The 118,014-nt window shown below is 55.1% G+C and overlaps 6 protein-coding genes and 1 long non-coding RNA gene across 25 annotated transcripts; 2 read left to right on the top strand and 5 right to left on the bottom strand.

The window, feature by feature from the left end:
- Positions 1 to 27,661: 27,661 nt before the first annotated feature.
- Positions 27,662 to 38,798, top strand: Tulp1 (TUB like protein 1). The gene is made up of 13 exons (XM_021259951.2): positions 27,662 to 28,948; positions 29,040 to 29,091; positions 29,314 to 29,446; positions 29,885 to 30,022; positions 30,921 to 31,016; positions 31,105 to 31,197; positions 31,615 to 31,733; positions 34,046 to 34,213; positions 34,293 to 34,405; positions 35,004 to 35,115; positions 35,196 to 35,294; positions 36,922 to 37,093; positions 38,349 to 38,798. Exons 1-13 carry the CDS (start codon positions 28,902 to 28,904, stop codon positions 38,480 to 38,482), a joined length of 1,476 nt encoding a protein of 491 aa, XP_021115610.2. The 5' UTR covers positions 27,662 to 28,901; the 3' UTR covers positions 38,483 to 38,798.
- Positions 38,799 to 39,677: 879 nt separating this feature from the next.
- Positions 39,678 to 54,267, top strand: Tead3 (TEA domain transcription factor 3). 13 transcript variants are annotated; one of them, XM_087184404.1, is made up of 14 exons: positions 44,037 to 45,003; positions 46,824 to 47,075; positions 48,354 to 48,418; positions 49,701 to 49,763; positions 49,949 to 50,011; positions 50,450 to 50,461; positions 51,741 to 51,878; positions 51,952 to 52,001; positions 52,110 to 52,171; positions 52,419 to 52,738; positions 52,820 to 52,993; positions 53,072 to 53,173; positions 53,279 to 53,431; positions 53,505 to 54,267. In XM_087184404.1, exons 1-14 carry the CDS (start codon positions 44,652 to 44,654, stop codon positions 53,616 to 53,618), a joined length of 1,920 nt encoding a protein of 639 aa, XP_087040530.1. In that variant the 5' UTR covers positions 44,037 to 44,651; the 3' UTR covers positions 53,619 to 54,267. The 13 variants fall into 13 exon arrangements, with proteins under 13 accessions (XP_087040535.1, XP_087040537.1, XP_087040538.1 ...); XM_087184403.1 differs by having other exon boundaries at positions 44,039 to 45,003; positions 53,072 to 53,212; XM_087184406.1 differs by having other exon boundaries at positions 44,041 to 45,003; positions 52,605 to 52,738; positions 53,072 to 53,212.
- Positions 54,268 to 55,781: 1,514 nt separating this feature from the next.
- Positions 55,782 to 58,980, bottom strand: Rpl10a (ribosomal protein L10a). The gene is made up of 6 exons (XM_004846711.3): positions 58,817 to 58,980; positions 58,517 to 58,591; positions 58,361 to 58,441; positions 57,930 to 58,078; positions 56,116 to 56,288; positions 55,782 to 55,992 (listed from the first exon to the last, which is right to left on the bottom strand). Exons 1-6 carry the CDS (start codon positions 58,819 to 58,821, stop codon positions 55,822 to 55,824), a joined length of 654 nt encoding a protein of 217 aa, XP_004846768.1. The 5' UTR covers positions 58,822 to 58,980; the 3' UTR covers positions 55,782 to 55,821.
- Positions 57,105 to 57,923, bottom strand: LOC147825511 (uncharacterized). Its single transcript, XR_015440228.1, has 2 exons — positions 57,672 to 57,923; positions 57,105 to 57,323 (listed from the first exon to the last, which is right to left on the bottom strand). It is a non-coding gene; the product is annotated as an uncharacterized LOC147825511 (long non-coding RNA).
- Positions 58,981 to 59,149: 169 nt separating the features above from the next.
- Positions 59,150 to 67,451, bottom strand: Fance (FA complementation group E). 6 transcript variants are annotated; one of them, XR_002395715.2, is made up of 11 exons: positions 67,126 to 67,449; positions 65,873 to 66,488; positions 65,411 to 65,455; positions 65,103 to 65,171; positions 64,667 to 64,810; positions 63,793 to 63,916; positions 63,598 to 63,676; positions 63,186 to 63,441; positions 61,910 to 62,035; positions 60,333 to 60,506; positions 59,150 to 59,491 (listed from the first exon to the last, which is right to left on the bottom strand). XR_002395715.2 is itself a non-coding variant. In XM_004846713.4 (10 exons), the coding sequence occupies exons 1-10, from the start codon at positions 67,371 to 67,373 to the stop codon at positions 60,405 to 60,407; spliced, it is 1,809 nt and encodes a 602-aa protein (XP_004846770.1). In that variant the 5' UTR covers positions 67,374 to 67,449; the 3' UTR covers positions 60,115 to 60,404. The 6 variants fall into 6 exon arrangements, 4 of the variants coding, with proteins under 4 accessions (XP_004846770.1, XP_004846772.1, XP_021115601.1 ...); XR_002395716.2 differs by lacking the exon at positions 59,150 to 59,491 and adding an exon at positions 60,610 to 60,866 and having other exon boundaries at positions 60,115 to 60,506; positions 67,126 to 67,451; XM_004846713.4 differs by lacking the exon at positions 59,150 to 59,491 and having other exon boundaries at positions 60,115 to 60,506.
- Positions 67,452 to 69,278: 1,827 nt separating this feature from the next.
- Positions 69,279 to 88,360, bottom strand: LOC101708182 (uncharacterized). Its single transcript, XM_087184398.1, has 8 exons — positions 83,804 to 88,360; positions 73,663 to 73,782; positions 73,348 to 73,577; positions 72,205 to 72,302; positions 71,955 to 72,124; positions 71,763 to 71,873; positions 69,824 to 69,968; positions 69,279 to 69,642 (listed from the first exon to the last, which is right to left on the bottom strand). The coding sequence occupies exons 1-8, from the start codon at positions 83,869 to 83,871 to the stop codon at positions 69,526 to 69,528; spliced, it is 1,059 nt and encodes a 352-aa protein (XP_087040524.1). The 5' UTR covers positions 83,872 to 88,360; the 3' UTR covers positions 69,279 to 69,525.
- Positions 88,361 to 88,562: 202 nt separating this feature from the next.
- Positions 88,563 to 103,402, bottom strand: Ppard (peroxisome proliferator activated receptor delta). Of its 2 annotated transcripts, XM_087184396.1 has the most exons (6): positions 102,224 to 103,209; positions 94,773 to 94,927; positions 93,373 to 93,511; positions 91,829 to 92,031; positions 91,264 to 91,714; positions 88,563 to 90,654 (listed from the first exon to the last, which is right to left on the bottom strand). In XM_087184396.1, the coding sequence occupies exons 1-6, from the start codon at positions 102,348 to 102,350 to the stop codon at positions 90,407 to 90,409; spliced, it is 1,323 nt and encodes a 440-aa protein (XP_087040522.1). In that variant the 5' UTR covers positions 102,351 to 103,209; the 3' UTR covers positions 88,563 to 90,406. The 2 variants fall into 2 exon arrangements, with proteins under 2 accessions (XP_087040522.1, XP_087040523.1); XM_087184397.1 differs by lacking the exon at positions 94,773 to 94,927 and having other exon boundaries at positions 102,224 to 103,402.
- Between the last annotated feature and the right edge of the window lie 14,612 nt (positions 103,403 to 118,014).

The raw sequence follows: 118,014 nt of genomic DNA, 5'->3' as shown, positions 1-118,014 counted from the left end.
CCCTCCTCCCTCTTTGGTGCTAAGGTATTTGTTAATGAAATAAGTTGCATTATTGGCATTTTTTCCCTAAGCAAGTAAGTCAGTTTTCTGGTTCATAGCATCAGCAGTAAATAAATAACCGTTTTGGTGGTGCTGGAGACTGAACCCAAGGCCTCACACAGGGGAGACAGCTGCTCTGCCATGGAGCTGCAGCCCAGGTGAAGAGCTCCAGCCGCATGGACTTGACCTTCTCCACAGAGCTGTGAACCCAGCCTTCATCATGCTAGAACTCTCTGTTCTCTGAGACCTTCGCCATCATTGGTGACAAAATTCATTGAATTTAGAACTTGTTAGTAAAAATCCTGGCACTCAGAATCCCCCAACCTAGCTTCTTATGCATCTGCACAGCAGTGACTGGCAGGAGTGTGCAGGAAGGGACGTTCTCTAGCGGCTGGAATCTGTTTGGGAGGCCCTTAGGGCTTGCCTTCAGGTTGGTCTGTCCTTCGTGTCTGAGTGTCTGACAGATTTCTGGAGGAGCTTGGGGAAGGATACAAAGAGAAGATGGGACAATCTGGACACAGCCACTTGCATTGTTTATCATCTATAATTGCCCATAATCTACATGTGTGACCTTAGTATGGTGCAGGAAGGACATCACTGAATGTAGCTAAGGAAACCTTTGACAGCATCCGAGGGCAAATAATCGCAGCCTGTAGAGGAAACGGTCTGAGCACTGCCCGTAGTACAGCAGTCCTTTGTCTCCTGGGGATGAAGAAACCCTGGAGGACAGAGATTGGGGAGGACCTGGCATGGTGACGGTGCCCACGCTGGTTAGGTCACCTGATGTCCTTGCACAGATCCAAAGTCGGATGTTTTCTGGTTTGAGGGTCACTCCACTGATACAGGGAATGAGGTCATGGTCTGCAGGCTCCCCAGGCACTGAGTGGACTTGGAACACAGCGCTGTACTTTGGAGTAAAGCTGGTGTGGGAACCTCGGCCCTGAGTGAAGGAGAGGATCTCTTGCTTCCAAGCAGGCCCTGGTTAAGGCAAGTCAGGGTGGGCACTTGTCTTTCCAGACCTCTCGCTGGGTCTCAGGTCCTCAGCACCTGCTACCTCGGAGCCTGATGGGGGCAGGCAGAGGCTGCTGCTGTACCACTCTGCTCACTTTGAGCATCCATTAAACACGTGTGACTAGAGGGATCCCAGTGTTTTCTTCACATAAGCTGGAGGGCAAGATCCTCCAGGCTGGTGCTGCGTACCCAGCGATGACAAGGGTAGGGTGGGAATCGGCTCTAAGAATGGTGCAGAGGAAAAGCCCTGTAGCCACAGGTGCAACTGGCCATCGCTGCCACCTGGGACTCCTCCTCCTGTGTGCCAGGCACATCATCTCTCCATGGGCCTTTCACAGGGACACAATGTGGCTGCTCTGTCATTACCACCTTCGGAATCACACTGGGGCCATGTCCTGGCTGAGCCAGAAGGTCGGAGGGGAGGAATTCTGATTGTGTCTTCCCTGCTTGGCTTAGTTGATGCCTTACCAGTACAAAAGTGTCTAAACCTTTCCTGGGGTGTTTAATATCCCTGGCTTGGCCGCTTTAGTATCATGTGTCCTCATAACCCCTTGCTGTGGTCATTGTGAGTTTGCTTGCAGTCACCCCCCTGAAGTTTCTGTCCAAGAAAACAAGCCCAGAAAAGCAGGTAACTAATGTTAGTATTTGGGTACATGACTAACCCACCAAACTGATTGGAGGTCTTTGTATTGTATCTGCTCACAATGATGTTTCCACACAGGACTCCTGATTTTTTTTTCCAGTCTAAAAATTTAAACCCACATGTGCACTGTCACCCTCTGTGTGTACCAAACTCTTCCTAAAAATGACACTAGCCTGTACATGTAGTTAGTAAAATGTGGCTCCCTACCCTTCAGAGACCAGGGACTCATCCATGGCGTCACCCCTCAGCATCCCTACACCTCGGGCACCATAGTAGATGCTGAGCTGGCTTCCTGACCTTATAAGGCAGCCTCTCCTCTCTCAGTGGCCCTTCAGTCCTATGACTTCTTGAGATGGGGAGGCCAGGATCACGCTGTATTCGAGCTAACTTTGCAGCTTGATTTTGCATCTTGAATTCTTCGCCAAGTGATGAACCCATGGCACCTTGACTTGGACAGTCATAACTGTAAAACGGGTCCATGGTCTTCAAGGTACATGGATCTTAACTCTATTCCCAGTCACAACTGCTAACAGCTCAGCAGTTGGAACAGATCAAATGGAAAGCAGAGGGCTTTGCCAGCCCCTAAGCCTACTGTGAACTTAGCACTGCAGCACTGAGGTGAAGGACCAAGCCCCCAAGGCTCAGCAAGTTCACAGAAAAGAGCAAAATCAGGCCTACAGGTAGGTGGCTGGCTGTACATTGCTGAATATCTGCCATCTACTGCTGATCCCTACAAAATCAGGCACCGGAATAGGAAACTCAGTCCTGCCTCTCCAGCTCTCCGGTCCGCGCAGCCTTGTGGAGGCCTGGCTGGGCCAGAGCCCACCCATACTGACTAAGATGACTCTTCTGCCCACACACCGGGCTGGCACCTGCGCTGCAGAAAGCACCCTGTGTGGAAGATTCCCAGCCCCACCTGAGAACGCTGGCCTCTGGCCTGGGCCCTGCTTGATGGTTTTCCCTGGTGGAAGAGTCTTAATCTCCTTGGAGAGGAGCCTCACTCTTCCAAGGTGACCCGGGCAGAAGTCGGCACAAGGAGCCATGTCTTGAGGCAGGACTGCTGCCTGAGTTTCCTTTATTTACAGGGTAGCTGCCAGATGCACTGTCCCTTACCGGTCCCTGGAAGTACTGAGTTTCAGGGAAATGTGCTTTCCATGTGCCTGAATTAGAAGTCCCCCTTAGAAAGGTGTCACTTCCTGACCATTCTGGGGAGCCCCACCCCTTTGCACCAACACACCTTTCTGCAATAGACAGCGGCTTTGAGTGGGCCAGTTGCTGTCACTCACACACACACACACACACACACACACACACACACTCACACACACACAAGTCACTCCAGTTTCTGTATGGGTAAGCTTCCTTTGAGCCCAGCGATGTCTTGCTGACATCTTGCTTAGTTGTAAGAAGACTACTGGGAGGGAGGTTTGCCCCCTTCAGATACCAAACATGATGAATCCATGCCACCTTCCAGCAGGGAGTCTGGGCCTCGGCACCAAGTCGCTGGGAAACACAGTTGGCCAAGTGAGACAGACTGCACCTCCCTGGTGTGGTTTTATGAGGCCAGCGTCACAGGAGGGCCCTCAGCAGGTCCCCATCAGGACAGTGTTCCTGAGAGGCGGGCCCCTGTGATCTTGCAGAGCTCTGTGCTGACAGGAATGTTTTAGGTCAAATCTCTTAGTTGCCCTTGGAATCTCAGTTTCCTTACCTGTAAAATAAAAATAGCTAGTATTTATTTAACTTAAAAAATTTTAATTGTAGTTTTAGAAAACATAAATTTTACCATTTTAGCTGTTTTCTTTTTTTATATAAGTTTTGTTTTAAAACAGGGCCTTGCCATGTTCCCCAGGCTGGCCTCAAACTTCTTGGGCGAAAGTGATCCTCCTGCCTCAGCTTCCTTGGTAGCTGGGACCCAGGTGTGCAGCACAACACCTAGTTTATCTTAACCATTTTAAAATGCAGCATTCTGTGTTGCGTATATTTACTGTGCAGCCAATCTCCAGAACATTTTTATCCTGCAAAACTGAAACTATACTCGTTAATAACAACTCCCGATTCCCCCTCCCATCCGCCCCAGTAACCACCATCCTAAGTCTATGAATTTAACTACTCTAGACACCTTTACACAAGTGTATCAAACAATATTTGTGTTCTTGCGACTGGATTGTTTTGATTGGCATCGGCCCTCAGAGTTCCCCGTGGTAGCATGAGTCAGAATTTCCTTTCTGAAGGCTGCATAATCCATTGTTTTTGTTTGTTTTTGGTTTTTTTTGGGGGGATGTTTGGTGCCGGGGACGGAACTCAGGACCTTGTGATTGAGAGGCAGGCAGCAGAACCACTGAGCTAAATCCCTGGCCCCTGTAATCCATTATTTACCAGTTCCATCTGTTGATGGACGCTTGGGTTGTTTCCCCCTTGGGGCTACTGTGAATAAAGTAGCTGTGAACATGAATGTACACTATCTCTTCAAGACCCTGTTTTCAGTTCTTCTGGACATACAAGTAGAATTGCTGGGTCACGGGCTAATTCCATGTGTATCTTTTTCAGGAACTGCTACACTCTTTCATAGCAGCTATACCACTCTACATCCATCAACAGTGCACTGAGTCTCCAGTTCCCCCATGTCCAACCCAGTGCTCATTAGTTTCTCTTTTTGTCTTGCTGATGGTGTGAGGTAGCATCTTATGGCTCTGATGTGCAGCTTCCCAGTGGAATAAATTCCCTGTCCCATTCTGCCCCTTCTAAGTATCATTCCAAAAGAGTTAAAGGCATCATACTATAGCGACCCATGCACACCCATGTTTATCGAAGGACAACTCATAATAGCTAAATATTGGAAGTGACCTTTGTGTCCATCAACAGATGAATAGATAAAGGAAATGTTCTTATACACAATGGAGTGCTACTCTGCTATAAAGAAGGAAAACTTGAATCATATTTAGGAAAATGGATGCACCTTGAGATTATATTAAGTGAAATAAATCAGATACACAAGCTTAAATATTGCATGGTTTCTCTTATATTGAAAAAAACCAATGTATGCATAATTTAAGAACAAAAATAAAAGCTAATAGGAAACAGAAAGATCTTTTGCAAATAGGAAGAGAGCCAAGAGATAAAGTGGGGAAAGGGGAAACAAAAAGAATTAAAATGTGTTAGGTACGTGTACCAACTCCCCACAATGAATGTAATCATTATGTACTGCAAACACATACTAATAAAAACCTTTTAAAAAAAATTTTAGGGCTGGGGATTTAGCCCAGTGGTTTTGCCACCTGCTGCGCAAGCGCAAGGACCCGAGTTCAATCCCCAGTACCAAAAAAAAAATTTATTCAGGGATTCTGCCATCTGCCTCGTAAGCGCAAGGTCCCAAGTTCAATCCTTGGTACAAAATAAATAAATAAAAATAAAAAATTTTAAAGTAATTTCCCTGTCTCTAGTAATGTTGACAAGTCCTTGTGGACAGTTTGTGTGTCAACTCTGGAGAAATGTAATAGACATTAGTAGCAAATTCTTTGCCCATTTTTTATTTAGGTTATTTGGTTTTCTGTCATTGAGTGATACTAACTAGTATTTATTAAGCTCACATTGTACTAGGAAAGTATGCTCTAGAACAAACAGACATGTGCTAACCCTGGCAGACTAATAATTTGGCAATCCTCCAAACCCATCATCTTTAAATAATGTGCTAAACATTTATGGGGGTGGGGTGGTCAGGAGGAAACTGATTTCCTGGGGGTTTTTTGTTTTTTGTTTTTTTGGTGCCAGAGATCGAACACAGGACTTTGCACTTGCAAGGCAGGCGCCGGAACCACTGAGCTAAATCCCTGGCCCCTGATTTCCTGTTTTTAAATGTTATGTATAGAAACAGACTTGCTAGTTCATTTCTACTGGTCACGGTGCCATCCATGTGTAGACAAAAGTTTCCTTTGACAGACTCTTCCCCACTTTGCTGAATTTCTTGTTCTCTCTTCAGTTTTTGTCTCTGATTTTCCTAAAGCAGATAAAATCTTGGGAGGCCTATTAAGGCTTAGAATTCCACTAATGAAGTGAGTCACCCCTTCCCAGGGACCAGCACCAGGCCAGCATGACATCGCAATTTCAGCCGAGTGTCCCTGGCGACTTTCAGTGATGGAGATGGAGACTGCACACGATTGCTGGAGAACACACACAGGTGGGCACTGCCAAGCAGAGCTTCCATGGCCCTCTGTGGGTCCAGGACTGACTCAGACTTCAGCACTTACAGGAGACACCTGCAGAGGCCTGAGTTGCCTGCCACATACTTTTGATTTATTGAAGTGATTTTGTTTTTTGCATTTGAAATCAGGAGTATTTCTAACATACAGATAGGTATAGTAAATAATGATACCCATATACCCCTGCCAAGCATAAACAAGTATTAACTTTTTTTTTCTCCAGTACTAGGGATGGATCCCAGGGCCTTGTGTATACTAGGCAAGCTCTTCCTAAATTGCCCAGATTGGTCTCAAGCTCGTGAGCCTCCTGCCTCAGTCTCCTGGATACCCAAGATTACACGCATGCACTGCCGTGCCCAGCTAGCTGTTAACATCTTTGCACTCTTTGTAACAGAGATTTCATTTCTAGGGAAATGTTACAGATTCAACTGAAGTCCCCATCTTCTCCTCTACCCTCCCTCCTCGAGGTACCTACCCCCTGCAGCATTATGCTCATGGATGCTCTTGTGTTTGCTACTTATGTGTGTAGCCACAACGGTCTGGCCTATTGCACTGGGACCTGTAAGTTGTATCTACATGATAGCTAGGCAGCCATTTTCACGCCTTGTCTGAGCCCCCTTTCCACCCACCAGGGACAGCATGTTAAGTCTGCTCTGCCAGCCACACCCCTAACTCCTCCTCACTTGGCCTTGCTGAGAAGCAGTGGTTGCCCGAGGCAGAAGACTTGTGACAGGGTTTCTGTGGTGTCTGGGGCAGCTTCCTCTGTTGCCAGCTGGAGCCCACTGGGGACAGCCACGGCAGCTGAAGGCTGGGGCTGACAGAGTCACACGGTTTCTCTTGGGTCTCAGTTCTTCAGCCCCCCAGTGATGCTGTGAATTATCCAATATCCTTCCAAGGAATCCTTTCTCTATTGATGCCAGAAGCATTCTCTGTTGTATACAGTTTCAAAGTGTGATATTCTTTTTTTTTTTTGGTACCGAGGATCGAACTCGGGTCCTTGCGCTTGCACAGCAGGCAGCGAATCCCTAAATCCCCAGCCCTCAAAATGTGATATTCTTATAACATTTTTTTTGTTTTTTTGTTTTTTGGTACCGCGGATCCAACGCAGGGCCTCACGCTTGCCAGGCAGGCACTGTATTGCTGAGCTAAATCCCTGGCCCATAACTTGCTTTTTTAACTCAACATTTTCTGGATTCAAATGGATATCTTACAGTAGTTCATTTATCTTAACTGCTCATACACTTCCATGGTGTGAATTACTATAGTCACTCCATTCTTGGGGGGACAGTTTCCGTGGATGAAATCCCCAATACCACCAGGAGGGGCAGAGTTGAGTCATACCCCACTGAGCCCTGCACAAAATACAGAATCTTCAGCAAATACGTGGTATTGCTGCTCTCTCAAGACACTAAGTTTGGGGGTGGCTGTCATGCAGCAATAGATAACCGAAGCCTTAGACCTGCAGAAATCAGACTGCATGATGGGAGAAGACGAGTTTGTGTTGTCAACTTTGTTGGTCTTTTCAAAACCTAAATTTTGACCTGGGCAAAAAGCCCCGTGGTACAGTGCTTGCCTAACAGGAGGCCCAGAGAACATCCCCAGAGCCACCCAAAAAAAGGTTTTATCGATTTCTTCATTGTTTTCTGTTCTCTATTTATGGATACTGTAACATTTATCATTTCATTTCTTTGCTTACTTTGGGTTTAGTTTGATCTTCTTTTCCTAGTTTCTTTAGATTGCATTTCTTGGGTGGGGGATTTAATGCAGTGGTTTCGGTGCCTGCCTCGTAAGCACAAGGTCCTGAGTTCGATCCTGGTACCAAAAAAAAAAAAAAAAAGATTGCATTTCTTCCAGTACTGGGGATCAAACTCAGGGCCTTGTGCTTGAGAGACAGGTATGGCACCACTGAGCCAAATCCCTGGCCTTAAGGTTGCATTTCTTGATTTAAGATCATTCTTCTTTGTTTTTTCTTTCTTGTTTTTCTTTTTTTCTTTTTGGTACCGGGGATGGGGATCGAACTCGGGTCCTTGCGCTTGTGCAGCAGGCGGCGAAATCACTGAGTTAAATCCCTGGCCCCTTCTTTCATTTTTTTTAAGACAGGGTCTCACTCTGTAGCCCAGGCTGGCCTTGAACTCAGGGATCCTCCTGCCTCAGCCTCCCAAGTGCTGGGATTACAGCCATGGGCCACCACGCTCAGCAAGATGTTTCTGCTTGAAATGCAGGTATTCCCAGCCCTTCTACATCACCACATCCCATCCACTCCAGGATGCTGCATTTTTGTTTTCATTCATTCCAAAGTATTTTCTAATTTCCTTTCTGATATCTTCTTTGACCCATAGTTTAGGACCCCACTGACCCCATTATTTAGGAATGTGTTGTTTAATTTCTACATATTTTAAATATTCCAAATTTCTTTCTTTCTGTTACTAATTTTTGATTTCATTCCATTGTGGTCAGAAGACATATTTTATATGATTCCTTGCATGATTTAAATCCTTTAAGTTTATTGAGACTTCTGTGGCCTAACATATGGTATATCCTGGAGAATGTTTCTTGTGCTCTTAAGAAAAATGCAGGCTGGGGATGGTGTCACACACCTCTAATCCCGAGGCTCTAGGAGGCTGAGGCAGGAGGATTGCAAGTTCAAACCCAACTTGAACTGGGGATGTAGCACAGTGAGGAAGCCCTGGGTTCAATCCCCAATAACACACACACACACACACACACACACACACACACACACACACGACACATGCTGTTTTTGGGTGGAGTGTTTGATAAACATCTGTGAGGTCTACTGGGTTGGTAGTATTGTTGAAGTCTTCTTTTTGTTGTTGTTGTTTATCTTCTAGTTCTATCCATTAATGAAATTTTGAAAATGTGACATCTCCAGCTATTATTATTGAATTGACTATTTCTACCTTAAATTTTGTCAGTTTTATTCATGTCTTTTGGAGCTCTGGTAGACATGTGTTTATAATTACTGTCTTCCTGATAGATTGACCCTTTTATCATTGTAAAATGTCCTTTTTTGTCTCAAGTAACATTTACCTTAAAATCCTCCTTTTAAATATTAACATAGCTACTCCAGCTCTTCTGGTTACTGTTTCTGTAGGCTTATTTTCTCCTTTTTATTTTCAACACATTTCTATCTTTAAATCTAAAATGTGTCTCTTATAAACAGCATATAATTGGAATTTTCTGTGGGGGGGTCAAACCTTGTGCATGCTAAGCATATACTCTACTGCTATGCTACAACCCTGCACCAACATTTTTAAAAAATTCATTCTTAGCTGGCACACACCTGTGATTCCAGCACTTGGGAGGCTGAGGCAGGAAGATCACTGTGAGTTCAAGGCCAGCCTGGGCTGCAAAGTGGGACCCTGTCTCAAAATAAATAAATAAAATAAAAATAAATAAAATATAAAAATCCATTCTGTTAATATTTTTTAATTAGAGTATTTAATTCATTCACATTTTATGTAATTATCAATAAGATAGAATTTAAATCTGCCATTTTGCAAATTTCATATGTCATTTTGTTTTGGTTTTTGAGACGGAGTCTTACTATGTTATCCACATTTGTCCTGAACTCAAGGGTTTAAGCACCCTCTTGCCTCAGCCTCCTGAGAAGCTAGGACTGTTACAGGGTAGTTGTTTAGGAATGGCTCGCCAATCAAAAGTATTCCAGGTTCTTCTTGCCTCGAACAAGGAATTGGATGAGACAAGTCAAAAACAGTGCCAAGGCCCAGGGATGTAGCTCAGTGGTTCCACTGCCTATCTCACATGCGCTAGGTCCCAAGTTCGATCCCCAGTACCAAAAAAAAAAAAGAAAAAGAAAAGAAAAGTGCACAGTCAACGGGTATGGGAGACTCCAGCTCTGCAGAGTGAATCTGGGCTGAACAAAGAGAAAAAGAGGGTAAAAGCAAAAATAAAAGTACACACTGCATTGAGATGCCATGTGAGCTACCATGCAAACTGGGCTTTCTGTGATGGCTGGTCCTTTTCACGCCTTGGACATCTCCGAGACAGGGCCTCATGTTGCCCTGAGACCCTGTGATCGACAGGTCCTGCGCATTTCCACACCCTACCTCCTATATCAGGCATACACTGCCACACTGGCATATTTTTTTCTCTTTTTTCCTTTTCTTTTTGGAATGGAGCATAGGGATTACTGAGCTACATCCTCAGCCTTTTTAATTGTTTTGAGACAGGATCTTGTCAAGTTGCCCTGGCTGGCCTTGTACTTGTGATCCTCCTGCCTCAGCCTCCTGAGTAGCTGGAATTATAAGTATGTACCATCATACCTGGCTTTCTCATTCATCTTTGAAGGATTTCTCTGCTAGGTATAAAATCATTGATTGACAGTTTTTTCCTTTTCTTTTTGTCCTTCCTGATATATATATATATATATATATATATATATATATATATATATTTAATTAATTAATTTTTTTTTTCTTTTGGTACCAGGGATCGAACTTGGGTCCTTGCGCTTGCGCAGCAGGCAGCAAAACCGCTGAGCTAAATCCCCGGCCCCTCTGATATATTTTTAATATATCATCCTTCACCTTCAGGGCTCCATAGTTCCTGATGAGAGATTGTCAATCTCATCAGCTTCCACATATATGAGTTGCTTCTGTTCATTCCTTCCATAGTTCCAGCTGCAGCAGGCCTGGTGGAGACAGACGGTGGCTGGCAAGAGTGGCACAGCCCAAGCCTGCAGCTCTGCCCCTCTGCACGGGCACCATGTGGCTAGGTCAGTAGCAGATTTGTGAATGGCGCCCTTCAGCACAGACTGGTTTCCATATCCTTTTTCTTTTGTTTTATTTTTAATTTTTATTTTTTTAGGTTAATGCAGTATTTTATTTATCCTGTCCATTAACTCACATTTGAAAACATTTTCAATATTGAATTGAACTTTAAGAGATCAACTTTCATATTTTTGCATCTTAATACTGGGTATTAATAAAAGCAATAGTCAATATAATTACGGTTAAAATTATTCTGTCAAAAACTTAGAAATAAATGCTTGGTGTTGGTATGTTTACACACAACTCAATTTTTGGTGCAAAGTTATTTGTTTGCAAGAAAAAACATTTGGTTTACTTCATTAATAGGAATATCTCTTAACGCTGGGATGGACCCTTCTTGGTATTTCTTCTGTTGTTGATTTGTAGCACAGTTACCTGTAACTGTATGGATGGAGTTGAGTGGAGAGGTGCTCATTATGTTAACTCCAAACAAGAGCACATAACCGATCAGTTAGTAATAAGGAGGCAGACGGGCAATGCAACGGCCCAGTATTTTTGAGGCCAGTGGGTTAAGCCTAAGGAGTGCAGCCAAGATTCAGGAATGAAAGCCCACACAGAATAAAGTAGGAAGCCAAACTGAGGGCTTAAGAAAGTACAAAGCCATAAATCGCTCTTTCCGGCCATGGCAACAGTGAATTTTCCACCGTCTTCCCATGCTTTGGTCAGCCTGGAGAAGGGACACAGCTGTCACAGTGACTGACTGCCCTTCACTGGGCGATCGTGACTTCCTGGCTTTCTTCGGGACTGGCCACTGCAGTGCAAAGCTGCGCCCTTTTGTTTTATTTTTGATTCCCCATTTGTAAAACTGTCCTCATCCTTCCTAGCTTTAACTATCAGAAATGCTTTAATAGCTTTCCTTTGAGTTTTCGATCTCTTCTCCCTGTAGCCCAAGGGTCACTGTAATCTGTGTGGATGTGTGACATGAGACAGTGAATTTAAGAGTCTTTTATAAATAGAATTTGCATTAATTAAAAAAAAATTCACTTTGGCTTTGATTTTCAGGAATTTGTTTCTTGGTTGAGTAACATTTTTGATGAAATAAGCAACAAAACGCAGGGCATCAGAATGACCGCTGCAGTAATGAAACAATTGAGATGCCCACCAAAGACAGCTGGAAATCGGACAACGAAGATGGAGAAGACTTAACAGTTTTAATAAACTGGAACCAAGTGACAACACGCGTAGTTCAGTTTTGCCGTGCTCTGGCCTGAGTTTGAAGCTGGAATACTTGTAGCAGTTTGAGTAAGGAGTGTCTAGGAGTGGCTCTCTGAGTTTTTCCTGCTTGAAGTAGAAGATTAGTATTGTTTACAATATTCCACAATTTGGGGCCGTTATTTCAAGAATTTTTCTGTGCCTGCTCTGCTCTCTGGATTCCCCTCTTGTACAGTGTGCTGCTGTCTGAGATCTTACCATTGGATTCTCTTCATTTTTCTGCATTCCTCAGACTTGGTAATCTCTTCAAATTCACCGATTCTTCTTCCTGCTTAAAGCTGTTGTTGCACTGCTCTAGTAAATTTCTCACTGCAATTACTAGAGGTAAGTTTTTGTTTTTTGGGGTTTTGGTTTTTGGTGGTTTGGGTGGCACTGGGGATTGAACCGGTGCTTGTTCATGATAGCCAGGCACTCTACCCTAAACTACATCCCAGTCCTTTCTTAGTTGATTTTTTTTTTTTTTTTCGGTACCAGGGGTGGAACTCTGGCCCTTGCACTTGCGAGGCAGGCGACAGAACCACTGAGCTAAATCCCCGGCCCTCTTAGTTTAAGACAGAGTCTCACAAAGTTGCCCAGGCTGTTCTCAAACTTCCGGTCTTTCCCAAGTATCTGGGATAACAGACATGAACCACCACTGGGCCTGGCTGAAGACAGTTTTTGAGATATTTCATTTCTCAATTTCTTTTTTAAAAATGAACATTTTTTGACAAATCTAGAAATAAGATTCTTCTCTCTCCCCCTAGGTTTGCTGTAATAGTCATTTACTTAGTGAGTTTTCTTCTTCTTCTTCCTCTCCCTCTTCTTCTTCTTCTTCTTCTTCTTCTTCTTCTTCTTCTTCTTCCTCTTCTTCTTCTTCTTCTTCTTCTTCTTCTTCTTCTTCTTCTTCTTCTTCTTCTTCTTCTTCTTCTTCTTCTTCTTCTTCTTCTTCTTCTTCTTCCTCTCCTTCTCCTTCTCCTTCTCCTTCTCCTTCTCCTTCTCCTTCTCCTTCTTCTTCTTCTTCTTCTTCTTCCTCTTCTTCCTCTTCTTCTTCTGCTTTTTGAGACAGGGTCTCGCTATGTAGTTCAGCCTGGCTTTGAACCCACTCTGTAGGCCTAGCTGGTTTTGAACTCTAGATGATCCTCCTGCCTCAGCCTTCTGAGTGCTGGAATTATATCCCTGTGCTACCATGCCCAGTTGTTTAGTGGCTTTTACAAACTAATTCCAAAAAGTCGGTACTCTGGTTGTGTATGGCCATGGAAGTCTCTTCTTGGTAGCTTAGCGGTCACCTATTATACCGAGATTTCCTGAACCTCCTGGAACCAGTGAGCCTCCCAGTCTTTGGCAAGAGGCTCTGTGAGCACTGGCGAGGGAGGGGGGGTTGCCCTCAACAGCCTGGCAGTGACGGCCCTGCCCTCCTTCCACCCTCCCTGGAGAGGGCCCTGGCCTTACTCCACCTGGAAAGCTCTTCTCAGTCAGCCCTGAATAATCAAAGAAGAATCTGGGGGGGCTCTGGGCAAAGATACCAGGAGAAAAAAGAAGAGACAAAATAAATCTTTTTTTTTCTGGTACTGGGGATCGAACTCAGGACCTTGCACTTGCGAGGCAGGCGCAGTGCCACTGTGTTAAATCCCCAGCCCAGAGACAAAATAAATCTATGAAAATTGAAGAAAATGGGCCGGGGATTTAGCTCAGTGGTTTCACCGCCTGCCTTGCAAGCTCAAGGACCCAAGTTCGATCCCTGGTACCAAAAAAAAAGAAAAAGAAAAAGAAAATTGAAGAAAAGTCCCAGAAAATTTCATGAAGCAGGTGAAATTTTGATCAAATATTTCATTTTTAAGTTAAAAAAACCCAAACTCTGCCATGAAACCAGAGCACAGGGCTGGGGACGTAGCTCAGTGGTAGAACCATGTGCTCAGCACACACAGCCCTGCGTTCAGTCCCCAGCAAAAAGAAACAAAACCAGAGCACAAAGAAGAAACTAGAAACCGCCAATGAGAGGGAGCTGGCAAAAGCCAGGCAGTCAGTGTAAGAAAAAAATTAAAGCAGAACAGAAGAGAAAATAAAAGTGAATGTGTTGGGGAAAGAGACACTGCTGAAAATGCAGAATGGGATTTGAAACACTGGAAAAAGAAGAGAGAGCAAAAGGAAAAGGAAACTGCTTCTTAAATAGTTAAAAGAGCTGGACATGGTGGCACAGGCCTGTAACCCTGCACTTTAGAAGGCTGAGGCAGGAAAATTGAAAGTTCCAGTGCTGACTAGACAACTTAGCAAGACCCTGTCTCAAAATAAAAAAAATAAAAGGGCTTCCAGAGGATGTAGTTCAGTGCCAAGGTCCTAGGTTCAGTCCTCAGCACAAAAGAAAAGAGCAGGCAAGAGAGTTAATGTATATGTGACTGAAACCCCAAGGAAACAAATCAAAAGAATGGGCTTGAAGACTGGCTCCGGCACTGAGAGAATTGCTCAGAACATGGGAGCAGCTGTAAAAAGACCCCCAGGAGGGAGGATGTCCAGAGCTGCTTCAGAGAGTGGCAGGGCTGATGGGACAAGTCCAAAGCAAAGGGGAGTCTTCTGAGGTAGACGCTTGACAGCAAGTCTTCTACTTATTAAACATTCACTGTAGAGTTGGACCACACCCGTATGAAGTGCAGCAGGGGCTGGTGACACACAGTGCACCTGCCGTGATCCGCTGTGTAAGGCTACAGTGTTGGGAGCTGGGGTCTCGCTGTTTTAGGGGTTCTCAGCATTAGCTTCCAGATAGGATGGAAAACATAAATAATGAAGATGGGCTGGTTTAAAGCGTAGAGAAGCTGAGTCCACTCCAGTCAGGAGCAGGGGAGGGAGGATGAGCCCGCATGACACCAAGCTGCTGTATCATCTTTTGTGGCCAGAACTGAATTCTCCAGCTGTCCCAGCTGCAAGGGAGACTGGAAAGGTAGTCTATGCCATATCCGTCCATGTGCCTTTTAAATGTCAGCTGTCTGTCACACACACGAAGAAGATCTATTAGAACTAGGCAGAGGTGGAGGCTGGGGCAGGAGGATCTCAAGGTCAAGCCCATCCTGGGCAACTTAGTGAGACCCTGTCTTAAAATGAAAATTAAAAAGTAGCTCAGTGGTTGAGTACCCTGTATTCAATCCCCAGTATCACACACAAAAAAAGTCAATATACAAAAATCAGTTGTATTTTTATACACTAGCAATCCACAATATAGGCTTATCGTCTTTTTTTTTTTTGCAGTACCGGGGATCAAACTCAGGACCTTGCACTTTTGAGGCAGGTGCAGTGCCATTGAGCTAAATCCCCAGCCCCAGCAATGGGCAATTTAAATGAAAAAAAAATTTTAATTCCATTCACAATAGCTTCAAAAAGGATAAAATAGATGTGTTTAATAAAAGAAGTAAGATATGTACATTGAAAGGTAAAACATAACTCACAGGAATTAAATAACACCTAAATGAAGCCAGCCATGGTAGTGCATGCCTATAATTCCAGCACTCTGGAGGCTGAAGCAGGAGGATCACCATGAGTTTGAGGCCAGCCTGGGCTACATAGTGAGTTCAAGGCCAACCTGGAGTACATAGTGAGACCTTGTCTGAAAAAAAAAAAAAGACCTAAATGGAAAGATACCTTGTACTTCTGAATTGGAAGACTTAATGATTTTATGATGTAAATACTCTTCAAATTAGCCTAAAATTCAATGCAATGGCTATCCAGAGTTTGACTGCTTTTTTGTAGAAATGGACAGCCTGATCCTAAAATTCACATGGAAACACAAGAGACCCAGAATAGCCAAAACACAATCCTGAAAATGAAGCACAAAGATGAAAGACTCACATTTCTGCTTTCCAAGCTAAGAAGCTACAGTATTCATGACTGGGTGGCACTAACATAAGAACAGACATAGAAGCTGGGTGTGGTGGCACGTGTCTGTGATCCCAGCAATCTGGGAAGCTGAGACAGGAGGATTGCAAATTTGTGCCCAGATTGGACAATTTAGCAACTTAGAGAGACCCTGTCTAAAAAAGACAAAAAGAAAAAATAGGCATAGATAAAATAGAACCGAGAGTCTATAAACAAACCAATATACTTATGGTCAACTGATCTTTAATAAAGTTGCCATGACAATTCAATGGAGAAAATAATAGTTTCAAAAAATAGTCCTGGGATAACTGGGTAGCCACATGCAAAAGAATGAAGTTGGAGGCAGGACATAGTGGTGCACTCCTGTGATCCCAGCACTTGAGAGGCTGAGGCAGGAGGATCACCACAGCTTTGAGGCCAGCCTGGGCTACATACTGAGTTCAAGGCCAGCCTGAACTGCATCGTGAGACCCTGTCTCAACAACAACAACAAAAGAATAAAGTTGGACCCCTACCTCACACCATATACAAAAATCAACTCAAAGCTGGACATGGGGGGGCCTGGGATTTAGCTCAGTGGTGCCGCCGCCTGCCTCGAAAGTGCAAGGTCCATAGTTAGTTTGATCCCCAATACCAAAAAAAAAAGCTGGACATGGTGGTAGAGGACTGTAATCCCAGTACTCAGTAGGCTGAGGAAGGAGAATCGCTGTGAGTTCAAAGCCAGCCTGGACCAACATAGTGAATTCAAGGCCAGCCTGAATTACATAGCAAGACCCTGTCTAAAAACAAAAACAACTCAAAATGAATCAAAGACCTACATGTGACTAAATGTGAGAACTAACACTATAAAACTACTAGAAGAAAATCACAGGGGTACATCTGCATGAGCTTGGGTTAGGCAAGAACACACATGGATAGTCTCAGCATCTGGGTAGGAAGCAAGTCTGTAAGAGTGGATGCATTGGAGGAGGGAGCCTGGATAACTGGAGGTTGTGAAGTGGGAGAGCTACTTTCTTTTTGTTGGTTTGTTTTGTTTTTTTGAGAGTCTCATAGTGTAGCCCAGACTGTCCTTGAACATGCAGCGATCCTTCTGCCTCAGCTTCCCAAGGACTAGGATCATAGGCGTGCACCACCATGATCAGTCTAGTGCTACTTCTGATTGTATATTCATTTTTACCTTTTTTTTTTCCGTGTGTGTGTGTGTGGTACTGGGGATCAAACTTGGGTCCTTGTGCTTGAGAGGCAGACGGCAGAACCTCTGAACTAAATCCTCAGCCCTCATTTTTACCTTTTTAAAAAACTTTCAATAAATAAAATGTAATTTAAAAGAATGAAAAAATAGATGGAGGGCCAGATTTGGCCCACGGGCAATGTAGTTAGGCCAGCCCTGGGCAAAGCCAAAATGGCCCCTTTGGCCACCACTGAAACCAGCTGAACATGCCACCCGGCAGCGAGGAACCCATTACTCTAGAATGCAGTTTCATCAGGGCAGGCCTGCATCTCCTGCCTCTGACTTGCTTGGGCCTCACTGAGGAATCTAAAGCCCTTGCTCCTATCAAATAATCTCTGAAAGATCTGAGAATGTTTCTTTCCTTAACATGCAACCTAGTAAATGGCTGTGGGCTCCTTTGAAGGAGCTTTGGAGATGTGTAGTTAGGAAGTTTTGCAAGATCCTGCCTCAAAGGGACCCTGGCCATGACTCCATCCAAGGGCGCTGACCTGTGAACAGTGACCATTCTTGGGAGAACTAAGTCAGGCTCCTGGCCACCAGACCCAGAATTCTTCTGTTCTGTAGGTCACATGATGTTTCAGTGGGCAGCTTATCTGTTTTACCTGTAGGGATGCCATCAAATATATGCAGATCAGAACATTTCAATTGGGATTCTCCGATGCCTGTTATGTCTCTTGCAGTAAATGTGGACACTTGGTCCTTTCAGCTGCAACATTCCATCTTTCCCAGGAAACATGGGAGCCCATCCCCATGACGAGCCTTCCTGTGATACTGGCCAGCACACAGCTCCATGGTGACACTGGTGGTCCCCTTGCAAATTTCTTGTTGTTGTTTTAATTTTTTATTTTATTTTATTTTAAGACAGAGTCCCGCTATGTAGTTCAGGCTGCCTAGGAGCTGCAGCAATCCTCCTGCCTCAGCCTCCTGAGTACTGGGATTACAGATATGCACCACCACACCTGGCTTGTCCCCTTGCGTGCTTCTTAAACTGGAGCGCTGGCTGCCTGCTAGGCCATTCCAGGGCATGGAATGGGGGGTGCGGTGATAAGCCCATCTCACTGTGTCCGTGTGCTCTTGGCTTCTGGCTTCTGCATTATGGCCGGAAGCGCTGCATCTCAGCTTTGCCACACCAGGGCGTGATTAGATCCCGGACACAGCCAGGCAGCCTGAAAACCACACGAGCTTCCACACTGCGGTTGGTTGCCAAGTAACATGGCCACAGTCCCCCTGCGTGCTGCACACGCTGTGCCATGGGACCAACTGACACCCCCGGAGGAGGTGAGGCTGCTCCTCCACCCCGCAGGCACCGGCTGCTGGGACAGGCGAGTCGTGACCTGCAGAGCCTGGCAGTGGTGACCTCAGCATCCTGAGCAGTCTCCACAGCGTGTGGCTTCCTCTTCCTCTCTCTCCACTCCCCTTGACTTTGGGCAAAGCGGGCACGTGGCCATGTCATTCACCCGCTCAAAGGTGACGCCACCACACCAGTGACAGCAGAAAGACCAGCAAAGCATCGCTGGACAGTCCAGCCCCATCACTGACCTGCAGGACAGTGGGCAGAAACAGCCTTGTGCAGGCCACCAAGCTGATAGGTAACTGAGGCACATGCCCACCGGAGCCCTGTTGAGAGACCCTGTGCCCAGCCAGGGTGGCACTCAGGACTCTGGGAGGCTGAGGCAGGAGGATGGCAAGTTCCAGCCCAGCCTGGACAACTTAGCGACTCAGCAAGACCCTGTCTCAAAATCAACAAGCAGGGTGAGGGCTAAAACAGGTGAAGCGGGGTGCAAAGCAGTGACGAGTAGAAATGGTGGGGGACACGCATGCAGCAGGGCAGCTGCACTCGGGGGTCCTTGGGAGGTGTCATCAGGGGGCCTGGGAGAGAGGAGGGAGGGAGGGCGGGCGGATGAGGATTATGTGGGGGGGGGGGCACCGGGAGGGAGATGACGTCAGGAGGTTAGTCCAGGCTAGGGGCTGCGGGATTTACCTCAGTGGCACCGCCCCTGCCTGGCAAGCTCAAGGTCCTGAGTTGGATCGCTGGTTCCCCAAAAACAAAACAAACAAACAAAAAAAGCAACCAATACATAGAATACATAAAGCATATACTTTGAAAGATATTTGTTTTTTTGGCACTGAGGACAAACCCAGGCCCTTGTGCATACCAGGCAAGTGCTCTACCACTGAGCTACACCCCCTTTATTTTTTATTTTGAAGCAAGTTCTCACTACATTGCCATGGCTAGAGGCAAACTTTCGATCCTCCTACCTGAGCCTCCAGAGTAGCTGAGATTACACACATGCACCCACCACGCCTGGCTCTGAAAGACCTTGTAAGCCAAGACCGGAAAACCAGAAGATAGAAGAAAAAGTCAACATACTTAGTTACTTAAGTTACGTACCTACAATCAAAAAGGAACAAATACAATGGGAAAACATCTGAAATCCAGCCCAGATGACAGGTTAATATCTATATTATACAAAGAACTCCTACAAATTGTCAAGAAAAAGGCAGAAGATCCCCTGGAAAAAAGGGCAAGAGATAGAAATAGTTCACAGAAGAGCAAAGGTCAGGGGCCTATGAAAGGGTGTTTAGTCTTATGAGCTGTTGGAAGTGTAAATTAATGGTGTGTGGTTATTAAATACCCATAGTCAACAAAAAATTAAAAGACAAATGATACTTAGAGCTTCCGAGGGTGCAGGAGAAATTTCACCATTCCCATTCACTGCTGTTGGATTGTAGGAAGACCCTTTCGGAAAGTAATCTGGAAATAGCTAGCGAAATTGAAATGTACATGCCTTTTAATCCAACAGCTCACAATTGCAAATCGACCTCTATAAAATAAAAGCAGGAGCACATGAGGATGGATTGCATCTGTCACAGTTGTGAAGACCAACCCAATAGAAAAACCAAGGAGGCCAGGGATCTAGCTCAGTGGTTTCACCACCTGCTGCGAAAACGCAAGGACCCGAGTTCGATCCCTGGTACCAAAAAAAAAAACCAAGGAAACAGGGCAACAGTGAGTAAGGAATGGCATGGTCATGTCATAGAATACTACACAGCCAATAAAAAGGATGGTGTGGAGCAACACTAAATGATGTGAAAGGCTGAGTTAAATAAAAAGAAAAGATGTGTGTATAACACAGTCACATTTTTATAGAAAAACAGAGACAAAAATCTCCTACATACATGCAAGTGTTTTTATGTGCAATTCCATCTATAAGTGAGAAGTGTGAAGGACCCACAGCAGTGTTGTCATTGATTTGCTGAAGAAAGAAAGTCAAAATGAGGCAACTGAGATAAACAGGTATGTCAGAGAAGAAGTAGCAAAAATGGTCAGTAAGTACATGAAAAATTGTCCACCACTGGCCATTATAGAAATGCAAATTTTTTTAAATTAAAAAAAAGAAATGCAAATTAAAATGACACTGAGGGCAGGGATTTAGCTCAGTGGTTTCCCCACCTGCTTTGCAAGTGCAAGGTCCTGAGTTCGATCCCCAGTACCATAAAAAAAACAAAAAACATGACAGTGAGATTCCATCTTATCCAGAAAAAATGGCCATCATCAAGAAATCAATAATAAATTCTGGTGAGGCTTCAGGGGAAAAGGAACCCTTCTACATTGCTGGTGGGAATGTAAACTAGTACAACCACTATGGAAGTCAGCATGGAGATTCCTCAAAAAACTTAAGCTAGAAATTCCATTCATCCCAGCTATTCCCCTTCTAGGTATCTTCCTGAAAGAGTCAAAGACATCATATTACAGGGATATGTGCACACCCGTGCCTACAGCAGCACAGCTCATAATAGCCAAATCTTGCAAGGGGCCGATATGACCATCCAGAGGAACGCATAAAGAAAATGTGGCATTTACACACAACAGAGTACTACTCTGCCAGAAAGAAGAGTGGGCGAGGGCCGGGGATTTAGCTCAGTGGTTTCGTCGCCTGCTGCGGAAGCGCAAGGACCTGAGCTCGATCCCCGGTACCAAAAAAAAGAAGGGTACGAGAGTCATTTGTAGGAAAATAGATGCACCTTGCGACCATAATGTTAAGTGAAATAAATCAGACACACAAGCTTAATATAAATAAATTAAAGAGCAAAATAGACGATAATAGGAAACAGGGAGATGGACTTTTTCAGAAGGGAAGGAGGGGGGAGGGGGAGGGGGAGGGGGAGGGGGAGGGGGAGGGGGAGGGGGAGGGGGAGGGGGAGGGGAGGGGGAGGGGGAGGGGGGAGGGGGGGGGGGAGGGGGAGGGGACAACAAGAATGAAGGCGTTTGCGACAGGGAAATCACCCCTGAGGAATGAGATCGCTACGGACGGCGAACGTGGACTGATAAAAATAAACTTTTAAAAATAAAAAGTTACTTTGTGTACAAAAAAGAAAGTCAAAATGAGTAAAGAAAGTAAATTTTTCTAAACGAAGAAGGGCGCCAGCTACAGTGAGCGCGCGGCTGTGACCCGTAAGGCAGCTTCTCCTTCCTGGCCTTTCCTTCCCAGCGCGGAGCTCAGTGACCACTCTCCGCCGCGAGGCTCTGCGCGGAGAGGAAGTGGCGCTGCCCCACGCACCAGCGACGCTGAGACCGGCGGGCCCAGGCCGGCGCCACCCAGCCCGGGGAGGGCGTGCGAACCTCAGCGCCAAACGCAGGCGCCAACGAGCCTGCAGCTTTACCCTGACCACTGGCGTGGCCAGCAGGGGGCTCCGGGAGGCCGGGGTGCGCGGGCCTGGCGGATAGGCCGCGGGCGCAGGAACAGCTACCCGGCTGCACACACCAGGGTTGTGATTGATCCCGCACTAAGGGCCCCAGGGAGAGCCGGGCGCCGTGCCACAAGCCTGTGAGGCCAGCACTAGGGAGGCTGAGGCAGGAGGATTGCTGTAGGTGCAAGGCCAGCCTGAACTATGCAGCGAGACCCTGTCTCCAAAAACAAGCAAGCAAAAAAAGCACAGGGAAAGCGTGGCCTTTTCCATGAACAGATTGAGTGTTCGGATGAGGGAAATGAAACCTGACCCTTGCACCATCAACAGGCTCAAAAACGGCTGCGGTCCTAAATATGAAAAGCGTGGGCCGGGGATTTAGCTCAGTGGTTTCGCCGCCTGCTGCGCAAGCGCAAGGACCCAAATTCGATCCCTGGTACCAAAAAAAACCCCACCAAAAACAAAACAAAACAAAAAATAAATATGAAGAGCTGAACAATAAAGCGTATTTTAAAATATATATGTATATATATCAAATGAAAGACAAAATTTAGAAGGACACCCTGGGGTGGTGGGAGGCTTTTTGCTACCCAAAAGCCTTAAATGAAAACTTGTCCAAGTTTGTCTCCGTGAAGATGAAGACGATTCTACTTCTGTCCCCTCCAACCAGAGGAAACCGAGAGAGGCACAGTGAGGCTGTCAGCGGGAAAGCCAGGACAGTGCCGGGTCCCTGTGAAGGGAGGGGCCACGTCACAAGGTGACAGTGTTCCCGGCGGTTAGGTGTGAGCTGGCTTTGTCACAGTGACTTAGGTTTGGTGTGCTTTTCTGTATCCGTGTTAAACTTCACAGTCTCACTATGTAGCCCAGGCTGGCCTCGAACTCACAGGGATCCTCCTGCCTCAGCCTCCTGAGTGCGGGGCTCACAGGACTGCACCACCATGCCCGGCCCATGTAAAGGCTGTGGGGGGCTGCCCACCCGATTCTGGTAAGCACTCACACTGAGGAGAGGAAGGCTGGTGAGAGCCAGGCCTGGTTCAAGGGGCAGAAGTCAACTCTGACTCAAGAACCTTGACATGTGAAAATTCCAGGGTGGCTTCCGGAATGGCTGCGTCTTCACTACTATAACAAATGGTTGGAAACTGGATAACCTTGTGGAGAAAGGAGGTCGGCCGAGCTGAGTTTTGGAGGCTCAAAGCCCAACATCAGGCAGTTGAATGGTTCAGCCTATGGGGAAGAACTAGTCGTGGTGGTTGTCTCGGAACGGAGAGCCCACGGCCCCACCTGTCCCCACCCGGGAAGCGGTGGAATCGTGTCCCACCGGAAGACCTCCCAGGCCCCGCCTCTTAAAGGCAGGAAGTCGCGGTGGCTCCCCGGGAGGGGCGGGGCGGGGTGGGCAGGTAGGGGGGAGGCCGCCATTTGTCATTTCGAAGGCGGGGCAGTTTCAGTGACCAGGGCCAGGGCGTGGCTGTGGCAGTGGGTGGCCGAACTGTCCTGGAGCCGGGACACCACGGTGCTGGAGGGCTGGTAGCCACGTGCCCGAGTCCTCATTATAAGGACGCGGGGGCACACACGGAACCCCGGCACTCTGGAAGGCTGAGGCGGGAGGATCACACGTTTGAGCCCAGCAGGGCAACTTGGTGACTTAGTGAGGCCCTCCCTTAAAATTAAAAATAAGAAGGGCCAATCCCCAGTACCACAAAAGAAATAAATATAAAAATTAAAAACGAAAGTGTAGCCCTTATGAGTCCAGTCCCCATGATTCAGATAGCATTTAATTCAAGAAACACAAATCAGGGGCCAGGGATTTAGCTCAGCGGTTCCACCACCTGCCTAGCTAAAGCAACAAAGGCCACTTTGCTTTTTAACCACATCTCTCAGAGGATTTTGAAGGAGTGGCACTCGGGTGGTCCCAGGTAAAAATGGGTCTCTGGGCTTTGATCTCTCCCGGAGAGGGACCCACGCCGCGGCTCCCAGTCCGCCCCGAGACGTGGGGTGATCGGCCGGCACGCGGCAGGGAGCTGGGTCGCTGAGCTGTGATGTCCGGTAGGTTCCTGCACTGACTGAATGCACTTTGGACTTACAACGATTTGTTTTGTTTTGTTTTGTTTTGTTTTGTTTTGTTTTGTTTTGCTTGAGACAAGGCCTCACTATGGAGGCCGGGCTTGTCTTGACTTTATGGTGATCCTCCTGCCTCAGCCTCCCGAGTGCTGGATTAGCGTTAGGTCGGACCCTCGCGCAGCATCACCACCCACCTGCTAAATTGGCCCTGGGAAGCTGGAAGCCGCGCCCGCGCGCGCCCCCTCTGCCTCTCCCACCGTCTTCCGAGCGCACTCTGGGGCTGGCGGGGGGGGGGGGGGGTCGCCCGTGCGCCCGAGTCGAATGCGCTGCGGACCGGGCGGCTCCAGTGCAGGCACCGAGTGCATCCGAGCTCCTCCTGCTCACCGAGACTAAGCCGCTAAGGACGCGGGAGGGGAGCTGCCCTTCGCATCCGCCTCAGTCCTGGGGCGGACGGAGGGCACTGGCCCCGGAGTCAACTGTGTGACCTCGGGCGGGCCACAACCCCTCTCTGGGAACGGACCCGCCTTCTAAGGCTCCGACTCCCCCCCCCCCCGCCCCTTTTGCAGTACTGGAGATTGAACCCAGCGACTTCCCCCTGTGATACAACTCCAGCCCTTTTTATTTTTAGTTTTGAGACAGGGTCTTGCTAAGTGTCCATTTTTCGCAGGCTGGGCTCCAACTCAGAACCCTCCTGCCTCAGCCTCCCAGGATGCTGGGATTACAGGTGTGCACACCACGCGCAGCTTCAGTATTACGAAGATGAGGTTGCCTTTGGGCCTTGTCCCCACCGCACGGGACGCCCACCCTCCCTCCCCTCGCGAGTCCCAGCGGGACCTGTACCCGCACTGCTCCCGGCCCCATTTTCCGGGGGCCCCTTCGGCGCCTGCCACAGCACCCAGAGGTTTGGATTTTTTTAGAAAGTCCCGATAGTGTCTCTCACCTGCCGGCTCCGGACCCTGAGGCCCTGACCCCCGTGACCTCCGTGGTGCCCCGAAGCCACCTCGGGGTCTCACCCCGCAGGCGGGGAAGGCGCCCACCCCGCCCGAGGCCCGGACGCCAGGGGCCGCGGACCCGCGTGGGCTCAGCCGCCACCTGGTGGGCAGGCTGGGTACTGCAGCGCGCCCGGGGGTCCCAGCAGCCCAGATGGTGTCGCTGGTGTCGCTGTGCCAGGCCGGTGCCAGGGGCCCCAGACACTGTCCCTGCGTAGGTTTCCGTGTACATCCCCGGCTCTGGTCAGAACCCTGCGGCGTCCCTCGTCTGAACCCCGTGCTCCCCTGCTCCCCTCACCCCCCTGTGCCTCTGTGGTCTGCTTCTGTCCCCTCGCGCTCACTCGCTCACTCATCCTCAGTTATGGCCTCGCCCCCTCCTGCCCCAGGGCCTTTTTGCTCACTGGTCCAGTGCCCGGCGTGTTCTTCCCCCAGAAACCGGCGCAGGTCACCCCGCCTCCCCAGATCAGCACCTGAAGGCCTCCCTTCTGCAAGCCCTGGCCCACTGCCCTGTTGTTACTCGAACCCTCCCCCTTCCGCACTTGACCCTGTTTCCTTCCCTGCTTTTCTTTCCTGTACAGATGTCCCCCCATCAATAAGCCCCGCGGTCGTTTAGAACAGCACTGGGGATGTAGCTCAGTGCCTAGCATGTGCCAGAACCAAGCGCGCCCGCGCACACACACGCATGCAAAGAAAAGTTCTAAGGTCCAGGCCTGCAGTCGCTCTGACCTTCGGTGTGCGCTGAGCGCCTACCCACAGCTGGCCCGGGGCTGGGTAAGTTCACCAGAGGAGTCTGGCCCTGGCTGTGGGTCCCTGTGCCCCCTGGCAGAAAGAATCTGGGCCCCACTCACCCCTCCCTGCCCCTGGGGCTGAGAGCCCAGACCGGAAGCTCTGCTGTTTGTAGCCCTGGATCCTTGGAACTGGGAGGCCTGAGACTGATTCTGTCCCGTCATGAAGTGGCCTCCTGTGCAGACTCCTGCCCAGGCAGCTACTCAGGAGGTTGAGGCAGGAGGACCTGCAGCCATCTGTGCAGCAAGGTGGTAAGCCGCCCATCCCCGGGGGTGTGTAAGCGGAGGGAAAGGGAGATTCCTGACTGCTGGAGGCCACCTCCTATCCACACAGATTCTGTGACAAGCTGCAGAGTCATCTAGAGGAACACAAGCGTCCGGTTTCCTTTTCTGTTGCCCACAACCAGCCTGACTGCTAGGGCTGTGAGCTCCGTGGGCCCGGGTCACGTTCTCAGCTCCCTGCAGCCACCCAGGGTTCTCAACAACAAGAGCTCTGGCCTGTGATCCCAGGACTTGGGAGGCTGAGGCAAGAGAATCACTGCAAACTTGAGGCCACCCTGGGCTACATAGTGAGTTCAAGGCCAGCCTGAACTATATAGCAAGACCCTGTCTCTAAATAAATAAATCCACCAACAATGAGAAGCCCTGTGGGCCACACTGCAGTCACACCCGGGTGTGGACACAGAGCCCCTGGCTCAGACCCTGTGCAGCCTGGCTCCGGACCCATGACTGGCTGCCTGGGAGGACAGTGGCCAGGCCGTGTGGGGCATCGACTGGAAGCCAGCAGAGACTAGGGACCTTGAGGCTTGCTCAGACATCCCGGCTGCCAGGGCCTGGCCACACCATGGGGCCGGGCCGGGTCGACCAGGGAGAGCTGAGCTGTAGCCTCCTGGCTGCAACAAACCTGCTCTCTGTTGCCTCTGCACCATGGAGGCTGAGTCGGCAGGGCCCAAGGTGAAGCCCTTCAAGGGAGTGGCCTCTGCATGCCCTGTCTGTGGGACGCAGGTTAGCATCGATTGCTATGTGGCAGGCACCAGGTGAAGGACTGTATGTGTGTCCGACTCAAAAAAATAGGTTGGCTGCATTGCACACCTGCTGTGGTACCCTGGGCAAGTTATTAACTGCTCTGAGCGTCAGGCACAGGCATTCTGCAAGGTCCCAGGAGAACACCTGCCTGGCCCATGATAGGGGCTGGTATTTATCAGCATCATCTTTGTTGACAGCAGCAGATCTTCTGCTCCTGAAAGTGAATTTATTTATTTTTTTTCCGAGACAGGGTCTCAGTATGTAGCCCAGGCTGGCTTCAGAGTTGTGCCAATCCTCCTGCCTCAGCCTCCTGAGTTCTGGGACCACAGGAGTGCACCACAATGCCCGACAGGAATTTAATTTTAGAAAGCAACAAAAATTCTGCATGGAGCTGATCCTGATGAGTAATGCTGGTGACATGGTTGAGAAATATCGTTTTGGGTCCAAAACAAGGTGTAATTACAGAGCCTGGAGCCTGTTTTTCTTGCATCGTGGATACCTCCAGAGTAGAAAGCAAGGGACCAGAGATTATCTGAGCTCCTGATGCGAAGCTGATCCCCAGTCAGACCTCTCCGCCCCTGCTCCATTCCTCACCCCCAGTCCCTGACCCCAGCCTGAACCTGTGCACAGCCACAGCCACCGCCTCTGCCCCTTGTCCCAGGCCCCCCTCCAATCCCTCTGTTCCTACCCTGAGCCAGGCTGCACTAATTCCCAGAGGATTAAAGCAAACAGTCGCCTTCCAACAAATCCAAGACGCAACTGTGCTGTCCTCAAGGTCACTAGTGGAGATCCTTAATGTCCCAAAACAAAATGGTTTTTCGTGTATTTTCAGAAGTGACATACTCAAAATTATGGGTTAAAATTAAAAGGTAAAATACTCAGACTGAATAAATGCCCAAAATTCAATCAAATGTAGGCTGAAGATGTAGCACTTGCTTAACATCTCAACATGGCAAAAAAAAAAAAATCTAATGTAAGTGCTTTTCTGAAATTCTAATTCTTGTTGTGAAGGGATTATGGACGTGCACCACCATGCCTGGCCCTGATTAAGATTTTTGGAAAAAACAGAAATGTTTGCAAAATAGCATTCAATGCCCTACTAGTTGCCAATATAAAGGATCATAAACTAGGCACCTATAGTCCCTTCCCATCTACTCAGGAGGCTGAGACAGGAGGATCTCTTGAGCCCAAGACCATTCTGGGCAATTTAGTGAGACCCTGTCTTAAAAATAATAACCAAAAAATTGCTACCTGGCTACCCATGTCCTGGGAGGACCTACATACTCGGAAATGTAATAGTCGCATGAGGTGTTTATACTGCCAAGAGCCGCTGGGCTGCTGTGTGAGCTGTTGAATGCCATGCCGTGTGAGAGCCGTCAGACAGCCGCCCCTCACCGAAGGCTGTGTGAGCCAGGACTCCCAACCCGCACCGCACCGCAGGTGTGAGTGCTACCCTGCTGGCCCGGGGAGTTCCCTACACACACCTGCGATCGCGCTCCATTTATACACTAGGCACAGGACGACATGAGCAGAAACTACAAATGAAACAATGGCCACAATACACTGGAGTAAGAGTTGTCTGAAGCCAGGCACCATGGCGCATGCCTGTAATCTCTGCATTCTAGGAGGCTGAGGCAGGAGGATCACCACTCACAGCCCAGCCTGGGCAACTTAATGACATAGCAGACCCTGTCTCAAAATGAAAAATAAAAAGGGCTGGGATGTAGCCCAGTGTGAAGGCCCTGGGTTCCATCCCAGTACCAAAATTCTTGTCTTGTTCTCAGAGAGGACACGGTGGGCATGAGAGGAGAGGAGACAGAAGCCGGGTGAGGGCATGGGCACTGACTCTGTGAGGTCCCCAGGCAGGGTCAGCTGTGTGCTCTCTCTCTCTGGCACCGGGGTTCAGCTCAGGGCCTTCACACTGAGCTACATCCCCAGCTTTTTTATACTTAGCCTCCTGCTAAGTTGCTAAATTGTCCAGATTGGGCTCAAACTTGCTACCCTCCTGCCTCAGCCTCCTGGAGTGCTGGGCTCACAGGCCTTCGTGCCACAACACCTGGCTCCAGTTATTTTTTTAATGAGAAATTAAGACAAACAGGACCCAGGCTGGTGTTTCCTCCACTGACCACAGCCAGGTTCCCAGGGGCCCCCAGACCCAAAGCTCCTCGGGCGGGGAGCCCTGGCACACCGCCCTGGGGCTGCTGGCGTCCTGACTCGGCCTCCCGTCCCCTGGGGAGGGGGGTCGCGGCGGGAGCCCCGCCCCCAGGGCCGCCACCCAGCCGTGCTGAGCTGAGCTGGGCGAGGCTGAGCCCCGATTAGCGGGTGGGGAGTGAGGCTCGGGTACTGCGGGGCAGGTCGGGCACTGCGCCATGCCGCTGCAGGACGAGACGCTTCGGGAGGTGTGGGCCTCGGACAGGTCGGGGGGCGCTCGGGCCGGTGGCGCGGGGTCGGGCCAGGGTTGGGGCGGGGCGGGCGGGGAGACAGCCTGATCCCCCTGCTCCCCGCAGCGGGCACGAGGACGGCGGCCCGAGCCCCGCGGCCCCGCGCCGCCCCAAGCAGGTAGGGCCCCGCCCAGGGGCGCGGAGAGGTCCCGGCTGGGTGGGAGGCTGAGGCGGGCAGGCCTCCGTCCGCGCCCCCGAGGAACCCAGTTCTTGCCTGGAGGTGTTTTGGGGGTGCGGGAGGGGCCTCGGCCCTCGGGATAATCCGAGGCTATTTCTGGCGGCTCGGGATTAGAGGGCCCCACGGCCCCGGGGCGTCCTCCCTCCCCCCTGTCCCCCACAGAAGCCGAGCAGGAGGAAGACGGAGACGCCCGGCCCCGCCGAGCCCCACGCCGTCTACACCAGGTTCCTCAGGGACCCCGCGGCCAAGAAGCGCGACCCCCGCGACACCTTCCTGGCGGCCCGGGCCGCGCACGGTGAGAGCGGGCGGGGACCCGAGAAGGAGCGCAGACGGCCCTGTGCTCCCGCAGTCCAGATGGGGGAGCTGAGGCCGGGGCTTCTGCCCTAAGCTACAGCTAGGAGTCCGAGGCAGCCCACGCGGTCCGCTCTGGCCGGGGACGGAGAGGGGGACGAGGACGGGGAGCAGAGGGGCGGGAAGGGGGGAAGGGGCCCGGGAGACTGCACCGGAGGGGCGGGGGCGGGGTCTGAAGATGGGCGGGGCCTGCAGGTGGGCGGGGCCTGCAGGCAGGTTGGTCTCCGGGACTGGATGCTGCCGGCCCCGCCCGCCTCCTGGCCTGCAGACCCCGAGGACTTTGAGGTCACCCACCTACCTTCCTGCCTTTTTCCCAGAGGGCGGGCTTCTGCCTCTGGTGCCTCTGGGTCGACCCCCCACTGAGAGGAGGTTCTATTTGCAGAGGAGGAGGAGGAGGAGGAAGACGAGGAAGCGGACGAGGAAAAGAAAGAGGAAAGCCCCGTGCCCGCCAGGAAGCCCCCGAAGGACAAGGCTTCCGGGGACAAGAGGGGCAGGAGGGCCAAGGCCCAGGCCCCCAGGGGTGGGTGCTGGGGCCGGAGGAGCTCAGCCCGCGGTGGGGTGCCCCAGGCCTGGGGTCTCAGCACCGGCCCTAGCACCTGGCCCCGACCGGACCCAGGCCTCTCCCTCCGGGCCCCCACCCCGTGGTCCGCCCTGCCCAGGGTGCTCTTGGAGCCAGGGAAGGCGGAGGACTTTTGTGATTTTTGGTTTCTTACCTCAATGTGAATTCGCGTTACAATTTTTATAAGATGTCAAAGTGATTCCGTGATTAACAGCTGTACTGGCTGCCAGCCAGTGTGGGGGTCTGTGTCCCCACACCTAGAACCTGGGGTCTCTGGGAAGGAGAGAGCAGGGGTGGTCAGGGGGGCTTGCAGGAGGAGAGGGTGGGCCGGCAAGATTCCTGGGCTCAGGCAGAAGCCCTGGTCATTCATTCATTCACTAGTTGCTTGGGCCGGGGATTTAGCTCAGTGGTTCCGCCGCCTGCCTCGCAAGGGGAAGGACCCGAGTTCAATCCCCGGTACCAAAATAAATAAATAAAAATAACTAGTTGCTTGTTAAGCTCCTAGCTTTTGTCTGGCACTTTTGGGGGGAGGGTACTGAGGATTGAGCCCAAGTCCTTTACACTGAGCTACATCGTCAGCCCTTTTTTTGTTTTTATTTTTTGAGGTAGAGTCTTGCTAAACTGCTAAATTGACCAGGCTGGGCTTGCAATCCTCCTGCCTCGGCCTCCTGGAGTGCTGGGATTATAGACATGTGCCAGGCTTGCCCAGCACTTTGGGGTTCACAGGGAAGAAACACAGACAAGCAGGAAGCAGGCTGGGGGCCCCAAAGGCCTCCCTGGGGACCGGAGGAAGGACAAGGGTTATAAAGTCCCATGCAGACCCAGGCAGCCCCTTCTTGTGCCCAACTCCCATTTCCAGGGAACCTGGGGAGCCCCAAGCCTCCTCAGAGGCCTCTTCGCATTAAGAAGAAGGAAGCTGGGGATGGGACTAAGATGAAAAAGACCGAGAAGAAAGGTAAGCCCACCCCAGGAGGAGGGGCACTCAGCTGTGCTGGGGGTCGTGACCCTTTTGTATCTGATCACTCGCTCGCTCGCTCCTGCAGGGGCTTCAGAGGCCGACAGGGAGCCCGCAGGGAGCCCGGCTGCCATGTTCCTGGTCAGGGAAGGGAGCCCTGCTCAGAAGGCTGCGAAGAAAGGTGGGCAATGGGGCCTTGGGCGTTGGGGTCTTTCGAGAGCCCAGGGGTGGGAGTTGGGAACCTTTGTAACAGGTGGCTCAGTGCAAGGTGAGAAGCAGGTTCAAGAGTCCGGAAATGTGGAGGGTGGGTCAGCCAGGCATGGCGGCACACGCCTGCAGTCCCAGCATTGGCAAGGCTGAGGCAGGAGGATCCCCATGAGTTGGAGGCCAGCCTGGGCTACATTGGTGAGACCCTGTCTTTAAAAAAGAAAGAAAATGTGGGGTCATCCTGACTCCTGTGTGGCCCCAGGCAGATGTCTCAGCCTTTCTGAGGCGGCTCTGAGCACATGGGCGTGCCCTCCTGTATTATGGGGGGTCCAAGTGGGTCTCAGGCAGGCTGCTAAGAAGAAGGAGCTGACAGCCTTTGTCCTCATGCCAGGCCCACCCAAAGCCCCAGAGGAGCAGCCCACGGAGGAGGAGGAGCAGGAGGAGGAGGGGTCAGCTGTGGTGACCAGGAACAGCAATCAGAAGGGTAGAGCGAAAGGAAAAGGCAAAAAGGTCGGCCAGGTCCCAGACTCGGGACTCAAATGTGGGGCCGCAAGGGTTGGGCACTGGGGTCACTTTGCCCAAATCTGTTACACGGGGACAGAGGGCGCCGGGTTTGTGAGAACAGAAGGGACAAGGGGTGACTGGTGAGGAGCGGCCTTTCCCGGTATCAGAGGCCACCATCCTGCGTACTGCCTGTCAGCCCTGCCCCTCCTAAGAGAGACCCATTTACGGGGCAGGGAGGTGGCCACACAGGCAGGGGTGCCTCTGTCCAGGTTTGAGGGGCCCCAAGTCACAGAATCAGGGGGCTGTATTGCCACCCAGCTGCTCTGAGCTCCCCGCCTAGGACCTCCTGGCCTCCCAGCATTAAACAGGGTTAACCTCTGGCTGCCACAGGCCTCCAGGGTCCCCTGCAAGCTGGTCCTTTGTGGGTGACCATTCTCCATGAGCAGAGGAAGTTGCTGAATATTTTGAATATCACCTTTGCCCAAAACAAGACTCAGGCACCAACACACACAAGCTGGTATAAGCAGGACAAGTGTCCACCAGTGGAGATTATCACAAGGGCAGGGCTCTGATCTTAGCTTTGCACGTTCATTAGTTTGTGCAGGAGTGATCAGGTCTTTGGGAACCGACTCCCATTAACCAAGCTCACTGGTTGCTCATGTATAAACTGAAAGGCCAGTTTGTTACTTCCCAGGGGGACTATAATTGCAGGCAAACCTTCATTACAGTGGGTCCTTGAGATTCACCTCTGTGGAAGTGTTTGAATAAGCTGTGGCTTGCTCTACATCACATTCCAAACATAGTCTTGTGTTTCCCAAGTTTCTTCTGGGGCAGGCTGGAGTGGAGGCTGGATGGTCACTTGCCTCTGGCGAAGGGCCTGCGGCCTACCTCACCACCCACGTGGTGCAGTCTGCCCTCAGCAAAGCACTGCACCCCAGGGCTCCTCAGTGCTCCCCAAGAACATTTAACCCTTCAGTGGCCACCCTTCCTTCTGCGAGGGACAGAACTGGAGGACAAAGTCAGGGCCTGTGAGAACAGGGGCATCCCTGTGGGGTCACCAGGCCATCCTAGGGCCTTGGAATTCACATGCATCGCTGCTACCACATCGCCCCAAGAGTCTGCAAAACACACATTTATTGACTCAGTTTCCCAGTCTGAACTGCAAGGTGACTTAGCAGGGTGGGCCAGGTAGAAATGGGAGCCTCTCCACCCCCCACTCCACTGCTGGGGGAGGACCCAGTGGAGAGGCCAGGCCAAGCCGCAGCTGCTTTTATGACCGGCCTGGGAAGCTAGAGACCAGCGCCATGCACTGGGGGGTGGGGGACCCTACGGGGCTAAATGCCTGGAGCCGGGTCCCTGGGGCCACCCAGGAGGCTGCTGTGATGGCCGCCAAGTCCTCCCCACGTGCTGTGCTGCTGTCACAGAGCAGCTGACACTGGGCACATTTACCCCGTGCAAAGAACACGGCAGCCCCTGGTCACCCCAGAACCCTGACCTTCCACGGGAGGGAAGGTTTCCTAAAGGCTCTGAGCAGAGCAGGGGACCGGCAGAACTCAAAGCCCCCCCCCCCCCGCCCCGGCTTTATGAGCCCTGCAAGTCACTGCACTTCTGCTAAGACTTTAATTCGTTATCTGTACAATGGGAACAGCTGTCCCTGCAGATTAATGTGGGAGTTGAAGGAGCTAATATTTAAAAAGCACTTAGAACACATTGGTGGAGTTTATGAGTTTTTTATTTATTTTTTTGAGATAGGGCCTTGTTATGTAGTTCAGGGTGGTCTTGAACTCACTATGGAGCCCAGGCTGACCTCGAACGCATGGGCATCCTCCTGGATCACAGGCATGTGCTACCACAGCCAGCATATGAGGATTTTTAAATGTGTAAATGAAGTCAGGCCTGTCCCGGAGATCCACCCACAAAGACCCACTTCTCATATGAACAGAGTTGGTGGTTAAAACTTCACAAAGACGCTTTTGAGGGCCCTAGGTGTGGTGACTGGGCACTCACGAGCCCCCCTCAACCTTGTCACGAGGCTGGCACGTTGACCTAGCTGGTGTGAGAAAAGAGAGACTAACGCATAGCAGACATGATGGACCAGCTGGGCGGGCACGGGATTTGAACCCAGAGCCTGAGCTCTTGGCCAGAAGGGGAGCAAACTGACAGTGAAACACCACGGGGCGGGCTGCTGGGGTGCGGGCCAAAGGTGTCCCAGCCGCTCCTCTTCCCTGCACAGAAAGTGGTGAGTGTCGGGCCCTCGCGCGACCCGGGGCCCGCCGAGGGGGGCAGCCGGCCTCTGACACCCCCTTGCCTCGCCGAAGGAGGAGAGGCCCGCGTCCCCGCCCGTGGAGGTGGACGATCTCCGCGAGTTCGTGCTGCGCCCCGCGCCCCAGGGCCGCACGGTGCGCTGCCGCCTGACTCGAGACAAGAAGGGCATGGACAGGGGCCTGTACCCCTCCTACTTCCTGCACCTGGACGCAGAGCGGAAGGTGGGCCCGCCCCGCCTCCGGTCACCCCGCCCACCCGAGGCCCCGCCCCGCGCACCCCCTGACGCCCCCTCCCCTCCAGCTCTTCCTCCTGGCGGGCCGGAAGCGCAAGCGCAGCAAGACTGCCAATTACCTGATCTCCAGCGACCCCACCAACCTGTCCCGCGGCGGGGACAACTTCATCGGGAAGCTGAGGTGGGGCGGGGTAGTCCCCCCTGTCCTCTGCGGGGTCAGCGCTTTCCTGATGGGTCCCACGCAAAATGCGGGTCCGGGGCGGGGGGGGGGCTCCTTTTATTTGCGATGCACCAGGCGTTGTTCTAAGCAATTTACAACTGTTAATCCACCCTGTCAATCCTTTTACCAATCAAATTTTGCAAAGGGAAAGTTGAAGTTCAGAGAGTTTAAGTAACTTCCCTAAGGTCACACAGGAAGAGATGGAACTGAGATTTGAATGCTACCCAATGTCCTTGTAGATTGAGCTTTTTTTCTTTTCTTTTTTGGTACCGGGGATCAAACTCGAGACCTTGCGCTTGCCAGGCAGGCGGTAGAACCACTGAGCTAAATCCCCGGCCCTGTAGATTGAGCTTTTAGAAAACACCTCCAAAAAGAAAAAAGAAAACACCTCCAATGCCAGGTGCAGTAGCGCACGCCTGTAATCCCAGCCCTCGGTAGGCTAAGCAGTGAAATAAAATCAAAAAGATCTTTCCGGAGGGGAAGCCAGGGCAGGGACAGGAACCACTTGGAGGCCCCTGCTCCCGCCCCGTGCCCGCGCCAGCCCTGCCCTGCTACCCAGGTCCAACCTCCTGGGGAACCGCTTCACCGTCTTCGACGCCGGGCAGAACCCGCAGCGCGGCTCGGGCGGCGACGTGGGCGACCTGCGGCAGGAGCTGGCGGCTGTGGTCTATGTGAGCCCCCCCCCCCGACCCCCGCCCTGGCCGCTCCCGCCCGGACGGCGGCCCGGCCGGCCTGACCCCATCTCCCGCAGGAAACCAACGTGCTGGGCTTCCGCGGGCCGCGGCGCATGACCGTCCTCATCCCGGGCATGAACTCTGAGCACCAGCGGGTCCCCATCCGGCCGCGGAACGTGAGCCCGCCCCCCCTCGGCTCCCCGTGACGATCCAGGGGCCCAGAGGGCGGGCACTCAGTTTACCCAGCGCCCTCCCTCAGCAGAGCCCGGACGGCGAGAAGGGCAAACTCGGGGAACCCTGTGACCCGCATTGCCCAGCCCCGGCACCAGGGCCCGAGGTCCCGGCTTCCAGTGGCAGGAGGGACGGACAGAAATCGGTGGGGGGCTGCACAGAGAAGGGCCCGGCGCTATGGGCAGGCGTCAGGCAGGAGAGGAGGACAATCGCGTTTGGGCGTTACAGGCCGCAGTGGAGAGGGCCTCGCGGACCAAGGGCTGGATGGAGCGCCCAGGTTCGGGCAGGCGCCTGCGGGGAGAGGGGGCCGTGCAAAGGCCCTGGGGCCCCCGAGCGCCTGCTGGGTGCAGAGCGGCAGGAAGAGGCAGCCTGCACCCTCCAGGGCCATGAGGTCAGAGGTGAAGGCGAGGGGCACCAGAAGCCGGTGGGACTGGTTTTTGCGGCAAAGAAATGGAAAGGCAAAGCAGGGTTCTGAGCCAGGAGACTTCTTTTTTAAAGCAAAGGTTGTTTTGCGGGTGTGTCGCAGAATCGTACCGGGCTCTGCTCCTCAGCCCAGCAGGCCACATGTGCTCAGGATGGTGACGGGCACATCCCGTTCACACAGGAGGCTGATGTCACCCGACTCATTTACCATGAAAAGTAACACTGCCGGCAGCTGACGCCACTGCGTCCCTGCTGGACAGTCACGTCCGCCACGCCGGCCTCGGGAGGCTCCGGAGGCACGCTCTGGGGTTTGCTCCACCTGCGGGTCCCACAGCTCCCCTCTCCCTGCCTGGAGGAAACACCATCCTCGTCTGTCTGGCCACAGCTCCACCACTGTGCGAGGCCCCACCCCTTTTTTTCTGCTTTGGAGACAGGGTCTTGCTACATAGCTGAGGCTGGCCTTGAACTTGCAATGATCCTCCTGCCTCAGCCTCCCAGGTGCTGGGATCACAGGCATGCGCCACCATGCCTGGCCTGGCGTGTACCATTACTTCCTAAACGTGCTCTGGGCCAGGTCCTGAGATCCAAACTCCACACAGCAGCTGTCATTTATTTACCCAGCACCTAGTCCAGACCAGGAATCACTCTCAGTACCATCCCCAGTGCTAGTAACCAAGTCCTCTCAATAGCTCCATAGCAGGGAAACTGAGACACTGTCTGCACACGGTGGGTGGCTGGGGGAACAGGCACCAGGCGAGTTTGGAGATGGGCTGTCTGCTTCAGATTCGGGGCTGGAAAGGCTTCCTGGAGGAAGAGGCCTTGAGTGACAGACTCCAAGCCATGGACACAAACACGAGACAAGGGAAAAGAAACACCTCTTAGCACTGTCTTGTCCTCACGGCACCCCCTCCGAGGGCACCCCAGCCTCGGTCACCTGTCTGTCCCCTGAGCTCAACTCTGGGCTCTGCTGGCTCCCGGACTGTGCTTAGTCCCTGCATTGGGGGTGGCAGGTGGCACAATGGCCTGAGGACCTACTGTGTGCCTGGGGCCCCCTCCCATTTCTGGTCGCCCTCTCACCTTGGGCGCTGCTGTCGGGGCTGCACAGGGCTCCTGTCCTGGCCACCCCAACCGCCCTCTCCCCCGGCCCAGGCCAGCGATGGGCTGCTGGTGCGGTGGCAGAACAAGACGCTGGAGAGCCTCATTGAGCTGCACAACAAGCCGCCTGTGTGGAACGAGGGCAGCGGCTCCTACACCCTCAACTTCCAGGGCCGCGTCACCCAGGCCTCGGTCAAGAACTTCCAGATCGTGCACGCTGATGACCGTGAGTCTGAGGACCTGGCACGGGACACACCACACGGGCGGGCGTCTCAGGCTCCTGGGGCCGCATCTGCCCGAGCCCAGGAGTACAGGGGGCATTCGGGGTGAAAGTGTGTCGGAGGGAGGGCTCTGCTGCCAGCAGCCCCCACTAAGCCCCTGCGTGGTCAGAGGGTGCTGAGCCCCAGAGAGGACGCCCTTTGTACGGCCCCCTGCTCCTCCAGGAAGTGACACTTCTCAAAACTTATTCCACAGGGCCGGGGATTTAGCTCAGTGGTTCCGCCACCTGCCTTGCAAGCGCAAGGACCCGAGTTCGATCCCTGGTACCAAAAAAAACCTTATTCCACAAAATGGACCCAGTGCTTTCTATGTGGCAGGCACCATTTGGGGGTTTTACAGATGACTCAGAAACCCTATGACCAAGGTACTGTCGTTATTTGGCAGATGAGGAAACAGGTGGCACAGGGAGGTTAAGTAACATGCCCAAGGTCACTCAGCTGCTAAGAGGTAGCTCCTGGATCAGACCCCCACCATCTGGCTCCACATTTCTAACCTCTTCAGAGCAGGGAATATTAACCAAGCATTTCTGAGTGCTTACCCTGGAACCTGGACCGCAATTAAGTGAAAACATCCCTGTTCCAAGCCCTGGGGACAGGCTCCTAGTAGGCTGAGGAAGTTTGGGGTAGAAAGGTATCTCCCAGAGGACTATGGCTCTGCGAGCAACCCCCCCCCCCCCGTGTTCCGGGGATGTTCCCCCATCACCTGTCCCCTGGCCTTGGGACTGCTCTTCGGATCACATTTCTGATGGAGCCGCCAGGCCGACTTGGGGAGTATTTTTAGCAACTTCCTGTCCCTATGGATGCTGGGGGAGGTGTTGGGATTGGGGCTGGGGATTGGGATCAGAATGGGAGAGGGCTCGGGGGCCACCAACTAAGGAAGGGGCTGCGTCTGGGGTCCGCCGTGGGTCCCGTCACTGGGGGAGGGCGAAGGAAGGGGCCAGAGGAGCCCCGAGCCGCTGGGCAGGAAGGGTTCGGCCTGGGGACGCTGACAGCGTCCTGCAGGAGAGAGTGAGTGCCTGCGGGAGCAGCTCCTGGCGGGGCCGATAAGACGGGCCCCTGCCCCGGGGGCTCACAGCGACAGGCCGGGAAGTGCGGGTGGGCCGGCCTGGCCGGTAGGAAGAGGGGCTTCCCCGGGGTGAGGGCAAGGCTGCCTGGACGGTGGTCGAAGGAGGTGGGGGGCCCCCGCTCCTCTTGTGTCCGCAGCCGACTACATCGTGCTGCAGTTCGGCCGCGTGGCGGAGGACGCCTTCACCCTCGACTACCGGTACCCGCTGTGCGCCCTGCAGGCCTTCGCCATCGCCCTCTCCAGTTTCGACGGGAAGCTGGCCTGCGAGTGACCCGCAGCGCCCGGCGGCCCGGGGTCGGCAGGAGGAGGCGGGGCCTCATAGCCGAGCGCCGGCAGCCTGGCACTGCCGAGGCGGGAGGAGCTCGCCGGGCGCGATGGAGACGGACAGCTTCTGGGGCTGGAGCCGCACATCTGGCCGCGGAGCCCGCGTGCCCGCCCCCTCCCCCGCGCGCCCCGGCCACTTCCTGTCCTCAGCGGAGTCAGGGTCGCTCCTACCCGCGTGGGGCCGCGCGGGGGCTCGCGGCAGGAGGGGTAGGTGGCGGGGACGCGCAGGTACCCATGGCCTCAATAAAGCCGCGTCCCAGGCAGCGCAGCGGTGGTTCCTCAGCGGGCGCGGAGCCGGGACCGCAGGGTCCCCCGAGATGGGGGTCCCCGGAGCGTGCTGCGCCGGCCGCGTCCCCTCACCCCCGTCGCGGGTGGGTCCTACCGAAACGGCGGCGCGGCGGCGCCACGCCCCCCGCTGGGCCCCGGGGAGCCAGCCGAGAGGGCGGGCCCGGAGTCCAGGAAGAGGGAGAAACCCGAGAAACAGCGCTCAGGAGAACCAGACTAACCGGGTTCGGGCAGGGCGCGCGCGCGGGCAGCCACCAGGGCGGGGCGGGCGCGGGGCGGGCGCGGCGCGGGGCTCCCTCGGGGGCTCGAGACCAGGCCGGGGTGGGGAGCCCCGAGGCCCGTGTGCCCGGGCTCTGCCGAGAGTGCCTTGTGACGCGGCACCCGAGGCCCCTAGCACGGACGAGAGCCCCGCCTCCCCGGGCGGGGACTCCGCCTTCGGCCCCACCCCCGGGCCGGAGCCCCAAATTCCAGCAGGGGACGGGCTAGGGGACGAGGCCAGTGCGCAGGAGGTCGTGAGCCCCGCGGAGAGAGGCCGGAGCGGCCCGGGTCCCCGGGTCTCGGGCGGCAGCGCGCGCGCCGGCGGGGGGCGGTCCCTCGAGGCCCCGCCTCGGACAGACCCCGCCCCCGACCCGGCCCCCGGCCCCCACCCCTCTCCCGGGCTCTCAACACAAACTTTCCGTCTCGCTCCCTCCTCCGCGCTCGGGCTCCCGCTCCGCCTGGCTCATTCCGCGCATTCCCGGCGGCCCCCTCCCCACGACCTCCCTTCCCGGCCCCTCCGGCTCCCTCCGGCCGCGCGGAGCAGCCGGGCCGGAGCGTCCCCCCGAGCTCGGACCAGGTAAGCCCGGCGGCCGCCAGGAGGAGGCCCCGCCGCGGGAGAGGCGGTGGTTGGTTGGCTCGGGATCGCGGGGACACTCGAGGGGGGCAGGGTCCCGAGCCATTGTCCAGCCCCGAACCGGAGCCCCAGATCTGGGTGCCGGGAAGTTCAGCGGAGGGGGAGAAACCTCTCCGGGAAGCCCCGCCCACCCCGGGCGCCGGGACGCGTCGGGCGGGCGGCGGGAGCCGCGGCCGCGTTCCCTGCGCGCCGCCAGCCGCTGCAGCCTGGGCCCCGCCGCGAGCCGGGACTCGCCTCTGGGTCGCCCGGTCCCCGGCCCCGCCGCCCTTTGGACTCCGGAGCCCGAAGGCCGGCTCCGCGCAGGCCTCGGCCCTGCCTCCCGCGCGCTGCGGCTCCGCCGGCCGCTTGTGGACGGCGTCGGGGCGCGGAGCTGCTCCCCACCGAGTGCCCGAGCCCCTCCAGCCCGGCACCTTGTCGGCGGGGTCCGAGAGGGCGCTGGACTGGGGTCCTTGGCCTCGCCTCGGGGGTCTGAGAGCGGCTGGGCACCACCCCTTCCCGCGCCGTCCCAGTCCTGTCTGTGTGCCCTTTACTCCTGCTTGCGGAGGGAGGGCCGGGCGCTGGCCTGGGTCTGTTTTCCAGCCCATCCTGGCCCTGAGGCGGTGTCATCGAGACCCCTCTCTGTCACCTTTCCTGGGAGGGCCCCTGTCCGGGCTCGAGACGCCTCAGGCGAGGGGGAATGAGGCCTTGGGGGAAACTTGCCTCCCTATCTTCCCTCTGGGTAGGGGCAGAACCAGGTCAGGCCTGGACTTGTAGCCCTCTGAGGATGCGGGTGAGGCTGGACACAGCTCAGAGGGGCCGGTGCCCGTGTGGCCCTGTGTATCAGGTCTCCCGGGGCCTGGTTCTGTGTGCATTTGTCCCACCCGGGTGCTGGGGGCTCGGACAGCCTGCGGCCAGAGGGAAACCAGAGCTCCCAGAAGGGTGGGCAGCGGAGGATTAGGCTCCCTCCGGAGCCCTTCCCACGGGGTCCCCCACAGAAGACCTCCGTAGTCTTAGGGCCCTGGGCGCGGGGTGGGGCTGTCCTCCAGGATGCGCTGTGGTGATGGGGACTGAGGAGCCCTGGGTGCCACTCCTCAGAGAGGACCGGGGAGCCAGAGGGAGTCAGCCTCTGGGTATCTCCCGCCCCCCACAGAGGGCGGGTAATTAACGCTCATTAGCACGCTGGGACCGGGAATGGCTAACAGGAGAGAGTCCTTGTCAAGTGAGGGGCCTCAGGGCTTCGCTTTCCTGCTCAGCATAAACGTTTCTCAGGTGCAGGTGCTTTTTCCCCACGCCTTCCCGGGGCCCGGGTCTGCCTTCTCCTGGTACAGAACCTGAACCCTGGCGGGGGGTGGGGTGGGGCTGGAAAGACGCAAGGCCAAAAGGGGTGTTGAGGAGTCGCCACACCAGGTGAGCACGAGGGACAAGGGGCAGGGGGACGTGCTCTTGGAAGGAGGTGGTGGTGGTGACCAAGGGCACGATGGGATGGGAGCCACTTGGTGGCCACCCATCTCCCCCCACGCCCAGAGCCCCTGGGCACCGGTAGAGCGCAGTGTGGAAGCGGGCGGTCCTGCCCACCTCCTTGCTCAGGTCTGTTGAGGTTCGGGGGAGAATGTCCAAGCGGCAGGGAGCTAGGAGCCACAGGGAGCCCTGGCCCTGGGAGGTCCCAGGCTCTGGTCCCCACACACCAGGTGGCCTTGAGGATCCCGGTCTCCACAGACCTCTGGGCAGCCCTGGGGCCCAGCAGCAGCCTCTCTGATTAGACCTGGAGGTCAGCAGGTCACATTTGGCCCTGTCCCCCCTGTGTGCCCGCAGAAGGCCCTGTGAAGGAGGGGAGAGGGAACCACCTGTCCCCTTGAAGGACCCGCGTAGTCCGAGAGAGCTCATTCCCTTGCCGGTCCCCAAAGCCTCACCCTCCGGGTTTCCTAGACTGCTGATTGTTTCCTGCACCCCATGCCAGGCCCAGAGGACAGGAAGTGATGGAGGGAATCAGCGTGCCACAGTGTGTGACCGTGGGTGATGAAACTGGATGTGTGTGAGAGGCTGGAGCGGGACCGTGTGGGTGGATGGCGTGGGAGAGGAGCCCTGGTGTGTGTGACCGCACGCGAGGCTGGACGTGGGCGTGAGAGAAGCTGTCTGTGACTGTGAGGTCCGGTGTGTGAGCCTGATAGGGTGAGTTCAGAAGAGGGCCGGCCATGTGTCTTCCGTGTGTCCTTCTGGGTGTGTTTGTGAGGGACTGCCTGGTGGCATTCCATGTGAGGGCATCACACTGGCCGGGTGCCTGCGGACGACACTGCTTTGTGCGAGGGACCCTGTGATTGTGTGACACTGCCCGTATCAGAGGCAGAACGAGTGACATCGTGCAACGCATGGTGCTGTGGTGACAACTCCTGATGTGTGTGTGAAACCGTTTGTGCGGTGGCCTCAAGACTGACTCTGTGTGACACCAGGTGTGAGTGAAACCACAGGACTGTGACAGTGTGACACGCATCAGGGCATGGTGGGCAGGCTGAGCACCCGTGGTGAGGAGCTGTGAGTGCTGTGTGCAGGAGACACGGACCCCGAGAAGGCCTCCCCTAGTTGTGCAGCTGTGTGTGCAAGAAGGGAGCCGTGGGTGTGACAGGCTGGCTGTGTGGGTGGTCACTGCATCAGCACGGGTGGGTGGCATCCACAGGGGCTGTGCCAGGCAGGGCGTGGGACACTGCCACACGTGGCAGGCCTGGGGCCCCGCGCGGGGCATCTGTGTGGATGATCACAAACAACGATAGTGTGAAAAACAGAATGTGCTCAGCTGCACACAGAAAAGTGGTTTGAGTGGCAAATTTTATGTATATCTTACCACAATACAATTAAGAAAAAAACACCAACCAGAAGAAGCCAGGAAAGAGGTGCGGGGTGGTGGCTGTGGCCTTGTGTGGCACAGGGCCGGCCACAGGAGCAGCATAGAGGAAGTGTGTTCATGTGGGGTTTTGTTGTTTTTTGGGTTTTTTTTGGTACCGGGGATCAAACTCGGGACCTTGCGCTTATGAGGCAGGCGGTGGAACCACTGAGCTAAATCCCCGGCCCCAGGAAGTGTGTTCATAGAGGACACTGTGACCCTTTTGGTGGGCAGAGTGGCCGGAGGGGCTGGTGGCAGCGCAGTGGGTGACCAGGGGACCTGGAGGGGGCCTGAGATGGCGCCCATCAACATGCTAAGTAAGAACCGGGGCCCTAGCCTGGCCCCCGCTGGGGACGTGGGAGCCCCTCCCTGGCAGTGGGATGAGAGGCCCAGAGGACCAGACCCTCAGGAGAGGGCCTGACCCCTTCCCTTGCTGCTCTGGGAGGGGCAGCAGCGGGTAAGACTTGGGGAAGAGAGCCTGGGGGGGCAGTCCCGCCCCCCCACAGCTCCCGAGAAAGCCCTCACCCCAGTGGTGCTGAGGGGTGACTCTCTTCCCAAATTGGAAGCACGTGAATGAGCCCAGCGGGATGCGCCCTCTCACCCCCATGGGCTCTGCAAATTGCTTCCTCCTGTGGAAATCTTCATCCTCCTCCCCAGCCTGGCAGGGTGTGGCCCCTTGGCAGGGTCCCCTGGGGTCCTTGGGCTGGAGGTGGGGGAGACAGACACCATCCCCACCCCCTCTCCGAGCCCAGAATGGGCCGACCGGCCGGCCGCTTCCAGGGTAGGAGCCTCTGGCAGCTGGAGAACAGCTGGCGGGTGGCAGGCAGCGGGAGGGAGGCTGGGGGGTGGGGAGGCTGCAGGCCTCCTCTTTCCCCATCCTTCACCCCATGGCTCGGTGCCCAGGGCAGGCCCGGGATGCCCAGGGGACTGTGGGGTTCTCTGTCTTCCTGCCACCTTGAGCAGTACCGCCTCAAAGCCGGAGCACCTGGGCCAGGGTCCCTGCAGGGGTGGGTGGTAGCTGCCTGCAGGGCCTGATAAGGCCCCAGTTCAGCCTTGGCTCCCCATGGGGCTGCAGAGGTGCCGCCTGCCAGGTCACCTTGTCCCATCTATGTCCCCCACTGTGGCAGCTGCTCAGGGGAACCCCACACTTCAGGTTGGTGCCCCATCCCCCTCAAAAGGGAGCTCTGGGGCTGGGTGGTCTGGAGTCTGGGGCCTCTGGGGTCTGGGGGGCCAGGACCTCTGTAGCAGCCCCCAACTCTGGCCTCCATTCCTGGAGCCATCTGGCCAGTTCTGCCAGCAGACCCGGGGGGGGGCAGCGAGGCACCCCGTATCTCCCCAGAGCTCGGCCTGCTCTCCCAGCCTTCCGAGACCCTGACCCTGCCACCACTCAGTGGTACTTCTGACCCCAGAAGGCTGAGGCCTGGGAGCCAGGCTTAGGTGTGCCGGCCGGCCGAGGTGGGACAGGTGAGTGGCAGGCGCCCTGTGCGGCTCCCTCACACCCGGCCCTCCTGGCGGCTCTCTGTCCTCATCCACGTGTCTCCTACTTCTGCTCCTGCCATTCCACTGCCTGTCTCGCCAGCATCCCCTCTGTCCCTTTACCCCTCTGCTGCCTGTGTTGGGGCTCTGCCTCTTTGCTGGTCTCACCCCCCTCCCCTTTGCTGTCTGTCTGTCTGTCTGTCTCCCTCCCTGCCTGCTGTCTGTCCTCACAGCACCTTCTCCATGGCTCCTTCTGTGTCTTGTGGATGGATCGCCGCTGAGTTTGTCTCTCCCGCCTGGGATCCTGTCTGTCTGCTCCCTCTCCCGCCACCCTGTCCCCTCCTGTCTGTCTCAGCCTCTGTCCCTCAGCCCTTCTCTGAGGCTTAGCTCAGGGAGGGGGGCGACAGCCACCAGCGCCATCCAGGTTTCTCACGGGGCCGCTCCCCTCTGTCGTCCTGCCTGGCTCAGGGTTTGGGGGCTGGAGGTTGGGGCGTGGTGCTGTCCCCTCCCCAGGGTGGCAACTGGGAGAGCAGCCGAGCCGCCCCTCCTGAGTCCCGGTGGCCCCCGCAGCTGTGATCGCCACGTGTGAGCCAGGCTTGCAGGGGACGAATGCAGGCCTGCGCTGCCGCTGCCGGGAGGGCTGCGTTTGGGGGGTACCACCTATGGGTCTTGGTGTGGGCCCCCCTGTGCCCAAGGGAGCCCCGGAAAGCCGGTGGTGCGGGTGCCCGGGAGGCAGGGTCCCCACTGGACGACCTCGTGCGCCGGCCCCGCCCCTCCCCCCGACTGCCCTGTCCCGAGGCCGCCCCGCCCCCCAGTCTATCCCGCTCCCGGCACCGCTCTGTTCGCCATATTTGGCCACAGCGCTCCGGCGGGGGGCGGGGCGGGGCTGACATCACCCGGGAGGGGGGGCCGGCCTGTGGAGGGGCTCGGAGGACCTGGGGAGACGAACATTGCTTTAGAGGTCGGGCTGCTGGGGGGCCCCGGTGCTCCGCCCCGTGCTCTGAGGGAGGCTGGGAAAGCAGAGGGTTGAGGGCTGCGTGGGGTGCAGCTCCGGGGAGCCCCTCGTTCTTTCCCTCTGACAGCCCGGTGTGGGGCCAGGCTGAAGCCTGCTGGAAGCCCAGCCATCCCCACTGCTTCCACAGGGCTGCCCCCCAGTGACCCCCATTTCTGCTCCAAGCATGTGCTTGGGGATGGGGTCTGGCCTCTCCGACCCTGGGCATGCAGGTGTCACAGGAAGGGGTGGAAAGCAGTTTGGGTCCTTGAAGTTGCTTCAGCCACTTGGGCTGAGGGAGTCCCCCTGGGCTGAACCCCACGGAGCAGACTCAGGACGTTGTCCCAGCTGAGCCTCCTTTCTCAGCCCAAGTGGTGGGGTTTTCAGCTCCCTCCCTTTGGCCTCCTTGGTCAAGAGACAAGCCAGAGACCTGGGTTCAGAATCAGCTCTAGCACTACGTGCTGTGTGTCCTTGGACAAGTTGTTTGATCCCTGTTCCTTGATGTCCTCATCTATAAAGTAAAATTGGGCCGGGGATTTAGTTCAGTGGTGCCAGAGCCACCTGTCTCGAAAGCACAAGGTCCTGAGTTCAATCCCCAATACCAAAAAAACCCCACAACCTAATAATAGCATCCTTGGGTTTATTGTGAAGATCTTTCTCTCTGTTTCTTTCAAGACAGACTCGCTGTGGAGTTCAGGCTGGCCTTGAATTCATTATGTAGCCAAGGCTGGCTTCAAACTCCAGGCAATCCTCCTGCCTCAGCCTCCTCAGTGCTGAGATTACAGGTGCATGTGATCACGCTTGGCTATGGAGGATTAAATGAATGAATGGGTGAAACCCCACAACCTTCCTGGAATTTGGCAGTATTGTTAGTCGCAGCACTGCCTAACTCTGTACCTGACCCCAGGACCCTGAGGGCCTCACCACCCTGCTCCATTACTGACCCCCTCGGGGCTCCCCAACCAGAGGCTCCTGCTGAGAAGTCCCCCCATCAGAACACCTGGGACTCAGGTCTTCTCTGGCTTCTCTCGGGGTCCCCACCTGTCCACCCAGCCTCCTGTGTTTCCTGCTGCTCATGGCAAAGCCCTGGGCTCCAGGCCTCAGGTGCACTCAGGCCTTCGGGCCTGGGCTGGCCTGCCGGGGGCGTCGCTGGGTGTGGTCTACGCTGCCGGGCCAGCCTGGCAGAGCAGGGTACTCAGTTTACAGAGCCGGCCCTGTGCTGTGTGGGCCACCCCAGGGAGACCAAGGGCGGTTTATGGGCTGCTGTGGGGCCGCTAAAGTTCGGGACAGGAGTGGGATGCCAGCCGCAACCCTTGGAGTTATCTGGAGGGAAGGCAAACCCATCCTGGGCCTGAAGGAGGGGTCCCTGGGTGGAGATCTGGGCCTCGCTGGTGGCTGAGCTGCGGAATCACTGGCCTAGACCTTGTCCTTCTCTGCTCATCTTGGTGATGCTGTCTGACCCTTAGGCCTCAGTTTCCCTCAACCGAGTGGGCATCGCCTTTGGCTTCCCTGCCCCCATCTGGTGAGGCCCAGATGGACCAGGTGCTGCCCAACGCGTGCCATGTACACGCACGGTCTGGGCGTCCTCACTGCTGCTCTTGCGCTCTGCAGCTCTGGTCTGCGTGTTGGAGCGGTCGCTGTGGCTGGGATGGCGTAGTGAGCTCGGTTGAGTTCTCACCCCCACCCCAGGCCCTTAACTCGTCTTGCGGCAGGGTGACCCCAGCAGTGGGGATGAGGTCAGGCAGTGGTGGGTGGTGGGGACCCTGGCCTGACCCCTGCTCTGTCCCCAGGTTCAGGCTGCCCCGTGGGCTCAGGCCCGGAGCCCAGAGCAACCAGCACAATAGCGTCCAACAGCTGGAGCACCAGCGGCAGCCCCGGCGAGGCCCGGGAGGATGGGCCCGAGGGCCTGGACAAAGGGCTGGACAATGACGCGGAGGGCGTGTGGAGCCCGGACATCGAGCAGAGCTTCCAGGAGGCCCTGGCCATCTACCCGCCCTGCGGCCGCCGCAAGATCATCCTGTCGGACGAGGGCAAGATGTACGGTGCGTGAGGCAGGCAGGACGGAGCCCTCCCTCGGCCACCCCTCGCCCAACCAGTCGGGCCACGTGCTGGCCCAGGGCCAGCGGGGCGAGTCCGGGCGTGCGGGGCTGGCTCGGGCGCCTCACAAACAAGCTGGGCGGCCTGTACCTCTTGCTCGCCCCGCCTGCCCGGCCTGGGCCTGGAGGTTTCGGGGTGACTCAGTGGGCCCAGGAAACTGGGTCAGCTCGGTGCACTGCAGGCCAGGCCCCCAGAGGGTCTCTGCCCCTGCGGCAGGGGGAGGGATCCCTGGGGCTGAGGCCAGGGGTGCGGCCCCCTCCCGGGTGAGGCTGGGAGGTCACGCTGGGCCTGCGTCAGCAGCACTGGAGGGGCCTGGGGACCTGCCCTCCTGTCCCCAGGACCCTCCCCGGCAGGCTGTGACACTTTGCCCGCCCCCAGGAGGGACGCTCCCCTCCTGTCCAACATGGAGAGGGTGCCCCAGAGCTGCGTCTGGGCATAACTTGGCCTCTCTGGGCCTGCTTCATGCTAGCCTGTGGCCCGAGGCCAGGCTCTGGTGGCCATGGGGGACCGGTAGGGCCTGCCATGCCCGGGTGTCACCTGTCCTCAGCACCGCCCCCACCCCAGCTGCAGGCCGGAGCCCACTGGCCCCCTGCTGCCTCCCACACGGGGGCAGCCCCACTGGGTATTTTTAGACAGGGTGGGGAGGGGGTGGAGAGGGAGGGACAGTGGGGCCCAGCTCTGTCATTGCCAAGGAATTTGGAGAATGTGGCTGTTCTGGGGAGGCCGGGGGTGGGGGGGGCTTAAGGGTGCAGATGTACACCCGACCATGTGTCCCTAACCACCCCCGCAGGCCTGGTCCCCCAGAAGGGCCGTGTGGTGAGCGGGCTCCACTCCTGGGCGGGCTTGGGGGTGGCAGCCAGGGTCAGGGTGACACGCTCGGTGACACAGGCTGGGAGGGTAGGAGACAGTTGGAGGCCGCCGTGTGCCTCTCCGTCCCTCCCTCCTGTCCATCTGTCCTCCTTCACCAGCGAAGGGAAGGCGCTAGTCCAGATCTTGCACAGACCTGCATGGGCACCTGCTGGGCGTCCCCACCCCTTCCAGGTGCCCCAGGAAGGAAGCACTGCGGGGTCTGGGGGCGCCGTCTGGCTGCTGCCCTGTCTGCCCCTGTGTAGCACCCCCAGGCCCTGCAGGCAGTTGGGGAGCAGCTTGGGGAGCTGGGGAGGAGCACGCGGGGCCGGAGTCCTGGGCCTCTGCCGCTCCTCATGTTTTCTTACCTGATCTAGGTCGAAATGAGCTCATCGCCCGCTACATCAAACTGAGGACAGGGAAGACACGGACAAGAAAACAGGTAGGGAGCCAGTGCGTGTGCTTTTGCAGCCCTTGTGCCTTCCTCAGAGCTGCCACCGCCTCCCCAGGGGCCTTCGCAGCAGGGACCCACAGGGCTGCCTGGCCCCTGCCCTGAGTGACTGCTCATAGGAAGGGACGGACAGACAGGCAGAGTACAGAGGGGCGAAGCAGCTGAGATGGGCTGTGTGCAGGGCATTGCCAAGCAGACACGCATCTGACCCAGCTGCAGCATCTGGCTGTGTGACCTTAGACAAGTTGTATAACCTCTTGTTTCAGTTTCGTCATCTATAAGGCAGAGATAATATTTGAACCTACTACTTAAGATTGCTGCAAAGATCAAGTAAAGTAGGCGTGGTAGCACATGGCTGTGATCCCAGCACTCAGAAGGCTGAGGCAGGAGGATTGGCATGAGTTTGAGGCCAGCCTGGGCTGCATAGTGAGATCCTGTCTCAAACAAAACCCAATGAGCTTGTGAAGCCACATATGGAGAACATAGGGTAGAACCTGGGTCCTGGGCATCAGTATCTGGGCATGAAGTCATCAGTAGTGCTGCGGACAGGAGTCCCTGCCTGTGTCCTATGCAAACATGGGAGCCGTCAGCCTGTGATGAAAAAGAAAAAGAGAAACTGTCTTTGGGGTTAAACCCAGCTCACACAGGAAGCCCACAGCACAGCCATGGCCAATCCAGACATCAGGGCCCTTCCTGGTGCCAAAGGTCAGCTGTCAAGGTCAAAGTCAGAGGTCAGCTGTGCCTGATTGGTTTGGGATGCAGGGAGGAGGCTGCTGGGAAAGGCGGCTGCACAAAGCACCTACTGTGTGCTCGTGGGCACCAGTGTGTCCAAGGAGGGCCGTGTAGTATTGGAAGAGGCAGATGTGGGAACAGTGCACGCAGGACTAGGCCAGCTGGAGCCGCAGGGCCACAGTGCCAGTTAGAAAATGGTGTCTCCCTGAGGGCACCAGGGATGAGAAGTCACCCTTCCTCTGTACCAGGGCACATAGCCTGGGCAGCAGAGCTGGGCTGGATTGCAGCTCTCCCTTCTGGGCCAGGTGCCCTTGTGCAGGCAACGACTTACACAACTGCACCTGGTGGTTTTGGAAGCCACCTATACAAGGCCAAGAAGAGGACAGAAATGGTGCCAAGAGGGGGCTACCCCCAGGGGCCCCAGAGTCCCCATTTCCATTTGGTCCCGAGATGAGGGCTGGAATGCCCCTTGGCCCCGGCCGCCATGTGGCTGTGCCTCCTCACTGTTTTCTCCTCTCTGGTGGGGCGTGGGGACCCCTAGGTGTCCAGCCACATACAGGTTCTAGCCCGGAAGAAGGTGCGGGAGTACCAGGTTGGCATCAAGGTAGGTTGGGCGCCTGCCCGGGGCCTGTGGCTCCTCCCTGGGCGCCCCCGCTGCTCTCCGCACAGCTCAAGCCTCTGCTCCGCTGCTCTCCGGCCTGGGCGCCTCTTCTGGCGGGACCTCCGCTTTCCTCTCTGTCTGTTCTTCCTGTTCTTTCTCTCTCTCTGTCTCTCTCTCTCTCCCTCCAGGTCTCTAGCCACTTGCAGGTTCTAGCCAGGCGGAAATCTCGGGAGATTCAGTCCAAGCTGAAGGTAGGGGCGCCCTGTGCCCAGCCGGCCCTGCCCAGCACTCTGTGGGCCCAGGCCCAGGGGTTGCAGAGACGCAGTGTCAGCAGGAATCCCCAGGCGCGCCAGGCTTCCCGGCCCACAGTGGGGACACGAGGACTGTTTAGGATCCCAGAAGAGCCCCGCTTCGCTTTCCTTTGCCTCCTTGCTCCTGCTGCTTGCTGCTTGCATGGGGACATGGGGACAGGAGGAGGCACAAGGTGTCGCCTGCCAAGGCTGTAGAGGTGGCTGTGCCAGTCCTGGGCCATCCGCTCTGCGGCTGAGGATCCCAGTCGGCGTCCCTCCTGCCTGGGGCAGGTCCCTGCTGGCAGGCACCTCTGGGGCGAGTCCCAGGATGAGAGCGGGTGGCCGGGTTCCCCGTGCAGAGCCTGGGGATCTTCTAACCTCTCTCCTCTTCCCCCACAGGCCATGAACCTGGTAAGTATGCTGTCCCCTGGGAGGGGCTGGACGGGTGGCTGTGCATGTGGCTCCCAGTGGCAGAGCGGCTCAGCACGGGCCTGGATTCTGTCCACACACACCCACCCACCCACCTACCCACCTATCCCCCCCACCCCCAGGGTCTGAAAACAGCATTTGTTTTATTTGGGTTTTTTTTTTTTTTTTGGTACGGGGATCCAACTCTGGTCCTTATGCTTGCGCAGCAGGCAGCGAAACCACTGAGCTAAATCCCCAGCCCTAGATTTGGTTGTTCTGAGACAGGGTCTTGCTCTGTGGTTCAGGTTGGCCTTGAACTCACTATGTAGCCCAGGCTATTCCTGAACTTTCAGTGATCCTCCTGCCTCAGCCTCTCGAGTGCTAGGATTACAGGTGTGTGCCACCATGCCCGGCCGAAAACAGTGTTTGTGAACAGTGAGATACATGGATAGCACACGTTTGTGTAGATCCCGTCTGGGTGTTCCTCACACAGGGCTGATTCAGGAGTCTGCAGGGCGCCTAAATGCTTGTCTCCCATGTTCTCTCGAGCGCCACAGCCCACACTTAAACTGGGAGAACCAGAGGGGACAGAAGTCTGAGTCTCCCCACACACTGAGGGAAAAGGTGTTGGTGGGATCACGTGGCCTCTCTGGATCCAGCCAAGCTCTAAAAAAATACTTGAAAAATATTGTGTCTCAACTCAACACCAAGAGGTCATTTTTCCTGTCCTTACTCCCTGCACGGTCTAATATAAAAATGATGTCTGGTTGGTGACACACACTTCTAGTCCCAGCTACTGAGGAGGCTGAGGCAGGAGGGTTGCTTGAACCCAGCAGTTTGGGGCCAGCGTGGGCAGTACAGAGAGACCCCAGTCAAAAACATCCCAAACTCCCCTCTGTGTCCATGGCATCAGGTGTAAGTGATCTCACACAGTCTGAAGTACACAGAGGATGTGTATGGGGGTCTGTGTAAATGCACCATTTTAAACCACAAGGGAGCTGGGTGTGGTGGCACACACCTGTCATCCCAGCACTTGGGAAGCTGAGGCAGGAGGATCACCTTGAGTTTGAGGCCAGCATGGGCTACAGAATGAGACCGTCTCAAAAAAACAACAGAAAAATACAAGGGACAGGCACACCCTGGGTTCTGGTGGTCCCCATGGACGGGGTCTCAGGCAGAGTTGAGGACACGGCAGAGCTGGACTCAGAGGGGCCTGAGCTCACACAGCAGAGCTGGGGCGGAGTCCAGACCTGGCCGGGTCTCACTCACCCCGGGTCCCCAGGACCAGGTCTCCAAGGACAAAGCACTCCAGAGCATGGCGTCCATGTCCTCAGCGCAGATCGTGTCCGCCAGCGTCCTGCAGAACAAGTTCAGCCCGCCGTCGCCGCTGCCGCAGGCCGTCTTCTCCGCGTCCTCCAGGGTAGGGGCAGGGCCGGGCGGGGCGGCGGCAGCACGGGCGCGGGTCCTGAGGCCTGGCTTTGTCCCCTCCGCAGTTCTGGAGTAGCCCCCCCCTCCTGGGACAGCAGCCAGGACCCTCTCAGGAGTGAGTACCGGGCGCCCCGCGGGCCGGGCGGTCCCCGGCTCTGGGGCCACGCGGAGAGGCTGCGGGCGGCCGGGCCCTAACTGTGCGCGCCTATCCGTCCGTCCGCAGCATCAAGCCCTTTGCGCAGCCAGCCTACCCCGTGCAGCCGCCCCTGCCACCACCGCTCAGCAGTGAGTTTCCCTTGCCGGCCGGCCAGGCGGGCGGGCGGGCAGGGCGTGGGGGCGCAGGGTGTTGCTCCCAGAACTAGCGGGAAACAGCGCAGCTACGCGCACCCCACCGGGCCGCGGGATTCCCGTGTAGATGGAAAACTCCCCGTGAGACAGACACCGAAGTCTTAGCAGGGCCGTGCTCTCCCTAGGTGGTGGGATTCCGGATAATTGTCATTTTCCCTTTTGTGTTTGCTAACGCACATTAAAGGAACATTTGTCTTGCCGTGGACTACCTGGTCCACCCTGGGTGTGTGGGTTGTGCACTGCACAAGCGCACCAGGCAGGCGAGTCCGAGTCCAGCAGCTCAGAGGCGGCCCCACTGTCCGGTTGGCACGGAGGCTGGGGCGGGCTGGCCGCTCTGGGCGACCGTCCGCGTGGCTCCCTCGCCTCCCAGGTTACGAGCCCCTGGCCCCGCTCCCCCCGCCCGCTGCGCCCACGCCGGCCTGGCAGGACCGCACCATCGCCTCCTCCCGCCTGCGGCTCCTCGAGTACTCGGCCTTCATGGAGGTGCAGCGCGACCCCGACACGGTAGGGCGCCGGGACGCGGGCTGGCGCTGGGGCCCCGCAGCCGCACGGCTCTGCGTGCTGAGCCCCCCGCCCATCCCACAGTATAGCAAACACCTGTTCGTGCACATCGGCCAGACCAGCCCGGGCTTCTCCGACCCGCCGCTGGAGGCCGTGGACGTGCGGCAGATCTACGACAAGTTCCCGGAGAAGAAGGGCGGGCTGAAGGAGCTCTACGAGAAGGGGCCGCCCAACGCCTTCTTCCTGGTCAAGTTCTGGGTGAGCCCTGGGGCCAGGCCGGGCCGGGCTGCCCTGCGGAGGGCGGGCGGGCACGGCACCCACAGCCCTGTCCCCCAGGCCGACCTGAACAGCGCCGTCCAGGAGGGGCCCGGGGCCTTCTACGGGGTCAGCTCGCAGTACAGCTCCGCGGACAGCATGACCATCAGCGTGTCCACCAAGGTGTGCTCCTTCAGCAAGCAGGTGGTGGAGAAGGTGGAGGTGAGTGGCCGGGCCGGCGGGCGGGGGGCGGGCGCGGGCGCGGGCCTGACTCCCTGCCCCCGCCAGACCGAGTACGCCCGGCTGGAGAACGGCCGCTTCGTGTACCGCATCCACCGCTCGCCCATGTGCGAGTACATGATCAACTTCATCCACAAGCTCAAGCACCTGCCGGAGAAGTGCCTGATGAACAGCGTGCTGGAGAACTTCACCATCCTGCAGGTGCGGCCGGGCCAGGGGACAGCGGCGCCCGCCCCGCACCCGCGCTCCGCACTCACCACGCCCGCCCGCCCAGGTGGTCACGAACCGCGACTCCCAGGAGACCCTGCTGGTCATCGCCTTCGTCTTCGAGGTCTCCACCAGCGAGCACGGCGCCCAGCACCACGTCTACAAGCTGGTCAAGGACTAGGCGCCTGCCGAGGACACGGGACGCCTGCCGCGAGCTTGCCGGTGCCGCCGGGACCCAGGCCGAGGACGCGCCCGCCCCACCCCTGCCGCTGTTCTGCGCTTTAGCTGTGGGCCAGGGGGCTCGGCACTGCCCAGCCACCACCTGGCCCCTGGCTGGGGGAGTGCGGTGCGCAGGGGAAGCCGAGGCAGGCGGATCGCAGAGGACCAGAAGGGGCCGAGTGTGGGCCGGCGCAGGTCCGAGGGAGACGAGGCAGGGCCGCCGGGCCCAGGTTACACTACCTCCAGGTGCGGGCGCTGCGCGGGGGGCCTGCTCCACCCACCCGTGGCTCCCCTGGCTGCACCTCCCCACACCTCCTCCTGGGCCGGGCCGGGCACGGGGCCCTGCTGCAGTGCCTGCTCAGCGTCCCAGCCATGCTGGGCCCGGGCCCTGGGTTCCACGAAGTATTGCAGCCTCCCCGCCCGCTTCCTTGCTGCTGCCTCGGATCGGGCCACCGCCACGCCCCACCTAGGTTTTATATTGTCTGATACCTGTTTTTGTGTACTTCTAAAATCCGCAGTGATGGGTTATGTGGCTCTGAGCTGGGGCAGGGTCCCTCAAGACCTGACCCCTGCCCAACTAAGAAATTATTAAAGTTATTTGTTTTAAGTGACACCCTGTGTCAGACTGAATCCAAAGCTCCCTCCGGTGGCACACAGGGCCAGGAAGTTCCTGAAGACCCCCGCTGCCGCGTCCCCACCCCAGGCTGCCCCCAGGTGGGACCGGCAGTGAGCTGTGCGGGAGAAACCAGAACCTGTACTTCGGACTCCGCTTCCAGAGCCCTGCCTTCAGATCCCTGGCCAGCCGGGTGGCCTCCTGCCTTGAGCACCGCAGGAAGAGGGGCCAGGCTGTCGCACAGGAAGGGCCCCGTTAAGACTCCACTGAGAAACCTGTCAGGGCAGGGCCCAGGCCCACAGGAAGCTCTTCACTTTCAGCACTGCCTTTCCAGCCCGAAGACCAAGGACTCGGCACCACACAGCTGGAAGGCAGCGCCTGTCATCTCTCGGGGCCACCGCTGACCCTGCGGACCTCCAGGCTGCTCACTGCCACTCCTCTCTGTCGCCCACAGCTCAGCCGTGGCTAGCTCAGACCTTCTCCGTCCTCACCGGGGAAGGGACACAGCTGGGGTAGGCAGCTCGCATTACTGGACAGGACAAGGAAGCAGCAGGCTCTGACCACCATGCACGCACGCACGTGGTCCCCACCACACGGGCCTGCCTAAGCCATTCGGGAGTCTGTGCAGAAATCCCTCTCATGCTTCGCCAGCATGAAGCTTTGATGCCGACCGTAGTTAGCCTCGCACCTGTGAGGTCACGTGGTGGCTCACCTGGAGTCCAGCCAGGGGGCAGGCTGAGGCAGGACTGCTTGAGCCCGGGAGGCTGGGACCAGACCCTGGCTCCCCCAAACAACTCAGCGGACAAAGTCAGCCCTGTTTACCTAGGTCCAGCAAAAGCAAATCTGCACCAGGGGTTGGACCGACACCACACTGCCCACTACACTCCAAAGCCGTCGGAGCCGGGAAATTTCTACCCTGACAAGACAGCACGCATTGCTGCTTCCCACACAGCCCCTCCACTGGCCTGCATCTCCCCAGACACCGCTGTGCTCACTCCAGGGTTGGCACAACAGGGCCCCGGAAGCCCACACTTACAACCCTTGACGGACATGGGACACTCAATTCTCTCCGCAAATCTGGTCATAAACCGAAGTGGACGAAAACTAAATCGAAATCTCCAGTAAGGTTAACATTGAACCCAACCCCTCAATTTGATTCAGTTCTCATCCAGCTCAGTTTTGACCAGAATCACAGAAAGAATCGAGTTTGGGAACTGAGGCGCCACTGGAAGCCCCACACCAGTGCCTTCCTGTGAAGGTCCTGTCTCTCGTTCGTGGCTGGACAGAGAACAGGAGAGTCCAGGGTTCCAGGAAGCTGCTGTGGCCTGGCTGCCCTGCTGTCACACTGGTCAGAAGGAAACCACACAGCTCGGCCAGCCAGAGTCTGCCCTCTAGCTGGCACCCGAGTGCCTGTTGCCAGGGTGACAAACCACACACAGCAACTGTCACCAACCCCGAGGCTGCAAGTCCACACACAACAAACCACCACCCCAGTTACAGGCGGACAGGACAGACAGGGCAGTGTGGTGGCACCCACATTTATTAGGGGTGCCTAGTACAGGCGCTGGGGCTTGCCCATGGTGCTCTTGATGTACAGGGCCCGCACGTTCTGCCAGTTCTTCTTGAGCAGTGACACCAGGAAGTTGACAGCCAGGTGGATGTTGTACACCAGCTCATCGTCTGTCATCTTCACATGTCCGACGGCCACAGCCAGACAGAGCACCTGGGTGGAGGGACAGGATTGGGTGAGGCCAGGGAGGAGCAAAGCTATTCCAGCTCCCGGCAGCCCACGCTGGGGCCCAGGCAACAAAGCTGAACACAGGCATTGGGGCGAGGGGCCCGCTACCTTCTTCATCTGGAACTTGATGGTGGACTTCACCTCGTCCACTTTGGCTGCCATGTTCTCATTGTGGGTCAGCAGGGAGGGGAACTTGCCGGCCTTATTGAGGCCAGGGCCCAGGATCCGTGGGATCTGCTTGATCAGAGACTCGGAGGCCAGAAAGGCATCGTACTTCTTGGCTGCAAACAAGAAACACAGCATGCTTTCTAGCCAGCCAGGGGGTGGGGGGTGCTGGACATGGTCACCAGGCCAGAGAAGCACCTGAGCCAACACAGACGCGACTTCTAAGTAGCATCTTCTCTCCCGCTCCCAGGACAGGGTGTTTATAGTACTGAGAACTCACCCCAGGGAGACACGAGCTGCACCCCTATCCCGCTCTATTTTGAGACAAGGTCTTGCTACATTTTCCAGGACTGGATTTGAACTTGTTATCTTCCTGCCTTAAGCAGCTGTGATTTACTGGATAGTGTATTTTAAGTGGCTACTTCCATACACAAATGCAGTTTTGCATCCTGAAACCTGGCAGCCTAAGACCCTAGGAACCCACAACCTACAGTACAAGAGCGAGGCCGGAGGCTGCTCTGCCCACACTGGCTGGGCTTAAGTCCGGCCTCTCATGCCCTAGCTGGGGCCTTGGCCATGACAACAGAGGACCTTTGAAACTAGCTCTGACACCGCTGTGTAGACCACAGTAGGGACCAAAACCAAACTAGCAAATTCCAATTCACAGCACTGGGCTAGTGAACCTAAAAACTCACCTGACATGTTTTCCACAGGTGAAGTGTTTGCCCTCATTACCTTGAGTTAGGTGACCCAAAAATACTGCATCTGTTTAAAGCCAGCATTTGGCCTCCTCCCTTAAAGACCACAAGGTGATGGCACACGCCTATAGTCCCAGTACTTGGGAGGCTGAGGCAGGATGACTGCTGAGTTTGAAGCCTGCCTGGGCTACACAGTGAGTCTATCCCAGGCCAGCCTGAACTACAAAACAAGACTTTATCTCAAAAATAAAACAAAATGGGCCAGGGATTTAGCTCAGTGGTTTCGCCGCCTGCTGCGCAAGCGCAAGGACCTGAGTTTGATCCCTGGTACCAAAAAAACCCACAAAAAAGCACACGCCTCAAAAAAATATTAAAAGGCCAAACCTTCACTTACTGTTTTCTCACACTAGGGGTTGGCTCCAAGACTCTGGCATTCAGTTACGGCCTTGGGACCTAGAAGCCCAACGTTCATAAAACTAAAACCTCCACTCAGGCTGCTTTGCCACCCACAGCAATTGGCCCCCACACTACTCCCCGACCCCGTTTTGTTTTTTCAAACACGATGTCATGTGGGGCCGGAAATTTAGCTCAGTAGTTCCACCGCCTGCCTCGCAAGTGCAAGGTCCTGAGTTCAAACCCTGGTAACAAAGAAAAAAAAAAAACCCCACATTGTAGGGGCTGGGGATTTAGCTCGGTGGTTCTGCTGCCTGCTTCGCAAGCTCAAGGTCCCAAGTTCGATCCCCGGTACCAAAAAAAACTAAAACCCACATCTCACCTAACCCAAGCTGGCCCGTGACTCACCGCGATCCTCCGGCCTCAGCCTCCCAAGCGCGGGGATCACAGGCGCACTCCCCCAGCCAGCTGCCGCCTGTTTTAAAAACCCACCTCTCGGGGAGGCTGAGGAAGCGCGGTTACAAGTCCAACCCCCCTGAGCAATTCCGCGAGCCCTGACTCAAGATGAAACCAGAGGGGGCGGGCTGGGGAGAAGGAAGGCGGTCAGCCCAAGGCCCCGGGTTCGAGAGCCTCTTCCGTGCAGGTCGCACCCCCCGCAGTGCCCACCCAGCTTCTTGACCAGCTTCTTGTTCTTGTTGAGCTTCTTCAGCGCCTCGATGTCCATGTGGGGGATGTCCACCGCCTTGGCCTCATCGCAGTGCTGCTGATCGCCCAGGACGCACACGGAGAACTTGGGGCGGGGCGTGGATTTCAGCCTGCGCGGGAGACGCGGTCAGGTCAGGAGAGGCCAGGCCAGGCCAGGCCAGGCCAGGCCGGCCGGGCCGGGCCGGGCCGGGCCGGGGCGGGGCCGGGCGCCAGCCTTACCCGGGGGCGTCGTCACCAGCGCCAGCCTGGCTTCCTCAGGCTGGGCGGCGGGCTCGGCCGAGGCCTCCCCACGCCTCCCCTCTTGTTTTAAGACCCAGGGTGGGGGTCCGCGCGGCCCGGGCTCAGCGGGGCCAAGGGCACCGAGGGCCGAGCGGGGTCAGAGCGGTGCCAACCTGACGGTGCCCGAGAAGCGCTTGTCCTTCTGAGGGTCATAGTTTTTCAAGCTGATCTGCAGCTCCACGGTCTCCAAAAACCTTGGGGGGGGGGACAGCGTTACCGAGCCGCCAGCGCCGACGCCGCCGGCCCCGCGCCCCGGCAAGCCCGCTCACTTCCGCTTCTTGCGCTGGTTCCCATGCAGGACCTCGCGCACCGCCTCGTACAGGGTGTCCCGGGAGACTTTGCTGCTGCAAAGGAGAAACGAGAACGTTCGGAGCTGGCCCGCCGCCGAGACAACCTTCGCCGCCCCGCGACCTCCCGGCTCTGGGTGAGGAGACTGAGGCTCAGAACCTGGCGGGAAACAGACCCACAGGGACCGACGCAGTGCAAATAATGCCCCGCCGGCCACAAAACTGTCGGCAAGGCGTCTAGAAGCACAGATGGACGCGGATAGCACTCTAAAATACAGCTACCTCATGGTTCCTGGCGCGGCGGTAACCGGAAAAGAAACTAGCTAGCCCGAGCATGCGCAGAAATAATGGTCCTGCTCTCGCGAGAAATTCCCTGTTCCCGCGGGCTTTGGTCCAGAGGGTGGTGCGGGCGCTCAGCCGTGAGCACTGCCGGATGCCGCCGCTGGAGGGCGCCGCTAGAATGCGCCGCGGGACCCGAGGAAGCCCGGTGGTGCTCCTCTCCGCCCTTGTCCCGTTCGCCGAGCTGCGGTCCGCCTGGCTCTTAGCTAAGGGCAGAGTCTGAGGCCCAGCACGGAGTCCAGATCTCGTGCCAGACCCCGTATTTAACCTCGCCTGACCTTCGTTTTGCACAATAATCGAGTGAACTGTTTTCTTTCACTCCGGTGAATCAGGCGGGAGGGCCTGGGGCAGGTACCGGCTGGCTGGCCCATCCCTGTGAGAGACCTGGGAGCTGCAGGGGGGCACACTAGGAAATTATTTTTGTTCTTGAGATTCGCAGAACTGAAAAAGCATCTGGTGAGTAGGCAATTAGGATAGGGTCAGGATAGCTCTCCTTTGGCCACAGAGCTGAGAAGGTGCTCACCCGCCCCTTCACCAGCCCGCATCCATCTTCTGGACCCAAGCGTTGCCACTAAGGTTATCTTGGCCCCGTATCCTGCCTTCTGTGGGAGCAGGGTCCTGTGACAGGCAGGGGACAGCACGGTGAGGACCGCTGATTCTGGCACATCCGTCCTTCAGACTTCTGCCCGTGTCCTCTGCCCTCTGCACCAGCCTCTGTTCTCAAAACCAGGCTTTAGCCCTCAGCCTGACCTCCCTCCTGCACCATCTTGCTGTGGCAGGGACTCCTAGGAAGTGCCCGGGAAGCCAGCTCTGATCCTGGCCCCACCTGCACTGGGGGCGGCAGGGAACGTGCACTAGTGAACGTTTGTTTTCCACATGAGGCACCTAGCCAGGTGCTGGGGGACACAGAGGCCCAGAGCACTGCACGCCCACTTCTGCCTGACAGGTGAGCAGTCCAGGAGAGCCCAGCAGTGCCCTCTGCGTCACCTGCCCAAACCCTTCCTCAGTGCCACAGAGTCACTCGCACCTTTAAGCCCCCACACCAATCCCCCAGTGGTGGCTGAGCACCTCACCCATGCGACCGTCATCTAGGACAGGGCTGCGGTGGGTGCACCACATGGTACTGGCCCACAAAATCTGAATGAATTCAGGACCAACACTCTACAACCTTCCCCTCCCTGGGAAGCAAATGCCCTTGTCACTGAGCAGGGAGAGCGGGAAGTTTCAACACACACCCAGGGTCAACGGGAAGGCAGATGCTGCTCCTAACAGGAGTCACCGAGCTTCCTGCTGTTTATTAAATACTATGGGTAAATTACTCTGGAGTCTCTGTTCCTGCACCCTGAGCAGCAGTGAGGACTGAGCCAGCCCAGCATCCTCTGCGAGCACAGTGCATCCCACCCTCAGCCCAGCTGCCAGGGGGAAGTCGGTCCCAAAGACACTGGGCTCTGCCTTTAACCTGAGGCCAGGGCTCGGGACAAGGTGGCGCAGGCAGAAGCTGGTGTCGGGGCTCCAGGAGGGTGGCTGACAGTCAGCGAGCCAGGCGTCTCAGGGCAGCCTGCAGGGACTTCCGCAGGAAGGTAGTGTGGGTCTCCAGGGCCCCAGCCAGGCCCAGCCTCTGGGTCTCAGTGATCTGGGGACAAGGAGGAACCCGTAAGGGCGGGCAGCTGTTCTTCCCCTGGCCTCTACCCACGGGCTCTGTGGAAGGGCAGAGAGGGAAGCCAGGACTCAAGCACCAGGGAGGAGAAGCAGCCCGAGACTGCATCAGATGCACACTTCTGTTTCCACTTCTCTGGGAGGGGCTGCAGCAAGTGTCAGGAAATCCAGATGAGCCTGTGCCTATGATCCTCAAGAAAAGGGTAAAACACCAACTATGGGTGGGGGTGAGGAGCTGCTATAATCCCAGCACTGACTCCGGAGGCCGAGGCAGGAGGATGATGAGTTCAAGGCCAGCCTCAGCTACATAGTGAGTTTGAACTCTATGGTTGTGACCCTGAAGGAGAGGGAGAAGAAAGAAGAGGAGATGGGCGGGGAGGGAGAAGAAAAAAAATGTAAAACAACAGCCAAGAACATACAGCCCTCAAGAGAAAACTACAGGTAAAGCTCCAGCCCATGACCTACAGGGCCTCCATAAAACGCTGCCAGCCTGGCAGTGAGACCTTGAGCAAACTGCTTTCACCTGAGTCTTAATTCCTCATCTATAAAACGGTGCTGCCAGGCACTATGGCACACCTGTAGTCCCAGCTACCAGGGAGGCTGAGGCAGGAGGATCATTTCAGCTCAGGAGTTTGAGACCAGCCTGGGCAACATGGCAAGACCCTATCTCAGGAAAGAGAGTGAGCAAGTGAGAAAGAGAGGGGAAAGGGGAGGGAGGGGGAGAGAGAGAGGCAGAGAACCCGCTCATGGCAGTGTCACGCCTAGGCCTAGATCTACGGAATATTCTAGCAAGTTCACATACACGAAGGGGTCAGAACTGTGCCCGGACGGAGCAAGAGCAATGGCATGTTCACTGTGAGTGCTTCTGCTCTCCGACCTCAGCCCCTCCCCACCACGCCCACACTCTTAGGCCCAGCCACGCACACCTTGGGCCTGCACTGCCTACACTGCACCACTGCCCAGAAGGCCCTGTCCCTCCTCAGCACTCGGCTGCCACCTGTGAGTCAGGAGCCAGGCCCAGCTCCCAGCCAAAGCAAGGCTCAGCCCCCCTTCTCCCACTGCTGCCGCATGCCCCACGGAGCTATCTGACTGCCATGTCCTCTCCCTCTCACTAGCCCAGGGCTGGGGACACGGTCACTCAAGGGGAGGGAGTGCATCACGGTCACTCTGCGTCCCCCACACGCACCTGGCCCAGGGCGATGCTGGCTGGATGAATGAGCCCGAGCAGATCTAACCCCCAAGCCCACATTCTGGGCGTGAACATGCAGTTTCCTTGGCAAATGCTTGGGGCTTTATCCCTCGAAAATGATCTGTACCCTTCTGGCAGGTCCAGAGCAGCCTTGCCAGTAGGACCAGTCCCGTGGCCCCCTTGACACTCACGCTGGCCTGGTACTTGGTCATCACTGTCAGCATGAGCTTGGCATAGGCCACAGAGGCGGTGGCTGCCAGACCCTCTTTACAGAGTTTCTCCATCAGGACACTGAGCTTCTCAGGTGTCATCTCCACCTGCATGATTGGGAGATGGAGCAGTGACATAAGAAAGGGCTGGCCCTTCATCCAGCCACCCCTGGATTCAGCTCTCAGAACCCCCATTTCCCAGCCAGGTGAGCCTGCTTATGTAAGAGTTCTATCCGTGTGGTTCTGGGATGTCCCCAAAACCCCATGTGCCAAAAGCTTGGTTCCCAGGTGGGAGGTGGGGCCTCATGGGAGGAAAGTAGGTTATTGAGTGCTTGCCCTTGAGGGGGCTGCAGCCCCAGCCCCCACTTTGGTTCCTGGCTGCCAATCCTCAATACCTCTGGATGGATGGGTGGGTGAATGGGAGGATGGATGGATGGATGGATGGACAGACAGATGATGTTGTGGTTTGGATCTGCAATGACCCCCCCAAAGCCTCCCACCCTGACAGCTGGGGCTTTTGGAAGGTGACTGGATCGGGGGTGTTGTGCTCATCAGTGGATGAATCCACCATGAGTCCAGAGCTGAAGGTGCTGTCAGATGGGGCCTGGTTGCAGGGAGTCACAGCAAGTGTGACCTGGCCGGGCCCATCTCCCTCCTTGGCTCTTCTCTTCTCTCTCTGCCTCCTGGCTGCCATCATGGGAGCAGCTTTCTTCCTCCCAGGCCTCCACCATGCTGTCCCTGCCTCAGAGTCGCCAACCATGCCTGGTCTGAGACTTCTGAAACCTTGAGCCAAAATAAATCCCTCCTGCTTTAAATTGCAGGTGTCTGGTATTGTGTCTCAGTGACGAGAAAGTGACTAAGATATAAATAAATGCGTGAACGTGTGAATCTATTATCCAGTCAAAAATTAAATTCATAGGGCTGGGGATCTAGGTCAGTGGTTCCACTGCCTGGCTCTCAAGCGCAAGGTCCTGAGTTCGATCCCAGGTACCAAAAAAAGAAAATTAAATTCATACACACATCAAAAAATTCTGCCACAAGGTCTGCAGCTAGTAACGGGCAGAGCTAGATGGACTGCACAGTCAGCTCTTTGCTCCCAGCCTTACAAACTGTAGGATCTCCCAGTGTCGCGGGCACCCTGAGGAGGGCAGCTGTCCCACTTGGCCTTCCCTCACCTAGGACTTGGAAACCCAGAAGCCCGAGTCCTCCAGAGACCCTTGCCCGTCCCTTCTCTTTCGTCTCCAAGGCCATGGCTCACCTGCCGCTCCAGGAGCGCCTGCAATACCAGGAAAGTCTCCTCCTTCCAGGACAGCTCCAAGATCTGCCTGCACAGCAGTGGCCTCGTGAGCACAGCCTGGCCTCTCACCAAGCCCGGGCACCCAGCTCCTACTCCACACAGGCCGGGGGCCGGGGACAGCCTCAGGTCCCCATTCTGCAGTGCCTCACACGGAGCTAGCCCCGAGGCCTGAGGCGGAACTGGGGAAGACGGCAGTCCTGGGCCAGAAAGGTGCAGCCTGCAGGGGCACACAGGTGCAAGGCACAAGACCATGACGGGGACTTTGAGGCACTGCGGCAGGCAGGACCCTGCTGGCTCCCACAGCGGCGGTGGCAGGAGGAGCCCAGCCTTGGGGAGAAGATGGGCATTAAGGGCACGGGGCTTGCACACTCACCCCAGCATGAGGGCCTGAGCATCTGGCTCCAGGGACTCGTCCTTCATCAGGTGACACAGCAACTCTGTTTGTGCCGGACCTGGGCGGGGAAGCAACAGGCATCTTTACTCACTGCTTCCCCAACCCAGGGCCAGGCTGGGCGAGGGTGCTGGGAAGAGGGCAGGCCTGTGGGCCTGGGGTTGGGTCTGGCGTTACCTGTGCCTGGGGCCTGCAGCACGGTGCCCAGGAGGGCGCTGCAGACTGGGTAGGGGTAGCTGGCACAGAAGGAGGTCAGCGCGGTTCTGAGCAGCCGGGAGGCTGAGGAGGTCAGGGAGAGGACCTGCAGGGAGGGACCGGAAATGCTAACTCACTCTCCTCCCTTCAGTGATAACTTTTTGGTGATACTTGGGGCTTGTGCCCAGGCCTTTTTATTTTTATGTTTATTTATTTTAAAATTATTATTATTTGTGTGTGTGTGTGTGTGTGTGTGGTACCGGGGATTGAATCTCAGGCCTCTGCAGTGAGCTACATCCGCAACCCTTTTAAAAATTTTTAATTTCTTTTTTTGTACCAGGATCGAACTCAGGACCTTGCATTTGCAAGGCAGGCATGGTGCCACTGAGCTAAATCCCCGGCCCTAAAATTTTTTAAATTTTGAGACAGGTTCTCACTAAGTTGCTAAATTGCCCAGGCTGGCTTCAAACTTGCAATCCTCCTGCCTCAGCCTCCCTGAGTGCAGGGATTACAGGCAGGTGCCACTGCACCCAGCTTTCAATAAATGTTTATCGGACACATCTCTCAGACGATGATGTGTTATGACGGAGAAAACAACCAAGTGCTTTTCCTGAGGACTCGCATAGACCCACCCTGTGGAAAGGACACATAGGTCCCATCCCCAGCCCCCCAATCCTCAGAAGCCTCTCCGTCAGCTTCTGGAAGGTTCTGGGGCACAAAAGAGCTAAGTGGGTACCCAGCCAGGGGGCCTCCCTTGCACCAGGCTTCCAGGACGGTGTCTCAGCAGCAGCCCCTCCAGGGGGCCCATACCCACCCCGCTGTCCCCAGAACTCCCAGTGCCTCCCAGAGCACCTACTCGGCCCAGAAAGAGGCTCCTGGCCAGCACAGTGGCATTGCTGATGCTGAGGCCTGGGGACAGGGCCAGCAGCCAGGTGCACAGCTGCAGGAGGCTGGCGTCCGAGAGTTGGGGGAGCTGCAGCTGGGCACACAGCTGCTCCACCTGCCACAGGATGGGGACACACAAATGCTCGATCCGGCTCTGCTATGCTGGCACCAGCCAAATGGCCAGTAGGGGCGGAACAAGGCTGCTCTGGGGCAAGGTAAGGCGACAGGAACTGCCCCCCTCACCTGGGGAGGAGACCAGGCTCAGAAGCACTCGGGGTGACCCCCACCCGAGAGACAGAAAAGATGAAATTCCCTCCCCAATTCCCCAGAAGTAGCGAGACAGAAATGGGGAAAGGTAGGGAAGGGGACGGCATATCCCCAGGGCCCGGCAGGCTTTCTGGTCTTACCTGGCCAGGACTGCATTCATGGAGAAGCTGCAGCTCTTTTGGGGGGGTATCCCCCAGCCCCCCCAATCCCTGGGGAGGCAAAGCCACATCAGGCCTGCAGAGACCCTGTGACAAGTCCCAGAGGCCACCCCTTCCACCAGTGAAGTGTGTGGCTGAGATTCTAGAAGGTGCTGCCCAGGGAAGGAGCTGTGCCCAGGGCTGGCTGTGCCCTGGCAGCCCCGCCTCCCCCACCAGCCTGCGCATGCGCTGGGGCTGCCCTGGGCAGAAGGTGGAGGGAGGGCTACTGCGTGCAGGGCCGGGCCACTCACCTCCCCGAAGGTCCTCAGCAGCTGCTGCAGCCTGGGCACCTGGGCCTGTGGGGGAGAAGCCGTCACTGCCAAGTCCCTGCCCCACGAGCAGCCCCAAGCCCCATGCCAGCTGCTCTGGCAGCGGAGCAAGAAGGTAGATGAGAGCTCCAAGAACATGAAGCCCATCTTGCAAAGGCCTAAGAATCTGCTAGATGGGGTTTCTGTGTGCTGACCCCGGCGAGGTGGACTCAGGCCAGCGCAGGCTGGGTGCTGGCAGGACGGGCCTCCCCTGGGCCGCACCCTTTAGCAGCCCCACAGCAGACATCAGGAGAACGGAGGCTCCCACTTCCCACAGCTCCCTTCCCAGCCCCCTCCTCACACGTGCCCACCCTCAATCCACAGACAGCAGTCATCTCACTGGGAAAGTGCCCAGCTGGCCTTCTCCTAAACGGTGACTCCAAATACAGCCTCCCCTCACTGGACCTGCAGGGCTCCGGGCAGCTCCACACTGGCCCATCGGCCCTCCGCCTCCCCTGGACTCTGGCAAGCACCACAGGGCCCGGCTCCCATGACGAGGGGCTCTTTCCTCAGGGGTGATGCTGCTCCTCCAGCCACCAGGGATTCCAAGGACAGGGCTCCTGGTCTCTCCTTGTGATCATCTTCCTCTTCTTCCCTTTCCCCACTTCGGAACCTTTTGGGGGCCTTCTCCCCCTCAGGATTGCCAGTCTCTTCCCCTGGCCGTTGCCTCCGTTTCCCACACTGCTGGGACTCCCTGTCCTCCTCTTCCTCGAGGTCTGGAGCCCTGGGCAGTTTCAACCTCCTGCCTCCCTGGCCCAGCCGCCTACAAAGGCTTCGGAGCTGCGCCCGGCACCCTTCTGACAGCACGGAGGCTCCCTCCAAGGAGACACCGGGCCCAAGGTCTCTCTGCAGCAACCTCCCCAGGGCCTGGAGCCAGGCATCAGGGGCAGAGACCCGGTCCTGTCGGGCAATCCGCAGCACAGGCAGGAGCTGGCTTTCAGGCATCGAAGGCCGTACAGCCATCAGCAGGGACAGCAGGTTCCTCTGGCAGAACTGGGGCAGGCGCAGCAGCAGCGGCCTCCTGGGTAGCCGAGGGAAAGCAAGCAGTCAGAGCACCACGCAAAGGGAGCTGCACCCCAGAAGAGGCCAAGCGGATGGAGAAGGGACAGCCCAAGGGCCACTGACAAGCGTTTACTGAACATCTATCATCATCCAGCCCTGCTCTTTGAACTCCTGGACTTCATTTCAGCTAAACAATTCAACATTGGAACCTATTCTTTAATAGGCCCAAGCTTGTTTTATGTGATGAAAAAAGTTCATTGCCATATTTCAGGCAAAAATAATACTCCAGGATACTGTATATAATTTTAACACAGGTGTCCGCTTTGTATGTGAGCACTTATACCGCAAGAATACATTCGATTTTTTTTTTTTTTTTTGGAGACAGGGTCTCACACTATGTAGTTCAAGATGCTCTTGAACTCATTACGTATCCCAGGCTGGCCTCCAACTCGCAGTGATCCTCCTGCCCCAGCCTCCTGATTACAGGTGTGCACCACCACACCCGGCTGCACACTCGGTTTTTAGAGGTAGAACTATTCGGTCAAAGTCGATTTGACTCCACTTCCACTTCCGCCCACGGGAGGCCCCTCCTCCCCTCGCCCTGGGAACAATTTAACCTCTCTGGGCTCCGTCCGGCGGCACTGACAGGGACTTACAGCTCCAGGGGGCCGCCAGGGCCCCGCAGCGCCGGCTCCTCCCGGCACAGCGCCCCCAGGAGGTCGCCCCAGCTGAAGGGATCCCCGTCGCGGCGGCCCAGCGCCCGCAGCACCCCAAGGCCGCGCCGCGCCCCGTCGGACCCGGCCTGCAGCGCCTGCAGCAGCAGGCGGGCGGGAGCTTCAAGGGGCGCCCAGGGCTCAGGCCCCGCACCCTCAGCCCCAGGGGGCGCCCCCTCCGGGGTCGCCATACGACAGCCCCCTTTGGGTGCGCGCGGGAGCCCCGTTCCCGCGCGCAGACAGAGGAGGCGGGAGGAGGCACGCCAGAGCCGCCGGAAGGGGCGTGTCTGGGAAACATCCAATCGGGGAATGGGTGGGCAGGACCACGAGCTTGGGCCAAAGAAGGGTTGGTATGTGGGCGGGGCTTGACGGAGGTGGGATCCGCTGCTGACGGCTCCACGACTTTTTCTGCTCTCCCTAAAGTAGTGGGGCAGGGGGGATGTCAGGGTCCTGTGTGCTTAGGGTCCAGGCTGCATTTAATTTTAGTTGTCGTCCATGTTGCTTGTAGATCATGAGCCTTGCTATAAGTGTTGATCCCCGTTTACCACCCCTCTTCAACCCTCCACGAGCCCAAAACTTCTTGGAAATATTTGACGATCAATAGCCCTGAGGATGGGGTCGCAGCGAAGCCCACTGCCATCCTTGTGGTCGCAGCCCCTCCTGTGAATTTCCTCCCACGCCAAGCAGCAGCCTCCCTCTCACGGTTTACAGGAGTGTCCCTGCCTCCCTGAGCTAGAGTTTAGGCCAGACTGGGGAGGCAGGGAGGCTCCCTGCAGAGCAGGAAGAAAGGGAGGGGCAGAGGAGGCCTTTCGAGCCGGCTTCTGGGGCTACACGCATCCGTTCATGCAGTGTGGACCGAGCCAAGGCTGGGGGGTCGGGCACAGGGAACCAAGCACAGACCACAGCCCTCCTGTTGCCGACACAGTGGGGAGAGAAAGCTAAATAAGTGAGCAGCAGGATGTTTGACTGTGAGAAGCGCGTTCCAGAACACCGCAGGTTGGTGAGGTACAGTACTTTTAAACAAGGTAGTCGGGCAAGGGGAAACAAAGGGGAGGAGGTCAGTGAGCCTGGTAGGAGTATGGAGACCACGCCAGGCAGCAGGAGACCCTGAAGCAAAGGGCCTGGGGCAGAAGTGTGGCTGGAGCCCCAGCACTTGCTGCAGAAGAGCTCAGACAATCACTGGGCCTGAGGTCTGAGGACCTGGGCTTTCACTTGGAATAGTATGGAAGCCTTGGGAATATTCTGAGCTTGATCTGATAGCCACTTAAGCCAAATTTTATTTTTTTCTACAGTAATTTCATGGAAACTTTTGGAAAAGACTAAGGTGTATTTCTTAGATAGTGTCTTAGTTTCTTTTTTTTGGAACCGGGGATTGAACTCTGGTCCTTGAGCTTGTGCAGCAGGCGGTGAAACCACTGAGCTAAATCCCCGGCCCTGTCTTAGTTTCTTTCAAGCACTTTATTCCAGGTGAGCAGCTCTGATTTTGGAGGGAAGGTTGACCAGATGACCAGATGTTGGCAGGAGGGCCTGACAAGCAGTGGGTTGGGCCATGAATGCCACAGAGAGGATGGCACTACCAGCCAGCCTCAAGTACAGCCCCACTCCCTATGCTAGGCTCCAGCTGCCACAGTCTGGTTTCTAGCCATCTGCAAGGAGAACAGGGGGGAGAGTTCTAAATATGGTTCATGGGGGATGTCTCGAGACCCTTTCCCAGGCTCCATGGAGTCATTATGCTCTTGTGATGTTAAGATGTTGTTTGCTGGACATGGTGCACAAATCCGTAATCCAGAACTCTGGGAGGCTAAGGCAGGAGGATCACCAGTTCAAGCCCAACCTGGGCAACTTGGTGACTTAGTGAGACTCTTGTCTCAAAATAAAAAAGTTCAAAAGGGCTGAGATGTAGCTCAGTGTGAAGGCTCTGAGTTCAATCCCCAGTGCCACACACACAGAAAAGGTGTTTCCCCTTCCCACTGTCACCCTCTCACAACTGTCCAGCAAAGTTTTCCAGATACCACGGGACCAGTGACAGCACAAGAGACAGAAAACAGAGCAACTTTGCTCCCCTGGGGCAGGGGGAGGCTAGGAGCAGACCACTCTGCAGACATCACAGCATGCATTAGGTGCATTTTATTGGTTTTCTTTCAAAATCCTTCTACAAAAGAGCAAAGCTAAAAACCAAGGCTCTGGCAAGCAGTGAGACTCTTCCTTGTTCTGAGTCACACACACACCCCCCCCGCATGTCCCCAGCTATGAGTGGAGGACCTGCTACTTTCCCCAACACTGAACCCCAAGGGGAAGGCCTGCCACCCGGCATCCTGTCCCCTGCCCGTGCAGGAAGCCACACTAGGAGCTGCCATGATCCAGCAGGAACTCGGAGTCCCAGGGGACCAGGACAGGGCCTGGGAAGGACACATGCTCCTCTGGCCTGGTGGCCCCCAGGAACAACACTGGGACCAGCACCTGGGGGGAGAGAGGGACCAGCCTCAGCCACAGGAGCCTGGACCAGGGAACAGGGTTCACCCCAGGTCAGTAGGGCCACATTAGGCCTGGGACCATCTACCTATCTACTGCACAGTTGTCAAATGGAAGCTCGAAGTCATTGTGGACATGAATTATGAACCCCCACATCTGCGGCCCCCACCTCACTGCTGGGAGCCAGTTGCAGGCTCCCGGGCCAGGGAGGACCAGAGGCCAGGGCCTGCTCCGGGAGCTGGTGCAGGTAGATGCAGTTGGATCTGAACGGGCAGCGGCCATTCCCCCGCATGAAGAACCGGCACTGGATCTGGCTAGGAGGGGCAGAGGGAGAGAAAGGTCATTGCCTTGAGCTCTTGTTCCAGGAGCAAGAGGTTCTCAAGGCTGATCCCTAAGGTTGGGCAGGCTGTACACAGCAGGAAAGCACCCATCCAAGCTGGCACCCCTGGATGGTCTGTAGATTTGGCATTGATTCCACCACGTTCCAGCAGATGGCAGCAAAGTGACTGCCTCTAATTCTGTCTCCCTGGCCAGCAGGGGCCTCAGGAACCTCTTTTCTTTCAAAAAAGTTTTAGTAATAATACCAAAAGAGGGGTGATCACACATCAGCCTCAAATGTGTCTCAGCAGCCAAATGAGAAGCTGGGCATGCATGGTGCTGCATGCCTGTAATCCCACACTCAGGAGGCTGAGGCAGGAAGATTGCCACAACTTCAAGGCTGGCCTGGACTACATAGTGAGTTCAAGGCCCGCCCGAACTATATACTGAGACCTTGTCTCCAAAACAAAACAAAACAAAACAAAACAAAAAAGACCCCAAGAAAACTTAGAACAATGTCTGGGCTGCCAGGTAGATGTAAGATGTGGTAGCTATTGGCTAATGTGATTATCAAGCTTCCCGCTGAGATTTGAGTTTTACTCTGAAAGGCCAGGTTCAGGGAAAAGTTGTAAACAATATGTGGTCTGCTTCAGGAAGACCAGATTTCTTTTATTATTCCTTTTATTTATTTATTTTTTTGAGACAAGGTCTCACTAGGTACCTCAGACTGACTCTAACTCACAATCCTCCTGCTTCAGCCTCCTGAGTGCTGGAATTACAGGTTTGTGCCACCTTGCCTGCCTGCCAGTTTTCTCCCAGCACAGAAAGCTGAGAGAGAAGAAGGGCAGAGCCCAGGCTGGCAGCCTTTTTTCTAGCTTTGTCCTTCTCTGCTGACCTCCAGAATGCAACTGAACCTTTCCTGCTTCCTGAGACCTCCCTGAGCACCAGGGTGGGAGCCCAGGAATCCCTGCAAACAACTGTCCCTTCCCTTCCTACCATCTGCCCAAATCCAGAGCCAGGACCACCTCAGCTCAGCAGGTTCCACGCAGATGCCTCCCAGTGTCCGGCCCTTGTGTAGCGGCATCAACCCCAGTGGAGGAAACATAATAATTCTCATTTTCACTTGATGGCCCGGGTCTGGCCTCCCTGTCAAGCCACTTCCTGCGCTTCCTGCTGGAAACAGCTGTGAGCCCTAAACCAAGGCCCCGGCCTGCTCCTTCCCACACCCAGCTCCACCTGCCTAGCTGCTCTCCTTTCCAGACCTGTCTTGGGGCAAGGGTGGGCTTCTCCCAGCCAGAGGTGAGGGCTGTTTCTTTATCCCACCCGATACTCTGACACACTGCTGTGTTGGCTGTCATGGCCCCCGGGAGACCCAGGCCCGGTGGTGCACGCCAGTCATCCCAGCACTCTAGGAGGCTGAGGCAGGCAGATGGCAAGTTAAGAGTGCAGCCTGAGGAATTTAGCACTTTGGAAGACGCTGTCTCAAAATAAAAGATAAGAAGGGTTGGGGATGTAGCTCAGTGTGATGGCCCTGGGTTCAATCCCCAGTGCGAGAGCAAGGAAGGAAGGAACGTAGGGAGGGAGGGAGGGAAAGTGGGCAGAAAGCAGGTCTGTCAGGGCACCCGGGAGGACGAATTACGGAGCCGCCCTGCAGCTCGGGGTCTGAGCCAGGTTGGGAGAGACCCAGCCCTGCCCTTCCTGCAGGCAGGCCACAGACCGCTGCGGGTCCTCTGGACAAGCGGGTGGGGGACCCCGGCCTGCAGCGCAGCGCCTCCCGCCTCAGCCCTCACCGGGTCCGGGCGGTGAAGGTCCGGATGAGCTGCTCCTTCTCAGGCCCCTCGCTCACCCAGAACTTGTAGGGGATGATGTAGCTGGAGTAGACGCGACACTGGGGACAGGCCCTGCAGGGGCGGGGTGGAAGGGCGGGGACGGTCAGGACCCCGCGGCCCGGGCAGCTGCGGGGACCCAGAGGCGACACTGACTTGATGACGTCCAGCGGCAGGCGCGGCGTCCGGCGCCAGGTGCGCAGGCAGCGCAGGCAGTGGGCGTGGCTGCAGTTGGGCAGGATCCCGAAGGCGCGCTCGGCCGCCGGCTTCTCCCACACGCGCTCCCTGCAGATGCCGCACACCACGTCCCGGCTGTCCCCCCGGCCCTGTGGCCACAGGTCGGATCAGACACCTCCCGCCACCGCCCCAAACCCGGCCCACCCCCTGCCCCGCAGCCCCGCCCTACCTCTGCCAGGTCCAGGCTCTGAAGGGCGCCCGAGAGCTCCCCGACCGGGTCGGACCCGGGCTGGGGCTCCTGGGCCAGGCTGGGCTCCCAGGCAGCAGCTGTGAGGGAAAACTGGATCTGTCACTCACTCACGTGCGTGTGCCACGCAGGAGCCTGTGGGGGCCCCAGATCCTGCCCCACACTGCCCAGGATTTTAAGGCTCCCGCGCGCACTGAGCTACATTCCCAGCCCTTTTTAAAATTTTTTATTTTGAGACAGGGTTTCACTGAGTTGCTAATATTGCCCATCCTCCTGCTATCCTCCTGCCTCAGCCTCCCAGAGTGTTCAGATCACAGGCGTGTGCCACCACACTCAACTCACATATGGCTATGGAACAGCCAGAATAGGTTTAATCCCAATTGACAAGTGCCCTGAGTGAAAAACACACGTGGGATTCTGAAATAGCACAACAAAAGACCAAAATATTTCACTAGTTACATTTTATATTGGTGACAAGTTGAAATGATAATATTGACAATATTGGATATGTAATTTTTATATGTTGGGGTAGATAAAATATTAAAATTAATTTCAAAAAAGTTGATGTCAATTTCTTTAAAAAGTTGCTTTTATCTTTTTAAAAATACGCCTACTAGAAAATTTTAAATTACAAAAAAAATTGACACAATGGTACACTCCTGTAATCCCAGCACTCAGGAGGCTGAGGCAGGAGGATTGCTGTGAATTCCAGGCCAGCCTGCACTACATAGCGAGACCTTTACCCAGTGCCAGGCACTAAGCGTGTTAACATGTGGAAGCCATCACACCCTTGAAATGACATGAGGTGGGTGCTATTGTCAATGTCTTTTTTCTTTTGTAATTGTACATATTTATAGGTGGCAGTGCCCTTTCATCGACAAGGAAACAGAGCCCCAGAGAGGTTAAGTGACGTGTGAGAGATAAAAACAACTGCCTTTTGAAACCAGGTGCCTTGGCTCCACAGGTACTGCATGATTTTGCTTCTAAAATACAAGAGAGCAACACAGAGAGAGGAAAATGTTCCTCCACTGAGCCCCCGAGGAGCAGGAGGAGTGGAAGGCAAGATTAGAGGCCCTGCTCTCCCCGCCGGCCGCCTGGGCCCACCCGAAGGCCCTGGGGACTCACATGACGAAGACAGGGACCTCCAAGAGCTGCCTCCAGCCTCCTCCAGGCCCAACTCCATGCCCCAGCGGGCCCCAAGCCAGCCCTGGCCCCAGTCCACAACCACAGAGGGCGGGAAGGTGGGCTCGGAGGCCCTGCGGGTCAGGCCTGGCCAGGGACCCGGCCTGGTGACAAGTGGCTCAGAATAGCGGCGGCCCCACTCTAGGGGGCTGGTGGGCACCAGGTGCCAATAGCTGCGGGGACAGAAGAGCGAGGACCCCCATGACCCCTGCCCTGGCAGTACCTGCATCCTCCCGGCCAGGGAAGAGAGGCACCTACCTGCACCTGTCTCCACGGAAGCAGAAGCCACGCTGGAAGTACCTGCAGACCCTGGGCGCCTCTCTGTCAGGCGCAGAGTGACCGCTTGGTCCCCAGTGATGGGCCCTGAGGACCATGTTCCTAAGAGATGGGCTGAGTCAGGCCCAGCCTGTTCCAAGTCTGACTTTGCTTTTTTGGGGGAGGGGGAGGTTGCTGGGGATTCAGCCCAGAGCGTTTGTACTGAGCCACATCCCCAGCTCTTTTTAAGTTTTTTATTTGGAGACAGGGTGTCGCTAAATTCCCCAGGCTGGCCTCAAACTTACCGTCCTCCTGCCTCAGCCTCCCAGAGCGCTGGTATCACAGGAGTGACAGCCCTGCATGGTCAGAGGGCCCCCCAGAAAGCGCAGAGCCAGTTCTGCCTCCTCTGGTGAGGTTGGACAAATTGTTTAACCTTCCTGTGCCTTGGCTTCCTTGCTAGGAAAAACAGTACCTATGCCATGGGCAGTGTTCAGCTGAAGCAGACCAGTGCGTAAGGCAGCCACAGTAAAGCCCACAGTAAGTGCACACTGTACGTACACTGCATTGCTGCTCATCAGCACCATCGTCGCCATCACCACCTACCCACAGGCTTCTGAGGGTCAGGGTGGGAGGTGACCAGTGAGAAGGACTGGACGTGGTGGCCCACACCTGTAACCCCGGCACTCAGGGAAGCTGAGGCAGGAGGACTGCAAATTCCACCCCACCCTAGGCAACTTAGTGACTTAGGGAGACCCTGTCTCAGAATAAACATTTTTAAAAAGGGTCAGGGATGTAGTTCAGTGTGAAGCCCGTCAGGCCTGGCCTAAACAAACGGGCTGCTTTTGGCAAACAGCAGCTTCTCAGTAAATAGGGCCAATGGACTCAAAATGAAGTATACAGCCCCTGGCGCTGAGAAATCCAGCGATTGTCTACACACCTGAGCAGAACGTCCTCGGGCGCCCAAGCCATAAACATTTTTTCCCAGATTCCTCTGCCCCTTCAATACCTATACAAGCCTAATTCCTTTCCCGTTAATTGGTAATCTCTCTCTCTCCCGGTGTTAGCCCATCCTCGCATGGATGGAATCGTTCCCAGCCAGCTGCCACTCTCTCTCCCCCAGTGTCAGCCCATCCACACACAGACATGATAGACTCGGCTTTTCCCAGCCGGCTGCCAGAATCTCCTGATTTTAGTCCCTGTTCGTTGGAATAAACTTTCCTTTCAAAAGCCTATTTTTGACAAGTGGATTCCTTAGAACAAAGGCCCTGAGTTCCATCCCCAGTACTGTTCAAACAAACAAACAAACAACAGAGGGGCAGGAGGCTAAGTTGGGTCAACATTAGTCAAGAATCTAGTATGAAGCACCCAGCCTGGGCCAGGGGCCAGGGCCAGGCTCATGTTAGAGGAACTCTGCACCTGTCACGCCCTGCCTTGCCTCCGAGTGTGGTACCTGTGGAGTGGCCACACGAGCAGGGACAAAGGTTGGATTCTCATCCCTTGCGCACACAGACTGGCCTGGTCGGGTCATCTCAGCCAGCCCCAGCGTGCCCAGGCCAGGCACTGGAGAGGGCAGGCAGAGGGGACAGTGTGGTCCTGGGTCCAGGAGCTCGCAGGAGGCAGGGAGCCAAGCACCGAGGAACCAGGGTCAGACTTGGGCAGGGTGGCAAGGACTAACAGTGGGCACCACACCTCAGGGCTGTCCTGAGCACTATGAAACCCAAAGAAATAATACTTAGGGGCACTTTGGGGGCGGTGCTTTGGATTGTACCCAGCGCCTTGGCACTGAGCTGTAGTCCTAGCCTTTTTTTTTTTTCTGAGACAGAGACTCGTTAAGTTGCTGAATTGGCCAGGCTGGGCTTCACATGGCGATCCTCCTACCTCAGCCTCCCAGAGTCTCCTCATTGTTCTTGGATTCTTACATCTTGTTTACGGGGGATGTACTGAACTCTCTGCGAGTCATTTGTTACATTTGTTTCTTCCGAGGTGCGGTTTGCTAGCGCTGATCAGACCCAAAGCTCAGCTTCTTCTCAAAGTCTCATTTTTCTACCTCTCCTGTATAATAAGTTAGTTCGCTTTGTGCTGCTGTGGCTCGCAGGAGACTAGGACTCACTGCAGAGGTTCTAGTAACGTCCCCTTTCCCTGCTCCTTGCATTTGGCACCCAACTTGGATGTGAATCGGATCCAGGGGTGAACTCGCCTGTGAGACAAACTCAGTAAAAGAAACAGCACACGGGTCTCCCAGGACGATTTCCGGACTCAGATGAGAGACACTGGTGGTAAGTGTGTCCAGCTGGGGGTAATTTTCTATCTTTGCTGAGTTACAACTATGGGTCAGTCTCTGTCATTGGAGCAGCTTAACTTTGCCAAATTACTTAAGTCGCTGTTAAAGCAAGCTGTGTACCCAGTACCTAAGGATGCTGTGATAGATTTGTTAAAAGACATACAAATGTACGGCCCACCTTTTCCCCAGGAAGGGACAACTAACTTAATAGCATGGGAACGTGTAGGTACCGTTCTCTGTGAGGCCTGGCAATGGGGTGATCGTCTCTCCCCCCAAACGCTCCCCACTTGGCCCTCAGTCCGCTCTGCTCTCAGATTCTCTCAGTCAGTTCAGGAGACCTCGGCTCCCCCTCCCCACACGCGCCCTTCTGTCCAGGCTTCCCCTTGTTCGGCTTCTTCTCCGGTTTGCTTTCATCTCACTGCGGCTTCTGCTCCACCGCCACAGCGTGCTGAGGAAGACCCTAACTCTCTAGCCCCTCAGCCATCTTGCAGAGGTCCAGCTGCCCCTCTTGTGAAGCCCACTTCTGGGGCCGCTCTGTATCACTGTACCCTGCAAAAGGCTGTGACATCAGGCAAGGCAGTGGGACACCCTTTGTGCTGTCCTGTCTCAATCTTGCCTGATCCTGACAGCTCAGAGGTGGACATGTATGTTCACGCCTCATTTGATTTTAACATCCTAAAGGACCTCAGGCAGAGCGTGCTAACTAATGGCATCCAAAGCCCCATACAGTGGGTTTGTTGGACAGTGTACTTCACACTTATTCTCTGGGTCCACGTGACGTTTTTCACCTTGTGAAAACGTGCCTGTCCCCAGCTCAGTATCTCCACTTTGAGGTGGAACTGCATTTTTTAATCAGGGAACAGGCTCATAAAAATGCTCAGGGAGATGCTCAGTCGAGAGAAGTTACTATCGACATGTTATTGGGCATGGGTGACTTTTACGATTTAAGCAGGCAGGCCTGTTGCCCAGAATTACTCTTCTACCAGCTCGAGGACCTCCTGCGGAGGGCTTGGGCTTCTTTGCCAGTTGAGGGTGCGCAGACAAAATCTTTTACTCAAATCGTGCAAGGGCCGGTGGAAACTTACACAGAATTTGTAGCGAGATTACAACAAACTATTAGGAGATAGATTTCTAATTCCCAGGCAGCAGACATCCTGATCTTACAGCTAGCCTATGAAAATGCTAATATGGATTGCAAACAGGCAATAAATCCTGTTCAGGCCTCTAAAGATCTTGGAGAAGTGCAAGGACCCAAGTTCGATCCCCGGTACCAAAAAAAAAAAAAAAAAAAAGGTCTTGGAGTGTATATTAAGGCCTGCCAGAACATTGGGTCTCCTTTATACAATTCGGCTCTGATGGCTCAAGTCATCTCCCAACATTTACGTGGTACACACAGCGATTTAAAATGTTTTAATTGTGGAAAATCGGGGCATCTCAGAAAAAACTGTAAAATAAAAGTGGCTTTACAAGCTGACCCAGAGCCTCTAGGTCAGGCATCCAGAGAAAATAAGTTACCGCCTGGCCTCTGCCCTCACTGTCGAAAAGGCACTCACTGGGCTAAAGCCTACCACTCCAAATATGATAAGGATGGCACACTGCTGCCAGGAAAATGGAAATTGGGCCCAGGAAGCTATAGGAGATCAGGGCCAGGGGGCTCCCGTCCCCCTGAGTCAGTGGTACCCAGTTCAGACCTGTGCGCAAGTACAAAATCAGACGGCATGGGTGTCTGGAGGGACATTTCTTCCCTCTTCAGGGGAGCACTCGGGAACTCAGGAATAGATCTTCCTGCAGCTCACAGAGTTCACCTGCTGGGAGGTGAGACTCCGGAATCTGTCCCCACAGGAATTCATGGGCCCCCACCCCCCGGAACCATTGGTTTGATACTTGGAAAATTCTCTCTAACTTTGAAAGGCATTACTAGGCCAGGGATTTAGTTCAGTGGTTCTGCTGCTTGCCTTGAAAGCACAAGGACCCGAGTTCAATCCCCGGTACCAAAAAAAAAAAAAGAAAAAGAAAGGCATTACTGTTATTCCAGCCATTGTTGATTCTGATTGTACCTCTGAATTGTGTGTTCCTGTTGGCTCCACAGGACTTTGGGTAATAGAACAAGGAGATTATATTGCACAGTTGTTGCTTTTGCCTAAACCAAAATTAAGTAATGTTAGCTTTAAAAATTCCTGAGAGGATCCTCGGCCAGAAATTCATTTCACCCAAGAGATTTCCAAAAACTGCCCCATGTGCAAAATTAAATTGAATGGCAAATTCTTTACAGGATTGATAGACACAGGCACGGACGTGTCCGTGATTGGCAGATCTTTTTGGCCATCATCTTGGGGGGAAAAACCAACTCAAACATCTCTGAAGGCCTTGGCGCCCCCCCCCCCCACCAAGTTTTGCAAAGCTCCATTCCCCTGCCTCGTGAAGGGCCTGATGGTCAATTGAGACATATTTGTCCTTACATAGCTCCCATACCTGTAAATTTATGGGGCAGAGATTTATTGGAAGAATGGAGTGTCGTACGTAGTGACTGCTTTGTCCCCTGAAACCTCACTAGGTCAACACATGATGTCTAAAATGGGATATGAGGGTGGAATGCAGCCTATAGAACAGCAACAGAAAAATAATCACCTTGGAACTGGATAGGAAAAAAAATTTTTAGTTGGGGCTATTGAAGAAGTTTCTCTGCCCAAGGCAGCTTTGCCTTTACAATGGAAATTACAATTAATAGAACAAAGAATCCATACCTGGCAGGTTTTTCTTATCAACTCTAACTATGCAGTTCATTTGTTTGTGCTTAACACCTCCCATTCACCTCAGGTTTGATAGGACAATGGTATGAAAAACAGGTCTTTCCCATGGAATGGTGGTTTTTGTCTAACCAGTTAGTGAAATCTCTACAATTATACCTAGAGCAAATTGCAAAAATAGTTTTCTTGAGACATAATCAAACCCGACAATTATTTGGTGCTGATTCTCATTTCATCATTAATCCCAATTGATAAGGATCAAATGCAGATGCTGCCACAAACTGCTTTGTATTGCCAAGTAGCCTTTGCAGATTTCATGGGACAGATAGATAACCATTACCCTGGTGATCCTCTGTTGCAGTTTTTTTCGCAACATGAGTTTATTCTCCCCAAGACTACTCAATTTCAGCCACTGCAAGGTGCCTCAACCTGTTTCACCGAGGGCTCCTCTGAGGGTCAAGCAGCAATTTGGAGCTCTTCCTTTAGCTCTGTTTTGCCTACCTCCAGTCTTTCTGTTCAGAGGTCAGAGTTGCTAGCCATTATATTTGTTTCTTTTTTTTTTTTGGTATCAGGGATCGAACTCGGGTCCTTGCGCTTGCAAGGCAGCCAGCGGAACCACTGAGCTAAATCCCCAGCTAGCCATTATATTTGTGATTGAAAACTTCCCTCCCCAATCTCTCAATATTTTAAGTGATTCCTCTTATGCAGTTTGGTTGACTTAAAGACTGGAAGGAGCTATGGCCTGCTCTACCTTAGAATCTAAATTATTAAACTTGTTTTTAAGATTACAAAAGGCCATATGTCAAAAAATTGCTCCTGCCTTAATAACTTGGGGGAGAGATTTTGCCTGTGTGCTGACAGATAAGGGTGAGACCTTGTGGCTGCTCTCCTGGAGCAAGCGATCATGGGTTACGCTGGTGGAACCACCAACATCCCAGAGATCAGGGATAGCACCCCCGCTGAGAGCGATGAGCCAGCTGCACCTGAGCGACCCACCTTACCAGCGACGACCACCAAATCCACAGTGGGGTCCAGGATTGAGATGATGCCCCCAGAGGAAGAAATATAGAGTTATGGTAAAAAAAAAAAAGGGGGGGTGGTGAGGACAACTTGAAAATGTTTTTTTATATTCACAGGTATAAAAGCGCTTGCATTCCTTTTGCTGGGGATTTAGCTCAGTGGTTCCGTCGCTTGCCTTGCAAGCGCAAGGACCCAAGTTTGATCCTTGGTACCAAAAAAAGAAAAAAAAAAAAATTTAAAAAAGAAAAAAAAAAAAGCACTTGCATTCCTTTTGATTCTAATCTCAAGAGATCTCTGTTAATTGACTACAAAGGTTTTTGACCAGTCTTATATACAATTTTTTTTTTTTTGGTACCGGGGATTGAACTTGGGTCCTTCTGCTTGTGAGGCAGGCGACAGAACCACTGAGCTAAATCTCCAGCCCCTTATATACAATTATAAACCTAAAAATCATAAAAGGGATATTATAATTCAATTTGGCCAAATATATTTAAGTGGACTCTAATTTTATAAATTGTCTTATATGTTTGTTGTCTGTCTGTCTGTACAGTTGAGCTTGAATTATTTTTTCTTCTCTTTTCCTTTTCACCTTTTGAAAAAAATTTTTTTTTCCTCAGAAAACATCCACTTATTATTGGATTGGTTTACAGATAAATGTTATTAAATTAAAGGCATACCCTTCTTCCCCCAGGTTGCTAACTGATCAAAGTGCCATCGAGATTTATTTGTCAAAGTACATAGAGACCGTGGGTACTCCCTTTGGTGAGGAAAGAAGCGGCCTCCCAGAAAGTAATTATTCTGGTCTTAATTCACTAGAGGGACCTCCTAGTCATTCTCATAATCTTATGGGAGACACATCACAATACATATTATCTCACTATGTTATTAGACGAGATCGAGTGCGTTCAGGGTGGTATGGCCGTAGACTCACCATGTTATTATAAATTGATTACACTGGTTATCATTGACGTTTAAGTTCTAAATATGTTATTATAAAATGTTTATATTAGTTAAGTTCTAACAGTATTATTGTGATATGTCTAAATTGGTCATTTTCAAAAGATTAATTTCTGGGCTGGGGATTTAGCTCAGTAGTTCTGGTGTCTGCCTCGCAAGCACACCTGAGTTCGATCCCCAGTACCAAAAAAAAAAAAAAAAAAAGATTAATTTCTGTGGCATAAACAAAAGAGTGTTATTAGAAAAATGTTTTTAGTACCAAACTACATTGACGAACATAACTGTGATATTTATTACTGCTCTTTTTCTGGTGTACAAATGTATTCGTGCCCTCTAATTGTATGGGTCTTCCAACATACTGTTTATGGTAATAACCTTTTTTTCTTTTTTCTTTTTTTTTTTTGGCATACGGAGGATTGAACTCGGGTCCTTGCCCTTTCGCAGCAGGTGGCGAAACCACTGAGCTAAATCCCCGGCCCTATAATAACCTTTTGATTCAGATATTTGCCCTTCTCTTACGCTCCAGCACCTATGATAATAAGCACACTTGTAGGCTGATTTATTTTCCTTAGATGACATACTATAAAAAGATAGCTACTTAGGGATTCAACCACAGGAACCATAATTGGCAGTAATAACAGTCGTTTATATTTTTATTCCAAAATGCTTAGTATCCGGGTAAAATTATAATAGTTGAGTTCACTACTCCTCTTACAATGCTAATGTTATTGATCTTCTCTTCTAGGTGTTCAACAACCAAAGTTTAGAGACCAAAACTAAAAAGGTATCTGGGCTAAGAAGGCAGCCAATATTTTGGCCCTGGCCCTCCAAGGTCAACAACAATACCAAAAAGATCCAGGACATGAGGGAACCATCTCCAAGATCCTGTATTTCTGTTGAGTCACCCAACCTCCTGAGCAGGGAGGTTGCTAATACCAAAACAGTAAAGATACAACAAAAAGTGTCCCAAAGGAATGTCACCTGGAGGAAAAATAATCTCCCATACTTTCGCAGAAGGCAACAGGGTCAAGCAAGGCCGTGACATATCCTGATGGGTGACACTGACAGAGGAGCTAAGAGGCTCTATGCATGGTTCCCAGACAGTGCCTGAGGAGACTCAATCGACCTTGTAAGATAGCAAGAGGTTAATTTTATTTAACGTAAGTCTCACCATAATTTGGTCTTAAACACCCAGTCGAAAAGTAAAACAGAAGATTATATTTGTTTGAGTTCAAAAGTTTTAAGTTTTTTAGCCAACATTGCTTTAAAAAATTATTAGATTTTTAATCCTTTTACAGCCCCAATTAAGAGAAATTATGCTTATTATAGACAGCTGAGGCAGTCAAACACACTATAGATCCTCCCAATACATAGGGACAAGCCATTGTGGGGTGTGCTCACTTTTCCTGAAAAACACCTTCACATAAAACAAGAAGAAAGGGAGACATGTCAGGAGCAATGCTACATAATTTTAGGGAAAAATCATTTGGTTAGCCTAGTTCTCCTGCCTACAGCCCAGCTATGGAATTCCGAGATGTAATTCCATTTTGGCCACCAGTCACAACTGAGACCGCAATGATGCTGTGATGCTCCAGGACAAGATTACACGGGCTGAAGACATCCTGGGAGGAACCAAATCTTCATCTACTCAGTTCCTCATTGTTCTTGGATTGTTACATCTTGTTTACCCAGGATGTACTGAACTCTCTGCAAGTCATTTGTTACATCTCTTTCTCCCGATGGACTGAATAAAAGGTGCGCGGTAAACTGGGGACTTTCGTCTTTGCCGCCCAGAGCAGCGCTGATCAGACCCAAAGCTCAGCTTCTTCTCAGTCTCATTTTCTATACCTCTCCTGTATAATAAGTTAGTTCACCTTGTGCAGCTGTGGCTCGCAGGAGACTAGGACTTACTGCAGAGGTTCTAGTAACGTCCCCTTTCCCTGCTCCCTACACCAGAGGGCTGGGATTACAGCTGTGTGCCACCAAGCCCAGCTTGGGCAATATTTTAAAACACCAAATTTAACGCAAAAAAAAAAAATCCACGGTGAACAAAATATTGAAAGACTGCAATCCTGCAGAAGCCCTCGCTTGTCTCCCCTAGTCCAGGCCCTGTGGCGGGAGCGCGAATAACCGAGACGGTGCAGGTGGAGAAGAGGGCCGTCACGGAAACAAGCAAGAGCTGAGGTGCCAGCCAGGTGTCCCCCATCAGCGCAGTGACGCCTCGTTAGACGCAATTCTCGCCTTGGGGCCGGGTTGGGTTGCCGGAGTTCAGGGATTTCTCAGGCCAAGGTCTGAACCAAGGGCGGAGGTCGGAGGTCACAGGTGACCCGGGGAGGGGGTGGCAGGCAGGTGAGGCTGGAGCCCGGACCCCAGGAAGTGAGCCTGGGGAGAGCCCTGAGCGGATGTGGATGGGAGAGGGAGAGCTGGGGGCCCTTGGAAACAGCTCCAGGCAGGAAGGAACTGAAAATCTTCAGCACACATCCTTTTTTCTGGGGCGTGGGCAGGGGGACCCCTGTCAGTACCTGGCTGCCCTGCCCTGCCTGGCCGCTTCACGCAGAGCCCCCAGCTGGGCAGTTAACCCTCCTTTACCCAAACTTCAGTCCTGGGAGAGCCGACCACCTTCAGCTTTTGCTGAAACATTCCGGTTGAGGTTGGCCAGTCAGGGAAGCCCAGGGAGCTGGCGTGCCCTGACAGAGCCGGGACAGGCGAAGGAGTAACTAATGAGACAGTGTTCCCCCTGAAATGTTTTAGGCAAACACTTGGAACGCCTGTCCGAGGTGCTAAGTGCTGTGGCTCCAGAGGTGACCAGGAGACCAGATGGCCCCGCATGGAGCTGTCTGTGTCTCTAGGTAGAGAAACCTTTGCGAGGTGAAAGAGAAAGAAGGTAAGTAGGGGACCCTATAAGTGGGGAGGCCCCGCACAGCCGGATACTGGGTACCCAGAGGTGCGCTCTGCCCATGCCGTCTCCTCTTCTAGACCATGAGGCATGGGGCATCTGTAGGGCCTCTGACACTGCCGCAGGGAGCAAAGACATCCTCCACCCCAGTGCACCCCAAACTCTGAGACTGGGCTTTCCAAGGCCAAACAACCCCAGAGGACCTCCCTGCGTGCCAGTGTTTCCCTGACACGAGACCCCTACCTGTGTGGCTGCTGAGGACAGGGGCTGTTCTCCCCACCATGGCTGCTATCTGCCCCTGCAGGATTCATCCCAGCTGCAGGCACTGAAGAGAGTGGGCGGCTGCCCCGAGCTCCTTTATGCCACCCTCCCGTCAGGGCCAGGCCCAAGCCGGAGCTGTGGGAGGGAAAGGCAGGCCAGGCAGCTGGGAGGGTGGGGCACTGGCATCCAGCCAGCGTTAAGGGACCTTAAGGGTCTGGGACCGCAGGGTGACCTGGGACCCGGGGCTGAGGCCCCAGGGGACTGGAGTCCTGTGCTGTAACTGCAGAGCTAGATGGGGGCTCCCCCCACCCCACAGCTGGGGATGGTGTGTGCGGCAGGAGTGAGCCAGGGGCAGATCCAAACCGGCTGGGCGCGGGACAGACGAGGGGCCGCTGGAGCCCTGGTGTGACCGTCACTGCGGCTGGGTCTGTACTGGTAGAAGAGGCCACTGTGCTATTCTGGTCACAACATTAGAACAGTGTTGATGCTCCAGCAAGGTCCCCATGGGAAGAGGCCAGGAGGGGGCTTGCCTGAGCCCCTTCCACTGAGGATGCCCCCAGTTGGATGGCAGCAAGTTGGCCAATCAGAGGCTGTGCATGCAGAATGGGCGGGTCACTGGCCTGGGAGGGGCCCTTGATTTGGGTCTCCAGGTAGATGCTGGGCATCCCTTCCTGGCATCTGAGGCCTGGCTGGCACCAGAGCTGGCCGGAACTCCAGGTTCTCTACCAAGAAGCCTCTGGACGGGTGAAGGAGAGTAGTGACTCTTGCCAGAACTCACCTGCCGACAGCCAGCTTGGGATTGGGGGTGGACAGGTTCCCAGTGTTCCCCTCAGCGGCCCTGAGAACAGTCACTGGGGATGCCCTGTTCCAGTGCTGGTCCTGGCAGGGGAAGCTGGGAGGTCTGGGGGCACTGGGTGCTTGCCCACAGTGATGCTTGAGCACTGCAGGGAGGAGCCCTTCCAGGTAAACAGCGAGGAGCCTGCTTATCTGAGCCGTCTGACGACAATGAGCTCACAGGCCAGGCTTGCTGGCTGTGGCCTGACGTGCAGCTCAGCATGAGGCCTGGGCCAGGACAGTCCTCCTCCCCACCCTGGGCCTCAGCTTCCTCTGTGCACTGTGGGTCTGAGCAGCTGGGGCAGTCAGGAAGGACCATGACCTCCAAGGGCCCTTCCAGCTCTATTTTTTCCTTTGTGGAACTGGGGATTGAACCCAGAGCCTTCTCTCTGAGCTACATCCTCCGCCAGATTTTACTGTGAGACAGGGTCTTTTTAAGTCACTAAGTCGCTGGGGCTGTGCTGGAAAATTTGATCCTCCTGCTTCAGCCTCCCACAGTGCTGGGATTACAAGCGTGCAGCATTCACTTTTTGTTTTTTCCCTTTTTAAGGTTTTTTTTTCAGTACCAGGAATCAAACTCAGGACCTCACGTTTCCCAGGCAGGCACAGCCCCACTGAGCAACATCCCAGGCCCTGTTTCCCCTTTTCTTTTTTTGTTTTTTGGTACCAGAGATTGAACTCTGGACGTTGCGCTTGAGAGGCAGGTGTGGTGCAACTGAGCTACATGCCTAGCCCTCGCTTTTTCTTTTTGATTCAGGGTCTTGCTCTGTTGCCCAGGCTGCCCTTGAACTCACAGTCCCCCTGCCTCAGCCTCCCAAGTAACTGGGATCACAGGTGTGCACCGCTGTACTCAGATCTTATTTCTTTCTTTCTTTTTTTGGGGGGGGAGCGGTACCGGGGATCAAACTCAGGACCTTGCACTTGCTAGGCAGGCGCCAGAACCACTGAGCTAAATCCCCGGCCCTACCCAGATCTTATTTCTAAGACCGTTCATTTTCTATCTTACTCTTTCAAAGCCTGCACTCTGTCCATGAGACTCTGGTGCCCTGTGTAGGAGATAAGGAGGGAAGTTGAAACCGATCAAATAAGAATTCACTTATGTTACTATCATTGTTATTTTCTTTTGGTACCAGGGATCGAACTCGGGTGCGGCGGAACCACTGAGCTACATCCCCGGCCCAGCCCTTTTTATTTTTTGAGACAGTGTTTCTGAATTGCCCAAATTGTCCTTGAATTTGTGACCCTCCTGCAGCTAAGATTACAGGATAGGGCACCATGCCAGATTTATATTTTAAATAATATAGGGCCAGGGATTTAGCTCAGTGGTTCCAGCGCCTTGCAAGTGCAAGGTTCCGAGTTCGATCCCCCGTACCAAAAAAACCCAAAAAACAAAAACTCTACGGTATATTTTAAATAATATAAAACATTTATTTCCTATGCAATAGACAATCATTACATTGTTTTCGAGTTCTGGGCTCTCATTTCACTGGTGGTTATCCATATTTTCATGCAGGCTTGGTTTTCTCTATTTCTCTCTCCTGTAGGGCTGGGATGGAACCCAGGGCCCAGTGCTTGCCTGGCAAGTGCTTTACACTGAGCTACATCCCCAGGCCCTGATTTGTTTCTTTGTATTTGCAGTCCTGTGGGAATTCTGCAATGCCTGTAGCTGTGGTTTGGAAAGCTTTTTTTTTTTAGTACTGGAGATCGAACTCGGGACCTTGTGCTTTTGAGGCATGCAGCGGAACCACTGAGCTAAATCCCCGGCCCCAGAAAGCTTTTGTATCTGCTTCTGCCAGGCTTCCCAGAGAGATTACCAGCCCAGAACCCTGTTTTCTTTTTTTAAAATAAAATTTAAAAAATATTTCAGTGTAGTTTTAGGTTTATAGAAATATCACAAAGTACATAGTATCTTCTAATTCTCTTAAGGTTGCTTTCCTTTTTAGTCTAGATGTTGGATTCATTTATCCTGGGCATCGTTAAAAAAGAGACCAGGAACGAAAGACTTTGGTCTTCAGGCTGGGTATAGCTCCACCTCTCCCTGGCTGCCCTTCCTCTCCTGTGGCGGCACCTGGAGAAGGCAAGTGATCATGCTTGTCTTGTTGGGTTCTGGTGGTGATTAGAGGTGACGTAGGGAGAATGTGTGGTGCACAGTAGCCGCTTAACACAGAACAGCAATTAGTGACAGGAATGCAGAGGCAGGAGGCGAAGTGACACGATGCTACCTGTCTTTGCAGCACGAGAAGTCAGGTGACAACAATACCAGTCGTGAGACTCAGGTGCACCTCCAAACTGAGATGCAGTGATTTGGTGGGTTCGTGTAGTAGTCTTACCTCTTCGGGCCCTTAACAGCCGAAACACAAACTCTGATTGTTTTTCCTCCCACTGGACAGGAGGGATAGGAAAGGATAGGAAGGTGAGAAAAGTAAACAAGTAGGGCTGGAGAAGTAGCTCAGTGATAACTGTGTGCTGAGCTTTCTCAAAGCCCTGGGTTCCATCCCTCCCACGACCAAAACAAGAAACAGGTAAACTTCAAGAATCCAGATCAACAAGGCTACCAATTTCAGGGAGAACCCTTGTGATTGTTCATCTTGATATATCGGCTGCATTGGGTCAAGAAATGCCTAGCGGATTAGTAAAGCATCCTCCTGGACGTGTCTGCGTGGTCACAGAGATAGGATCTGGGGAACTAGATCTGGGGTACTATCTGGGGTGCTATATAGGGTCCCTTGCCACTTCCTCTCTGCCACTGTTCCCTGCTCTGCTTCCTGGCTGCCATGAACTGAGCAGCTTTGCTCTGCCATGATGTTCCTGCTTTGGAGCTAGCTGTCCATGGACTGATCTCATGAAACCGTGGGCCAAATTTACCATTTCCTCCTTTATATTGTGGGTGTCAGGTAGTGCATCTCAGTGTCAGAAATCTGACTGATCGCCCCTGTTCCAAGAATTCCATCTCCCCATCTCTTTCCCTTCGGTTCCGTTGGGGTGGCACTCTCCTGGCTGAGACAAATCTGTGGTACCTGACAGTTCAGAATCCTCTGCCAGCTTTCAGCCCAGAGAACAGGGAGGCCAATGTTGTACATGCTCATCACCTTCTGCTGTGAGCCATCTGGGACCTCTTGCCGGGAGCTGCTGATGTGACTTGGTGCTGGTTGTGACACCTACCCTTTCCCATGCTCCTCTAAACTGCAGTAGCTGGAAGTCTGCAGACTACACTGTGCAGGGTTTTTCAATGAGACGAAGCAGGTAGGACGCCTGGAATGCTGGTGGCACTCCTGGCAGAGGCAGCTGCGTGGGCTCTGGGCTTCCTCCCCAAGCGGCAAGGCTCCAGGGGCAGCAGCAGTGGTGGCTGCGCATGGAACCTTTTCACACTGCCAGCCAAAGCAAACCTCTCAGTTTTCTCAGGCAGCTTACAGTGATGGGCAGCTGATGAGCACTCGCGCCACGGCCAAACTCACTGACCGCCAAGGGCTGTCTGAACTGCAGCCCCGTGCTATCAGCCTGCTGCGGTGAAGGAGCGCGCTGCTGTGGGCTGAGGACAGGGAAGCCCTCTAGGCCGGTGGTCAGCTGCTTGGGTTCTTAAGTCCCCCACAGCATGCAAGGCCCGGGGCTCACTGCCTCCCCCAGGGCCCTTCCATGGCCCTCGGCCCTGCCCGCTCCTTCCTGGATGGCGCTGCGGTACCACGGAGTCTCTTCAGTGTGCACATCCTCTCCCTCTTCCCGTCCTCTGCTGGGCAGGATGGCACCTTCTCATCCTCCACACCTGACAGATGGGGGCCCAGCAGCCACCACAGCTGCCTGAACCCCAGAGCTCCCTTTACTCCTCTGGATGTGGAGGGGGATGGGGGCAGTCGTCTTCATCTCTTGGCCCAGAAAAGCATGCATATGCAGAGTCAGCCACAGTCCGCTCTTAAATACTTAATTCCCATTTATTTAAAGTTCTGTCAGTCTGTGTACACTATTTATATTAAAAACATAGGAAGCTGGACTCCTAGCAAAAATATACATTTAAGTATTGGAGACTGCGGAGACACTGAGGTCCACAGCCCTCAGCACAGACAGGGCAGGGCGGTGGGGAGGGGTCGGGTGCTGCCCTCCTTCACAGCTTTGGCCCAGAGGGCAGCGCCCCAGCACGAAGTCAGCCCAGCCAGGGCAGGGGTCAGAGAGCCAAAGATCTCCTAGAGTGGCCCTGGGACACAGGTGGCCACCAGGCTGCCAGGGACAGAGGTGGGGCCTGTCCTGTCTGCAGGTCATTTCCCCCCAGAGTCCTTGGGAAGGGCCAGGCAGGACACAAGATGCACAGGTTCAAACCCTGGTTCAGATGTTGCCTTGCTCTGAGGCCCCAGCTGGTCCCACACCCCTGCGAGGTTTGGCGGGGCCTCTCACAGATTGCAAATCCCAGGCTGGGCTCTGTCCCTCCTGTGAGGTGACTGGACCTCCACCGGGGGCGAGGTGGCTGGCCTGAGCCACAGTACCAGCCCGCATGGTCCCGTCACCAGAGGCTATGCAGAAACAGTTCCTAGGGATCAGCTTGCTGGAAACGGAAAGGGGAGGGCAGTGGAGCTGCTAGACAGACAGGCCAACATGACCCTGGCAGCTCGTGCTGTGTGGACCCCTGCCCACTTGGACCTGCCTGGCCCTGGGGACAGTGGCTGCCTGGCACCCACCTCTCAGGGGGAAGGGGCAGGCACGGAGATTCAGGTAAAGTGATCGCAGTGCAGTGCAGGGTGTGCATTGGCCCAGTGTCTCCTGCGGGCAAAGGGGGTGAATGTCGGGCTCAGCACTGGGTGCTGACACAAGGGGGTGGCTGCTGCCAGGTGGGGAGTGGGTGCCGATGGAGGCCTGACCCATACTCCCTGGCCTCTGGCGCCACGACTCACAATTAAGTGTGCTGTTCCTTGCAACCAGCCTCTACCTCCCTCTTCAGTGGGGTGTGGGGCCCCACCTGGAGGAACCCTGGCTCCATCCAGGCTGGGGAGTGGCCAGCGCAGGGGCCACCAGCCCCGGTGGTCTAGAAGACTGGTGCAGAGATCAGAGGGTCACAGGGTAGGAGGTTGGGAGGCGCTGAGTCTAGGGCCAGCCTTGGACAGGGGCCAGGGAACACTGTGTGGACGCATCTGGGTCTCTCCCTTGTGCCCTGCCCACTGTCCTCTGCAGAGGGACCCAGTGATCACAGGCTGGTGCTGCTGTAGGTCTAGGCTAAGCTTCACCTAGAAGCCGGGCCCAGAGAGCGTAGTGTTTCTTTGGATGGCTCCAGGATTCAGACTGGAGACGGGCTGGGGATTTAGCTCGGTGGTGTCGCCGCCTAGCTTGTAAGCTCAAGGTCCTGAGTTTGATCCTCAGTACCCCGCCCCCCCCCCCCCCAAGGTGTGTTTTCCAGACTGGAGGTGGTGGAAGCTGGTCAGGGGGCGGAGCCTGAAGGTGGGCGGGGATGAAGGTGGGTGTGGCCTTAAGAAGGCGGGTGAGGCAGCGGGCGGGGAGGTGGGAGAAGAGGCCCCCTGGTGAGATAACAGAGCCGGTCTCAGGCTAGAGAGGCAGGGAGGGCAGGGAGCAAGAAGGGAGACGGAGACAGGGGCAGAGGGCAGAAGGCAGAGCTTGAGAAGCTGGGGGAGCAAAGCAAGGGAAGAAAGAGAACACGGGGAGCCAGGGTGGCGTGTCGGGGCGTGTGGGCGTGTGACCCGCGCAGGGCTGGCCTGAGGGCTTGCGGCGTCCCTGGCGGGGCCCCTCAGGGCCTGCAGAGGCCTGGGCAGTGGCTCAGTACATGTCCTTGTAGATCTCCTGCAGCAGTGGGTGCAGCAGGGTCTCGGTCTCCGTCTTCTTGATCCACTGCATCATCTGGGCGTGCTCGGTGACCAGCTGCCGCAGGTCGGCCATCTTCTGCAGCAGCTTGGGGAAGAGGTACTGGGCGTCGGGGTGGTTGACCTGCAGGTGGAACTCCAGGGCGCGCAGGATGGTGTCCTGGATGGCCTCCACCTGAGGCACGTTCACGAGGCCCGGCCGGTCTATGGGGACACGGACACGCGGGTCTCAGAAGGGCAGGGGCGCTCCTCGGCCCCACCCAGCCCCGTCCCGTCAGTGACTACCACTGAGTTCTGGCCTCAGCCCCTCTTTCGTGTCCTGCCAATAGCGCTTTTCCTGATCAGGGAAGGGAGAAGGCACTGTGGTTCAGAGACTCTGCCTGGGCTTAAATCCTGCCTCTCCCATAGGCTACCCGGAAGGCCCTGGGAAGGTCACCCGGGCTCTCTGGGCTTCAGTCTCCTCATCTGTAAAATGGGGATAAAATAAAAGAACCTCCAGCCTGGGGCTGCTGGGAGGACTGAATGAGTTATAATTATGAAAAAGAACTAGAACAGTGTGTGGCCTGAGGTAAGCTCTATGCCACCGCTGCTGAACAGGCTTGTTATTCAGTTGGGATCTGAGAAATGCAGGTGAAATACAGGTTTGTCCACCACCCACGGAACCCCATGAACACGATGGTTACTTTCTTCCACCTCCATCTGTGTAAGGAGATGGAGCCGATCCTGCATGCGCAGCAGCGCCGGGGTCCCAGGCGCATCCCCCACCGTCTGGGCTCGGGACATCTGCGGCTTACCTGCCCTGGGCTCGCTCACCTCCACACAGAATGATCGCCGCGATGAACAGAGCCAGGTCACTGTCGTCCAGTTCCAGGGCATTGAACTTGACAGCAAACTCAAACTTGGGCTCGAGGATGTCACTGAAGGGCTTACGGAGGCTGCGCAGGAACTCATGGGTGACAAAGCCACTGCCATTGGCCACCAGCAGCCCGTCTTTGTTGACGATAGAGGCCAGCATGGCGAAGATGGCCTCGTGCACACCATATTTGAGCAGGGTCACCTGGTCGTTGAGGAAGAGGCTGCTGAAGTTGGGGATGCTCTTGGCGAACTCAGTGAGCTCGCGCACGGTCTCCACCGTGGTGCACTGGCAGCGGTAGAAGACGTGCACGCTGATCTCCTTGTAGGGCGGCAGGCCGTTCACCAGCTGCTTCCACACCAGGCCCTTCTCTGCCTGCCACAGTGTCTCGATGTCGTGGATCACAAAGGGCTGAAAACCAGGCCCCATCAGAGGCCAAGCCTGGGGCCCCAGCCCGTGCTCCCACACCCCCGCCTGTGCCGTGGAGTCAGGGCTGCCCAGTCTGCTGCCAGGCAGTGCACTCACCGCTGTGTGGCTGGACTTGCCGGTGAGGATGCTGCGGGCCTTCTTCTTGGTCATGTTGAAGTTCTTCAGGTAGGCGTTGTAGATGTGCTTGGAGAAGGCCCTCAGGTCAGCCAGCTGCGGGCTGTGCTGCTGCTCCTCTCTGGCTGTCAGCCCCGCCACCAGCTTCCTCTTCTCAGCCTCCGGCATCCGGCCAAAGCGGATGGCTGCAGAGGGCCAGGGACCGTGACTGAGGTGCCAGGCAGGGCCCAGCACCCTGACCTTCCTGTCTCTCCTCCTTGGGGACACGGCTCATTGATGGAGACCTAATTGTGACACCTCAGAGGCTCCAGAGTGAGCAGGACAGCACTGGTGTGGCCCCTCCAGACCTCAGCTCCACCAGGGCAGGGCTCTGTCTCCCTCACAGGGTCCTCCCTTGTCGACTGACCGGGCCACCTGGCTGGGAGGTGACACAGCATGGCAGGGGAAGACTTGCTCTGCTGATGAGGTCTGTGCCTCGGCTCCAGCCCGGCACTGTACATGCAGTGTAGCCTGGATGGGCCGTCTCACCTTCTTCCTCTGTCAGGAAACGTGAGCTGGCAGCTTACTTAAACCCACAAACCTTACTGGATCACTGCAACAACTACATGAAAATGTTTCCTGGAGCCCCAGCTACCAAAAGACTGAGGTGGGAGAATCGTGTGAGCCCGGGAGTTTGAGACCAACCTGGGCAACAATCTCAAAAAAGAAAAAACAGGATAGGAATCTGACTTCTGTTACAAAAAGGGTGAGGAAAGGATTGTCAGCCTGACACTTCCTAGGAACCCCCTAAGCCACCAATGGAATGGGACCAGGCAGATAAAGACTGAGGGGGAAGGGTCAAACCCCAGGCCTGCCAGAGCCCAGGAAAAGCCGCAGATGGGGTCTTGGGTCCCACTACCCACTACCATGCAAGACAGCTGGGACATCATGGGCAAGGCGGCCCCGCAGCTGACCGCCATGGAGACATTTAAACAAGAGGCTCCCCGTCCACTAGGGTCTGACCTGGAGGTACAGAGGGCCTGGGTGGCCCCAGGCTCCGCAGGAGGTCCAGAGCATGAGCAGGGAAGGCTCAGCTTCCTGGGAGTGCCAGGCTCCTGGCAGCTGGCATGTGTGGTCACTTACTGACCCCTGCTCCCCTTCAAAAACCAGTGGCTTTCGTGCCGTGTCAGGTCACTTGAGAGAGGCTGAGTCCCAGGAGCCGTGTTCCCAGCACTTCACCCAGGTGTCATCAGACAGCATGGGTGTCTGGAGGGACATTTCTTCCCTCATCAGGGCAACACTCGGGAGCTCAGGACAGGTCTATTCTCAGTTCCCTCTGGCCAGAGCAGGTGGCCACAGGTGCAGAAAGGGGGTGACTGCCCAGGCCTGGCACCCACAGCGGATACTGATGGGCAAGGGAAGTGAGAGGTGTTAGGCACCAAGACCCAGGGTCCAGGTGGGCAGGGTCAGCAGCCAATGCTCGCAGTGCTTTTTGTGCGCCCGGCACTGCTCCGCAGGGACCACGCCCCGCCCGGCCGGGCTCTCACCATTGTGCGACATGCCCAGGGCCAGGCATTTCTGGAAGCGGCAGTACTGGCACTTGTTGCGGTTCTTTTTCTGGATCTTGCAGCTCCGATCGCACTTCTCATACTCCAGCTTCATACGGATGGTGCGGCGGAAGAAGCCCTGCGGGAGCAAGAACAGGTGAGGAGAGGCTGCCGGGAGGGGTGGGCTGAGGAGCCTGCTCTGCCTGCGGGGCTGTGCCAGGGGCCAGGTGCCCCAATGGAAACGCTGCTGAAATCTGGAAGTGACAGGGAACATATTCTGAAAGGGAAAGGAAGAAAGTAGACTCTAAACCTTTTTTATTTTTTGATGGCACTGGGGGTTGAACCATGGGCACTGTACTTACTATTGAGCCACATCACAGGGTCTCGATAACTTACCAAGGCTGGGCTCAAATCTGTGACCCTCTTGATTCAGCCTCCCTCAGTGCTGGGATGGAGGTGTGCACCACCACACCCAGCTCACAGACTGTTTCATTAAAACCACATTTACAAAATACACAGAGCCAGACACATTTATGAATACATCAAGTTGGTCACCATACAGTTTTATGTTACCAAACTAATAGCAGTTTTAAGACTGCTTTGGGCATGGAAAGTAAATGTGGTATATAATTTTAATTATTTCAGAAATTTAGGCTGTGGTGGTACACACCTATAATCCTAGCACTTGAGAGGCTGAGGAAGGAGGACTATAAATTCAAGACCTGCTCAAGCAGCTTATTGAGACTATGTCTCAAAATTATGGGTAGCTAGTAGGGCGGGGATGTAGCTCAGTAGTAGCGTGCCCTTAGGGTCCAGCCTCAGTATCACATTAAAAAAACAAAACAAAAAGGAAGCTTTGTGAAGCTGTGAGACATGGTCTCCCTATGTAGTCTGGGCTGGCCTCGAACTCACAGCAGTCTTGCCTCAGCCTCCCAAGTGCTGAGATTACAGGCGTGTGCCACCACACCCAGCTTGATTTGTGAAATTTCAATGGCATGCAGTTAGGAGGAAAACCCCAGAAACATCACTGGAAAAAGAAATGTAATGTTCTGTTCTGGTTTTCTTCTTCTTCCTGAAGAGCCTCCAAAGGCCTTGAGGCTCTGACCTCAGGAAGACTGGAGCCCAAAGCCCGCCTTTCCTGCCTGCCATCTGAAGTCTGGCCTCCAGGGGGCGCTGGCCACCTACGGCCTTGCAGTGAGTGGCTGGGTCAGCTGGCTGGTGCCCAGCAGGGCAGGCCAGCAAGGAAACCTGTCCTCTCCCGCAGGGCCCAGAGCTGGGGCCTGGAATGGGCCCAAGGAGATTTCACAGTGGGTCCTGCCAGGCACCTGGCCTGTGGCAGAGGAAACCGGCAGGTTGGCTCGCCCTGAGACCACAGCCCAAAGGGCCTGCACGGTCCGTACCTTGCACCCCTCGCACGCATGGACGCCGTAGTGGAAGCCTGATGCCTTGTCCCCGCACACCCGGCACTCCATGTTGAGGCTGCCGCCCGAGACCCCATCACAGCCCATCTGCAGCTGGTCCAGCAGCGAGGGTGGAGAGGCGCCCTGGGGGAGGTCTGTGGACACAGGACGGAGTCAGCGTCACACTCTGCCGGTCAGGAAGCACCTGAGCCACGGGCCTGTGCAGAACCCGAAGACCCGCTTCTTCACCTGCACGTGCAGTTAAGGACGGCTTCTCTGGGAGGACGTGCAAAGGCCCGGAGTGTCCCCTGCCTGGCACAGGACTCGGGCGCACCAGAGCCTTCCTGGACCAGCCTCTGCGGGCGCACAGGGAGTGGGCACGGCCGTGCTCCGGGCGGGGCGGAGTCTCCAGGTGGCCCTTTGGAGGCGCCCCTCGTGGGCCCCCACGGCTGGTGCGGCCGCTCTGGGAACTGCAGAGCTCTATGGAGCCACCCGTGGCCCTCCCGACGGTCCCCGTGCAGACTGCGGAGATGCCGAAACAAGTCTCGCCAGAGCCTCAAATTCACTCCCACGGAACTCTGATGTGGGCACAAACAGCTCCGGTATTGTCACGGTGATGGAGCTCTGTGCTGCTTCCCCAAGTTCTTCTACTCACGCACAGCTGTCAGAGCCATGGTTTGGGGAAGGAAGGCGGGCGGTGTGGCCGCAGCTTCGGGCAGCTGCGCATCTCCCCCGAAACTCAGGAATGAAACCATGGGGACCTCGCTGGGTCTTGGCCTCTGACCCCCACTCCCGCCACACTGGCCTAATCCCTGCTCTCTCACGGAAGGGAGTGACCCCAGGAACCAGCTGCTCAAGGAGAAGCACCTGAGACCCCAGCCTGGCCGCAGCAAAAGGGCCCAGCGGGCTGCTCCCCTCTTGGCTGGTGAGATTTAGGGGCGACACAAGTTCTAAAATGGCCTGTCCCATCCCAGCACCTCAGTGCCCATCTTCAGTCATTCCAAGGGGTGTAACCATCCCCTCAGTCCCCGAGAGGGACAGTGGGCCCCTCAATCTCTCGGTGAAGCAGGTGTGGTCTTCTCAGTTGCCTCTGTTGCTGCTCGACAGCGCACCTGTGTGTGTTTGTGGCTGGGCGCCACCCACTAGACGTCAGGGCCACAGGGCAGGGCACCACTGTGCAGGTGCTGGGCACATGGCGGGCTCAGCAGCTCGGGAGTCTGAGGACCTCACGCTGCCCCTGGGTCCTGGCCTCAGCAGTGCCAGCTGGGACCTGCTGCCCTGGAGGCATGGGAATGGGGACAGTAGAACTGCCAGGAGCCGTGTGGGAGGTGGTGAGTGAAGATGCCACAAAAGCCCTTTGTGGAGGCCGCTCGGATGCTGACGGTCCTGCCGCCTTTGTGCACTGTCGCAGACTCCCGTCCCTCACCACGTTCCCACTGGACCCAAGCGCCCAGCCCCACCTATGTCTCATCCACAATGACCAAGCAGCAGGATGAGTCACATCTTTCTTTAGCCCCTCCTCCTCCTCCTCCCTGTGGGGCAGGAATCTGGTCACTGGGTCACTGCTGGCCCTGTGTATGGCAGTGCCCTCCTTTTCGGTTCATAGACAGACATCTGCTGAGCACCTTCTGGGTACGGGGTGGGACAGGACCAGACGCTGCCCTCAGCCAGCTGAGCAAGGAAACTACCTCGCAAGGGGGAGGGCAGGTGACTGCTCCCCTCTCTGGGGCAAAGGTGTGGACCCGAGCTGACTTCCAGGAGCTCAGGACCGCTGGGCACAGTAGGTGAGAACAGGGTTCAGGGGCCACAAGGCCCAAGCTCACAGCCCATGTCCCCCTTGTCCCAGCTGGCAGTCCTGAGGTCAAGGCCAAGTGTCCTGGGCGCAGGCCCCAGCTCTGGGCTGCTGGGCCTCAGTTTCCTCTTCTGCAAAGTGGAGATGGGAGCACATCTCGGAGAGTCCTGGTGAGAAGTGTGGAGTTAATGCAGAGGAGGCTCTTGGAGCAGGATGTGCCACACATGTAAGGACCGGCTACTGGGACAGCGCCCACTGGAGAGCGGCCAGTCTGCAGTCCCCACAGTCGCAGGGCCCACACACTCGGCAGGGAGTCCTGGGGTACCACTGCTCTCCCCTCACCTCTCCTGCCTGCTGCAGCCCCTGGCTGGGAGGGCTCTGAGCCCACGATCCCCAAACCCTGGCAGTGAATGGCCATAATTGGGGAGCAGCAGGGGCCTTGGTGAGGACCCCCTGCCTGTTTAGCGGAAGTGGAGAGCCCACAAGGCCGAAATAAGCAGGAGTGGGATGGGCAGGGCAGGCAGGGGTGTCACCCTGAGGACGGCTTGATCGAGGAGTGCATGCGAATCCGGGGTACTGACATGGCAGTAGCCTGTGGGTGGATTTTCTAAAAATAAAGCTCCTGTTTCTTCTTGTTGACCACTCGACTTAAGGGTCTGTGTCCAAATCATCACATCCTCCCCAAAGTACTGGGGGCAGAACTTCCCCTGTTCTAGGGACCAGGTTCTCAAGGCTCCCCGTGTTCTAGAACCTCTTGCCAGAGATGGGAGCGGGGGGGGGGGCTGGGATTCTGAGAGGGGTCGTCCATGGGGGAGCGCCGGCCTGAACCCCTGGGCCTGGGGGTGCTACGCACGCCAGGGCTGTACATCTGCTTGAGTCACCTGGCCTGGCCCAGGTTCCTCGCTGGAGTGTGGCCCCCAGGCGCTCTCCGAAGGCCCAGCATTGAAGCTTGGTCCACAGGCCACGGTGAAACTGGGGGCTTGCAGAACTTTCAGGAGGTGGGGCCTCAAGGAGCTGTGTGGCCCTGCCCCTCTTCCTGTCTGCCATCCGCTGCCAGGAAGCCAGCAGCCCTCTCCACTGAGCACCCCCTAAGTGATGGTTGCCACAGGACCAGAAGCAACAGAGCCAAGTGACTGCAGTCTGGAACCCCCAAAACTGTGAGTCAAACAAACCTTTCCTCTTCTAAACTTGCTTCTCTCGGGTATTTTGTCACAGTGGTGGAAAGCTAACAGTCCTCCCACTGTGCCCCCGCCTGCCTCCCCCAGCAGGGCACGGGGAAGAGCCCACATCTGTCAGGCCCCTAAGTGCCAAGCACTGTAGTGTCTTTGTCACCTGCCTCACACTGAATGGGCTGGAAGCTACACCTGACTTACCTGTGAAGGCCATGGGTTTGCAGGAATAGAAACATCTGTTTATCGCATGCCTGTGTGCCAGGCACTCTACTGAGCATATCATACCTGTTGGACTCACACAAAACCCAAAACAGGGCCGGGGATTTAGCTCAGTGGCACCGCACCTGCCTTGCAAGCACAAAGTCCTGAGTTTGATCCCCGGTACAACAACAACAACAAAAACCCAAAACAACTCTTCAGGTAGGGTGCTTCATCCCTACTTTATAGGTAAGCAAACTGGGGTTTGGAAGGTCAAGCAATGAGCTCATGGTGGTGGCCGTGATGGTTTTATGTGTCAACTTGGCTGGGCCGGGGTACCCAGTTTTTGCTTCCAGCACTAGCCTGGATTTTGCAAGGAAGTTATTTTCTAGATGTGGTTAACGTTTACATCAGATTTGGGGTTACCCCTTCATAACATGAGAGGGCCTCATCCAACAGGTGAAGACTTTACAAATAAAGACTGAGCGCCCTCCCTGCAGACAGAGGGGATCCTGACTCCACACAGCCTGCCGGTCTGAGCTGGGACACAACTTCCCTGGGCCTCTGCCCTGCAGAAGCCGGACTGCACCCCCATGGCCGTGGGAGCTAAGTCCGTAAACCACACATCTCTCCACACACAGCCCCGACTGGTTTTGTTTTCTCTGGTGAACCCCAAGACAAGAGCAGAACGGGGGTCAAAACCTAGAACCACACAATTCCTGGAGCTGGGCTCTTGTCTACTGCGCTCCACAACTACCTACGCATGTGCTTACACTGCCCAGCACGATGCTGTCACTATACACAAGGCCGCCGAGGACGATAGCAGGTCACGGCCCCAATGTTCGGACTCTGTAAACAGTGGCCCTGTCACTCCGGGGTGATATATCAGTTTTGCCATCTTTGATTGCAAGTTCAGCAAACAGACACTGTTGACCTTATTCCACATGTCATGTGCGGCTGAGCTCTCCTGCGCATCCAGTCTCACACCAGCAGGACAGGGTCGCTGGGAGGGGCCGATCTTGTTTACTTGGCTGGCAGAGTCCACAGGCAAACAGGCCCCCATCAGCTCCTGAAGTCAAGGTGAATTCTGCAGGACTCGGAGGTGGGTATGGAGGAGCCCCTGCCTCTGCCGCCCTGTCTGCTGGGCCCGTGGGTGCCCTGTTCCCTGTTGCACAGCACCGTGCCTGGCCCTACCTGAACACCCCGAGGACTTGCTGAGGGAGAGGGGTGCTGAGACCAGGAGGAAAGACACTGTATCTTCCTCTTCCTCACCGAAGCAGGAGGTAACAAGGATGGGAGTGGCATGTGGGCCTGGCTACAGACGGCCCCGTCGCTACATAGCCGGGGGACCCTGGAGTGAGTTCCTGGCAGCCTCAGTTTCCTCACTGCTGCAAGCTAATGGCGAGGCCTGTCTTCCTGCCTCACAGGCTGAGGATGCTTCGTAGGTGCCGAGCTCAGTACCAGTATGCAGAGTAGGTGCAGAATGGCAGGGATTTTGTGGTTTGTTTCTTTTCTCCCAATTACTTGGGACTGAACTTAAGGGCTTCACACTGAGCTGTATCTCCAGCCCTTTTTTATTTTTTTTGGTACTGGGGATTGAACTCGGGTCCTTGTGCTTGTGCAGCAGGCGGCGAAACCACTGAGCTAAATCCCCGGCCCTCCAGCCCTTTTTTAAAAAATTTGAGACAGGGTTTTGGTAAGTTGTTAAGTTGCCCAGGCTGGGTTCAAACCTGTAATCCTCCTGCCTCAGCCCCCCAGAGTGCTGGGATTACAGGTGTGCACCACAGCTGGCTTGTTTTGGGTTCTTCATGGGTCCCTGAGGGGACTCTGGGGCCAATGTCACAGACTCCTGGGGGCACAGCGGGAGCCAGCAGATGCCGAGACCTGCAGCAGGTCAGATATACCATCTCCTCTCACCTTGCTGGGCCTCTAATTGTGAGGAGCCTCAGACGGAGGGGTGAAAGTAGTGGTGAGGACCGTGGCTCATGGCGGGAGACCGGGCTTCTGCCTGGTCTATGTGATCTCAAAGCCCTCCTGCCCCCAACACAGGAAGAAGCCCTGTAACTCCAGGACCCTTACCTGCCAGCTCCCTTGAAAAATGTTGAACAATTTATTTTAATCTTCTGAAGACAAGCAGCACAAGTGCTTTTCTAGTGAGGAAAGCACTGCAGCCTTGCTGAGAAAGGTACACGGCATCTCGTGACAGGGCCTCCTTCCGGGACTCTCTGCCCTGAACCCCGCAGCCCTGGCCTACTCTGCATCCCTTGCTGGGATACCCAGGAGATTCCCACTCTGTTGGAACTTGGCCCCTCTGTGTGCATCCAGACCTATCTTACCTCTTTTTTTTTTTTTTTTTGGTACTGGGGATTGAACTCGGGACCTTGCGTTTTCAAGACAGGCGCCGGAACCACTGAGCTAAATCCCCAGCCCTTACCTTACCTCTTTTAGTGACCATGGTGGTGCCGGATGGCGCTGGGGAGGCTTTCTAACCAATTCCCTGCAGAAGGCACCTTCCCCTTTCTGCTCATGAGTAGTGGTGCAGTAAACACGCTGCTGGGGATGCTTCTGTGCCCAGGGAACCAGTGCTCACACAGGGTGCCTTCCTAGAGGGCACTGTCTGGCCACCCTTCGGGCTGCAGGCCAGCCCTCGCCTCCTGGCCAACACTGACCATGGTCCCCTCCAATGTGGCAGCTCAGTGACACCTCATCTTAAAACGCCTTCTCTGAACACTGGTGGGACTGAGAAAGTTTTGTGTTTTCTGGCCACTTACACTTGTCTGACTGGGATCTGCCTTGCCTGTTTTAATTTTCTGTTAGGTGGCTTACCTTGTAGAATCTGTGAGAACTTTGTATGTACTGTGACTTTAACCAACGGTGACTCCCATTTCCGTTACGGAGCAGGAAGTCCTCCTACCTCCACTTCCTCTCATATGCTCTGTAGAGCCCATACAGCGATACATGGACGACACCATATGAGTGGCTAGGCAGATCCTGCTGCAGACATTTCCCCATGGCCTAAATCCCACCAGCAAAGCTGCCCCAGATGCCACAGCCACATCTGCCTCGTGGACTTTGCTTCCAGCCTCTGCATATGAACACACACAGGCCTGGCAGTGAGGTCACACATCCCATACCCTTCTCTTCCTTGACACTGTCCTGGCATCCCTGGCTCACGGTTAGTCCCTGTGCCTTCCCTCTGCCTTCTGGCCCAAGTTCAGAATGTGCTGCCGCTGTGTGAACTCTCACTCCTGGGGAGCCTTTACTCTCTTCTGAGAAAGGCTGGCTCCCAAAGTCACCCAGCCAGCAGCTGGCAGACAGCATGGACTGCTCTGGGCTTGGGGGTGCTGCCTATGGCCTCACCTCACACCATGCCACCTCTGGTGTCTGAAAGACTGACAGACCACTCTCCCTTCACGCAGCCTACGCTGTGCCCTGAAGAGGAAGAACTGTGCTTCCACATTCAAGGCTATGTGGCTCAAAGACACAGCCTCTCTTGGGTGTGGGCCCGGCAGGAGCCTCCTCTACCTCCACAGCCTGCCTTTGTCAGGCCGACTGTTCAAATGGAAAACAGCAGCAAGATCGGGTGACAAGGGGGTCCCCTTCCACAGGCCCAAGTGCCCCTGAAGGAGGGAAGTAAGGCTCAGTGGGGTGTGCAGATCCCACCCAGGAGAGGAGAGAGGCTGGCAGAAAGCTGGGGGGGGGGGGGACATGGGCAGCATGCTCTGGGTGTCCCTGAAGGTGGACAGGGCTGGTGTAAAGACATGACAGAGAGGATCGTTTACACCGCACTGCCAGGGGGTAAACAGAGGAGAACCCACAAGTGAGACAAGGGAAGCTGAGATGATTGGCTGCCAGGAACAACACTGATTACAGCCATCCCTTCTCATGCTTAGCACTCAGCCTACTCACAATGCAGGCAACTCTGCCGACTCTAACTAGCACCAGATCAACAGAGTCGCGTGTTTCCACCCAGCATAACAATCGCAGGTACGGGGGAGCCTTCCAGGCACTGTTAATGCTGATGGTCTCGGATGCTGCGTGGCAGCAGTGGGGGGTGATGATGACAATGACATGCGTTACATGTCCCTCTCGCTTAGTTCTTACAAACCCAGGTCCACACTGCCTACCACCCCTGTCTGCTTTCCAGACAGAAGGGGTAGAGTTTGTGCCAGGCCCTGCAGCTCTAGTGCGTGGCGGGGCAGGGCAGGGCGGGAGTCCAGGCTGCCCGGCTCCAGTCCTTGCCCTTGCTCTGCTGTTCTGCACCCCGAACAATGCTCTGCCCCCCTCACCTGTGTAGCTGCTGGAGGGAAGCGCAGGCTCTGATCCCCCATTGAGCTCTGGGGCTCCTTCGGCCTCTGCCACTTCCTCTTTCTCCTCTTCCCGGACCTCAGGGGTCTCCTCCTGTGGCTGCTCCATGGCTGGTCTCCCCTCGGAGCCACGCCTGCAGGCCTGGTCATAGCTCTGGCATCATCTGGGTCTGTGAGCAGATGGACCTCTACAGTGCAGTTCCTGTCGGCCTGGGGCGAGGGAAGACAGGAAGACGTTATAGGAGGCAGCGACAGAGCTGTCGAGAGCAGGAGGGACACCGCCATGGAAGCAGCTCTCTCAGCTCCTTCCTCAGTCCCTGCTAGTGCATCAGAGTCCCCTGCCCTACCCTCCTTGCCCACCTGCCTCCCGCAGGAGGTTGGTGGGGTGACAGCAGTGGTCATTAACCAGACTGAGCGACCCCTGGGCCACCCTTCCTGCCCCCTCTGTAGGGTCCTGCTCTCTGAGTCTCTGGAGCGCTGGGTTTCCCAACGCTCCAGCCTCCCTGGCGATCCAAAATGAGTTCGCCTCCCAATCCCCATGCTGACCCTAGACTCAGGACACAAATCATTGCTCTTCTGACCTGCTGCTCTTGAAGGGCGGGTCTCATCCTTCCTGTGCTGGGGTGTGGGGAAAAGACACGAACTCTTGCTGTGCCTGCCTCCTGTTCACAGCAGCCCTGCAGCCAGGCCCTTGGCAGAGGAGCTGAGAGGTGACCCATGGCCCCCTTACCCAGGAGGAGACAGCGCCAGCCATGGGCAAGTCAAGCCCCCCCCCACCAATGCCATAGGCGGAGGTGGCAGATGAGGAGGCGCTGTGGGAGGGAGGAGCCAGGAGGAAGAGCCCCACAGCCAGGAGCCTGGGCAGGGGCAGGACAGGGATCCTTCCTCCTCCTTTAGGACCCATGTCTATCTCCCCACTCACTGGAGCCAGAACGTGGGGATGATCGGAGACTTCTCTCTCCCTGGCTCTACTCCAGGGTTGACATCTTGGCTGTACACTGGAATCATGGAGGCATTTAAAAAAGTATGAATGTCTAGCCAGGCATGTGGTGCACGCCTGAAAACCCAGCCGCTGGGAGGCTGAAGTAACAGGATGGAAAGTTAAAGCCCAGCCTGGGCAACTTAGTGACTTAGCAAAACCCTGTTTTAAAATAAAAAAAATTTAAAAAGGACTGAGGATATAGCTCAGTGCAAAGGCCCTGAGTTCAATCTCTAGCACTGAGGGGAAAAAGAAAAAGAAATTAAAATATATATACATATATCTATATGGATGTCTTGGTCTATCCCTAGAGATTCCAGTTTGAATGATTTGGGAGCAGAGTGGGCGCTTTTTATTTTTTTTAAATTTTTTAATTTTTTTGGTACCGGGGATCAAACTCAGGTCCTTGCGCTTGCGCAGCAGGTGGCAAAACCACTGAGCTAAATCCCTGGCCCAAGATTTTTATTTTTTAATTCTCCTGGAGACTAAGGTACAGCCAAGCTTGAGAACCACCACTCCACAGTGCAGCAGCTCCGCCGAGTGGTAAGTGGCTCCCCACAACACATCCAACTCCACTCCCTCACCTGGACCCCCAATAACCTCCTCCCAGTCTCCTGCAGACAGCCCGGGACACCGGGCCTCTGGTCTAAGAGGCCGGGGGCGGGGGATCTGCACATCTGGGAAGGGTTGTTGATGTGACGGCCACAGAAAGGGAGCGGGCCCTGAGGAGAGAGCAGCTTGTCCAGGGAAGAAAAAGGAAGAGGCACCAGGCAGGGGTGGGAGGCCTGGGCTGGCCTGGCGTCTGTGCAGCCGTGCCAGCGTCTCACATGCTGTGGGGGTGCAGGGCGACCAAATGACACAGGGCTGGTGACTGCGAGGCCACCAGAGAACCCGGGAGACAAATGTTGAGAGGGAGACCTGGACTCGGAAGAGTAGCAGAGGCAGGAAGGTGGGACAGCAGGAAGACGGGGGAGACTCATGTGGGGGCAAATACGCCACGACAATGCAAGTACAAGAAGCTAGCTGGGGAGGTGGCGAGGCTGCAGAGGACTGAGGAGCAGAGGAGCCAAGGAAGCTGTGCGTGGCTATTTCTCTTTTTCTGTGGTACTGAGGAAAGAACCTGGCACCTTGCACATTCTAGGCAAGCACTCAACCCCTGCCCAGAAGCTGTGGACAGAGGGGAGGACAGTGGAGAAAGACAGGGTAGACTCAGGGAAGCTGAGCAGGAGGACAGATGAGCGGGGATGAAGAAAACACAGCAGCACGGGGTGGGGAAGCTCACACAGAACGGCCCGCCTTTCAGTTAGTAAAGCAGGAGGGACAAGTGTCTTCTCTGAGTAAAAGATGAGTCTCGATGAAAGCAAAGAAGCTGCTTGCCGGTGCTTTGGCAAACAGGACAGGGAATTAGCTGGAGAGGAATAAAAAGAATCATGTAAAGCTACAGTTCGCTGCCTGCCTCCAAGCGCAAGGTCCCAAGTTCGATCCCCGGTACCAAAAAAAAAGCTACAGTAATTAAGATGGAAGGGCACTGGCACATGAACAATCAATGAGAACGGAGAGGCGATACAATAGATGCAGACACATGCGACTTTAATAAGTTAGAAAGACACACTTCGAATCTAAGGGAAAAGACGAATTTTTCAATAAATGGTATGGGACCCTGAGTCGTCACCGGAAAAATTAAGTTGGATCCCTACCTCTTACCTTTCAGATCTTATACCAAGACAAGGTTTAAATGGATCAACTATTTCAAGTTGAAACAAACAACAAGAAGTTGTATAAAAATATGAATAAAAGTAGTCTTGGAGTAAAAAAAAGCTAACCACAACACTAAACCCATACAACTGTTTATGGAAACAGACTATGGATAAAAGAGTTAACAAATTTGATTGTATAAAAATATGAACTTTCTGCAAAGTTCATAACTTTGTAAGTAAAACCATTGTAAGAAGAAATCCCAAATACTCTGAGAAAAATATTTACAACTTTCATCAGACAAAAGGCTAATTTCCCTAAAATAGTTCATACAAGTTAATAAGTAGAAGATTAGCAACCCAAGAGAAAAATCGGCCCTGATATGAAAATAAAATTTACAGAAAAGTTTTTGTTGTTGGTTTTTTGAGACAGGGTGTTGCTGTGTAGTTCAGGCTGGCCTTGGACTTGCTTGCTGTGTAGCGCAGGCTGGCTTCCATCTGTGCCCTCAGCATTTCCTGTGCTGGGATTAGAAGTGTGCACTACCACACATTTGGGTCTCAAACATACAATAAGATGCTCAAGATTAAAATGAAAATAAAAAAAAGAAAACAACACGGAAACGCCTTCCTTACACTTAAAACATGCTAACATGTTAGGGACGTAGCTCAGTGGTAGGGAACTGGCCTAGTGTGTGTAAGTCCCTGGGTTCCATCCCAAGCATTATAAAAAACAAACAAAACAAAACACAACATCAGCCATGCAAACACTGACACAGAGCACGAGGGGAAACACGTCCTTATACTTCCTCGGTAGAAAGGTAAATGGGTACAGCCTCTACAGAGGGTAACTTGCCCAATCTACCTAAATAAGTGCATATACTCTGACCCACTTCTAAAATGACGAAAGCAACGGTGTAAGGTTATTTGTTATAGTATTATTTGACTAGTAAGGGATGGGGAAGAAGCTAAATGTTCATTAGTAGGGGACTTACTAAACACACTGTGACATGGAAATCTATGCAGCCACAGACAAAAAATGAAGTTGCACATGGGCTGATATGGAGGTATCTGTATGGTTTATTAATTAAAAGTGAACAGAACCATTTGCAGAATGAAGTGAAGAGCTAACAAGATGAGTGAAGCTGTATTTGCTTCTACCTGGGTAAGACAGAGCCAGTGAAGACACAGGGGATACTGACTCTCAGGGAGGGGCCAACTGTCCAGGTCACTCAGGAGAGACGTTTTTTACTGGTTTGTTTTTTTTTTAGGTACCAGGGATCGAACTCGGGTCCTTGTGCTTGCGAGGCAGGTGGTGGAACCACTGAGCTAAATCCCTGGCCTCTTTTACTGTATCTTTTGAACCTTTTAAATTCAGAACTACAGGGGCATTACTTTTTCTAAAAAATAATTAAATTGGAATAAAATAAGGTAAAACTTACAAATAAGGTGGAAGATAAGAGGGCATGATCACCATTCAAGTGCTCAAATCTTAGCTTTTAGAAGCTACCTAGAGATGCTGGCTAACTTTTGATTAAAGGTCAGTCAAGTATTTGGGGAAAATTCAAGTAACCACTAAGATACCATAAATAGAGGAACTTTCGAATCATGATAGAGTGGGATAGCTCAGGAGAGTCTCACAGACAAGGAGGGGGTGGAACTGTAAGCAACGTGGGATCCAGGACTGGGTCCTGCAGTGGGAAAACTGCTGCTCTGCATCGCCTGCTTAGTCCAGTGTTCAGTTACGTAAGATGTCACTGGAAGGGGAAGCTGGGTGAAGGGTCTATGGAACTCTAAGATCTCTGAAACTTTTCTATAACAGATCTCTCTTTTTTTAAAGCTTTACAAAGAAACCAATCTGGCCTCCTGACTTCTCTTGAGCAGTGGGCAGATCCGGCTGCTGGCTGCCCAACCACACGGCCAGGGGCCTCTCCCCAGACCTGGGCAGTGGCTGCCCACTCCGGGCTCCTCTACTTCATGCTTTGGCACTGCACTGCAGGGATGGAGTGTTTGGTTAGCCCCGATGCTGACCACTCACCCCCGGGGTTAAACCTGGGAAGCTTGCCCCCCGGGGCTGCCCACAAGGCAGGCATTCCCACTGGTCTCCCAGGTGGGTTCTCTCTCTTAGGGAGTGCCAGGCTTTGGGTCAGCCATGTGCCTGGGAAAACAACCCACTCCCAAGCTCTGCTGCAGCTACAGTGTGCATGAGACACAATCCAGGCCAATGATATATAAACAGCAGTCTACTGCGAAGGCTCCTGAGAAAGCTATGCTTTCCTAATAAAGACAGATTTCTGTCCTTCCCTGCTTCCTGCTTGGCTTCGGAATGCTGTGCCTGGAGGGGCAGCGGCTACCCTAGCATCAGGAGAGGACAGGTGAAGAGGTGAGCAGAAGGTGAGAAGGAGCCAGGGCCCTGGACCCTCATGGAGGTGCAGCACTGGCCCTGAAATGCCCACCTCCAGAGCATGTGTCAGGCGAAAAAGGAAGCTTCTGTTTTACCAGGCGCTGTTAGCTGGATTTCTGCAGCACATAACACTGATAAACAGTGCCTGAAGACACTGAGGACAGTGGGGTGGGTGCAGCAACAATGCTGGCAAAGGAGCATGGTGACCATGGGCCAGTTGTGACTGTCGGAATTAGTGAGCTTGAAAACGCTTAGCAGTGTTCCAAATCACAAGCACCAGACACTGGCTCCTCGCGCTCCGTGAGAAGAGAAAGCCCTGAGGTAGAAGGGCTCCCTGGGAATAGGTGGGGAGCAGGCTGGGAGAACAAACAGGTTTGGGACCCGTGTCATTTGGGAGTGGTGACGACAGTGAGACAGGAGGTGACGGGAGGGAAAACCACCACACTGCCTTGTGCCTTGGCAAACTGTTTCCTCCCAAGCCCTCACACCTCTGCAGCTCAGGCTCTCAATGCTCACAGGCCCCTGCAGGCACCCACACGGCTTCCCCTGGCAGTCGAGGGAAAGCCCCAAGCCTGGGGCCACCCAAAGGACTGGACCTCCCAGAGCTCTGACACGGCGGGGTGGGACGGGCCAGGGGTCCCGAGCTCCTGCTCCACCCAACAGCTGCTAGGAGGGTCTTCCGCCATGCCCAGGAGAGCCACTCTCAGTTTCAGGGGTGCAAGTGGCTGCCTCTGGGGCTCTGGCTGGAGTTTTAGGTCCCTGGCTCCCTCGATGATGCCCCACCGCAGCCCAGCAATCTTTTCCAGTGTGATCTCTCCAGGACACCAGTCCAAGAAGTGGGGCATCTGTGGTCTGGCTGTTCCCAAACCTGCATGTCTCTTGGGCTGTTTGGTGTTCAGATGAAACCGCAGTACTGCAGCCCATCCCTGTGTTCTGCCAGAAGCCATCCACTTGCACAGGGCCCTGATCGTCCATCCACAGCCAAGTCTGCCCCTACCCCATCCCTGCTCAGCTTGCCCAGCCACGGGCAATCCTGACACCCAACCCTCCGCTGACCCACTGGGCACAGCCCCATGGTGTGGACTTTGGGAAACTGCTGCCACTCCCCCCACCACTCCCTCTGCAAGGAACCCCGGGCTCCTCCTCTCTGCAGCCTGTCCCTAAAAACAGCACAGCCTGGCACTCTGGCTGTGAAACCCTGCTTTGTGCAACTGCTCCCAACATTGGCAGTCTCCCCTCTTTATCGCCCCCGCTCCCTGGACTGTGCCAGAGCCAGGAGCCTCAGAGCCCAGGGCAGGACACGGGAACCATACAGCCATTAGGAAGGGGCCCTCAGCCCAACAGTGGGCTCTCGCAAGAGAATGTCTTGCAAAATAAGCCCCAGTGCTCCGAGCAGGGTTTGGGTCTGGGCAGACTGGCGCGAGACGTGGGTGCGTGGTGCCAGGTGGGATGGGGCCAGGAGTCGGCACCTCCCTGCCAGCAAGGGCTCCAGGGGCCTGGGGGCAGCTCACCCTCAGCCTGGGCCATCACCCTGCGTCCTGTGCCTGGCTGCTGGTCCCCAGCTGATTCTGGCTACTCTCACTAGAAAACGCCTGTGTGCTGAAGATGCCACAGGCTCTGCCCGACCCCTCCAGCCCCACCCTCAGCAGTGCACAGAGGCTCTCACTGGCCTGAGCCCACAGGGCTGTCCCTCCTCCCTCCTGACCTGCCGGCACCCCCTCCCCGGGAAGCTCCCTGGATGAGCCCCTTTCTGTCCCTTCTCCGTCACCCAGACCCAGGCCCTCGGATGTCCAATTCCTGCGCCAAACTGCACCGTCTTCCCTGCCATGTTCTCCTTTCCCCAGAGAATGTCCTGTCTTAGCACCTGGCACAGTGCCTTTTCATGAGTGCTCAACATGCACTTGTTGAATGAAGGAATAAGTATACATACACAAAAAAGTAAGCCTCAGTCGCAGTGCTCCCAGTTGTAGCACTTGCCAGATTTTTCTGTATTACAGCCAAACATACAGTATTCCATAGAAATTAATTTTAACCTGCATTTATATCAGACCTGGGATCAAACCTGGCTCTGTCCCTTTTTCCCTGTGACTGGGGGAAGATGCAAACTCCCGGGGATTCTAGCCCTAAAATAGAAGCACTATCACCTATAGGCCTTGGGAGGCCAAAGTAATAACTGCTTAACAAAGCCTGGCATGGTGGCACACGCCTGTAATCCTAGCACTTGGGAGGCTGAGGCAGGAGGATCTCTGTGAGTTTAAGGCCAGCCTGGACTACACAGAGAGACCCTGTCTCAAACTAATATATAGTAAGTGTCCAAGAAACAGGGACCTGGCTGCTGCTGTCATCATTGCTGGGTCAGCCTAAGGGACTGCAGAGGGAAATGTGTTCGAGGATCCAGGGACCTGAACAGATGCAGAAATCCCCACAGAGCTGCCTACTCCAGGGGTATACTTCTTTATTCCTCTACTCAGAGAGAAGGCCCAACCTGCCTCCACTGCCGGCCTCTCCAGGAGACCCAGGGCTACTTCCTCCTTGCCTCACCGCAGGAAGGATAAAGGGCAGAGGTTGCGCCTGTGCTGGAAAGTGTTCAGATGAGTGGCACGGAGGCCACGGGTGAATGGGGCTGTTTGGTTTTCTTCCCTTTTCCCATCAATGAATAATCCAGGTGCTGACCCAGTGCCTCAGGTTTTCCAGGCCAGCGACTCTTGGACTCCACTCCACGGTGCTCTGTTTCCCATTTGCCAATCTGGGTCACCCCACTGCCCCCAGGGCACACGAGAGCTGGCTGGATCCACCCCGAGAGTCCCTTGGGCCAAGCCTCAGCAACAGCCCTGCGGCTGGTTTTGGTCAGAGTGCCTCAACCAGAGAAAGGACAGCCAGGCCACCCCGGGGATTTAAATGACCCCAGGAGCCAGCCCCTAAGCACAGTGAAGGGGAGCTAAACTAAAATAAAGGCAGCACAGGGTCCAGGAGCCAGAGAATATCCTGGAGAGACCAGAGGGGAGGGAAAGCCCACCGCAGGGAGGGAAGCATGGCTTGGGCTCAGGTGCAGCGCCTCCAACTACAGCCTTGGGGGCGGGGTAACCGTTAGCAGCAGTGTGCCTCTCGCACTGCACGCCATGCTTATTCTCTTAATTATATTTTCCTGGGTTCAAATTCTTCACAGGGAACACGGGGTACTTATATGCTTGGGGGACAGAGGAAGCCACTGGAGAAGTGTTTTGAGTAAAGAAAACCAAGTAAGATGCCGAGAGCCCCTGGCAAGGTGGGCAAAGGCCACCCTGCCCCAGACGAGGACCTGTGCCGCTCAGAGGGCTTCTGAGGACAGGGTGGTCCTGGGGGCAGCACCTAGGGCCCCTGTGCTACGCTGCCGACGCCCTCACCGCCCTCCACCTCCTCCTGGTCCCTACCAGCTGCAGCCAGCTGCTTTTATTCACTGGTCCAACAAATATTTGCTGAGCACCTACTGTCATGTGCCAGACCCCATTAGCTATGGGACTGACAGACATCCAACTGTGACCAATGACCAGGGCTCCGAAGGACAAATGGTGGGCGGGTGGTCAGGAAGGTGTGGGGCAGGCTGAGGAGGGGCCATCGCTGGGCCCAGAGAGGGAGGACGGGACGGGGGATGGGGTGGGGGTGGGGCCGAGACGTGGTCAGGTCACTGGGGTGGAAGCAGGTCAGCAGGGGCGTTCACCCCGGGCAGTGGGGAGCATTCGAGGGTCTGAAGGTGCTGGGGGCTGCATTTTACAGAGGACTAGACGTGACCTTAGCCAGGCTCTGAGAAGCAAGGGCTCTGGCAAACCTGGCACCTCCAGGGCTCGATTCTGAGCAAGGAGTTGTCCTGTCACCTACCTGTGTCCTTACCAGTGGATAAAGCCACTGAGCCAAACCAGTGATTTCCAGTCCCCTCTCTGTCTCTCTCTCTCTGTCTCTCTCTCTGTCTCTCTCTCTCTCTCTCTCTCTCTCTCTCTCTCTCTCTCTCTCTCACACACACACACACACACACACACACACACACACAATCTGGGGAGTAGACGCAGCACTTCATGTGGTTCTAACTGACACAGACAACCACATGGCTGGGGCTGGCAGCGGATCCAGCGCCTTGGCCCTGCACACAGGACCAGCACACAGCCGTGGGTCAGCCGCCTGCTCCAGGCCCTAGCTTGGACTGGATATCACCACTCACACTTTTCTTCTCAAGCATCTGTTGGCAGGAAGCCTTTCAAGTTCCCAAAGTGCCTTCACATTCATCTCATTTAACCGCCTCAGAGCTGGGCAGGCGGGAGAAATGAGACTCACAGTGGTGGCCAGGAGGCTGGCATGGCAACCAGCAAGGCCAGGTGACGAGAGACCACGACAAGTTCAAGCTTCTCCTAAGAAGCTTCTCCTGTGATGCTTATTTCTCCTTGTAGGAAACAGCAGAGCTGTTCCTGGGAGTGTGATTTACAATCTTGAAAAATCAGGAAAGACCTAATGCCCAATAATGGAGGACCGGTTAACACTGTCAGGCACACCCAGCAAAGGGAGCATTACCCAGCCATGGAATTCATGTTTTCTTAGATTACTAATAACTTGTTAAGTGAAGAACACCAGAGCCCAAAACTCTATCAAGAGCCTGATGCCCATAAAGACTTCAGAAGAGAGTGGAAGTTTCCCTGTATGAATATGGTGGGTGGTGATTTATTTGCTTTTAAACTTTCTGTCCAGAGCATGTATTATCTTCACCTGATCTGACCCAAAATAGCTCCCCGCCCTCACCACCCCTCTCCTTCACTGGGTCCCAGGTGGTCCTCCCAAGGCCGCTCCTCTCCTTATCAGTGTCCTCTAAAGGTCTCCTTGATCTCCATGATGGTCCCTCCTTTCCTGATCTCATGGGGCTTCCCATACCTTCCACACATTGAAGACGCCCAAATTTACTTCACACCAGCCCCAGCTTTTCTGCCGGCTCCACCTGGCTGTGCAGGGATATCACAGACCTAACACATCCAAGGCCAAACCCCTGACCTTCCTCCTCATCTTTCTCATCTTGGTAAACATTTCCCAACTGGTGTGGTGGTGCATGCCTATAATCCCAGCTACTGGGGAGGCTGAGGTGGGAGGATCGCTTGGGCCCAGAAATTTGAGGCCAGCCTCGGCGACAAAACAAGACCCTGTCTCAGGAGAGCAAAACAAAAACCAACCAACAAAAACGCCAACCTTCCAGTTGATCAAGTCAAAATGTTCAGCGTCAGCAAATACTGCTGGCCCTGCCTTCGGTAAATACCAGTGGCCAGAATCTAATCATCCCCCTCGCACTGCTATGACCTTGCCCAAGCCAGGTTCCCCTCTGGGCTGGGTTATTCTGACAGCCTCCTCCTACTTCTCTGCTTTCACCTCCCTGTATCGCCCACTCTCCTACAGCAGACTGAAAGATCCTTTAAACATGTGAGTCCGGCTATCGGGACCTTCCTTCCATGGCAGCCCACCCTGTCTCCCAGACCCAGGGTGTACTTTTATTTTGGCTTTTCACTTTTTTTCACTTGTTCAGCCCAAGTTCACTCTGCAGAGCCAGTTCTCCCTCACCCCTTCACCCCTCACTTTTCAAATAAACCTGTCACTGTTTGAAAAATAATTAAAATTAAAACGAGAGTCAGATCTGGTCTCTCCTGTGATCAAATCCCTCCAGAGGTTTCCTACATCCAAGAAAAAGCCCACCTTCCCACACTGGTCCCCTGTGTGCGTCCTTCCCGCCTCTCCTGCCACTGGGCCTTTGCAGCTGCTGCTCCTCAGCTCCCTCCAGAACGATGAGTTCCAAAGCCACTGCCTCACGGGGTCAGCAGCAGCCCAGGGCACCCCGGGTACCTGCACCCCTTCCCTGCTGCAGTTCTCCCACAATGCTCTATAGCGATGGTGCTTACATATTTTCTTATTTGCTTAGTGCTTGGTTTTTTCCCAGAACACAAACCCCGCAGGACAGGGATTTCCATCTGTTCAATTCACACTAATTTTCAAGTCTTGGAGGCCTGGCTGGCAGAGAGCAGTAGTTTAGTAAATATTTGCTAAATAAATGAACAGCTTTTTATGATCGGAAAAAAGATATCTGCTCATTGCCAGGCCTCAAGCAGCCCTCCATGGGCCTCGGGCATCTGAGCTTTCATTCCAGACCGCTCTGGAGCCTTTGAAGGAGGCGCTCAGTGGGATGATGATGAAGCAGTGCAGACACTGGAAGAAAAATCAGTCCAGAGCACTGGGTGCGAAGGCCCGGCTGGGGCCAGGGATTTAGCTCAGTGGTTCCACCACCTGCCTCGCAAGCACAAGGTCCTAAGTTCGATCCCCGGTACCAAAAAAGAAAAAAGAGAAGGCCCGGTCACCAACAGCCAGGTGACTCTGGGGGAGGGAGTGCTGGCCTCGGCTGCTACTCCCACTGCCCCCCTTTGGCACTAAGATCCTTTCACTGAGCCGACCCAAGATATGAGACCAAGGCTCAGTGGAGGGAGCCTGGGTGACAGTCCTGGGCTGAGACAGCGTGGGCAGGTGGGGACAAACCCCCAGGTCCTTGAAAGCTTTTAGCCTCTCAGGAAGGGAGGCAGGGCCAGCAGCTGGAGGCCTCAGAGAAAGTTCAAGGTCAAGGGGATAATATTGAAAGTAAAATATCCTCCTCACAAAAAACACTGAGAGCTCAGAGAAAAGGCTGCAGGTCACAGGCACACAGAACATCTTCCACACCGAGCCAGTTAAGATCTTAAATTAAACTGTGTCTTTCTGTCTTTCTGCCTGGCAGGCACTAGCATCACTGCCCTTTACAGATGACAGGACCAAGCGTGGCAGAGTGGAGTGAGTCCCTAGACCAGAGGACAGAAGTGGGGGCCAGGGGCCAGTCCAGCATCAGGGCGGGGGCGCTCACCCGCTCACAGTAGTGCCTCCAGCTGTCATTCCTGAACTCTGTGGCTAAAAAGTTCTGCTTCCTGCTGGGCATAGCAGCACAGGCCTGTAATCCCAGCACTCGGAGGCTGAGGCAGGAGGACCACCGCAAGTTTGAGGCCAGACTGGGCTATGTAGTGAGTTCAGGGTCACCCTGAACTGCATAGTGAGAGCCTATCTTAAAAAACCAAAGGGGAAAAAGAAGTCTTTCTGTATCCCCCTGGGCTCTCCCTCCAACCACCCACCACTCCTGGCCCTGTCCTGCCAGGCCTCAGGCCATCGATTCTCAGCCTGCAGTGGGTCCTCCCTTAGGGTCTTCAGGGGAAGCCTCCCACTCACAGCTCACAGCGGCATGTGTCCCATCCCTGTCCCGGGAACTTCGGGGCTGATCCTCTCCCTCATGGGTCACACCTCTCACTATGGCTCCTACAACGCCCAAGTGTTGAAATGACACCTGGTGGTGGCTCCCTGCCCTTCCCTTCGGCCCTCTTCAAATGTGTCCTGTTGCTTCCGACCTCTCGGCGGTCCTGTGAGGCAGGACCGAAACCCCTGCCTTCCTTAAAGGAGGTGGTGGGGCTTGGGTGAGGTGTTAGATATGAAAGACATCTGTGTTACTCAACTTGCACCCAGAATTTACCTCACAGGGCCAGCTTTCATCTGTTATTCATTCCCAATTTTTCTAAATTTTCTATAATGAACATATGATGTGTTTAGTAAGCAAAATTTTAGAAAGGTTTTAAAAGAATGATGTGATCAACGACTTTAAAGAGCAGCAAGATGGAGCTGAAGAAGTCATTCTCCAGATGCGCTGTTCTGACCCTCCCGGTCCCAGAAGGCCCTGTGGACCTGGTGCCGTGGCAGGCACAGCAACAACACTGTGCTGTGGGGAAAGTGCACTTTTGCCTTTGTGTGTGCCTGCGGCTTAGGTTTTAAAGACAAGCATCGGTATGTCGTATAATAAGCTGAGTAGAAGAGCCAGGAGTGCCCCTGTGACACTCCTTGCTTTTACCCTAACAAATGCTTCTGGGGGCTGGAGGTGGAGCTCAGCAGTGAGCACTTGCCAGCTTGCAGGAGGGGCTGGGCTGGATCCCAGGCAGCCCTTATAAGAAGCCACAACGGAACAAGAGCTTTGGGGTTCTACAGGAGAGAAAGCGGCCCAGGAATGAAGGGCAAACACGGACACCAGGTGAAGAGGTGCAGATGTCCTGGGGCCGGATCTCTAGGACATTTTGGGTCTCAGGCTCTGTCTTTCCTTGCCAAGTGCACACCTACTGGCTGCTTTCTAAGGTCCCAGATCGGTGTGAAATAACAACCATCTGAAGTAAGCATGAAGTCCCCAGCAGAGGAGAGAAGAGAGACAAGGGACAGTAAGAGAAGAAGATGCAAATCTCATGCCCAGAGATTCAGAAAGCCAGCCCTCACCCTGCGGGGTCCCAGGTCTCCCGGCATGGTGACAGTGGGCATGGTGACAGTGGGCTCGGGAGTTGACATCTCCACAACAGCCATAAGGGTTCCTGGTAGGAAAACTGGTCAAGCCAGGTACTCTGGCTCCTCAGGAGGGCTGTGCGAGCTGAGCAGGGGACTTGGCGAGGCCTCGTGCTGGGGCCATGTTAGCCAGTCTGTTCTGTGTCGTTGGCAGGAGGGAGAAGCACTCCCTGGCAGGAGTCGGGCACAGCACGGTGTGGGCATCTGTCTGTGGGCACTGCTCCCTCTGGCTCCTCTGTCCCCACCTACACGGCTTTGAGAGCCCTGGTGTCTAAGATGTGCTGAGGCAGCCAGGAGCCGGGGAGGCCTCTGCAGAGTGCTGCCCAGGCCTAGGCGGCAGAGCTGGACCCCGAATTCAGCTGCTTTGCTGGAGGCCAGGGGGTGGAGAGCGGGGATGGGACACCTCGGCCTTGACAGACCTCACTCAGCGGGAGCCACTGTGTTCCCCAGAGAAACGGTGGGACAGACATCCCCCTCTCTACTCACTGAGGGCTTGGGTGCTGCTGCGGACTGGCAGGAAGGAAGTGTGTGGGTCAGTGCCGGCAACGAGAGCTGAAGGCCAGCAGGACCGGTGCAACTCCGGAGTTGCTGTCGCTGCCCGGCTTTCGAGCTGCTCCCTTGAGAATCTCCACCTGATGCCTGGGCCGTCAGCAGCCCACGCAGGGGCTGTCTCTCCACCCACAGTGACCTGCTTGGCCAATGGCCTGCACCTCCCTGGCCATTGTGTCCTGTTTCCCTTCCTTTGGAACCCAGGCTCCCCTCATGCTGGACGCCTTGGGACTGACAGGCCAACCTGGTGGTCCGGAGCCAGGCTCAGGTGGCCCGCACTGCCCCGTCTGGGCGGCAGAGGTGGGAAGGGTGCCAGCGGCACACCTCTCTAACACAAGCACCAAAGCATCTCTGCCAAGGGGGCCGGGAGTGCTGGCAGCGGCCTACAGCTTGCCCAAGGTGCACAGCCTCCTGCGTGAGCGAGCGCCTGCCACACGCAGGGAGGAGCCTGGGCACACGGGCGCTTTCCTCCTCCCTCTCACCCACATGGTCTTTGAGCACAGTGTTTTCTGCTTGGCTCTGAGCACAAGGTTGACCTTGGAGGAGGCAGCTGGCACAAGGGCCAGGGCACCAGGCAGGGCTTTGTCTCCAAGCAGAAGCCGGTTTGGATTCCACTCGCTAGCTGAGTGGCCTCAGGCAGATTGCTTCACCTCTCTGAGTGTTTCCTTATATGTACAAGCACACTGCCACACTCAGAGGAAGTCACCTAACTACAGTCACCGGGAGAGACCCACAGGTGGTCCCGACCCTACACAGGCTCCCGAGGCTCATCGACTACGCAAGATGCTTCTCAAGGGCAGCCACAGAGGACACAGGAAGAGCCGTTGCCTCCAGGATGACTATCGGTGAAGGTCCCTTCTGAACTCTCTGCCTGAAGAAGCAGGAAGCACCAAGAACATCACCTCAAATCTAACGTAAGGAAATGATCTGACACAAACAGGCATGAGGGTAACCAAGGACCCAATGTACAGTAAACGCAGCAATCGCGACTCTTAGTGAAGGAAATACACAGGTTTGTTGTACCACTTTTTTTCAACCTTTAACCTTTGAGAAGAACTGTTCAATATTACGTATTTTTACATAATCTTCTTTTTGGAGACAGGGTCTTGCTATGTAGTTCACGCTGGCCTTGAACTCACTATGTAGCCCAGGCTGGCCTCAAACTGGTGGTGATCTTCCTGCCTCTGCCTCCTGAGTGCTGGGATTTCAGATGTGCGCCGTCATGTTCGGCTCAAAATAAAATTTAAGACAATGAGGTGGGGATGGTGCTTGGTGGAGAGAGACTCAGGACAAAGGTGGTGTGCGGTGGCAGTGTGAGCCTGCAGCAAGCAGGGAGCCAGCCAGGACAGCCTCTCTCTGCCCAGTCTAAATACACGGGTCCAAACCCAGTCTATTACCCCTTGCCAGGCTGCGGGGCGCCCCCACGCCAGCAGAGTGCCCGGCAGGCAGCCCGTGCCCCATCTGCGTCTGCAGAGCTCACCACCACCTGCCTTGTTCCTCTCCCGCCCCACACCCCACTGCTCCTTGCACAGGCAGTGGGACACCGTCCCCCACACACAGGCTGGGGCTCGAACATCGCAGCCCTCAGCACTCACACTGCCCCAACCCTGTCACTGTCCAGGCTCAGGCCCCGCCCACCTGTCACTCGGGCTTGGCTGCAGACATTCCTCCATCTGGTCCAGCGACACCTCTGTCACCCTGGCCACAAAATCCCACTCCTAATGTGGCAGCCCGGGGCCTCCCACATGGGACAGCCACC

Source organism: Heterocephalus glaber, unplaced genomic scaffold, assembly GCF_053883595.1.
Source record: "Heterocephalus glaber isolate CG9 unplaced genomic scaffold, H.glaber_assembly_v1.0 deba00001497, whole genome shotgun sequence".
Taxonomy (NCBI): domain Eukaryota; kingdom Metazoa; phylum Chordata; class Mammalia; order Rodentia; family Bathyergidae; genus Heterocephalus; species Heterocephalus glaber.
The sequence above is the reverse complement of the archived record's forward strand: the minus strand, read 5'-3'. Positions and strand labels throughout refer to the sequence as shown.

Coding starts and splice junctions, on each gene's coding strand:
- Ppard (XM_087184397.1), bottom strand. CDS start 102,781: ATGGGGATTGGGAGGCGAACTCATTTTGGATCGCCAGGGAGGCTGGAG. Junction 91,715..91,828: donor GCAAGTCCAGCCACACAGCG/GTGAGTGCACTG, acceptor CCTGGTTTTCAG/CCCTTTGTGATCCACGACAT. Junction 90,655..91,263: donor GGCGATCATTCTGTGTGGAG/GTGAGCGAGCCC, acceptor GTGTCCCCATAG/ACCGGCCGGGCCTCGTGAAC.
- Tulp1 (XM_021259951.2), top strand. CDS start 28,902: ATGCCGCTGCAGGACGAGACGCTTCGGGAGGTGTGGGCCTCGGACAG. Junction 31,017..31,104: donor GAAAAAGACCGAGAAGAAAG/GTAAGCCCACCC, acceptor TCGCTCCTGCAG/GGGCTTCAGAGGCCGACAGG. Junction 34,214..34,292: donor ACCTGGACGCAGAGCGGAAG/GTGGGCCCGCCC, acceptor CCTCCCCTCCAG/CTCTTCCTCCTGGCGGGCCG.
- Rpl10a (XM_004846711.3), bottom strand. Junction 58,079..58,360: donor CGCTTCTCGGGCACCGTCAG/GTTGGCACCGCT, acceptor TCTCCCGCGCAG/GCTGAAATCCACGCCCCGCC. Junction 56,289..57,929: donor GAAGCTGGTCAAGAAGCTGG/GTGGGCACTGCG, acceptor TCTTGTTTGCAG/CCAAGAAGTACGATGCCTTT.
- LOC101708182 (XM_087184398.1), bottom strand. CDS start 83,871: ATGAATCCTGCAGGGGCAGATAGCAGCCATGGTGGGGAGAACAGCCCC. Junction 73,783..83,803: donor TGTCCTCAGCAGCCACACAG/GTAGGGGTCTCG, acceptor CCCATCTCTTAG/GAACATGGTCCTCAGGGCCC. Junction 72,125..72,204: donor AGAGCCTGGACCTGGCAGAG/GTAGGGCGGGGC, acceptor CTGTGGCCACAG/GGCCGGGGGGACAGCCGGGA.
- Tead3 (XM_087184399.1), top strand. CDS start 44,652: ATGCAGGCCTGCGCTGCCGCTGCCGGGAGGGCTGCGTTTGGGGGGTAC. Junction 51,879..51,951: donor TCTTCTCCGCGTCCTCCAGG/GTAGGGGCAGGG, acceptor TCCCCTCCGCAG/TTCTGGAGTAGCCCCCCCCT. Junction 52,994..53,071: donor TCTTCCTGGTCAAGTTCTGG/GTGAGCCCTGGG, acceptor CCTGTCCCCCAG/GCCGACCTGAACAGCGCCGT.
- Fance (XM_004846713.4), bottom strand. CDS start 67,373: ATGGCGACCCCGGAGGGGGCGCCCCCTGGGGCTGAGGGTGCGGGGCCT. Junction 66,489..67,125: donor CCTGGCGGCCCCCTGGAGCT/GTAAGTCCCTGT, acceptor TCGGCTACCCAG/GAGGCCGCTGCTGCTGCGCC. Junction 60,507..61,909: donor TGACCAAGTACCAGGCCAGC/GTGAGTGTCAAG, acceptor CCTTGTCCCCAG/ATCACTGAGACCCAGAGGCT.